Here is a 140,673-nt window from a genome sequence, read left to right as displayed (position 1 = left end):
GTAAACCCAAAATTATACCGTCTTGTGCTGCACAGGGAACTGCACAGCGTAATGAAATGTTCCTCCTCCCTCAATGTGAAGAGGAATATACAACAGCTTTTTATCCCAAGTTATGACTCCCACACACTGGTTTTAGACAAAACAAAAACAAATTTCTTAACTACAAAAGATAGATTTTAAGTGATTATAAGGAATAGCAAACAGATCAAAGCAGATTACCTAGCAAATAAACAAAACACAGAGACTAAGCTTAATATACTATATAGATCAGATATGAATAGCAAAGTCTCACTCTAAGTGATGATACAAGCAGACTGCAGATTCTTAAGGGGCAAGCTGCACTTGCTTACAGCTTGGAATCCCCAGGTGTTCCATTCACAGGCTCAAAATACCTTTAGCCTGGGTCTAGCATTTCCCCCAATTCTGTCTTTGTTCCACAAGTGCTTCCAGGAGTCTCTTTGGGTGGGGAGTCAGTGAAGAACCAAGATGATGTCACTCCCCTGCCTTATATAGCTTTTGCATATGGCAGGAACCCTTTGTTTCAAAGCTTGGTTCCCATGCCAGTCAGTGGAAAAATATTGGATATCCCAAGATGGAGTCCAGCACCAGGTGACCTGGTCACATGTCTCTGTAGTGTCACAGCAGCCATTACTCAGAGGCTGTTTGTAGCCTCCTCAGAAAGGCCCTGGGTAGGAGATAAGCTTCTTCTAAGGTCTATTGTTTTCTCTAATGGCCCTTCCCCACCCAGATTTTCAGAATGAAAGCATCTTGTTTGGTGGGCCTGCCCCATGTATAAACACATTTGTAATACAGATACATAGTCATAGAATCATAGAATCATAGAATATCAGGGCTGGAAGGGACCTCAGGAGGTCATCTAGTCCAACCCCCTGCTCAAAGCGGGACCAATCCCCAATCAAATCATCCCAGCCAAGGCTTAGTCAATATTGCTAACTTCAGATACAAAAATGATATATGCATACAAATAGGATATCATATTCAGTAAATCATAATCTTTTCAATGATATCTCACATGACCTATCTTGTATAAAATACATCATAACTATGTCATAATCATATCATGATATCACTGTGAAGAATATGGGGTGCAGTGTCACACAAGGAACATCTGAATAATTCACACACCACATCAGTCCCTATAGTAGATTTGTTTCCTGAGAAGGAAAAGATTGAAGGACAAGGTGAAAAAACAGGATACTGTGATTGAATAAAACCCCAAAGAACATCGTATGTTAGGTTGGATGTCCTTTTCTTGCTGTAAAACTGTATAAGCATATTATTGGGAATTGTTTAAGACTACTTTACTAGGTGCCCCAAAAGCCACAATTCTACAGTCAAGGAAGAAGGCCATACTGGTTTAAAAATGACGTGATTTAAAAGGGGAGTGAAGGTAGCTATAAAAATATATATATAACAAGTGGAAGAAAGTAGAAGTTAATAGTAATTAATATAAATCAGAATCTAGCAATGGTAGAAAATAGATAAGAGAAGCAAAGGGGCACAAGGAGAAATCTATGGCCAGCACAGTTAAGAGCAATAAGAAGGCATTTTCAAGTATATTAGGAACAAAAAGAATCCTAACAATGGTATTGGTCCATTACTAGATGGAAATGGTGGAATTATCCATAATAGTGCAGAAAAGGCAGAAGTGTTCAATAAATCTGTTCTGTATTTGTGAAAGAACAGATGATGTAGTCATTCATATGATGGTGACAATGCTCTTTCCACTCCACTAGTATCTCTGGAGGATGTTAATCAGAAGCTACTAAAGTTAGACATTTTAAAATCAGCATGTCCAGTTAACTTGCATCCAAGAGTTTTAAAAGAGATGGCTGAGGAGTTCACTGGACCATTAATGTTGAATGTCAGTAAGTCTTGGAACACTGGGGAAGTTCCAGGAGACTGGAAGAAAGTTAATTTGTGCCAATAGTGTAAAAAGAATGAACCAGGTAATTATAGTCAGTCTTATATTGAGCCTGGACAACGTAATGGAATGGCTGATATGGGACTTGATTAATAAAGAACTAAAGGAGAGTAATATAGAATGCCAATCAACATGGGTTTATGGCAAATAGAACCTGTCAAACTAATTTAATTTTTTTAATGAGATTACAAGTTTGGTTGATAAAAGCAATAGCGTAGCTAAAATACAGTTAGACTTCAGTATGGCATTTAAATTGACACCACAGGTATATAATTAACATGGCACACATGAAATGGCTTAAAAACTGCCTACCTGATAGGTCCCATAATACAATTGTAAACAAGGAATCAACCATACAAGGCCTAAGGCCTTTGTCTGCAACCATATTAGGAGAGCAGCAGCCATTAGCCAAGAAGCAGAAAGTCACAACCTCACATTCCATTTAAATTACATTAAAACAATGTAATATCAGGCTGTTAAGAAGGTGATCCTGTCCTAATAGCATCCATCATCACCAGATAAAGAAACAGATCTTAAGATGGTTAAAGAAAACTTAGTCTGATAGCATTCTGTCTGGCAAGAAATCACTTATCAATAGTTGTGTTGTGAAATCCTCATTTCTTTATTGTTTTGTCTTTATGGTCCCCACTTCTTTATTGTTTATCTGTATGGTCTCTGTCTGGTTCTTGATTCTTTCTGTCTGTTACATAATTAATGTTGCTGGTGTAAATCAATTAATGTGATGGGGTATAATTGGTTAAAGGATTGTTTTACAGTCTGTTAGGATTGGTTAGAAAATTGTTTAGTAATATTTTAGTAAAATGATTTGTTAAGGTACAGCTAAGGAAGACTTAAGTTTCACTATATAAACTGGGGTCCAAAAGGAAGTGCTTGGGAACCAACTCCAGGTCACAGCCTCAAGATCAGAGCTGCCAGATCTCAACATCCTACCAACCACACTGTGAAGAAGTGCCTGGGATCTGCCTGAGAGGAGGGCTGCATTAGGGAGGCTGTGTTGGTAAGTATCTGAGTGTCTGTTGTGGAGACAGTTTGACCGCGTGCTTGACTGGTTGTTTGAAAAGTGTGAATTGGGAGTGCTTTGTTCCAGGTGAGCCTTGAGTGGGCCTGACTGTTATAAAAAGCCAGTCAGCTGCGAACCAGCTGAGCAGCGAACAGCAGAGAGGCTAACAGAGGGAGTTTGCCTGGGGAGAGCCCACTGAGGCTTACATCTTGCCGGCTTCTCTGAGTCGTCACTACAACTCCTGAGGAAGCTCATAGGAGGACGGTAATATGGATGGGGAGTGTTCAGCTGTTGTGACCTGCACTGGATGTGCCATGTTTGTCTTTCTTCCACAGGACAGAAGCGACTTTGTCTGTACAAAGTGCAAGCTGGTCTCCATATTGGATGAGAAGGTTCAAGGTCTGGAGAAACAAGTATCGACCCTGCATTGCATAAGAGAAACTGAAGATTTCCTGGACAGACGTCAGGATATGCTTCTACGGACACAATGTTCTGAAGATTCAGAGCAGGCTGCACTGCGGGGACAGGAGGACGGTGAAGAAATTTGGCAGCATGTGACCTCCAGAAGAAGAAAGAGGAGTGTCCATGTACCAGCAATGCAGATACAGGTAAGCAACCATTTTCATGTTCTCTCCACAGGTACTAATGCAGAGAGTGAACTAGATGATACATCTGAGGGAAGGGAACAGAAGGAGACTCCACCGATTGGAAGGCATGAAATGCACTGTCCTAGGGATGGGGGTTCCACGACCACTGCTCCCAAGAGAAGGAGGCGGGTGGTGTTGGTCGGGGACTCTCTCCTCAGGGGGACTGAGTCATCTATCTGCCGCCCCAACCGGGAAAACCAAGAAGTCTGCTGCTTGCCAGGAGCTAGGATACACGATGTGACGGAGAGACTGCCGAGACTCATCAAGCCCTCAGATCGCTACCCCTTCCTGCTTCTCCACATGGGCCCCAATGATACTGCCAAGAATGACCTTGAGCTGATCACTGCAGACTACATGGCTCTGGGAAGAAGGATAAAGGAGTTTGAGGTGCAAGTGGTGTTCTCATCCATCCTCCCCGTGGAAGGAAAAGGCCTGGGTAGAGACCGTCGAATCGTGGAAGTCAATGAACGGCTATGCAGGTGGTGTTGGAGAGAAGGCTTTGGATTCTTTGACCATGGGATGGTGTTCCAAGAAGGAGGAGTGCTAGGCAGAGTCAGGCTCCACCTAACAAAGAGAGGGAAGAGCATCTTCGCAAGCAGGCTGGCTAACCTAATGAGGAGGGCTTTAAACTAGGTTCACCGGGGGAAGGAGACCAAAGCCCTGAGGTAAGTGGGGAAGTGGGATACCAGGAGGAAGCGCGAGCAGGAGAGCGCAAGAGGGGATAGCTCCTGCCTCATACTGAGAAAGCGGGACGATCAGCAAGTTATCTCAAGTGCCTATACACAAATGCACGAAGCCTGGGAAACAAGCAGGGAGAACTGGAAGTCCTGGCACAGACAAGGAATTATGATGCGATTGGAATAACAGAGACTTGGTGGGATAACTCACATGACTGGAGTACTGTCATGGATGGATATAAACTGTTCAGGAAGGACAGGCAGGGCAGAAAAGGTGGGGGAGTTGCACTGTATGTAAGAGAGCAGTATGACTGCTCAGAGCTCCGGTATGAAACTGCAGAAAAACCTGAGAGTCTCTGGATTAAGTTTAGAAGTGTGAGCAACAAGGGTGATGTTGTGGTGGGAGTCTGCTATAGACCACCGGACCAGGGGGATGAGGTGGATGAGGCTTTCTTCCAGCAACTAATGGAAGTTACTAGATCGCAGGCCCTGGTTCTCATGGGAGACTTCAATCACCCTGATATCTGCTGGGAGAGCAATACAGAGGTGCACAGACAATCCAGGAAGTTTTTGGAAAATGTAGGGGACAATTTCCTGGTGCAAGTGCTGGAGGAACCAACTAGGGGCAGAGCTCTTCTTGACCTGCTGATCACAAACCGGGAAGAATTCGTAGGGGAAGCAAAAGTGGATGGGAACCTGGGAGGCAGTGACCATGAGATGGTCGAGTTCAGGATCCTGACACAAGGAAGAAAGGAGAGCAGCAGAATACGGACCCTGGACTTCAGAAAAGCAGACTTTGACACCCTCAGGGAACTAATGGGCAGGATCCCCTGGGAGAATAACATGAGGGGGAAAAGAGTCCAGGAGAGCTGGCTGTATTTTAAAGAATCCTTATTGAGGTTACAGGGTCAAAACATCCTGATGTGTAGAAAGAATAGTAAACATGGCAGGCGACCAGCTTGGCTTAACAGTGAAATCCTTGCTGATCTTAAACACAAAAAAGAAGATTACAAGAAGAGGAAGATTGGACAAATGACCAGGGAAGAGTATAAAAATATTGCTCGGGCATGCAGGAGTGAAATCAGGATGGCCAAATCACACTTGGAGTTGCACCTAGCAAGAGATGTTAAGAGTAACAAGAAGGGTTTCTTCAGGTATGTCAGCAACAAGAAGAAAGTCAAGGAAAGAGTGGGCCCCTTACTGAATGAGGGAGGCAACCTAGTGACAGAGGATGTGGAAATAGCTAATGTACTCAATGCTTTTTTTGCCTCTGTCTTCACAAACAAGGTCAGCTCCCAGACTACTGCACTGGGCAGCACAGCATGGGGAGGAGGTGACCTGCCCTCTGTGGAGAAAGAAGTGGTTCGGGACTATTTAGAAAAGCTGGACGAGCACAAGTCCATGGGGCTGGATGCGCTGCATCCGAGAGTGCTAAAGGAGTTGGCAGTTGTGATTGCAGAGCCATTGGCCATTTATCTTTGAAAACTCATGGTGATCCCGGGAAGTCCCGGACGACTGGAAAAAGGCTAATGTAATGCCCATCTTTAAAAAAGGGAAGAAGGAGGATCCTGGGAACTACAGGCCAGAAAGCCTCACCTCAGTCCCTGGAAAAATCATGGAGCAGGTCCTCAAGGAATCAATTCTGAAGCACTTAGAGGAGAGGAAAGTGATCAGGAACAGTCAGCATGGATTCACCAAGGGCCAAGTCATGCCTGACTAATCTAATTGCCTTCTATGACGAGCTAACTGGCTTTGTGGATGAGGGGAAAGCAGTGGACGTGTTGTTCCTTGACTTTAGCAAAGCTTTTGACACAGTCTTCCACAGTATTCTTGCCAGCAAGTTAAAAAAGTATGGGCTGGATGAATGGACTATAAGGTGGATAGAAAGCTGGCTAAATTGTCGGGCTCAACGGGTAGTGATCAATGGCTCCATGTCTAGTTGGTAGCTGGTATCAAGTGGAGTGCCCCAAGGGTCAGTCCTCGGGCCCCTCGGTTTTGTTCAATATCTTCGTTAAAGATCTGGAGGATGGCGTGGATTGCACCCTCAGCAAGTTTGCAGATGACACTAAACTGGGAGGAGAGGTAGATATGCTGGAGGGTAGAGATAGGATACAGAGGGACCTAGACAAATTAGAGGATTGGGCCAAAAGAAATCTGATGAGGTTCAACAAGGACAAGTGCAGAGTCCTGCACTTAGGATGGAAGAATCCCATGCACCGCTACAGACTAGGGACCGAATGGCTCGGCAGCAGTTCTGCAGAAAAGGAGCTAGAGGTTACAGTGGACGAGAAGCTGGATATGAGTCAACAGTGTGCCCTTGTTGCCAAGAAGGCCAATGGCATTTTGGGATGTATAAGTAGGGGCATTGCCAGCAGATCTAGGGACGTGACCATTCCCCTCTATTCGACATTGGTGAGGCCTCATCTGGAGTACTGTGTCCAGTTTTGGGACCCACACTACAAGGAGGATGTGGAAAAATTGGAAAACGTCCAGCAGAGGGCAACAAAAATGATTAGGGGACTGGAACACATGACTTATGAGGAGAGACTGAGGGAACTGGGATTGTTTAGTCTGCGGAAGAGAAGAATGAGGGGGGATTTGATAGCTGCTTTCAACTACCTGAAAGGGGGTTCCAAAGAGGATGGATCTAGACTGTTCTCAGTGGTAGCAGATGACAGAACAAGGAGTAATGGTCTCAAGTTGCAGTGGGGGAGGTTTAGGTTGGATATTAGGAAAAAAAATTTTCACTAGGAGGGTGGTGAAGCACTGGAATGCGTTACCTAGGGAGGTGGTGGAATCTCCTTCCTTAGAAGTTTTTAAGGTCAGGCTTGACAAAGCCCTGACTGGGATGATTTAGTTGGGGATTGGTCCTGCTTTGAGCAGGGGGTTGGACTAGATTACCTCCTGAGGTCCCTTTCAACCCTGATATTCTATGATTCTATGAAGCTGGAGTCCCCCAGATGACCTGATCCTGATTGGCCATCAAGAAAAGGTCATCTGCCTTACTGCAGTGAGCATTGTATGTTTAGCATGTGCATTCTGTTTTGCTAATTGTTAATAAATAGAGGTTAGGTAGGATATTACTGTGTAAGGCTCTTTCACTGGTAAAAGACCCTGCAAACTCGCAGAGCGTAAGGTCATGCCTGAGCCCGAGGAATGAGGTAAGGGTGAGTGCCCCTAGAGTGCGTGAGTGAAATATAATTTTGTGCGGGTAACTGCAGGTGTATTTCCGGCAGCAACGGGCAGGGATTGGTTCTTTGGTCTTATGCTATTTATCATCTTTATCAATAACATGGAAGAAAACATCACTGATAAAATTTGAAGAGAACACAAGTATTGGGGAGTGATAAATAATGTAAAGGATAAATCAATGTTACAGAGCGATCTGAATCACTTGGTACGATGGACAAAAGCAAATTATATGAGTTTCAGTATGGCTATATTTAAATGAATACATCTAGGAACAAAGAATGTACGCCATACTTACAGGATGGGGACTCTATCCTGTGAAGCAGTGACTCTGAAAAACATGTGGGAGTGGATTATCACTGAACAAGAGCTCCCAGTCCAATGCTGAGGCCAAAAGGGGCTAACACAATCCTGCGATGCATAAACGAGAATCTCGAGTAGGTTATTTTATCTCTGTATTTGGCACTGGTATGACTGCTGCTGGAATATTGCATCCAGTTCTGGTGTCCAAAAATTAGAAAGGATGTTGATAAATCGAAGAGGATTCAAAGAAGAGCCACAAGAACTGGATTAAGAAACATGCCTTATAGTAATAGACTCAAGGAGCTCAATGTATTTAGCTTCACAAAAATGAGGTTACAAGGTGACTTGACTACTTGACTACCTATATGAGGAATAAATATTTGATAACAGGCTTTTCAGTCTAGCAGAGAAAGGTATAACATACTCCAATGGGTGGCATAAATGGGAATAAACATAAACAAATATATAAATTCAGACTGGACATAAGATATACATTTTTAACAGTGAAGGTAATTAACCACTGGAACAATTGACCAAGGGTTGTGGTGGCAATTTTTAAATCAAAATTGTATGTTTTTCTAAAAGGAATTATTTTGGGAAAGTTATATGGTCTGAGTTATACAGGAGATCAGACTAGATGATCACAATGGTCTCTTCTGGCCTTCGAATCTATGAATCTATATTAAGGCACCAATGGTTAAAAAATAAACCACCTAAACTTTCTTTCAAAATTCAAATTGGACCAGGCACAAAACTTTTCTGAATTTCCAGAAATGTTTGTGTAATGTATTTTTATGAACCACTACACTTCCTGAATCTAGATGGGATTAGAACAGGAACTACCACACAAATAACTCTTCCTGCACCATTTCCGACCCATCTTTGTGAGAATTCCCATACACTTTCTCAACAGAGATTTAGATAAGGATGCAACAATTTGAATTCTTATGTAAACCAAGCATCTCACCTTTAAAGTTTTTTGCTCATCAATAGATGTATTATAATCAAAGACTGAATTACCCAAAAAAAAAGAAAAAAAAAGTGACGGTCATTCTGTGGAAACTCAAAAAGATAGGGTGTCTCAACCATCGTTCCAGTGCTGCTCTGTCAAGGGACACCAGACTGTTGTGATGGGCTCCAACTTCTGAATTCCACATTCTGCTAAGCCCCCTAGGTCTGGGTTGTGACTGATCACTGAGCCTCGCTCAGGGTCTCTCAGGTGCAAAACTCGGGTGCAGACCCTCTGTCTGACACCACTCGTGAGCAGTAGGATCACACAGTCTGGCCACCTAGACCCCAGAACCAGTGCCTCAGCCCACCCAAGCCCCCAGTTTGTTCAGACACCTTCCTCCCAGAGATCACCTAGCTATGGGGAGTGCTGTTTTCTAGTTAACACCTTCAGGCACAACATAACAGTGCAGCAAGGAACACAGTCTTATCAAAAAAAGAAAAGGAGTACTTGTGGCACCTTAGAGACGAACCAATGCCACCAGTACTCCTTTTCTTTTTGCGAATACAGACTAACACGGCTGTTACTCTGAAACCAGTCTTATCAAAGGAACTTCTTAAACAAACACACTTTGCTCCTAAAAAGCACAGGATTGTTACAGATCTATGGAAAACAACAAACTCCTGAACGTAACCTCCTTAGTCTGACCTTACACCCTTTTGTGAGTGCTGAGTTTGATCCAAGTCCTTTAGGGGAGGCAAAAATCTCTCCTGCTTCCAGTCCCTCCAGTTGTGTCTACTGTTCTTGGCTATGAAAGGGATTCCCTGGCTTAGAAAGCAGCTACCTTTTGAAATGGTCCCTTGCCATCTTTGGATAGGTGGTCAAGCAGAGAAACTGTCAGTGTCCCAGCCATGTATTTAAACTTGGGAGAAGCAGGGGCAAATGCAGCTGTTCCAACTCCCTGCTACCCTAACAGGCTACAGTGAAGAGTCCATTCAAAGGCCAAGGCTCTGCCAACAGAAACTCCATTGTTCAAGCAAAGGAGAGTGGTTCAATGTTGTTCACCTGTGATTGCTCTATAACAGCTTTCCGGATATAGTCTCCTCACTCCATATTAAATCACTGTTATAAAATGGATGGTGTAATCCATAATGATGGCTGCAATTACAAATTACATTAATAAAACCAGATGAAATGCTTTACTGGGCACAGACATGTTCCCCAAACTATCACAGTGGGGGTAAGAGGCTTGACTGAATGAGAAGTGTAAACTAAGGCTGTCAAATGATTTTAAAAAGTAATCGCGATAAAAAAAATTAATCACGATTAATCACACTGTTAAACAATAATAGAATACCATTTATTTAAATCTTTTTAAACATATTGATTTGAACTGCAACACAGAATACAAAATACAACACAGAATACACAGTGCTCACTTTATATTATTATTTTTGATTAGCAGTATTTGCTCTGTAAAAAAACAAAAGAAATAGTATTCTTCAATTCACCTAGTACAAGTACTGTAGTGCAATCTCTTTATCATGAAAGTTGAACTTACAAATGTAGAATTATGTACAAAAATAACTGCATTCAAAAATAAAACAACATAAAACTTTAGAGCCTACAAGTCCATTCAGTCCTACTTCTTGTTCAGCCAATCACTCAGACAAACAAGTTTGTTTACATTTGCAGGAGATAATGCTGCCTGTTTCTTGTTTACAATATTACCTGAAAGTGAGAACAGGCGTTCGCATGGCACTGTTGTAGCCATTGTCGCAAGATATTTATGTGCCAGATGCACTAAAGATTCATATGTCCCTTCAAGCTTCAACCACCATTCCAGGGGACATGCGTCCATGCTGATAACGGGTTCTGCTCAATAACCATCCAAAGCAGTGCAGACTGAAGCGAGTTCATTTTCATTATCTGAGTCAGAAGCCACCAGCAGAAGGTTGATTTTCTTTTTTGGTGTTTCGGGTTCTGTAGTTTCCGCATCAGATTGTTGCTCTTTTAAGACTTCTGAAAGCATGCTCCACACCTCATCCCCCTCAGATTTTGGAAGGCACTTCAGATTCTTAAACCTTGAGTTGAGTGATGTAGCTATCTTTAGAAATCTCACATTGGTACCTTCTTTGTTTTTTTGTGAAATCTGCAGTGAAAGTGTTCTTAGAGTGAACAACATATGTTGGGTCATCATCTGAGACTGTTATAATGAAATATATGGCAGAATGTGGGTAAAATAAAGTAGGAGACATACAATTCTCCCCCAAGGAATTAAGTCACAATTTTATTTATGCATTATTTTTTTAACAAGCATCATCAGCATGGAAGCATGTCCTCTGGAAGGGTGGCCAAAGCATGAAGGGACATACAAATGTTTAGCATATCTGGTACATAAATACCTTGCAATGCTGGCTACAAAAGTGCCATGCAAATGCCAGTTCTCACTTTCAGGTGACATTGTAAATAAGCGAGCAGCATTATCTCCCGGAAATGTAAACAAACTTGTTTGTCTTAGCGATTGGCTGAACAAGAAGTAGGACTGAGTGGACTTGTAGGCTCTAAAGTTTTACATTGTTTTGTTTTTGAGTGCAGATATGTAAGAAAAAAATCTACGATAAAGAGATTGCACTACAGCACTTGTATGAGGTGAATTGAAAAATACTATTTCTTTTGTTTGCCATTTTTACAGTGCAAATATTTGTAATAAAAATAATAATATAAAGTGAGCACTGTCCACTTTGTATACTGTGTTGTAATTGAAATCAATATATTTTAAAATGCAGAAAAACAGCCAAAATATTTAATAAATTTCAATTGGTTTTCTATTGTTTAACAGTGCAATTAAAACGGTGACTAATTGTGATTAATTTTTTAATCGCAATTAATTTTTTAAGGTTAATTGCGAGTTAACTTTTTTAATTGCGATTAATCGACAGCCCTAGTGTAAACTGCTGTAACTACACCAATGTAAACACATGGGCACAAAACCCTAATCTAGACACACTTGCCAATGCAGAATAGGGCTTGAACCTGTAAGCACCATGTAATATGGGAATATACACATTGCTAACATAGGAGTATGAATACACACCACCTTCACTTGTAAATAGCTTTATCTCCTAACTCCCTGCAGTAAAGTAAAATGCAAGCACCAATTACACTACTTTGTACACCTTCAAAACACTTTATAATTCAAAATATTTGATGGTTTTAAATCATAATAATAGAACTTCAGTACAGCTAGTTGTTTCCTATCCTCAGTTCTTGATTCCAAAACTTGGGCCATGCACAGAAAGGGAATAGATTGAAATTCAATAGATGCCAGCTCCCTACAGAGACAATGGTATAGAATGGGGTGGGCAAACTTTTTGGCCTGAGGGCCACATCTGGGTATAGAAATTGTATGGCAGGCCGTGAATGCTTACGAAATTGGGAGTTGGGGTGTTGGAGGGGATGAGGGCTCTGGCTGGGGGTGCGGACTCTGGGGTGGGTCCAAAACTGAGAAGTTCAGGGTGCAGGAGGGGACTCCGGGCTGGGGAAGGGGGTTGGGGGTGCGGGTGGGGGGAATGAGGGCTCCGGCTCGGGGTGCAGGCTCTGGAGTGCAGGATGGTGGGACCGAGGGGTTCAGAGGGCAGGAGGGGGATCAGGGCTGGGTCAAAGGAGGGGGTCAGGGGTGCAGGCTCTGGGCAGCACTTACCTCAAGCATCTCCCAGAAGCAGCAGCATGTCCCCCCTCTGGCTTCTACATGGAGGTGTGGCCAGGCAGCTCTGCGCACTGCCCTGTCCGCAGGCGCCACCCCTGCACTTCCCATTGGCCCCTTTTGCTGGCCAATGGGAGCTACGGGGGCAGCGCTTGGGGCGGGGCAGCATACAGAGCCCCCTGGCTGCCCCTACATGTAGGAGCCAGAGGGGGGATGTGCCACTGCTTTTGGGAGCCGCGCAGAGCAAGCCCTTGACCCCACTCCCTGGCAGGACCTTGAGGGCCAGATTAAAACGTCTGAAGGACCAGATGTGGCCCCCGGGCTGTACTTTGCCCACAAGGATAAAACAAATGTTTGCAAGGACCCCAGTTTTAAACACAAAAGGTTGGAGCCTGCTTCTGTTGAAATCACTGGAAGTTTTACCATTAACTTCAGTGGCAACAGAACATATGCCAACACTCCATGAATGGACATGTCCTGAGATTGTATGCTTATTATTGCTTTCCAAATTCTCATCCTCCACTTTTAAAAGCTCTGCGTCTACTTGTCCTTAACTTTTTTCTTTAAAGTTCTGCCTCTAATCTGTCTCCTCCTCCTGTCGCTTTTATGCTTCTTTTGAATATTTTGGTATAAAAGTACTCTCATGAACATCAGTTGCAGATTAGCAAAAATTCCTTGTTCCACATTAGGAGATATATTGGCTTGAACTTTTTCTCAGAAACAATTCAGATCTTGTGTTGTTGTCTTGGTAGGTGATTTTAAGTTCTGGATGCCCTTTTTTTAAACTCACTAACTGGCTGATTACTTTGAAAATAGGTGTCCGTTGAATGCATAATAGTGTCATGACTGACCCATGGGTTGTCTGCATGATTTAAACTCTGATATTGACTTTTATAGGACAAAACCAAGTAATTGCAAGTCTTGGTGTAGAGAATGAGAATGTAGCTGTTAACGTATAATTGTGATACGGCAATGAAGCTCCTAGCCAGTTATTAAAACTACAAGGTAGTTAGTTTGAGGAAGATGTTCTGCTTTTGTCATGATCCATACACATAGTTATGAATTATGTTTTGATATGGTAGTAGTGCAGAGAGGCCCCAATCAGAATTGGGGCCCCATTGTGCTAGGCACTGTACCAAGATATACAAGATAAAGTCCCTGCCCTAAATAGCTCACAGTCTAGGAAGACAAGTGCATATTAAGGTTGAGAAAAGAGAAATTCAGTCAAATTAGTACAATTGTTACATATATTTGTATTTCAATAGTTGTAAATATTTATTATATTATTAATAATGATGAATTATCTATAAATAAAGTGCTAACTAAACTGCCTGTGCCCTGAAAACCATCACTGGCTAAGTTCTTAAAAGCACCACAACAGACGTGGGTCTTAAAGAGAGATCTTAAGAACAACACAGTGGCCTTACAAATCACGTAAGAGTTAGCATTAAAAGAGGCATGCAGGTGATTGTCAGAGAAACAGATGATTGGGTTAGCAGAGCTGGCACTGCTGGCAAGAGGGAAGGAGGCAGCAGGGATGATGAGGCAAGAAATAAGAGCAGACCAGTAAGGAGAGGGGTTGCAAAGAGTCTCGAAGGTTAGAATGAGAAGTGGGATCTCAATGTGGTGCCATTGCTATTAATCTTTGGTTTTGTTACAAAAAAGTCAACAAAAACCTCTGTTTTAGTCCTGAGCCACTTGTCACTGTCCTTTTAGCAGTAGAGATAAAAGGAGAGAGGGGGAATTTACACAGAAAAGAACCACAAGGCCAAGAACTGACCCTGGGGGAGGCCCACAGAAAAGAGGGCTCAGATACCACATTTATGTCCAGGAGAATGAGGAGGGAGGAGCCTGTGACTGGTGCAGCTGAGGAGCGGGCAACATGGTGCTACCTTTCCATTCTCCTGACCTTGCACCAAAACAACCGCTGGTGTAACTTACAGCAGCTTTAAGATTTCTCTAAATGATGCTGCCTGCAGACAGTGCCTGAGGCAGCAGTATCAGAGTATCACTCTATCCCACCCACCCTGCTTCTGGCACATATCATAAGGCACATGCTAGGGATAAGTGGTGAGACAGGTAACATAGGAGGCTTTGCATATATTGATATAGGAATGATTATTCACGGCTCTGCACCTTGTGTAGTCATTGACATCTATGCAGATTGGGGTAAAATGCGACCGTTCCAATTTGGTATGTTCCATACCCACTTTGCATTCAGCTTTGAATCGCTGTAAATGATTTCACAAGGTGCAGGGAAATGGGGAATCCGCTTTCTTCTCCACTCACACCTGTATAAATCAGGAGTCACTCCACGGATGTCAATAGATATGAAGTGAGCTGTAGCTCACGAAAGCTCATGCTCAAATAAACTGGTTAGTCTCTAAGGTGCCACAAGTACTCCTTTTCTTTTTTCTTTTTACGAATACAGACTAACACGGCTGTTACTCTGAAACCTGACAATAGATTTACACTGATTTTACATCACGGTTAGTAAGAGCAAAATCAGATCTGTGGTGGGGGGTATATAGAGATTTAATAAGTAAGCAGAAAAATGATATATATTAGAGAGTTAGAAAAGTTAGCCACCGGTGCCTCCCCTTGTGCCCAGTCCTGCCCCTTCCCATCTGCCCCCCCCCCCACGCCTGCAGGAGCCAAGATCACCCCCACCCTGGCCCCCGGCCTCAGCGCTGGGCAGCCAGGGGGTGAGGCCTCAGCCCTGATGTGCCAGGCAGCAGTGCTCCTGGCCCCGGTGCTCCGGGAAGCGTGGCCAGCCCCCATGCTCCAGGCGGCACGACCCCAGCACCAGCCGCCCTGACTTCATGTAGGAAGCAGGCCAGCCAGCCCCAGCCAGCCTGGGCCAGCCAAGCAGTGCGCTTTGGAAACCGCAGGAGGGGGCCTGGCCTGGGGGTGGAACATGGGCAGGGCCATGCTAGGTTTTTTGGGAAGGTACAGCCTATCCTTGCCTTTGATACCTGCCGCCCAAGCACACAACGTAGGGAGCCAAGAACAAATCACTGGGGAGGGAAGAGGCCTAAGAAGCAGGTAAAGTGACCAGATTATGTTAGAAGTGTCAGGAGAGCAAGGATGAGGGAGCAGAGACTAAAGAACCAGATCCAGATATCTATATAGAGTCCAAGTAAATGGGCTGCGCACAAGGGAACTACCCAGTCTATGAAAGGTGTAATAAAGTGGCCATGACATTTTGCTATGGCTCAGAGGTCTGACTACAAGCATAAGGTTTCACCCTGGCTTTCTTCAGCCAAGTTACTCCTTGCAGAGTGCCCTCAACAACACCTTCTGGTCCCAAGTCTCCCCAAATCTGTGTCCCAGAATTCTTAACTACCAGACACTTGGGCTTTTCCCCTCTGGTTCATCACCCCAATGGCATGAAACCTGCCCCAAATATCAGTTCTCTTTGGCACACACACAGTCTGCACACTAGAGACCTGCTTGGGGTAAAAATAAACAAAAAGTTTATTTAATAGAAAAATCACAGATTCAAAGATGGAAATAGTAAGGAAAAGCGAAAACACACAAGTTACTCCGAAAATAACCATAAAGACGCATCATCAAGCATTGTACATCTATATTAGCTAAATTCCCTTTTCTAATACAAATTAACCACTGCCTCTGAACAGTTTCCCAGCATGCCCTCTGTCTGAAAGGGATCCAGCATTTCACAGACAGCACCCCACTTAGATGTTGGCCCTCTGTTTCGATAGACATCACTTCAAAATCCTCCCTTCCTTTGTAACAGGGTTTGCAGGGTTTTTTCCTCTTTCTTTCAGACAATAGTAACGCAGAGCAGGGGAAACTTCCTCCTCCTTAGTCTTCTAAGGCCAGGTCTATACTACAAATTCAACCTTATGTCGACTTAGCCCTGTGTCTACACTACAGCACAATGCAGCCACTATAAGTCCCCCACTACACTGACCTAATAACTCTACCTCCACAAGAGGAGTAGTGCTTAGGTTGATGTAGTTAGGACAATGCAGTGTCTGTGTAGACCCTGCATTATTTACATTGCCTGTCAGTGCCATGCAGGCTGTCAGCACTGGTCAGCAGGGCTCCGCGCAGAGCCAACAGCCCAAGCTGTCAGCACCAGGCAGTGGGGCTCTGCACAGAGCCGACAGCCCGGGCTATCAGCATCCAACAGTGGAACTCCCAGCTGAGGGATTCACGCAGAGTCTACAGAACTGGGCTGTCAGCGCCTCACACTGCCACACTTAAGTCGGTGCAAGCGCTTGTGGTGAGGATTAGCACCACTGGCAGGGGAACTGTAGTGTGGACATGAAAAACCAAAGTAATTAGTGCGATGGCTGTACGTCTGTTACGTCAACTTAATTGTGTAGTGTAGACAAGGCCTAAGAATGGTGTTTCCTTTTCAGTGTCAATGTCTTTCCATTAACATTAATGGTCCATCATTGATTTTTTCTGGGTTGTAAAATGCTAGGTGCTGGGAGTTTTGTGTAAACAACTAGCCTGGAAGGTCCCCCAATTGCAATTGCCATTTTCTACACACATATACATGCATACATTCATAAACATAACCTGCATACATATCTCCTAATGACTCTTAAGTTCAGAACATTACAAGCTTTTAGCAGAGACTTTACGAGACATATTTATACATAACATTATATACAAGCTGTTGATTCAGTTGCTTGTTCTTTGGGGTTTCAGACACCCTTTTCTCCATTTGGGGTGTCTGGACCATGATTGTCACACCTGTGTTATTCAGTAAGTGAGTAATCCTCAAGTAAACTACATCTTTGAAACATATTAATATCTACTTTCCCATTCTATAAAGATTATTTCTCTCTCCATGTTTGTATTATTTTTTCCTTATTGCTTGATTCCTCCCCTTCTTTGGAGCTGTGCCCCTGCTTTGTAAAATGAAGTATCCATTACATGTCGAGAAAATGGTCTTGATGAATCACAAAAACCCACATAATTTACTATAGCATCCCTCAATGCAGCTTTTCAGTCTAATTTAAGGCATTATTGAAGATAAAGGATTCATTAAAACAGCTGCCTGCAAAACTGTTCCTTTGGATGTTTCCATGAAGCACCAGTCAAAGAAAAATTAAACGTTATAGCTAATGATATGCAAAAAGGATGCAAAAGAGATTTAGTTTTGCTACATGAGCATTGAGATGTTAATATGATATTTTTAAATAGATACTGCTGTCCAGTCCTTTTATGTGCTAAACTTCAAGCGCCAAAAAACTGTTATTACTTTTCAGCACATATATACATATAATAAAAACAACAATAAAACATATGGCACAATTACCATGGCTGCTTATCAAGTATGAATTCATGAGCACAGAATTATGTATTATTATTTTTATATTGCTGCTTCCCAGCCACTAAACATTTGTATTATGGATGGGCCTGAATCAAATCCCCAGATCTAAATGCCCCCACATTTGTTTAGATTTTCTACTGGCCCCTAACCTTTGCAATGGACTGAAACAAAATATTAGATGTGGACAACCCTGGCCTCTAGATCCCAGTGCTATGTTTCTAATTCATAGTTCTGTAACCACACACAGCCAATCTCAGATGATCCAGGTGCAGGCTTCCACCAGGACTGAATATGTATCCTCTAGTGTTAAATATTTTGGACCAGCTCTCTCCACGTCATTGTGGACATTGTTCCCTTATGAAGCAGAGAAGTCCCAGCACTCTTTAACTGGAAAGTATTTGTCAGCAGTTGGCTCAAACCAGGATTCATATTTACAATAACATGTTTATTAAAGTTGCTTTAATTAATTCACAAGAAGGTTTCATAAAAACCAGTAGGCCAAATAATCTTTTATGTAAGGGCTGCCTTGCCCCACACAATCTGCCTGTGAAGCCATCTTAACTAGGCCCTGGAAGAGGGTAGAGCTGAGGGACTTTCATGCCCATTACCCCTACTGCTACAGATTTGACAGGAAAGACAGGGGCGGGCATGTCTGGAGGAAGGAAGTATGGACAGGACACCCTGCACTATGCTAATCTTCATCTGTTTTTTGCCCCTTGTGACCATTGCAACTCTGCTTAAATTGCAGCAGCCCTCACACTGCAGGGGGACTGAACTGCACAGAATAGTAGCAAGATCATAGGACTGCAAAGGTGAACTTTAAGCCACACCCCTGCACAGCCTATACATGACGTGCACTCCATGCTGCTTGACCACATTGCAAGAGCTAGCCCATTAAGTTTAACATTTCTTCAAATAAATTGTTTTGATCTGCGTTACCCAGTTGTCTTCTAAGTAACAGCAGAGAAGGAATAAGAAATACCCAGGTAGTTCTTTCAACTAAACACTCCTTTCACCAGTAGGTTTTTGTCTGGGAATCAGTTGATTTCCACGTGCATTTTTATTTTTTTTACCCCTTTGAAAAAAAAGTATTCTTTCATAGTCACACTTGATCAATGATTTTTTGCTGAGATACAAAGGAGAAAAAATTAATGTTAATAATGTCAAATAATGTTAATGATGTAAAAGATCAAGCAAAGATCCCAAGACAGAATGCAGGAGCCAAAACCTATCACTGTAGCTCAATAAATCACTGAATTACTTTATGACTCTCAGTGAATAATGCAGAATATTGCTGACTCTTTGTGAACAGATGTATTGTGACAAATAATGAACAGTTCTTTTAATTTCTTTAATATATTTTCTATGCCAAGAAAAGTGCTTTTTATGTTCTTTATAATTAGCAGTCACAAGGTGTTTGCATAACCACCTTGCAAAAGTGTATACTGTATATAAGAAAGTAATGTCATGTAGAGTATACATTTTATAACTGTACTGGATAACCATAAGACCACTGGTTTTCAAAAACACATTGATTACAAATGTATCAATGTTAAAAACATAGCATATAAAGATAACAACTCTTTATTTGTTACCAGGCATATTTTGGATAAACAGAAGACAGGTCCTTCAAAACTCACAGGCAGAGATATGTCCTTCCATATGATACATTTCTACTTTTGCTAAATCACATGTAGAAATAACTTTCACACATCTGATGGACATATTGAACCATACATTCTGTTGCTCTCTGGAAGTATTTACAGTCATTTTAAGTCTCAGACTATGTTCCTATAGTGACTATTTAGTAATATTATATTTAGAATATGTCAGTCTTAACAAAAAAAATTAAACATTTTACATAGGTTTAATTATTAGGAAGATGTATTTATCCTAGTTTCTGGAAGCCAAAACTAGTAGATCCATTTTTCTGCAAGACAAAGAAAAGACTGAGTAGAAGCATCACAGCAAATAGACAATCAACACTTTCTAAACACACAAAAATGAAGGCAATTGAATTGTTGTAAAGAGATATTGGGGTCAGATACTTAGTGGTCAGATACTATGGGTAGGCATCCCCGTGCTAGGGTTGGGCTTCCTATGGGTAGGCATCCCCACCCCAGCATTAGAGTTCTTATGGGTAGACATCTCTTCCCTAGCATTAGGGTTTCTATGGGTAGGGGACTTTGGGCTAGGCTTACCGTTCCTATGGGTAGCAGTCCCGGCCCAAGTTTTAGGGTAACGTAAGATCGAAACAATGTTAAGTGAGAGGACATTAAGTGGAGAGTTACTGTATCACTAAGTCCAGCTTGCATGGGTGGCAAGATAGACTGGACTGCCCAACAGGACTGTCTGTGACTCCATGGTAAGATTGTTATAATGCTTAGAAATTCACACTTGTAACTGGGTTGGTGCAATCTAATTATAGAACATACAACTAGTTTGGGGTCTCTGCCCTGCTCCTTGACAGTATGCCCTGAGCACTCACGGCTGTGAGCCACTCTAGACAGTGTGACAGATGTCACCAGAAACCATCACTGAAACAAAAATGGTATTGCATTTTGTGAAAGATACTTTGGAAATTTGAGAGAGAAAACAGAGCATTTAATCCAATCTGCTATAGTGTAATCTTCCTGCAACTTACCTTTAATTTTGAAATAGCAGGGTTCACAATGCACAGTATTTCTGTAAATCCAAATGCTGTCTCCTGCTTTCAGATCTTCCAGAGGTCTTTTGCACACTTCACACTTTAACACATAATTATATGCACAGTCTTATGTAAAAACACATCCAAAAATCTGTCTAATATTTATTTAAGTTTCAGCATGTAAGCATCCAAGGACAGAATTGCGGCCACTAGTATTTCAGTGTCACTGAACACAATCTCTCCAAGGAATAGCAATCCTAATCAGCATAGTCAAATTATTATTTTCATGCGGTGCCCAAGGTTCAGTACCTTTTGCCTTGCAAACTGTAGATTTTCCTCCCCAATATTCTTAATTCCCTTTTCCACTAAGGTGTTTCAGATAAGTGTGCTGTTTAACAATCTTGACCTTTATGAAATAGATAGCTGAAACAACAGGATTCACTTCCCAAAACACAGGCCATGCAAGACTGGTACAGAAACTGAGCTCTGAGTGCGAGAGCGAGGGTGAAGGTGCATTCAGAAACACCACAAAAGGAGACCAAAAAAGGCAGCAAGGAAGAACCAGGCACAGAAGCACTGATAGTTTGCCACTGAGAAAAAACTAAAAGCGTTGACTAGAAAAGAGCTTGGAACTGTGAGCAGTGAAATTGTCTCTTGCTTGATTCTTACTGTATTCAGGGAAATGGGACTTCACATACATTCTAAATAAACATGATTACGTGAAAGAAATATCTAATTCCACCATCAATTTCTCTCCTAATAGAGACAACCCACAAGATTCCACATTTTGGCTAACTGTTCACATCCAAAGGGGTAACTTTACCTATGCTGTACTGCCCAGCCTCACTAACTCCTACTAGTCCCTGGAAAATACAGCTCCTTCATAAGATTTCCAGAGCATCCTAACAATTAATGTCCCCTGAACTCCTCCTAGAAAGGAGTGATAGGAGGGTTCTGTGACATGTAGGGAATAAGACTGCAAGTCAATACAACTGAAGGCTTCTCTTGCAGGATTAGTGGGTGGGAAAATCTGAAGCAGCCCTGCTGGTTCCCTCACCACCCACAGGACCGGAAGAGGGGAAAAAGAGGTGCATGGTGCCAAGGCAAAAACTTCCCTCTCCCAGTGCAGGCTCTGTTCTGCTCCTGGAGGGAGAGGTGCTAAGGCCTACACATTGTTTTATGATATATGTAATATAATTCATGTTGTTCAGGATATATTTTTATTTATATTTAATGGCAGGAAGTGAAACCCCTTCTTACCTTGAAGCAAGTTGAGTGACAGCAAATCTGTAAGGCATCTAAGATCATTTTGGAATCTATGCCCAATGGCTTCCGGCAATATGTACACATATCTTTTTCAATTATACTCCTGTGTGTACATAATATAACATCAACTGTCAGAAAAGCAGCCCCCATTGAAATCAAGCGGGAGAACTGATTAATTTAGTATATTACTGTGGAAGGCCATTAGTATACAGCACATCAGTCAGGAATGTAATAATGATGCATCGCTATTCCATGTTCTAATTAATGGTAGTGATGTATGCAATGCAGGGATGGGCAACCTGATTAATACATTTACCAGGTAGCAAGAATACTGGCCTTATTTGGTGAGCTGAATGATTCTAAATAGCAGTCAGAACGTATTAAGTTGCTGGCTACCTGGGAGTGTACACAGTAAGGTACGCTAGTGTACCCAGTAGCTGGGAGGGTGTTGCTCAGCACAGGTAGACAGTATCTCTGCTCCAGATAGCACACTAAAATAGCAGTGTGGCTGCAACAGCATGGGTGGTGGGTCAGGCTAGCTGCCTGAATATGTACCTGGAGGGGTCACACAAACGAGATGGTACTCGGATAGCTGGCCTGAGCCACCATCCATGTCACTACAGCCACACTGCTATTTTTAGCACTCTGGCTCAAGAAGTTGCTGTACAGACATACCTTAAGTGGAGGGAGCAGGGATGGAAGCTAGTGATTAGGAGAACTTAATGTCTCAGAGAAGCATTCCCAGCAACTTGATGGTTGGATTTAGACTCTCAGTCAAGTGCCCAATCTTGCACTGAGTTTTGGTGCAGAAGCAGCCGGAAGCAGTTTCCTGCTCTCATTGCCGTCAAATTAACATGTGTACTGTTTGGATCATAGATTCATAGATATTACGGTCAGAAGGGACCATTATGATCATCTAGTCTGACCTCCTGCACAATGCAGGCCACAGAATCTCACCCACCCACTCCTGCGATAAACCTCTCACCTATGTCTGAGCTATCGAAGTCCTCAAATTGTGGTTTAAAGACTTCAAGGAGCAGAGAATCCTCCAGCAAGTGACCTGTGCCCCATGCTACAGAGGAAGGCGAAAAACCTCCAGGGCCTCTTCCAATCTGCCCTGGAGGAAAACTCCTTCCCGACCCCAGATATGGCGATCAGCTAAACCCTGAGCATATGGGCAAGATTCACCAGCCAGATACCCAGGAAAGAATTTTCTGTAGTAACTCATCCTCTCAGTTCTCTCTCTTTTTTTTGTCATTGTCCCCGATCTTTTCTCTAGACATCCTCATCTGCTGCTGCTGTGCTGGCTGCATAAATTGAACTAATTTCGCTCACACCCACACACTGTTATGCTCCTGTATCCATTCCCATTTACTGCTGCTGTTTGCTCTATAAGACTATCCATACCTACACCCCTAAACATTCACATTTTAGCCCTATTTTCATTATGAGTTTTTCTGAATGTGATTATTCCCAAATAATGGGAATGTGAATATTATCTGAATTTAAAATAGTGGGCACAGTTAAAAATTTATTTTTATTGATAGGTAAGGTATTACTGATTTAACCAGGTATTCCCTCTGTACTTGGAAATATCTTACCTACTGTTACAAATAAAACTTTTAAGTGCACACCACCTCCCACCCCCCACATCAGCCTATTTATCCATCTCTGTGGTCTAAACATTTATTCATTACAGACTCTGTCTCCACTATAGCAAAGAGAATTGTCCAAAACCAACATCTGCCAAAAGTAGATATATACAGAAGCTCAGAGCCAACTCTATCACCTAAAGCACTGGCCATTGTTTTATTAAAGATTGTAAATGTCAGCACTGGCAAGACTAAGGGCATGGCAGGCTGGGGTATAAATCTACTTCGTGTTAGTCTGCCATGCACTAACTGTCTGTGTGGATCTGTTGATCAAAGGGCACTAGGGAACATTTAGTGCATGGCAGGAGGATCTACACAAACAGTTAGTGTGCAGCAGGCTAGTTTGAGGTAGATTTGCACCCCAGCTTGTCGCAAACTGACTGTTTGTACAGACAAGCCCTAATGTAATGTAACTTATAATGCAGAGCACAAGGCCATGGAAATGGCAAGGTTCCATTGAAAGGCAGGCCTGTCTGAGTAGACAGTCTGATCATGATTGTGGTGGCTTCCACTCTGCTTGTTTGTCTGTAGATATGGGTGCTATTGTAAAATGTCAGTGTTCCTCGATAGCACACTGCACTATTCATAGATACTTACCGATCAGAAGTAGAGTAAACAGTTTTGATAGACTTTCCAGCGACCTTTTCTTCATATGCATCATTGGGTGATTTGCTGTAATGTAGTGAATGATTCGTAGTTAGCAAGCAATACTTTTGGCTTTTCAAGGCTTTCCTGAAAATGTGCATTTCATAAATGCTAACATATACCCGAACCAGTGGTCACATGGTAAAAATAAATTGAGAGATGAGTTTTGTCATTTTTTGTTTTAACACTCAATTGAGAAAATAAATCTCAGTTTAATGTAAATTAAAACTAAATGCCAAGTTTTATGCTGTGCTGTTTTATAATTCCCTAGCATTTCAAACTGAAATCACAAACCCATCAAGGAAAATCTGAAAAATGATATTTTTACTGCATGTGATCTAAATGTTATAGATTGATCAGTTATAAGGTCAGAAGAGATCACTATGATCATCTAGTCTGACCTCCTGTATTACCCAGGCCTGAGGACTCCCCTGAATTAATTCCTGTTTGAACTGAAGCATATCTGTTAGAAAAAGCATCAGGACCCAGAGAAATGCCATGTTTTTCTACCAGTGCTAGAAGAGCTGCCCTTTTAGTACTGGCCAATCATTTTTTGCTAAAATTGTGATGTATCCCTAGAAGTACAGTGAGCACCATTAAAATATAAAGTTGTTTATTACAGAATGGTATGTCTAGTTACCACAGTAATTGTAAAGCTCCTTATACTGAGAACAGGAAATACGGTAGTAAATTTAACTATTTGGGGAGCTAAACGTTCAGTTTTTTAACAGAGCTTGTTCTGGCTACTTTATTGTCAAGAATAATTTCACTGAGCACACCAATAACCATCAGTTGGGAGGCAGGTAAGAAAGTCAACCTGCCAAGCAAATTCACAGCTTTTGAACTTTTCTGAACTTATTTAATAACCCTATTTCCTTAGGACTACATTGGTATTACCATAAAGTAATAATTACATAGTTTGTATCACCATTTTATAATACAGTTAAAAATAAGTTTACAGTAGTGGTTACTTGTCTTAGATGCCTTCTTTCAGAGAGTGTAAGGGTGGGTTTGTGATTAAGGCACTAATTGGGACTCAGGAAATCCTGGTTCCATGCCTAGCTGTGCCACAGACTTCCAGACTCTCATGGGAGTTCCACCATGGCAGGACATCTCTAATTTTCACTAGAAAACTCCACAGTAGCCCAGGTGGCAGAGGCTGCCCCAAAGGGATACAATGAACTGCATCCCACAGTCTGCATGACCGTAACACTTCACGCATCTAGTGCTACCTACTTTTCAGGTTGTGTTGGCTTTTGAGGGGAGGCTGTGGTCGCATTGCATCATTGCAACCTCTTTCCAGTGAGTGTCCCTCTGCTGAGAAACCTGTACCCTGGCTTTACACCAAGCCACCACAAACCAGTTCTGAATTTAGCTTGCCATGGTCTTTACTTTAATCACAAGTGGCCAAGTCAGAGAGGTTGCTATGCATGTGTAAACATCCATATAAGTCAGAGTCTCCTGTTCATCTCTGCATTTTTATATCTGTTTTTTTCAGTTGTACCTGGCCTCTCTGAACTTCTCTTTGGTGTTCCAATTGTTTCTCTCCAATCTGCTCTCCAACTACCTTACATTAAGCTGCCCTATCTGATATTGGGATGTTATGATAGTTCAAACTTTAAAACTAAATCAGGGATGGAGATGTCATTATATGTACTATGCATCCAGCACTCAACATAATTTTCATATTGGGTGCACTATGCCTGAAAATAACATTGTTCGTGCTTAAACTGATATTTTCAGAACTATTGCATAAATAAAAACTATAGAGAAAAATACCTGGACGAATCTTTCCCGTACCTAGTCTCCTCGTATGTCCTTGTGTACACAACTTTATTCTTTGGACTTGAGTAACTGGTTGAAGTATTATTTCTGAAATACACAAACACATGTATAACTACATCTTTAAAAAAAGATTAATTATACTATATACAAAACAATTATGAGAGGCTGTAAATAATAACAAGTATAATTCCTAAACCTGAATTTCACTGATTATTTTAGGCTCCAATCTTGCCCTCACAAAGTTCCGGGGACTCTGGGCCCTCAGTCAGCAACTGAGTGCATGTTGTTTCATATGATAGCAGGAAACTATTCACTACATATAATAGAGATGTACAAAAATAATTAACATTGGGATGAAATCTAATCCTCCTTCCCCTGGAAATTCCATATTCTGAAGAATTGTTTTTAATTTCAATCCTGCCACTCTCCCCTTAATTTGCCATGTTGCTACCTGGTCTAGTACCTATAGCAAAGTACTTAGCACTCTTCTGAAGAATTAACTATGTAAAAATAGATAGAACAACATATGAGGACATTTCATTTCATTTCAATACTTTTAATGAATTAATCTGGTTTTCTAGTCCCAGTAAAGGGTACATATTCCGTCAAGCTTAAAGGGAACACTACATGCTGCAGCTCACTCTTTGCCTGCTTATTATGGTTTTGTTTCCATTACACTACTCAAAGCTAGTCACAATGTTACAAAAGCCATGACAACTGAGAAATTGTACGCCAGCTGCAAAATGTTGATGAATGTGTGTGTTGAATATTTATTCTGAGTCCTGAAGTTATGTTTCCTTTCACTCTTGGCCAAATTGTCACCCAGGCCTATGTGGCAATGCACAAGTGTAAGAGTAAGCAAGAACCCTCAGCATCCTGTTGCAGATGTAGGAAGAAGAGCAGGGATTGTACACCTGGTTCTTTCTTCCCCTCTAAGCAAGAGGCAGGGAGTGGGTGGAGAGGGCAGGGATGGGTGGAGCCTTGGCTCCAGCTGACACAATGCACGTCCCATTCCTCAGGACTGAATGGCATCTTGAACTGCTTTGGATAAAGGTCAGTAGCAGAATTCTTCCACGCTCCTCCCTGACAAGGAGCAAGTGAGGAGGAGTGAAGGAATTATGGTTCAAAGTCACAGTTCCTTCCCTTTACTCCTCCTAGGTACGTGAAGTTATGGACTGCCACTTACACAGGACTGTGCTTAAAGGCACAGTCTAGCCCTGTGTTAGTAATATGGTTGTGCTGTTTGCTCTTGAAGAGTGACTATACTCATTTTCATGTTTAAACAGAAATGTCACTGAGGCTTTCAATTCCTCATCCAGAATGTTCTTTCATTCAGGCAGAATGATATACTGTTTATTTGTTGTCAAAAGGTTTTTAATCATTTGATAATCCTGTCATGACTTTGTGCAGAAAAACATGTTATTTCTTATTTTCACCTGCTTTCCTGCTACCCATCAATAAGTGGCAAGTTGGTACTTTTTCCAGGCATCCAGCATATAAATTTGGTCAATTTTCACTGAGATTTACAATATAAGTGTCTGTAGTTACAGATTCTAGCTAAAGGAAGAGACTCCAGCACTGAAAGGGAAGCATCTTTTAAAAAAATCTATTTTGCTTCAGTCTGTGCATGGCCTGTAAGGCAGAAAACTCAGTACAGTTCTGCTGAGAAAGGTGAGAGATGACACACGGTGTCTCTGCCCACCATATGCCTTGGAGCAGTGTGACCTGGAGGTTCTGTCCATAGCAGCATGGAAGGAGGTCTCTGGGTGGGGCAGAGAGTGTAAGGGCACAACCCCAGTAAATATATCCTTTGTTTTCCTTGCCACTCCACAGGCTGGTGGGAGGATTCCAGTCTCTATGGAACTTCTGCACATAAAGCCTGTTCACCTGGATTTTGTGTAAGGAAGAGTGCTTGAGGCATTATTCATTTATTTAAACTTTGTAACTCATTGACTACAGCACCTGGATCCTCTGTTGTCATAAAAGTAGTTTGTGTCAGATCGGTTATTTGGAGCATTAGCAGAATCAGAGGGTTGCTCAGTTGTCCTAAAATAAACCAAGGACAAGACAAAGATTTATGACACAAAGTATATTTTTAAATCATGCACAGTTAGACCACTTTCAGTGACGCCTGAATGTGGCCCTGTGTTACTAACATTAGAAAGTGAACAGGAGATGTTTTTTCTTTCCTTTTTTTTTAAAAAAGGGTGTGAATTTAGAAGCCATGAAATATGGCAGATTGACAGTCCAGCAGACTAAATCCTTCTGCGTGCCCCCAGACATCTCAAGCTGTGGGGGCAGCAACCATGCAAGTTTTCTCATATACCTTCTATGGTGACCTGGAGGGACCATCTCTAGGTTGTGAGCCAGTTGTTCAGTGTCCATCCCCAAACAGTCCCTGGCAACTCTAATGAGAGTGGTGACAAGGTTGCCAATTAGTGCCTTGTGGTGGTGGTTTTGTGATGTGGACATTTACTAATTGGCAACTGGACCAAGACCTCCAAATAAAGGATGGTCAAAACAAGAACCATTTTATTCACCCCCCCAACTCCTAAACTTTGGAAAGAGTTATTCAGCTGAAGACGACCCACATCCAAACTGATCTTAGTAGTTTGGGTCTATTTTCTGTCTGGAGCTAGTACTGGCTCTAGTTTGGTCATCACACACCTCCATCCTTTTGTCCAAGCCCACTCCCTGGCACATCCACTCTCGCCACCTGTCCAACGCCCAGTGATGTCACTTACCTGGGGAAGGAGCTTGGTGGCTTTTACCAACTGCTCCTCCTTGATAACTTCAGGGAGTCCTTATCAGCCATTTCAGGTGGCTCACTGAATGCTCCCTAATCCTTGAAGAAGCTAATAAAGAGCTACTACCTAGCCCTCTTGCCCTGAAGACATCAGGAGGGTGAAAGCTATAAAGACCACTACCCACACGAAAACAAGACATCTGCAGGTATGCGGTCAGCAAGGATAGGGGCAAGAAGAATCCCTTGTGGATCTGTGAATGAGGATAACAGGGAAAGAGGGAGAGAGCTGGAGAGGGTGGGGGGATAAAGAGGCTGTGCGTCCACCAGACAGGGTGCACAAATACACACAGAGAATCTGAAAATGAGGCCACTAAAGACACCAAAAGGCCATAGAACCTCATGCCAAGATGACAACAGCAGCTAGTTTGGTATGGAGATGTTGGAAAGGAAGGTTTATCACAACACCTGTTCTGGCAAGGGGATTGTGTGGGGATACAAGGCTATGGGTCTTGTTGGGGACCTCTGTAGACTTGGATACATGTCCAAACTTTTAAATGTTTTTCTCATTAATTGAATGCCAAACTCTGTAAGGTTCCCATTAATAGTTTTCATTTCTACTGTCAAATTGCTGTGTTGATTGTGGGGTTTTTATATGTTATCTGTATTTCTGCAATGTTGGCAATGGATTTTTGGATACATATTACATTTTAAATGGGGACTTTAAAAATACCAGCACAGAACAGATACACAGATTTTTAACAACAAAAAATAAGGAATCAATATTGGGGTTAATTTTTTTTAAAACTAGAGTTTTATTTCAGTTCAGAACAAGCCACATGGAAAACAGGGTCCAAAGAACATGTTTTGGTGTAATACGGTGATGGGTGCATTAGAAATGACTAGCTAGCTGCTAGATAGACACACAAAGCAGCACCAGGATTCCTGTATACATATCCCAGTTTCCTAGAGTTTTCATGGCTGTAAACAGGACATTCTACAGAGCATAAACTTAACCTCATCAACCTAATGCAGTGATTTAAATAGGAACTACTAACAATATTCGTGATTTTTTTTAAACAGTGAAGCTCAAACAAAAGGCGACTATAACCGTATGTCAAAAGCTACAGCTCTGCCAAAAGTTAAATTCAGAGAGAAAGTGATAACCAGGAGCCTGAACACTGGTTATTTTGCCTGCTGTTTGATTTGTTGCAGTGAGATTGCCAAGGTCTGGATTCGCCACTAAATGAATCTTCCTCCATTTCAGTGTTTTACATGCACAGCATGTAGCATGAAGCAGTAACCTCCATTGTGCCTCAACCTTGATGTGGCAGAACTACTTTAAGAGCTGAGAGAGAAGTTGATTCTCTGTATACTTTCAGTCCTTGCCTCTCTGATGAGACTGCTAGCCAGGGTAGTATCTTGATAGGGACTTTTGTGATGTGAACACCTCTATTTTAAGAAAAGGATTGAAATTATTAATTTACTGAAATGACTAATTCTTCTTAAATATTTAGAGTGGGAGGTGGGAGAGGGTTCCATTCAGATATAAAGTTTAATGAAGGATTCTCTCTAAATGAAAACAAAATACCATGAATGTTTTCCCTGAAAGACTGACTGCTAAATTTAGTTACATTAAATGAATCAAGCATCTGAGGGGTCGCCGTGTTAGTCTGGATCTGTAAAAGCGGCCAAGAGTCCTGTGGCACCTTATAGACTAACAGACGTATTGGAGCATAAGCTTTCGTGGGTGAATACCCACTTCATTGGATGCACACCCACGAAAGCTTATGCTCCAATATGACTGTTAGTCTATAAGGTGCCACAGGACTCTTGGCCGCTTTTAAATGAATCAAGACTTCAACAGCTCAAGTGACCAGGAACCCTAGAAGCACTGATGTATGCTTTAAACTATCAAACACCTTAATACACCTACAAGTACTTCTTTGTGACACCAAGACATTTGCATGCACTAAGGGAGTAATGTGTTCTGACTTTTAAAAAAAATAAATAAATACAGCTATATATTAATTATATTAGGCAAATTTATAAATAAATTCATATGTCTTTCTAAAGATCTGAAACTTTGACATGCTTACATTGGTAAGGAACATTCCCATGCACAGTACTGCACAGGAAAATGCTCCACCACTACAAACCATTTTAATTTTCAAAGACTGTAAGACCACGCTATGAATTAAGTCTTACCGATTTTTATTTTGCTCCACAGGAGCCTTTACCTCAATGCGATCGTCAAGATCTTGGCCTCTATGAAAATGAAATATACCTCAGTGTTAGTCAAAATTTTCAATTCAACTATAAATTAGCTATAAGGATGGACTTGCATTTTAAAAAGGAAAAAGCATAGAATTTTTCCACAAGTAAGAGATTGCTGACTACACTGCACCATTGTCCTGGTTGCCTGACAAACACTGCTTTCCAGGAGAGAGTCCTCCATCTTTATTATTTATTAAAGCAGATGTATGCTGAGCAGTTTGAGTTTCAATAATAGAAAATAAAATCCTTTGTAATATCTACATTGAATTATTTCCGTTTACTATCTTGTATTTATTTGGAAGTTAAAAAGAAATTAACATGGGTTTTACTTTAATAACGTAGACCAAGTCAATTAATTGTTGTTAGTTTTGACGCCTGTAACCACATTTACTGAAATAAACCCTCAATAACAAGACTCACACTTAAGCAGCTACCCAACTACAAACCCTTTTACAATATGCGAGAAACCTCACTACAGGCCTTGCCTCTTATTTTTCTGTGCAGCAGTATTTACAGCAGTGAGATCATCAAGGTCTTTTCCTCTGTGAAACAACAAAAATAGAGTGATGTTAAAATATTCTGCTTGATTATAAAATTGGATATAAGTAGGATTTCTGTTTAAAAAATGAAGAAAAACATGCACATTCCCCAGGAAATAATGCATACTGAATAAGTTTGTTAATAGTTCACAAATAGTTATGCCAAATTGTTATTGATAGTCACAAAAATATGCTTAATTTTCCATTTGCAAGAGGAAAAATTCTGATGCTTCCCACAGAAGTGTTCCCTTTTGTGGATCTAAATATATGAAAACTATCATTTAGATTTAGATTCCTACTCTACATTATATGTGCCAGTGAAAAAAGAAATGAAGTGTCTGAAGAATTCTGACATTAATTCACAGTCTTCTAGGGCATAGATTTCTGTTTCTAGCATTAGTTCACAAAGATAAGAAATATTGTAAACACTAAAATTAAGGAAGCTTGCATTCTGCTAAGGAACTTCTGAATAAATATACATTTGTCCAGTTAGTGTGTTTTTTGGAATGACAGAAGTGATCTACTGTCATATATGTTGACTGAGGCTTTATTTAAATTTCCATCCTTGGACTAAAAATGTAAGCATTTAAAAACTAACAAAAATAGATTAAAAACATTAATTTTTTCCACTTATTCTATTAAATTATTATACCAATAAATTATGGTAGATTTAAAGCTGTGCTAATCATCTTATGTTGTGAAGTATTTTAATACCACCTTCCTTAAATTAATATGAAGAATTAAACCATAACACATGACTGTATTACAAATACAACACAATTACAGTTTAAATATAGAGAAACACTTTCACTTTTACAAGTAAGATTAAACAAGTAGCTGAATTTTAATACAGAACTTTATTTTGACTTTAAATAACTCTCTCCTTCTCTACTGACTTGAAAAAAATGGAACAATGTGTAATCAGTTGTAACCAGTACAACAAAAGGATAGATCCTTTCTAGGGCTGCAGGTGGGGAGTAAAACCATAAAGTTAACTTCACTCCAACTAGCCAGTTAGCTCTGACTACAAACTTCTTTTTTAGCTTGTTTTTTAAAGTTGTTCTTTGTGGACCAAGAAGATGCTAGTATGGATTTCACTTTGATGTGGAGGTCTCTCACACAGTTCAGCCTGCAAAGGGGAACATAGTTAACTGAGTCTACTCATAGTAGCTTAATCCTGCAAAAAGATGGATGCTTCCTAAGAGTCACTGAGCACCTCAACTTCCAGTTGTGTCAGTGACATGCAGGCCCAGATCCACAAAGGGACTTAAGTATTGTGATGCTGTGGATATTCACTGTGAACAAATAATTAGTTACTGGTCCAGAGACAGAATGTCCAGTAGTTGTTGGGGCACCCACCTGGGAGACAGGAGACCTAGTGTCCAGTCCTCCTGCTCCAATGACTTTTTACCACAGAGGAACAGCTTCAACTGGAGAGACTGAGGGAACCCCACATCAGAATATCCCACCTCTCAGTGGTTAGAGCACTCACCTGAGAGGTGGGGGATCCCTGTTCAAATCCTGTGTCTTCCTCTGCTGGGCAGGAGAGGGGGAATTAAACCGGGGCCTCCCACATCCTAGGTGAGTGCTCTAACCACTAAGCTAAACATTATAAGGTGAGCATCATGACCTCCATCTCCTTCTAGATTTTGAATGGGACTTGATCCCGTAGGCAGCCTCTGAGCACACCTACCAGATTGGGCCCTGCACACAAATTAGGTGGAGGATGCCTATCTTTCCCCAGTTCGTGGATCGCTCTGAGGCTTAGGTGGGCGATGGTATCTGGGTACCTAGAGAGAAGTGGCAGTGTGCATGACAAAAGGCAGAAATCTTCTACCCTGAAAATTTAGGCACTGAGCAAGTTTAGGCATCTACAGGGTTCAGCAGGAGTTTTGTGGATCACAGTGGAGCTTAAAACTGGAATTTAAACACTTAACTACCTTTGTAGTTCCAGGCCTCAGTGTCTCTCAGACTCTGGCTCAATGTGAAAGCTACATTTCCCTTTAAATTAAAATTTGGACTGGATATGGTAGCACTGATGCTCAGGGAGTTATAACTATGCCCAGACTGTGGGGGAAGGGGGGGTAAAATAATGGGAGTGGTATGGAGTGGAAATCTATCAACTTCATGAAAAAACTCATACAGATACAGACAGACATCTTCCTCTCCAAATGCAAACAGATGGACATCACACCAAAAGGACTGAAGGTAAAAAATCCATTACAATCTACATACCACACAGACTATTCTGACAGCTTGTGCCACACGCTCTCAAAGAAACTGCGGAACCACCTGATCAACATCCTCTACAGCAAACAGGGAAAGATTAAAAATGAGCTCTCAAAACTGGATACTCTCATAAAAAACCAACCTTCCACACAAACTTCCTCATGGCTGGACTTTACAAAAACTAGACAAGCCATTTACAACACACACTTTGCTTCTCTACAAAAGAAAAAGGACACTAAACTATCTAAACTACTACATGCCACAAGAGGCCACAACAGTGGTTCCCTTAACCCACCCAGCAATATTGTTAATCTATCCAACCATACTCTTAGCCCAGCAGAAGAATCTGTCCTATCTCGGGGCCTCTCCTTCTGCCCCTCCACCCCCATGAACATGATACAGTTCTGTGGTGACCTAGAATCCTATTTTCGACGTCTCCGACTCAAGGAGTATTTCCAACACACCTCTGAACAACATACTAATCCACAGAGACCTTCCTACCAAGACTACAAAGAAGGATTCTGGGTGGACTCCTCCTGAAGGTCAAAACAACAGACTGGACTTCTACACAGAGTGCTTCCGCCGACGTGCACGGGCTGAAATTGTGGAAAAGCAGCATCACTTGCCCCATAACCTCAGCCATGCAGAACACAATGCCATCCACAGCCTCAGAAACAACATCATAATCAAAAAGGCTGACAAAGGAGGTGGCGTCGTCATCATGAATAGGTCGGAATATGAACAAGAGGCTGCTAGGCAGCTCTCCAATACCACTTTCTATAAGCCATTACCCTCTGATCCCACTGAGAGTTACCAAAAGAAACTACAGCATTTGCTCAAGAAACTCCCTGAAAAAGCACAAGAACAAATCCGCACAGACACACCCCTGGAACCCCGACCAGGGGTATTCTATCTGCTACCCAAGATCCATAAACCTGGAAATCCTGGAAGCCCCATCATCTCAGGCATTGGCACCCTGACAGCAGGATTGTCTGGCTACATAGACTCCCTCCTCAGGCCCTACGCTACCAGCACGCCCAGCTATCTTCGAGATGCCACTGACTTCCTGAGGAAACTACAATCCATCGGTGATCTTCCTGAAAACACCATCCTGACCACTATGGATGTAGAAGTCCTCTACACCAACATTCCACACAAAGATGGACTACAAGCCGTCAGGAACAGTATCCCCGATAATGTCACGGCAAACCTGGTGACTGAACTTGTGACTTTGTCCTCACCCATAACTATTTCACATTTGGGGACAATGTATACCTTCAAATCAGCGGCACTGCTATGGGTACCCACATGGCCCCACAGTATGCCAACGTTTTTATGGCTGACTTAGAACAATGCTTCCTCAGCTCTCGTCCCCTAATGCCCCTACTCTACTTGCACTACATTGATGACATCTTCATCATCTGGACCCATGGAAAAGAAGCCCTTGAGGAATTCCACCATGATTTCAACAATTTCCATCCCACCATCAACCTCAGCCTGGACCAGTCCACGCAAGAGATCCACTTCCTGGACACTACCATGCTAATAAGCGATGGTCACATAAACACCACCCTATACCGGAAACCTACTGACCAGTATTTCTACCTACATGCCTCCAGCTTTCACCCAAATCACACCACACGATCCATTGTCTACAGCCAAGCTCTACGATACAACCGCATTTGCTCCCACCCCTCAGACAGAGACAAACACCTACAAGATCTCTATTAAGCATTCTTACAACTACAATACCCACCTGCTGAAGTGAAGAAACAGATTGACAGAACCAGAAGAGTACCCAGAAGTCACCTACTACAGGACAGGCCCAACAAAGAAAATAACAGAACGCCACTAGCCATCACCTTCAGCCCCCAACTAAAACCTCTCCAACGCATCCTCAAGGATCTACAACCTATCCTGAAGGACGACCCATTACTCTCACAGATCTTGGGAGACAGGCCAGTCCTTGCTTACAGACAGCCCCCCAACCTGAAGCAAATACTCACCAGCAACCACACACCACACAACAAAACCACTAACCCAGGAACCTATCCTAGCAACAAAGCCCGTTGCCAACTGTGTCCACATATCTATTCAGGGAACGCCATCATAGGGCCTAATTACATCAGCCACACTATCAGAGGCTCATTCACCTGCACATCCACCAATGGGATATATGCCATCATGTGCCAGCAATGCCCCTCTGCCATATACATTGGCCAAACTGGACAGTCTCTACGTAAAAGAATAAATGGACACAAATCAGACGTCAAGAATTATAACATTCAAAAACCAGTCAGAGAACACTTCAATCTCTCTGGTCACTCGATTAGAGACCTAAAAGTGACAATTCTTCAACAAAAAAACTTCAAAAAAAGACTCCAACGAGACACTGCTGAATTGGAATTAATTTGCAAACTGGATACAATTAACTTAGGCTTGAATAGAGACTGGGAGTGGATGGGTCATTACAGAAAGTAAAACTATTTCCCCGTGTTTATTTCACACACACACACCCCCAAACTGTTCCTTAGACGTTCTTGTCAACTGCTGGAAATGGCCCACCTTGATTATCACTGCAAAAGGCTCCCGCCCCCACCCCACCCCCCGCTCTCCTGCTGGTATTAGCTCATCTTAAATGATCACTCTCCTTACAGTGTCTATGGTAATACCCATTGTTTCATGTTCTCTGTGTAAATAAATCTCCTCACTGTATTTTCCACTGAATGCATCCGATGAAGTGAGCTGTAGCTCATGAAAGCTTATGCTCAAATAAATTTGTTAGTCTCTAAGGTGCCACAAGTACTCCTTTTCTTTTTGCGAATACAGACTAACACAGCTGCTACTCTGAAACTGGTCCTAAGTTTGGAGATCATTGTGTAGCTCCTACTAGCAAAGTAGTGTGGCAGCTTCCTGCTTTAGCTCATTCCTAAAACGGTTTATGGACAACAAGGACCTTGGTCTGAATCTCTCTCTATTGAAATTGAGGTCCAACACACAAGTCAGTCCCTTTAGAATGTGGGGCAATTTATTAACTGCTTAACTCTGCTCTGTCTCTGGCAAACACAGCTATTCTGAGTTCTTCAAAATTTTGTTTAATCCCCTACAAAATATATCTAAAGTTACATAGGAAGTTGTACTGGATACTGATGAACTCTGAGGCAGCTATAAACATGCATGGAGATTGCCAATGATTCTCACACACACACACACACCCTCCTGGGCTGGGGTGCTGGAAAAATTTGTGTAGTGAGAGTGCTGAGAGCCATTGAACCAAACCGTAAACCCTATATATAATGGAAACCACTTCAAGCCAGGGGTACAGCAGAACCCCCATCATCCCTAGTTCCAGCATCTGGGTGCTGACTGATTAGTTAATAGTGCATAAGTGTTATTTCATCATTGCTATTATTTTCAGAAGTACAGGATGGCATTAGAATGAACAGCCGGTGCTACTTTTTAGTCCTTTAAAGACTTTATGGATTTTAATATTAGTCTTTTTTCAAACTCCAATAATTATACACTACCACCTGCATCAGAAAAATAGAAACCGAGATGCTTCCAAGACTTACCCCTTGTCATCTGTGTGAGTTGTGGGATTTTTTTTTAGATTATCAAGATCTTGGCTCCTATAAAAGATAAAGCAAAACCAGAGCAGGTCACAGTCAGTAAATACAACTGTCCATTAGCTAAAATTAAGGACTTGCTTAAAGTAAAGAGGTTATTGACACGTTTTTCAAGAAAGATGGAGTTAAACTGATGGCAAAGTTGAAAGCCTACATTGCTAATTCAATTATATACAACCTGTAAATATATACCCATTCAGGTATTTCCATTTGACCCAAGCAACACCTGATTATGTTTTAGAAACAACCAACTACACCTAACATATGCGACAAAAGGGTAAATGCCTTCTTAGCATTCATAATCATGATTTAAAAACCCCTACTTCAATAACTTTAAAAAAAAATTGCATGCCTTTTAGCCAGCAATGAACTTTAAACCATGAGATTACTGAATCATAAAATCAGCAGAATATTACTATGATGTATGAAGAATGAGTCCCCACTGAGAAAAAAAACATAGCATAAACTAGAAGAAGCTAATCAGCGGGAAGAATCTTCTTGGCTTGTATTGACCAGTCACCCCTCTGGACCACCAGGATTCTGATTTAATTCTCACTGTGTTGGTGGGACAGCATGTCCAGCTATGAACTGGGAGGCATGTTACTTGGATAAACCCACTCATTCTAGACCCTCTAGTCTCTAGCTGGCAGACAACACTTCCATTGTCTGACATTTCACAATTTAAGTTTGCTCTCCATAAAATTACAGCTGGTTGGAAAACAGAATTTCTGTTCCATGGAAAATTGTCACTTGTCAAAATGTATTTTCATTCCAAATCAGAAAGAAAAGCTGAAAATTTTAATATTTATTGCAGAATGAAAATTCCAAACAAATTCTGATTACCGAGCTATTCAAATATTTAGTTTCAGTAGCACTGAATCACTTCATTTCAAAAATGTTGAAGCAATATAAAATAACGTAATATATGATCATAATAAATTATGGTAATAATAAATGTTGAAATGAAATGAGTCAAAATGAAACATTTTTACCTTATTATAATTTTCTATTTCAACATGTGTTTGCAAAAATGTTTCCATTTCAGTAAACTGCATTTTCTAAAGTAAAATTTTTGGTCAAAAACTTTTTCAACCAGCTCTACCTAAAAATCAATCCTAACATTGCCTGTACACTTTAATTAGGTTAATATCTTGTATCATTGATTTGTGAAGGAAATAAGAGTTGGGTTGGAAGTATAAAGCTGTTCTTAAATAGAGGACAACAAGAAAACAGCAATTCCCACTACAGTACCACTCTGACTTCCTGTAAAGCCCAGTCTCATTCTCCTAGTGCACAGTGTTGCATGTGTCTTATTACTTGAAATTCCAATAGCTGCACATTAAACAGTTCTATCTTCAAACACACATTTAGTGAAAGATAAAGACAAAGGGCTTTGCAAGATTTCCCCTTGTCATTTGTCAGCTGTGGGATTCACTTTGGGATTACCAAGATCTTGTCTTCTTTAAGGATCAAACAAAATTAGCATGAGGGAGTCAGAGGACATTCAACATCAATTGTCTAACATTACGTAAGAGCTATTAATAAATATGTAATCTGCATATTCTTCTAGAATCACTGATAAATTTAAATTTGTTATGTTTGTAATTCTGATATATTTATGGCCACTAACACAGTGTTGCCAACGCTCACTATGTTATCACAAGTCTCATGGTATTTAATGTTTTTCTTAAAGCTCCAGATCCTGGATTCATTTGATTATGTGAGAATCTCAGCTTTCATTAAAAGAAAAGTAAGTTTCTAGCCCCTGGTTGTAGAGAAATGCTTGAAAACAAACCTTAAGGCTCAAAAAAGAAGGCAGATTAAAAGAATCCAAAATTTATTATTTTTAAGCCTATCTCATGATGATGCTCTCCCGCCCACATAGCTGCCGCTGCTCATTTGAGATGGTTTAATTACGCTGATAGCGTGCCGCTGTAAGTCTCTAGTGTACACATAGCCCTAGTTGTTTCTAACTCACCTGGGACCTGATCCAAAGCCTATTGCAGTCAATGGGAGTCAGGCACCTGTTACATCTTGTCTTAATTAAACCCTGATCCTGGAATTGAAGACATGTCAAGTGTCACAGATCTCATGTGACACTAATGTATGTAGGCAGACCTTCACACATTCCTGCATCCCAGAATGAATGTTACACATTCACTTGGGCTCTAGAAAGCAGGAAGGCTTGGACTGCTGCCACTACAGGGGCTGCTGTGGTGCCTGATGAAGCATGCAGGTGCAAGATGAAGACCTCTCTGCCTTCCCCTTTGGCTGCTTTCAAATTGCCCTGCAGTTTCTCAGACACAAGGAGCAACAGAAAGGGGAAGAGGTAGCATTGGTGACATGACATGAGTGCTCCACAGGCAGGAAAGGTGAGGGGCTTCTGGGGATGTGTGAAGTGACAGGAACCATGGGGGCAGCTGGGAAACAAGGCAGGACCTACTGGAGGGTGGGGAGATAGGGGACAGGGTACTGGGGAGGACAAGGGAGACCAGAACTACAGGGGGACAGGAAGTAAGGGAGGAGCAGGAGCTGCTGAAGGGAAGAAGAGCAAATGGGGAAACAGAGTGGGTGGACAGAATAGGGACGGGAGCCTGCAGGAGGAAAGCAGCTAATAGTGCTAGTGCCGCCAGGTTGCCAACTCATGATTCTATCTGCATCTCCTGATATTTGGTGTTTTTCTTAAAGCTGCAGCTCCTGGAGTCGTGAGATTACACATGAAACTCAGTTTATCCTCACCATTGCTTTGTGACGTAATCCCTAAAGACAGAGCATTGGATGGTGGGGTTTTGGGTTTTTTTTTTTAAAGTATTCAAGAATATAGTGTGGCGGGGTGGGGGGTGGGAGGGAATAGGATATATATGACTATTATTTTCCATATAGCAGTGATTCTTAAACTATTCTCCAGAAAGAGCTTGCTGGTCACATGATTCCAACTCTCCTGCTTGTTTCAAAAGGCTAAGTAACATAAAAAGCCATCTAAAAGCAAGATTAAATACTTTCTATTACTTTTCCATGTAATTACTTTAGTTGCCACATGAATGTTATTTGCTCATCAGTAAGAGACAAGTTGGTCTGAGCAATCAGGGATGTTCCAAGAGACAGTCTCACTATTAAGATGAAAGATAAAGTTTTCAATAGTGCCTAAGTAACTTAGGATCCTAAGTCCCGTTGACTTTTAAAGAGACTTAGAGCTTGTCTACACAGTGCTGCAGAGTGCTCTACAAGGGGTATGAACTTGTAAGGGGCAAAGTGCTCTACCATGTTGTGCTCTAACTGCCCCATATAGACCTGGCTGGCATATCCTACTGCTAATTGGCGCAAACTAAAAAGGTGCCTAGTTCACGTCGGTGTGATCCCATTCAGAGCCTCACTCACTTAGAGGATTTTGAAAAATTGTACCCAAAGTCTGCAATAATAAAAATTTTGGCCACTCCTGCCTTATAAAAATTGTGTCACAATTTACAATTAACGGTATGTCGGCCCTACCTTGTTGTTCTTTCTGTTGTGATTCTTCTTTCAGCAACAAATATGCCAGGTTTTGTTGGAGATACCTGCCTATAAAAAATTAAATGCTATTAATATAGTTATATGTTTTTATATAAATATATACAAGCACCTGCTCCAAAGAAGGTCAATCTAACACCCAAACTGCTACAGCTCTTCCTGTGTTAATATTAGAGTCAAATGTTAAAAAGAATCCAGTGTTTTCCTACCAAATATTGCATAATAGGTACGGAAGTTAAAAATACAAACAAAATAGATTGAAATATTAAATTAATACATATTCAAGAAATCTCTATCTTAGGTACTTATAGAGCTCAAAACGTTACATTGTCTGAGTATCACAATGCAGTATTTAAGAATAGCACAAAAGTATAATCAAAGAGGGCTTTGTTGTTGCTATTCTAAGGGCTGGCCACATATAAACTGTGGGGGTGTTTCTTGAAGTCACAGCTTTTCTATGTTTGAGTGTTTTCCCTAGTGGCTGACATTTCTCTGTCAATGGGGAAGAAAGAAACTGCATTAAAAACACTTCCAATTTTCAACCCTGGTTTAGGTAAATTTCAATATGTATTTTAAAATTCTTTCCAGGTAAACATAGTTTATTTTAGCTAACTTGTACTCCCAGACGGTGTCCAGAAATTTCAGATAAAGAAGAATTCCTTCAGATAATCTATCCTTTATTCTTCACCAATGCTGCCTTAGAAATCTTCACCCTAGTACACTCAGAGCAGAGGGTAGGTGAGATCAGGCCGCAGGGTGAGAAGGAGGATGTTTGCGGGGGAACCGTAGTCCGGGCTAAGAAAAGAAACAGATCACAGATATGCCATTTCTCTGGCAGGGCGAGTTATTTATTTTCATCTGGAAATCATGACAATAAAATAAAACCCAAACTTATGGCAACTCTCAGACAACATCCAATGTTTTAAATTAATCTTAAATTTTCTCTGCTGTTCATATTTTAATTAATACCTCCTCAGCTAACTGCATTTTTTTTCCTTATAAGCTATTCTCAGCACACTGGGGAATAGAGTGTTGATTGGCTTGGGGAGGAGGGTGTAATGTCATTGCCTGTCTAAAGGGACATGAACAAAAAAGAGATACTTCTTCTGTAATAAAATATGAGTTCTACACTGTATTTACCCACTCTGTCAATTACTCTGATTTATAGAACAAAGTTGAATAATCCTAATAAATTATATACGTTGTGATCTACATTCTGATGTGACTGATCTGTTTGGCTATGCTTTATGGTTCTCCTGGAACAAACACTTCTTCCATAAAATGTAACCTGGATGATATATTAAAGATTACACAGGTAACACTTCCTTAGTTCTCTCTCTCTCTCACATGCAGCATCTGCTTGGCAGGATTAAAGTAAGTAATCAAGACTGACGTCTTGCAAATTCCTTCAGTTAGGGTAACTGGCTGGCTGAAGGGAGTGGTAATAGGCTATAGATCCTTTAGGTCACTGGTTCAAATACCGCTCAGGTTAAAAACAACTACAGTTAAGATTTGATGGTTATTTATAAAGACACATAGCATAATGACTTCAATGGGATTACCTGCAGGACTAGTTAGATGAATCAGCATTTGCAAGACCCAGTCTGTCTGCAGTGAGGTTTCTCTTAAAAACTCCTACAGTTGCCTGATGAAGCTACACCTATGGTAGCAAAAATGTACTGTAAAGCATCTGCCAGTGTTCATGCCACTGTCTAATCTAATCTCTCTCAGAACAGGTCTGGCAGCTATTTACTGTAGTGCTTTCACCATTTCTACCACCAGTGTAGCTCCAGCGGTGGTGTATAACAGTGAGAGACTGAGAAAAACCTCAGTGTAAACACTGCTTAAATTAAGATGTAACTTGCTGAGTGATGATTGCAAGAGCTGAGGCATTCCCTCCCTGAAGTTCCCAGCCAGCTCTGCTCTTCTTCTGAGCTGTCTCTGCTCTAGGACTCTAGACACTCAGGACTCTGAACTTTCTATCCTTTGGGCTCTCTCCCATTACTAACTCCCAATGGCAGTTCCTCTGTCCTAATTACACCATACTAGGGCACCCCTGGATTGGAACAAGAGAGCCAGCCCGAATTTAATTTAATAAGTCAGCTACCCTCTTACACCCACAAAGAGAGCAGGAGTGTTTGTGGCCAGAGCTCCCAACCCCCTCTGTATCAGTTCATGGGGGACAACGACTGCACCTGTAGAAGTCTGGCAGAACACATCCAGCTGGTGTGTGCTGCTGCACAGTTCCCAAAGGCATTCTCACGGAGTTACCCAGAAGGCCACCATGAATTCTTATGGCTGCACAGCCCTTTTGCACAACACCCGCAAATAGGCTGTGGCTTTAAATATTACAGTACTTTTTCTTTTTTTACCGCTTCCACAGTGGGAAAGCTCTGCTTGTGTTCGCATATCCATTAATACAAAGGTGAAAAGTATTCTACAAGAGATATGGCTTTCCGGTCCAGCAAGCCAACAGCCACAATAATTTTAGAAGACTTGCGGTCATTCTATTTAAATAATGACTTGCGGTCATTAAGAGATAAGCCCCTCAGGTCTTAAGTCAGTCACTATACAACCAAGAAAAGGTTGACAAAGCCCTTGAATACACTGACACTTCAATAATGAAGTTGAACTAAAACCTCAAAAGACATCTCTGTCCTAATAACATCAGCATTGACAAGGGCAGTTTCAGGTTACAAAAACAACTACAAATTGCCAGCTGGAACATCCAAATTCTGGATCAAAAGGAACCGCACCCTGAAACGTAGTAAGTAATTCAGGATTTTCATGAGACGAAGATTGACATAACAGGCCTTTCTGAGCATTGATTGACTGTCCAGGGCCCCTTCAACACTCCCGTAACAGACTTTGTGATGTGTAAATGAGAAAGAAAAAGTAAGTCGAGAAAGGAACAGCATTTATTCTGAATTAGCCTGCGTTTTCATTCCTGTTGCGATCCAGACTAATCAATGCCAGGTTTCTTTCAAAGGAGCCCTCATTTAAGCCTTGCACCAACAGAAGCCAAGGATGATGAAATTGAAGAGGTCTGCAGCCGATTGTGAAAACCCATTTATACAGTGCCAAAACACAATGTGCTGCATAGCACAGAGAATTTCAGAGCTAAATGCAGAGGAAAAGTTGTTTAGAATGTTTTGAGGGGATGTGGACTGGGAAAGATCACTGAATAAAGGACAGCAATTCATTCAGTTCTGCTTTGAGGAGAAGTATGACCTTGTAAACACTACAAGAAATAATGCATTTGGATCTCTTCACAGCAGCTCTGCAATGGCAAATCATTTATATCATTGAACAGAAGAGATGCAAACCAGCACTTCTAACTTTAAAACTATCGGGTGCCATGTATACTAGAAATGAGGTGCAGAATCTCTCACCCAGTATAAAGGCAGTTAACATGGGGCCTTTTTTGTATTTTGCTTTGGTGCAAAACTATCTCACCAGAAATTTGTGTGTTAATTTTCAGAAGAAAAAGCAGTCTTGAAAGTCAAAAGCTACTTTTTATAACAACAATCAGCTTTTTCAGCCAAGCCCAGATGTGACAGCAGTTATTAGCACCATACACTCTACACCTGCTCCAGGATCAATCCTACTTTTTTAGTAACTAGGTACCCAACAGTCTTGTGGGTGAGTGAGTGGTGTCCCATGTCACATTCTAGTAGTCTGCCCAAATATATTACCTAGAAAGGGAAGATAAATTAGGAAGACATCAAAGTGAGGCAGCCAGAAAGGAAGACCTAGTGATGTGTAAGTGGGGTACTTAAGCAGGGTGAGAGGCTAGATTAGACACAACTGAAAGATTCTTATTTATATATAGTAATAGAGTTTACTAAAGGCTTCAGGCCAGGGATAATTACCATCAAGTACAAATACTAGGAAAAAAGCAGACGAGCACAAGAAATAGCTAACTTTTTTATAGAGGATCTCAGTATAAGTATTTGTATTGGTGTAAATATGTCAGAGATAGGTGTGGGTTTTTTTTGTTTGACCAAAAATAGTGATACAACTTTTCATATGGAAGCAGTTATGCCAGTATAAGACACCTTTATACCAGGATAGTTTATTCCTTTTCCCATATGAGTATAAGCTACACCAGTATTAGCATTTTTATACCAACATAATTGCACCCACATTAGGAAAGTTGTACCACCTTAACTATACCAGTATATTTGAAGCAGTACAACTTGTATGTTTAGACAAGACCATAGACTCTCAATTCCATCAGCCTGGAAGAACTCCAAGCTATTGTTGATTTCATAATAATCATTTGAAAAATTAAGGTGTCTGACTTTGCAGAAAGGTTAAAAAAATTCCTATTGTCAAAGTTGTGGCATGTTGGTAATATTCCATATATTATATGTTCTCACAAAATACACCACCATTACAAGAGGGAGTGAATGTGTTGTTCTTTTTATGAATTACTTTTATTTTTTTAAATGAAAGTTGGCAATGCATCTTAATTCCCAAACAAGAATATTACAAAAATGGAATATATAGATATATACAGGTACCATCTAAATTTGTTATTGCCTGACAGGAGTATTTACCTCACGTTCCCTGAAGGAGACCCCAATGCCCCTCCAGAAGTACTAACATTCAGGTGACCATATGTCAGTATTAATGGAGAAAGAAATTCTCAATATGATTCAGCCTATGTTGAAAGTGAAAAGGTTAATCTCTCATCTACCTGAGGCCCACATTTAAATCAGGCAAGGAGCTCTCACCACATACTACTAACTAAAATGTAACTACGCAAATTTAGGCCACTTACTCAAAAACATAGCTCAGAACCATAAGTCACTATCTAAGTACATGTGCTGTTATAAATAGCCAGTGGGAAGGACACATACATCAGTGTGGAAAAGCTACACTTGTGCGTTGTAAGAACTGAGGCACAGGTCATAATGGTATCCACTCTCCATATATGCTGTTTGCATGTAATTGGAACATCACCCTTTGCAAACATATTTTGCGTAGCAGCACATCCCTGCCCAAGTATTGCCCTATCCATGGCAGCTTCAACCTCCACCTTAAAAACAGCAGAAGGCTCTAGAAATGGCAGCAGTCAATGAAAAAGCAGAAAGTCACTTTTACATTTTTTCATTGTTTCACTGGATTTTTTTTAAATTACAACTTTCATCTCATATTAAATGGGATGACTATGGGAATGATCATTAGCTAGACAGAATCAAACCCCATGATTTCTGAAATTGTGGCATTTCATTTCCTTTTGAAAAGCAGTGGTTAGGGCAGCTTGAACAATGAAAGATGCTGAAAACACCTGCATAAAATAGACAATGGAAAGCTGGAGCTTGGTCTCTTCCCCTCCACCCCCATCTCCTTCCAAGACAAAAGTTACTTAGTAAGACTACTCTTTGTAGACTTGCTCTCAAAGTACCCCCCTTCATTCACATACACACCACTGAAACATCTTACTCAACCCGCGTTTACTACACAGCCTGCAAAAAAGACAGGCTTAACACCTCTGCAGTGTTTACAGTACTCCTACAGTCTGACATTAAAGTTCAAGGCAGCAGCCAGCAGAACTAGAGACAATTTGGCAGCTGAGTAAGATCTCTATCCAAGTTTTATAAGGCTCTCATGACCATAGCGTCTGAGCGCCTTTTCAAATACTCCAAAACAGCTTGTGAATTTTAGAACTGATTAATAATTGACGTTATTCTGTTATTGATTCATTATATTCTATTTAAATTCTTTGTGGCAATCCCTTCATTAATTATTTTAAACATACTGGCACAAATTCGTTCCTGGTATAATTCAGATTAAGTCAGCAGAGGTGCATTAGAGTTGTATCTGGCCCAGTGTATCCAATACTGACAGATGCTTTTAGATAGGCTTCACTGTGTGTGGACTTTACGTATAGTCTTTACCTAACCCTAAGACACCTACGTTGCTTGCCTACTGAAGGAGATCATTAATAGACAGTTGAATAAAATTATACTGGGAACCTTGAGGATGATTTATAATGGACAAACTGTATCGCCTGTTGAACATACTGCTTAATGCAGGTTTTGAAATATTTGCAACGAACAAAAAAGAGTAACTATTATCATACGTGCTACAATTATCTAATATCATAAAAAGAAAAAAGAAAAGGAGTACTTGTGGCACCTTAGAGACTAACCAGTTTATTTGAGCATGAGCTTTCGTGAGCTACAGCTCACTTCATCGGATGCATAGCATATCGTGGAAACTGCAGAAGACATTATATACACACAGAGACCATGAAACAAAACTTCCTCCACCCCACTCTCCTGCTGGTAACAGCTTATCTAAAGTGATCATCAAGGAGGGCCATTTCCAGCACAAATCCAGGTTTTCTCACCCTCCCCCTCCGCCCCCCACAGACACACATACAAACTCACTCTCCTGCTGGTAATAGCCCATCCCTCTTTGAAACCTCTCTTTATAATGCGCATGATAATCAAGGTGGGTCATTTCCAGCACTAATCCAGGTGTTCTCACCCCCCCCCACACACACACACACACTCCTCCAAAAACCACACACACAAACTCACTCTCCTGCTGGCAATAGCTCATCTTACAATGTGCACAGCAATAATCCAAGTTTAACCAGAACGTCTTGGGGGGGGGGTTTGTAGGAAAAAAACAAGGGGAGATAGGCTACCTTGCATAATGACTTAGCCACTCCCAGTCTCTATTCAAGCCCAAATTAATAGTATCCAATTTGCAAATGAATTCCAATTCAGCAGTTTCTCGCTGGAGTCCTCGCACCATCCTGGCCACTATGGATGTAGAAGCCCTCTACACCAACATTCCACACAAAGATGGACTACAAGCCATCAAGAACACTATCCCCGATAATGTCACGGCTAACCTGGTGGCTGAACTTTGTGACTTTGTCCTTACCCATAACTATTTTACATTTGGGGACAACGTATACCTTCAGATCAGCGGCACTGCTATGGGTACCCGCATGGCCCCACAGTATGCCAACATTTTTACGGCTGATTTAGAACAACGCTTCCTCAGCTCTCGTCCCCTAACGCCCCTACTTTACTTGCGCTATATTGATGACATCTTCATCATCTGGACCCATGGAAAAGAAGCCCTTGAGGAATTCCACCATGATTTCAACAATTTCCATCCCACCATCAACCTCAGCCTGGTCCAGTCCACACAAGAGATCCACTTCCTGGACACTACAGTGCTAATAAACAATGGTCACATCAACACCACCCTATACCGGAAACCTACTGACCGCTATTCCTACCTACATGCCTCCAGCTTTCACCCTGACCACACCACACGATCCATCGTCTACAGCCAAGCTCTGCGATACAACCGCATTTGCTCCAACCCCTCAGACAGAGACAAACACCTACAAGATCTCTATCAAGCATTCTTACAACTACAATACCCACCTGCGGAAGTGAAGAAACAGATTGATAGAGCCAGAAGAGTTCCCAGAAGTCACCTACTACAGGACAGGCCTAACAAAGAAAATAACAGAACGCCACTAGCCGTCACCTTCAGCCCCCAACTAAAACCCCTCCAACGCATTATTAAGGATCTACAACCTATCCTGAAGGATGACCCAACACTCTCACAAATCTTGGGAGAAAGGCCAGTCCTTGCCTACAGACAGCCCCCCAACCTGAAGCGAATACTCACCAGCAACCACATACCACACAACAGAACCACTAACCCAGGAATCTATCCTTGCAACAAAGCCCGTTGCCAACTGTGCCCACATATCTATTCAGGGAACACCATCACAGGGCCTAACAACATCAGCCACACTATCAGAGGCTCGTTCACCTGCACATCCACCAATGTGATATATGCCATCATGTGCCAGCAATGCCCCTCTGCCATGTACATTGGTCAAACTGGACAGTCTCTACGTAAAAGAATAAATGGACACAAATCAGATGTTAAGAATTATAACATTCATAAACCAGTCGGAGAACACTTCAATCTCTCTGGTCACGCAATCACAGACATGAGGGTCGCTATCTTAAAGCAAAAAAACTTCAAATCCAGACTCCAGCGAGAAACTGCTGAATTGGAATTCATTTGCAAATTGGATACTATTAATTTGGGCTTGAATAGAGACTGGGAGTGGCTAAGTCATTATGCAAGGTAGCCTATCTCCCCTTGTTTTTTTCCTACAAACCCCCCCCCAAGACGTTCTGGTTAAACTTGGATTATTGCTGTGCACATTGTAAGATGAGCTATTGCCAGCAGGAGAGTGAGTTTGTGTGTGTGGTTTTTGGAGGGGGGGTGTGTGTGGGGGGGGGGGGTGAGAAAACCTGGATTAGTGCTGGAAATGACCCACCTTGATTATCATGCGCATTATAAAGAGAGGTTTCAAAGAGGGATGGGCTATTACCAGCAGGAGAGTGAGTTTGTATGTGTGTCTGTGTGTGTGTGTGGGGGGGGGGGGGAGAAGGTGAGAAAACCTGGATTTGTGCTGGAAATGGCCCTCCTTGATGATCACTTTAGATAAGCTGTTACCAGCAGGAGAGTGGGGTGGGAGGAAGTTTGTTTCATGGTCTCTGTGTGTATATAATGTCTTCTGCAGTTTCCACGATATGCTATGCATCCGATGAAGTGAGCTGTAGCTCACGAAAGCTCATGCTCAAATAAACTGGTTAGTCTCTAAGGTGCCACAAGTACTCCTTTTCTTTTTTCTTTTTACGAATACAGACTAACACGGCTGTTACTCTGAAACCTAATATCATAAAGTTATTGCTCAAGGCAAAGGGCAAAATAATCCTCTCAGTGCATCATTGAAAGGGGAACATCACATAACAAACAGGCACAGGATAGTGATAACACAGCATGAATAAGATCCATCACACAGATCTGAAGGAAAAAGTGTGTCCATATAGATTTCCTTTAGTAGTTATATACCATCATATGGGTATAAGATGGTAAGGCCCCTGCCCTGAGGAGCCTACTATCTAAATTATACATAATACACACAAATAATTTTTAGACACAATGAGGGAAAATAAAGGTGGGGAAGAGATGCAACATAAAAGAATATATGACTAGAAAGGTTAGTTTTCAGTTTTAATTTTTCAGTGTTAAAATATATATAATTTTAAAATGATATATCTAAATTGAAATTACTTACTTTAGTCATGTCAAGCACACGCTGAATGAATGTGAGAGTTAAGAAAATGTTACTAATGTGCCAGATGCTTCAGAGGAAACTCCCTGAAAAAGCACAAGAACAAATCCGCACAGACACACCCCTGGAACCCCGACCAGGGGTATTCTATCTGCTACCCAAGATCCATAAACCTGGAAATCCTGGATGCCCCATCATCTCAGGCATTGGCACCCTGACAGCAGGATGGTCTGGCTACATAGACTCCCTCCTCAGGCCCTACGCTACCAGCACGCCCAGCTATCTTTGAGGCACCACTGATTTGCTGAGGAAGCTACAATCCATCGGTGATCTTCCTGAAAACACCATCCTGGCCACTATGGATGTAGAAGCCCTCTACACCAACATTCCACACAAAGATGGACTACAAGCCGTCAGGAACAGTATCCCCGATAATGTCACGGCAAACCTGGTGGCTGAACTTTGTGACTTTGTCCTCACCCATAACTATTTCACATTTGGGGACAATGTATACCTTCAAATCAGCGGCACTGCTATGGGTACCCGCATGGCCCCACAGTATGCCAACATTTTTATGGTTGACTTAGAACAATGCTTCCTCAGCTCTCGTCCCCTAATGCCCCTAGTCTACTTGCGCTACATTGATGACATCTTCATCATCTGGACCCATGGAAAAGAAGCCCTTGAGGAATTCCACCATGATTTCAACAATTTCCATCCTACCATCAACCTCAGCCTGGACAAGTCCACACAAGAGATCAACTTCCTGGACACTAGCGTGCTAATAAGCGATGGTCACATAAAGACCACCCTACACCGGAAACCTACTGACCGCTATGCCTACCTACATGCCTCCAGCTTTCATCCAGACCACACCACATGATCCATCGTCTACAGCCAAGCTCTACGATACAACCGCATTTGCTCCAACCCCTCAGACAGAGATAAACACCTACAAGATCTCTATCAAGCATTCTTACAACTACAATACTCACCTGCTGAAGTGAAGAAACAGATTGACAGAGCCAGAAGAGTACCCAGAAGTCACCTACTATAGGACAGGCCCAACAAAGAAAATAACAGAACGCCACTAGCCATCACCTTCAGCCCCCAACTAAAACCTCTCCAACGCATCCTCAAGGATCTACAACCTATCCTGAAGGACGACCCATCACTCTCACAGATCTTGGGAGACAGGCCAGACCTTGCTTACAGACAGCCCCCCCAACCTGAAGCAAATACTCACCAGCAACCACACACCACACAACAGAACCACTAACCCAGGAACCTATCCTTGCAACAAAACCCGTTGCCAACTGTGTCCACATATCTATTCAGGGAACGCCATCATAGGGCCTAATTACATCAGCCACACTATCAGAGGCTCATTCACTTGCACACCTACCAATGTGATATATGCCATCATGTGCCAGCAATGCCCCTCTGCCATGTACATTGGGCAAACTGGACAGTCTCTACGCAAAAGAATAAATGGACACAAATCAGACATCAAGAATTATAACATTCAAAAGCCAGTCGGAGAACACTTCAATCTCTTTTGTCACTCGACTACAGACCTAAAAGTGACAATTTTTCAACAAGAAAACTTCAAAAACAGACTCCAACAAGAGACTGCTGAATTGGAATTAATTTGCAAACTGGATACAATTAACTTAGGCTTGAATAGAGACTGGGAGAGGATGGGTCATTACACAAAGTAAAACTATTTCCCCACGTTTATTCCACTCCCCCCCTCCCCACTGTTCCTCAGACATTCTTGTCAACTGCTGGAAATGGCCCACCTTGATTATCACTACAAAAGGTTTTCTTCCCCCTTCCCTCCCCCCCCGGGCTTCCTGCTGGTAATAGCTCACCTTACCTAATCACTCTTGTTACAGTGTGTATGGTAACACCCATTGTTTCATGTTCTCTGTGTATATAAATCTCCCCACTGTATTTTCCACTGAATGCATCCAATGAAGTGAGCTGTAGCTCATGAAAGCTTATGCTCAAATAAATTTGTTAGTCTCTAAGGTGCCACAAGTCCTCCTTTTCTTTTTTTAGGGAGATTAATGAAGCCCCAGGGCTCTGCATGTCCTTTGCAAGAAATAGAGGGGCGAACATACACAGAAGCCCAGTGACGGACTCATTCCCAACTATACCAAAAAGTCATGTTTGGCACTTTGGCCCAGATTTACAAAGGGACTTAAGTCCCAATTTTAGGCACCACTGTGATCCACAAAAACCCCACTCAGCTGCTGCCTAACCCTCTAGGTGCCTACATTTTTGCTGCAAAAGTTTCCTAAACTGTGGCCTCTGAGCATGGGCACTGCTGCCCCACTCTAGAGATCTGGATGCCGAAGCCCCAGTGCAATACTCAAACTGGGGGGAGATAGGTGGAGGAGCGCCTATCTTGCATGCAGGGCCCAATTCAGTACCCTCAGTGCATGCCTACTAGATCAGGACCCATTCAAAATCGTTCTTCTGCTCCAAGTGACCAGAAACTTTTAGCATAGTGGTTAGCGCACTCATCTGGGATGTGGGAGACTCGGATTCAATTCTCCTCTCTGTCTGACAGGGAGAAATTATTTGGACATTATTTGGAAATTATTCCCACCTCTCAGGAGAGTGCCCTGACCACTGAGCTATGCAATATTCTGAAGGAGGAGGATGGGTGTCTCTCTCAGTCTCTCCTGTTGACACTGTTTCACTTTGAACAACTGCTTCAAACAGTCACTGAACCAGAGAGAGAGAATGACTCTGTAGCCTGGAAGCTCCAGATTCCAGTCCCCCTGCTCCAAAGACTCTTGCATGATAAACTGCCCTGTGGACTTAACATTCTTTGCACCTTACAGCCATCTCAGCTAATCTCCCTCCAAATGATGCTCCTGCTAGCAATGACAGCTTCCACAGTGAGTCAGTTACAGTTCTCCTCAAAAGGGGTGATTTACTACAACTTGGATCCTATGGGGATGGCAAAGAAAATCAAGGATTGATTTGCCATAAAATGTAAACTGTAGTATCCAATAGCATACTTGTCTGTTCCAGTTATATGTTTTTGCTCGCTAATACAGCCCTCTCAAAATGAAGAGGATTTGATAGCTATCGTGCCCTCATAAATATTAATAAGAATCCATATTTAACCCAATCACATACGAATGAATAGAATGCTGTACTCTTGTACCCTACAGAAGACAAGGCAGGTGAATTAAGTATCATGGTCCGGTCATTTTAAATGCGGATTAATTCATTAATACTTTCACATCTCTCCAGAGAAAAAACAAAATCCAAGTAAATATGTATCTTTAAAAATGCATTTAAATGTTACAGTTCTGAGTAAAATTACATGACAGTAAAGTATTTCACACTGAAGCTAAAATATTACCTTAATATTATTTTAGTGAACTTCATCATTATTAGACAATAGATTTACTGTTAATTTTCCTGGTGTGGAATAAATATTTTTTGCTAAAATTATAGCATTAATGTAGCATTTTTAACAGAAAATGATGTTTCTGTTGAGCACTATTGGATATGTACATTTAGCAGAATTTGTAGGTTCATGAAACTGTAGGATTGGTTACATCAGGGATAAAGGGATAAATTTAGCCCTCTGTTTCCCAGGCTACTTATAGTTTACATAGTGACACAAATAACTACAGAGCAAGGTTACCATAGTAACATAGTAGATCAGTCAAATACTGTTCCTACAGCTCTCCTCCAATGGAGGAACTGGAATATAAAGCTTGATATGTTAATGAGAACCACTAGGGGAGGATGGATCTGAACTGAATGAGAATGGGGATTAAGGAAGACTTTAAGAAGCCTTTATAGTGGGGAATGGCTGTAACATCCCTAGTTAATGAACTGGTATATTTTATTCTGTAAAATCTCCAAGATTTGTGGATAGGAATGTTTCACTGAAGCATTGCTTTCTTCCTGGAGAATTACACTGCCAGACATCTTTGGTGTGTTTTCCTTGATTTTGTACTGTTCTAATGTACTGTAGAATTTATTGGAGAATACAAGTTAACATATGCTATGGCTCCAGATCTCCAAAAATTATACTTTGTTAATCAAATCAATTAAATTGAGCTAATTTAAACTGACTTAAAATCTGTAGCCTTTCCTATTAAAAATAGCAAATTGTGAGCTACTATAATTCTCAGTACATCTCTAAAAGTATCTTTATTTTAATGAATTCACAGTTTTAACCATGTCGCTGAATTGCATAGTCAGGGCACTATATTACAGGCAAGGGCACAGAGTCAATGTTAGAGCACAGTTATTACTGAATACATTGAAAAAATGTACCATTTCCATACTGACAAGCCTCCCAATTTGCCTGGATTTTAAATAATCAGCATTTTCACATTCTTCATTGACAACTTTTATAATTGATTAATATTATCTATGTGTATTTCAAAATACAGTACCACATACACTAACTCTTAAAAACACATTTTAATATTTGTCACATTAAATTGTGTTTACATTTTTCTCTTTAACATTAACATGGCTCTTTTACCCACATAGCACTGTGCAGACATTAACTATATGCTGCCTGTGAGTTGTGTTAAGCAGGTATAAACTACTATCATCCAGCCTCTTGCCCTTTAATGTGCCCCCTTGTGGCCAAACCTTTGGAAAAAAGGCAGCCCGTGCCCCAGTTTCCTTTTTGGTATCCACTCCAAAATGTGGCCTGTAGTGCTCAGCCTCTTTTAATAGCTCCACCCTGTGGCTGGGTCATTTGAGTCCCTCCCCTTTCAAGGCAGTAAGGGGTCTCACCCCAAGATCCTAAAGGTCCTGTGATGGGCTTCCAACCACCAGCCCTGACACCCAATATCCCTATCTCTCTTCTTCATCAGGGAGGAACAAAGAAAGTTAAAACAGGAACAAATATAAAGTCAAATAGTCTTAAGTTAGGGCTGCCAGCCTGAATCTGGAGCTTCAGCAGTCCCTTCCTCCTTCTGTCCAGAAGGCTGTAGGAGGACCCAAGCTCACCTCTCCTCTGGGTCTCAGCATTAGGCAGGCAAGGACTGTTTGTTTAGGTCCCCTGCTGCCACCCTGGGCTGCTTATTACATACAGCCTTTGCAGTCATTTTCCATATGAACCTTTTCCTGGATCCTTCTGCCTGGAAGTTCTCTCTCTAGATAGCTTTCCCCCATCTGATGCTGTAGAACTTCTCCCTGGTGGCTCCCAACTTCTCCAGCAGCCACCCTGCTCTGTCTGGGTTGCAAATTTTTATCCCAGCTATTACGAACTAGCCATTCAGCACCACCTGGGGAGTGATTGCTCTCTTCATTAACCCTTTAGTATCTGCTGCTGCCTGTGGGGGGGGGGTCTTTACTTCCCACCACACTACTCCCATTTGACAGCTGTGGAAATTGAAGCACAAAAGGTATAATGACTTCTCCAAGATAATGCAGCAAATCACTGACAGAACCAAGGTTAGCACTCATGGAGTTCCTGGCTTCTAGTCCTAAACTTGGTCCACACTGTTTCCCCTCATCCACAGAACCCACGTAACCCATCAAATATTGAGGTCTAATAAATCTATTACAGTATATTTCTCTATCCCATTCCGTACCAATCATTCTGATTATGTCTATTTGTAATACCTTGTTCTGGTTTGATTGTCTACAGCAGTTTTTGATCTCTCAGGTGTCGTTTGTTCTGATGAATAGATAGTCCTGCAATACAATGTTAAATATATATTTAATCCATGAGTAACATGCCTGAGTTATATAAATCTCATTCCATATACATAAGTTATAATAGTACCCATCATTGTATCTCTTATGTTTATAATATAGTAATGAGTTAGGGTTTTTTTGAGAAAGGACAACTACTTTCCACAGATTTTTTATAATTACATATATACCCACACATACAACACTTCTTTGCACATCAGTGCTGTGACCCATTCAGCTTTGTGAAAAACTGGTGTTTCTGGATTGGTTGTTTTAACATTATGGATTTAGTAATAAATTGTGGTTTGTTTAAGGTTTGAAAATACTTGTAGTAAAAAAATCCCTGAAGATCTGATATGAACTTTTGCATATGAAGAGTAATGTGAGCAGAGTACTGGTTGATTTTTCTTAATTTTTAAGATTATTTTTCTCTCTCACCAAAATAATAATTGCAACACCTTTAGCAGACTAAGGCCTTGATACTGCAAACACTTATGCACTTGAATAACTTTCCCATGAGTCAACAATGTAATGTGAATGTCAAAAAGATCTGAGACCAGTGACTCTCAAACTGCTGTGTGGAACTTTTGTAATTAGTCCAAAGAGAGCAGGCTGTATATAGATCTAAGGGCTAAATCACATTAAAAGACAGCTAAAATACCTTAAATCATGCATAATATTAATTATTAATAATAATAATTAATATTATTGTTAATAAGTGGGGTTGTCTCTACAGGGATGTTATAAGATCATAAATGAGAGGGAAGGTGGGCTATCGGATTGGGAATAGGAGTGTGTGGTCAAAGAGATAATCTGTCTATTAAAATGGAATCTATACTATAACAAAGTTTGAGAACTGCTGTAGTAGATAGACCCAATCCATGAAATTACAGGTCAATTAAGTGTTCTCTATGTGTGAATATTTTACTTATTTAACTAATAGGTTTAGAAACTGAAACTGATTAGAAACTGATTTAGTTAAACTGGCACAGGTCCTCTGTGTGGGTGCTCTTAAATTGGTCAGAGGGCCTTATATGGATTTAGCTTAAGTTAAGTCTTTACCTTAAATAATACCTTCATTTACCATTTCCCCTCCCATTATTTTGCTCTTTCCCTCATTTACTCTTCTTCCATTTATTGATTGCCTCCAAAGAGTCAGTTCAACATTGAGGGACATTAGTTGTGGTAATAAAGACAACTGTGGAATTAAAATCAGGGAACAGTTTGGGGGTGTGGGGGAGAGGGGTTGTTTGTTTTTTAAATGCTGAGCTCTGTACACTGAAATGCTCTAAACTATTTGAAGGATAAGGAGATTTATACTGGGTGGGATGTCCTCTTTGCTTGCTCCTGTGTGATCAGGAAAATCTCAGATAAATTATATATTCATTCTGTTATAAGCAAGTACACAACAATACGCACAGAACTGTGCTGTATTTCCAAGCTTAAGAGCTTTACAAGCGTAATATTTAAAATACCACAAACTTACATCTTTGGCCCTTCTGAATTTTCTGAAGAAGCAATTCTGTAGAAAGAGAACCATAAGCGCTTCAGATGTGAAGTAGCAAACACTAGTATTGGAGCACCTCACAAGTATTTAAAAATCTAACAGTCCATCTTACTTTTCCTTCCTTATAAGACAATGTTTTCTTAGTGTATGAATAAAGCATAAATCAATATAGATAACATACTGAAAATAAAATACTAAGACATTTCTAAGACTAAGACTAGACTAAGACATATTTTTACATATTGTTTTTACTTTAGACAATCATGCCTCAATTAACTATTCTCCAAAGTACATACTCAGATCAATGCATCTTTGATTTCAGCACTCAATTGACAGCCAAAAGCTCAATTATAGTGGAACTGATAAGATACTTAACATGGATTGCATGTTTCTTTTAAGTGTCCTGTAATTAGTGCTTAACTAACATGGAATTGAAATGGCACACCATAGAAATTCATGTCATGCTTGGACATAGTGAGTTCTGAAAAATTCAGAGCAGTTCTTTGGCTCATAAGACTACCTGAAAACTAGTGACAGCTTTCTTTGAAGTCAGACCATGTTTGGGTAACTCCCTTCCTGAAGATATCAGGACAACCTTGTATCTCACTGCTTTCAGATCCAAAGGAATGATTCATCTCTACGCTCTAGCTTTCTCTTAATAGCAATAATACAAATTTTAATTTTAAAAATCTGATGTCTAGCAAATTACCCTTTGCTACCACAGCAAAGGGCCACCTGCTTATTATCTGAATGCCTTCCAAGAAACCATAATAATAAACATGGGATAGACAGACAGGGTCTTTTTACTAGAATTAAGCTAGTGGTGCTCTGACTCCCCACTCTTGGCCATGTTATGGTAGTCCTGCTTACGTAGTTTCCACATCTCTCTGTTTGCTTCTGATTTTAATCTTATTGCAACTGCTCAACACGCCACTTCATGGCCTTCGTGCTTCAAGCAAAGTGGGAAGCTCTCCTTTGATTGGTGGCTATTATTAGCTATAATAATACTGAGCACTAAAAAATAGCATGTACATCTTCAAAGCGCTTTACAAATATGAACAACTGATCACTTCACTCCCATCTTTGATGGCCAAGTACAGGGTGGCAACACCAATCAGAGGTAGGGTGACCATATTTCCCAAAGAGAAATCAGAACACCGCGTGGGGCTGGCCTGAGCCACTCACCTGAGCCCTGCCTCCCTCCCCCCCCCCCCCGGCTACATGTGGAGCTGGCCCTTTCCCTCCTCCCGCCACACATGGGGCTAGCCCCAGCCCTGCCCCCCTCGCTCCCCATGCAAGCCCTCATCCGAGCCCAGCCTGCTCCCCATGTGGGGCTGGTGTCACTCATCGTCCGAACCCTGCTGCCCCCCACACCCTGTGTGGGTCTGGCATTGCCTAAGCCTGGCCTGTCCCCCTGCTTGGCTGGTGTTGCTGCTCGCCAAAACCCTGTCTCCCCACAGATTGCCGGAGCCCTTTCTCTTCCCCCCGGCCCCAAGAGCTGGCATTGCCACTCCCCCGCACCTGCATGTTCCTCTGCGCCCACCTAAGGACGCGTGCCCCACTTTTTTTTGGCAAAAGTGGGCATTTGTCCTGTTTGTTCTTGCCAACTGATGATCAATTGGCAAAAGCAAATGGGACAAATGCCCACTTTTGCCAAAAACGTTAGGACAGCCAGGACAGGTCTTAATAAAGGGACAGCCTGGCCAAAACAGGACATATGGTCACCATAATCAGAGGTGCTCCAGAAATGAATTGTGTCATGAAAGTCTCATGAGGACAATGCCTGCCTTGCAGGGCAATTGTGTGTGTATGGGGTATGCACTGTGGGAGAAGAGAAGTAATGAAGGCAGGGGGAATATACTAGCTGTGGGAAGGCCAGCATAAGGGGGAAAGAAGAAAGCAGGCCGAGGAACAGAATCATATCAATTTTGTCCAAAACAGGTTGTTATAAACATACAGCTATGGGTAGCATAAAATCCCTCCTTTACCTGTAAGGGGTTAAAAAGTTCAAATAACCTGGTTGGCACCTTACCAAAAGAACCAATAAGGAAAAAAGATACTTTCAAATCTGGGGGTTGTGGGGGAAGGTTTTGTTTGTGCTCTCTTTGTTGTTCCCTCTCAGGACAAAGAGAAAGACCAAGCAGGTAACCCAGCTCCTACTGAAATGATACAGTTAAAATTACAAAACTTGTAAGTAATAGCAAAAAAATGCATTAGATTATCTTTTGTTTTAGCTTGTAAATTTTCCCTATGCTAAAAGGGAGGTTTATTCCTGTTTTTGTAACTTTAAAGTTAAGCCTAGAGGGAAATCTTCTGTGTTTTAAATCTTTTTATTACCCTGTAAAATTACCTTCCATCCTAATTTTACAGAGGTGCTTCTTTTACTTTTTTCTTTATAATAAAGTTCTTCTTTTAAAAACCTGATTGGTTTTTAGTGTCCTAAAAACCCAAGAGTCTGGTCTGTGTTCACTTTATTAACCTATTCGTCAGTCTATTATTCTCAAGCCTCCCCAGAAAAGGGGGTGAAGGGGTTTGGGGTGATATTTTGGGGAAATAGGAACTCCAAGTGGTCCTTTTCCTAAATCTTTGTCTAAATCACTTGGTGGTGACAGCAATGCTGTCCAAGGACAAGGAAAGAATTTGTGCTTTGGGGAAGTTTTTAACCTAAGATGGTAGAAATAAGCTTAAGGGGTCTTTCATATGGGTCCCCACATCTGTACCCCAAAGTTCAGAGTGGGAAGGAACCCTAACACAGGTAAAACTCTCTACTCCTCCCTTGCTCAATATTTGGTGGTTGTCTGCTGGGAAGACATTACCAGTCATTCTGCAGTTCTCTTACTTGGGATACTTCTACAATTGCCATGACAGTAGTGAGATATTGAAATTAATCCAAAATAAATGCATTATGATCAGCATTTCTAAAAAAAATCCATCATTTTGATGAGAATGGGGGCAGCAAGCAAAGATGTAACAGAAACTAAACTTCGGCATCAGGTGCCGTACTTCTATTGAGCAGTGATTTTGAATCTTGGTTAAACAGATAGACGGTAGCGAACTAAGAAGGTTAAAATAATTGCAATGCTTACATCTTTCTTTGACTCAAAACAGTCCTTGTATAGCAGGTTGGATAAAACCATAAAAGAAATATTATATGCTATGTGTATACAGTAGAAATACCTCTCACCATCTTTAAAAATTAAAATATGTTATGGTAAAACAAACAAAAAAAGAGTTGGAATAATAAGAAGTGTCATAGTTCAACTCCTCTTTTTGCCAGTAGGCATAGCTGCAGTCATCTAAAATTATATAGTGGGCTAGATTATATGAAAATGACAGTGGCAGAAGATTAAATCAGCATAAAAACCCATATAGACAAAGACAGAAATTTCCTTATAAAATGCCATAAGCTGTTTGTTGGGGGGGGCGGGGAAGGGCGATGGTTTATGCAGTGTGTGTTTGTGTATTTGGTTGTTGGGTTTTCTAGTTGTTATTGTTGTTTTTTGCTTTCTTGTTTGCAACTTTCTATGGGCACAACATGCCATCTCCACTGTAAAAGGAGGGAAAAGTGGGGAGCCTTTCCTCCCACAAAGCAAATAGCAGGGCATGATTAATACATTGCACACAGATGTGGACTGCTGTGAGATCAAAACAGCTAATTCTCATGTCTATGCATCATATCCCCAAGAGGACTTAATCTGCTGCGTAGAGAACAGGACTCTTCCCCCTATGTTGGCTGGTGCATGTCCTCTCTCAACAGCAAGCACTAGATGGCAGATGACGGGATGCAGGTTGCTTCCACTCACAGGAGCAGCAAAATGCACCCCATATCATGGAGCTGCAGCCCTCTGATGGAATCCTGCCCTGCCAGGATAACTATAGCAGACAACACCCCAGATTCCATTTCTGCTCTCCCCACAGTTACACTAGCCAGGGTATGAGTTAGTCATAAATCATAGATACATACCCTACACTACGGCAAGAAAACAGTTTTGTATAGAAGGATATGAAATTGGCTGTAATGTAATTTCCAGAAAAGCCCTAAAAGTCTTATGCATATAGACAGTTACTGAAGCTACGTTAATCGCATCCATGCTGAATTCTAACTTCCTGCAACTGCTGACTCTATGAACAGGGATCTGGTGGGTGAGGTAATATCTTTTATTGAATCAACTTCTGTTAGTGAAAGAAGTTTTTGAGCTCCACAGAACTCCCTGTCTCTTTCATATCCTGAGATCAACACAGCTACAACAACAGTATGGATACACACATAGTAAAGAAAATGAAAGGGGGAAAAAGAAAAAGAGCACAAGTGTTCAGGAAAATGCCAGGATACAAATTGCTTTTGAAATCAAAAGCAAAAGGAAGTAGAAGTATTGCATCTACGTATCCATTTGGAAGTTTATCCATTGGCAAAAGACCTCCAGAGAATACTCAGGATTATCACAGAGTTGCTATTCTGTAGTGCAGTGGTTCCCAAACTTGTTCCACCACTTGTGCAGGCCAGTTTGTTTACCCGCGTCCACAGGTTCGGCTGATCGCGGCTCCCAGACGGTTTGCTGCTCCAGGCCAATGGGAGCTGCTGGAAGCGGCACGGCCCGAGGGACGTACTGGCCGCCGCTTCCAGCAGCTCCCATTGGCCTGGAGCAGCGAACCGCGGCCAATGGGAGTCACGATCGGCCGAACCTGCGGACATGGCAGGTAAACAAACCGGCCCAGCCCACCAGGGGCTTTTCCCGCACAAGCGGCGGAATAAGTTTGAGAAGCACTGCTGTAGTGAGCTAAATGGCTTGAAAGGAACTGTACTGCAGCACAGAAAAAAACTCACTTCTACAGTATGTTTCAGAATTAATTATAATATAAACAGTGTACTCATTCTTACCGTTTAGTATCAACTATGGTTGTGGTGGTTGTATCTGGTAGGGTTCTGGACTGCCTGTATTAAAATATGCAATGAAAAGAATCTAAGCATTTTTCTTTAAGAAGAAAATTTATTTGCTAATTTACCATTTAGAAAGAGGTTCGAGAGGTGCAATAGAATACTGAGAATGGTGAAATTAGTGTGCTCCTTCACAAAAAGCTATACATTCATTTGTTATTACAGAAATATGCATAGCCACTCCACAGTAAAATTGGAAAGAGCATTCCAATGAAAGGCCAGTTTTCAGACTTCCACCCCCACAACTCCCAACAACTTAGTAAAAACAAAACAAAAGCAGTTGAAATTTGTCCGTATTGCATCCTACCATAAGAGAGTTAGTGGGTTTGTTTGTTTGTTTGTGGCTTTTTGTTTTAATAAATTTTTGGGTAAATCAGATATCACATTTCAAGTTATATAGGTATAAATTTTTTGACAGGTTGAAGATTTATTCAGCCTTATACATATAAAACTCCACATTTTATATACATACTTTTTATGCATAATTTGTATGTGCAAAGTTTTTCTTTTTACTGAGAAAAGTGCACTTGCTCAATATATGCAAGAATATATTTAAACAATTATAAGCAGTTCAACAATGGGCCCATGTGGTCATATAAGCTTTCGCGTTTGCATACAACTTGGCCAAGTTTGGGTGGATTTTCATAGGAAAAAGGCTTATCCCTGACATAAGGCAACCCCCTATCAAATTTCAATGCCTTGCTCCAAAGCATAGACTTGCGAGAACGTCTCCGCAAAATATCTGTAGGAATTTTTTACATGAGCTAAGCAACATTTTCCCCCTAATTTTTTGTTTGTTTTAATTCTGCAGTCTGAGGCAGACACCTGACATAGGAAGTTTCAGCCCAGATGGTTAAAAGTTTGCAAACTGAAAACAGAGTCTTATAGTGGAAAGTGTCGGAAAGCACCGCCTATAACATATAAACAGATATCTACAAATAAAGCTTATGTACACATTTCTAAACACCATACTATCCTTCCTCATTCACTTCCCTGCAACAAAAATCATGCTCTGTGTCACTAAGAGGTAATACTTTTAGGCCTCAGTGGGGCCCACAGGCATCACAAGTGAATTAGTGGCTAGCTCACTACAGCTTCAGAGGAGGTAGTGTAATCTGTCATTAGTCACCCACAGGTGGAAGCTGTGAAGAAAAAGACCAGGGCCCAAAAATTAAGAGACTGTGAAACCTTCCCTCTTGAACAACTCTAAGCTTTCAATAAATCAGTCCTTATGATGCTTCAGAAAATGGAGTGAGTGAAAGCCACCAATATACTCCTGACTAGTACATCCACCCCTGTCCTTATTTCACTGGGGAAGAAGAGAGAGGGAAATATAATCTTTACTAGACTACCCGCAGTATCGCAATGCAATAATTCTCCAGCACTGTTGAAATTCATTGTAGTCTTTTTGCTTGTTTGTGTTTTTCCTCTCATAACTTTTTTAAATTGTATTTCTTTTTCAAAACAAACATTCTGGGCCAAATTCCCCACCACTTGTACAGCTACACACACTTCAGGGAGAATTTTACACACATAGCTGAGAGCAGAACTGCCATTTAGGCCCCAATCCTGCAAATATGTATGCACCTGCTTAAATTTATACATGTGAGTAGTCCAACTAAGTTCAATTAATATAATTTTGCTTCTGTAAATACAATTTCACTTAGAACACTGAGATCACAAAGCAATTTTTCACTAGTATGAATAATAAAGATAACACCCACATCTTATGTGTGCATATATACACATTTTCAATAATTCATCCATATTTAACATTGAGATGTGAGCAGTTTCATTATTCATCAGACAGAAAGCAGATGCAGCTGTAGCATTAAAAACTAAACATTCACTTCTTACATAACTGCAGCTAATTTTAGCACAAGTTTTTCTGAATTTCCTAAACATCTGTTACTGAGAGCTGATTCAGTGGAAATTAAGGGTCCTCAGCACCTTGCAGGATCAGGTATAATAATAATAATAAACACCTAAATGCTATTTTTAGTTCTTACCCTTTGTTTTCCACAGTAACTGTGGTGTTCTTATAACCGGAGACTGGTGGTGGCATCCAAGACTGCCTGTTAAGTATTAATGAATAATTCAATTATAGAGTATGAGCATGTAGCGTTTAGTGGATGAACAGCAATTTAATTCTATTTATCTCTACAATATTTGGAAAGGAGAATATTAGAATATCGGAGGTAACATAGAAAATGCTTATAACATTTCCTAAATTATTTTTCTTCTGTTAAACTTATTTTCCAGTGCCTTCATAGCAACCACCATCTTGACACACCATTCTGTTCACTCTGTTAGAGCATTTTTATGGAAATTTAATGCAAGTGGACATAAAGCGAAACCTTTAATTATAATGGTGCCACCAATGTACAAAATACAATCTTTGGTCCAAGGTCTTCTTTGATGCAGGTCAAGTGAAGTAAGAATTTAGCCCCTTGTGCCAATAAAACAGGTCTCCTGAGGGACAACCGGATGGGTGAAACACCCAAGCCCAGCTGACAGATCTGGACAGCTTGATGTATTTACGTGGCCTCCATAACACATTCAGATTCTGCAGAATCTAAGTTTTCATTTGAACAAAAGTAAGTTTGTAGCCATCATTGCTGTGAAGAAAAACCTTCCAAATGTGAACCAAGTATAATTCATGCAGTGGTGTCTTCCCAAGTCTGCAGACAGCCTAAGGAAAATGACTGAGGGGAGTAAACTGTCTGCCCTCCATTAATCTCATTAGGGATGTTAATGCTAGCACAACAACAATACTTTAATTTCAATGTCAACAATTTAATTGCTGATCATGTTAATATATGGAATGGAGATGGAACTGGAGCAAAGCCAGAAGGGACGGAATTTGGGAGCTGCTTCCAGGAAGGAAACGCACAAGAAAATGGGTATCCACCAGCAGCCTATTTTTAGTTAATAATTCAGTTCTCTGCTAGGGGTGCCACCTGGGCAGGTTTTCCCAGAATCTCCCTTTTCTGAGGTAATTTTCCTGGGAAATCTGTAAGGGTACTCAGTACACACTGCCAGTTGTCCAGTTTTATCGACTCAGGATCCAACTGGGTGTCCCGGTGTTCTGAACCTTACAGGTGGCAACTCTGTTCTCTATTCCATAGCCAATTCTCTCCATCTCCCAGCTAATGCCATTGAAATCAAACAAGTTTCTAACCCTCGTTTTTATCCATTATAGAAGACAGTACTATTATTGTTCTTTGGTAGTGCAGCAGTGTGTAGCGGCTCTAATCAAGAATCAGTGGTAGACCCCACCCAAATAGGCAGTAAAAAGAATGTCCCTTACAGTGGTCCAGTGGGGAATAGCCAGATAATGATAATTTTCAGGAGCAGAATTCTTTTTAAAAGAATTCCAAACTTGTTAGAGGAAGTCATTGTTCCAATATATCTTAACACATTACTGATGCACAACAGTACTGTATATATCCTCGGAGAGCAAAACAAAGGTGACCTTGAATACCTTTTGTGCTTCACAGGAGATGTAGTGGTGGTGGCTGATGTATTAGAAGGAGTCCAGGACTGTCTGTTAACGAAAGAGACTTAGTTTGCTCATTGTTCTTCAGTGAAGTTATGATTTTAATTGATAAACTAAGGAATGGGATCTTTACTATCACAGCACTCTTTAAAGGATGGAATTATAAACACCAATTGGTACAATTATAGCTACATATGTTGGCTAAGATTTTCAAAAGTGATTAGTGATTTCAGGAGCCTCAGTTTTGGGTGCCCAATTTAAGATACCTTGAAAGGTCCTTATATTCAGAGGGTATTCTGAAAAATCAGAGTACTTTAAAGTGTCTCAAATTGGGCACCCAAAATCATTAGCCACTTGTAAAAATCTTGACCATTATATCCATCCATGTCACCACACTACATTTTATAGCCACCAAAACATTTAAAAAATCTCTTGTTTTCACATTTTGAATTGTATGTTTCTTAATCAGATATTATTATTGTGGCAATGCTGTACATTCTCGATTCCCTTCATCTTCATCTGTAACCAAAGCCAGCAACCACCTCCATCAGCACTGGTTTGGTTTCAGCTGCTTTCTTAGTACAGTCTTATTATTAGGATGGAAGTTCAACAAAGTTCAACATTTACTGAGGAATGCCGCTCTAGGGTCAGCGATCACGTAGTCACCAAAAGCTTTGGAGCTGTAATAAGATCACCAATGATGGCCATGGGCTGAACATCCAGCCAGACCATCTTAAGAACCTAACTAGAGATCAATCTGGGTGGCGCATGATTTACAAGGAGACTACATCCCTTTGGGAGTTGCCATGATGGATGATGATGGATGATGAATGCTGTATATTTAAGTACATGCCTACAAGATTATTTGACATTCTACCCTATAGTGATTTCCTCATAAGAGTTTTGCATTTCATAAGTCCTATTGTCCTACTGTCTCAACTTTTGAACTAGTGAGGATAAATATAGTATGGAATCTATCACAATTCTTGTTATGAACATTCATCAGGGGAACATGGGTAGAGGGCTCGTGCAAATCCTATGTACCATTTAAGTTCCACATGAGTCCTCTTTTGAATTTTCCTCTAGGCATATTCAGAATTATCTTCAGCCACAATGTAAAACCCAGTTTATATAATATTTCACATATCATTACCATACTGATTTACAACAAAGTTGTGAGAAATCTTAATACGAAAGCATAGTCTCACTTGTACGTGTCATAGTCACTCAGTTTCACTTTAGAGTTATCTCACCACTTCCCAGGCTTACACTTACGTGTACTGTTTGGTTATCATAACCAACTATATTGGACATAATTTAGCACTGATATAACTGACTTCGATGAAGTTGGACCAGCAGGGAATTTGACCAATTGCATTTATAAATATAATAGCTGAGCTTTTATGACCTTTATCTTCTTAAATGGAGACTTAAATTACTCATGTGCCAACAGTAATTTAGAACGTATGTTTTCAGTATTGTTCAGTCATCCCAGTATATATTTAATGTGGTCATCCCTGACTCAACAAAAAACCTAGAACAGGTCAAAACTTTTTGCGAATGGAAAATTGGGTTTGACGAAATGAAAATTTTCACAGAAAGTGTCTGGTTTCCTCAAAACTTTTCGATATTTTTCTCTGAAAAACTAAAAACCTCCAACCCATTTTTTTTAGTTTTTTTTTTAGTTTTCAGCTGCCAAAAATGCTTTCAGTTTTTCAGTTTTCGTTTGTTCAACAAAGTCAAAGTTTTCTGCTGAAAAGTTTGATGAAAAAGTTTTTCACCTAAATTAAAAAAAAATTCTGACCAACTCTGAAATCTTTGTCACTTCACACACCATTGTTTATGTTCTCTATTCGTCCTTGATATATGCATCACTAATAAAATAAAAGCAATAAGAATGTATAAGGATCTTTTTAAGGGTTAGCAGGTCTCAGACCCTTACCTGTCAGTTGTCCTATTTTCTGAGCGTGGGGAATTATTTGCTTTATCAGCATCTCTTGTGTCTGAAATTCTGTACAGAAATACAGAACAAAATACATTTTCATAAAACTTTAGATTAGAATCAAGTCTTTAAAAATACACTAAGAATAAAATGGCAACATCAACTATTACCTGGTGAGGCTGCATAGCTTATGACAGCCAGTACATCAGATGTTGATGAGTAAGAATAGTATATATAGTATATAATTTCAATGCATACATGTGTCTGAAAAAAAGGTTATAAACTGTGTCCAAATTCTGAATGGTTAAATATTCTGTAACTACCACAGTTGTCATTAAAATGAAATGATTAGAATTTTTCCTTTAAAGTGGCTGTGACTACTATTAAGATCAAACTGTTAGAAAGTCTTTTGATGAGGCAGTACTGTATATTTACAATCAAACCCCTCTTCCAGTGTCCCATGAGAGGTACAATATTCTTTCATGATGGCTTTTAGAGATCAATGTGATTTGAAGAAACTCTAGTACAGAATCAGTGATGGAACAGACGTGAGACCTTCAGGGGTAACATCAGCCAAAAAGGTTAGATCAGTGGTTCCCAAACTTGTTCCACCGCTTGTGGGGGGAAAGCCCCTGGTGGGCTGGGCCGGTTTGTTTACCAGCCAGCTCCTCAGGTTCAGCCGATCGCGGCTCCCACTGGCCGCGGTTCACTGCTCCAGGCTAATGGGAGCTGCTGGAAGTGGCGACCAGTAAGTCCCTCAGCCCGCACCGCTTCCAGCAGCTCCCATTGGCCTGGAGCAGCGAACCGCGGCCACTGGGAGCCGCGATCGGCCGAACCTGCGGAAGCAGCAGGTAAACAAACCAGCCCAGCCCGCCAGGGGCTTTCCCTGAACAAGCAGCGGAACAAGTTTAGAAACCACTGGGTTAGATTATTTGTACTTAATATTGATTTTATTCAGCCATTAGATTTTCATTAAGGATCAAGCACATGACCTTTCATGCCTTTTATCAATTTTATAGTCATTGCCTAAAACTTTTCCAAACTATTAGTGAATTTTCACTATTAGGATAAGATAGCATTTTTATCTTGCATTAAAGTCTGAGTATCACAAATATTCTAGCAGAACTGGTAACACTTACCCAGTTCTATCCTCATTCTATGTGTGGAACTCCCATTGGTATCAATAGGAGTTCTGCACAAAGATCAAGTGTACAATATATACTTTAAGGTTGATTATGACTACTAAGTTGGGGTTGTTTATATTAAATGTGCTTAAATAACTGAAAGCATTTGAAGAGCTCTGAAGAAAAAAAAATACCTGAAGAAGAGCTATGTGGCACACAAAAGCTTCTTTCTTTCACCCACAGAAGTTGGTCCAATAAAACAAGGGTTCTCAACCTTTTCCTTTCTGAAGCCCACCCCAACATATTATTAAAAACTCCACGGCCCACCTGTGTCACAATAACTGGTTTTCTGCATCTAAAAGCCAGGGCCGGCATTACAGGGTAGCAAGCAGGGCAATTGCCTGGGGCCTTATGTCACAGGAGCCCCCACAGAGCTACATTGCTCTGCTTCAAGCTCGGGTGGGGGAGCTTAGGGCCTGGGCTTCAGCCCCATATGGCAAGGCTTTGGCTTTCTGCCCTGGGCCCCAGCAAGTCTCATGCTGGCCCTGGTTGGTGGCCTCCCTGAATCCTGCTCGTGGGTCCCCAGGAGGCCTTGGACCCCTGGTGAGAATCACTGCAATAAAAGATATTATCTCACCCACTTGTCTCTGAAAAATGGTTGTCAGTCAAGACCCATTTATTTAAATACAAAAATGAGAATAATTCCAGTATTTTTTTTATAAAAGGGTGCCTATCCAGTGCAATAGACAGAGAACAATAATTAGCCATAGGACCACTAATCAGATGTCACTGACTGAAACAAAGAATTACATATTCTGCCTTCAGATACGCACGTGGGGCACCGATTGCTTTCAATGGAAATTCTTGCATAGCCATTCCAGGGCTCAGTTTGTGCAATGTGTTTTCTAGATTTTTTTTTTTTTTGAATTCTTAAAATTAGATATGTAAGTAGTTCAAGTTGCTCATGCCCCAGGCAGTTTGTGACTGTAGCCAGCAGTTATTCAGCAGACCACTAGAGGTCTCACTAAGCTTGCTCACATTACAGGGGCCACAGGGATGAAAATTTCTTGAAGTACCGATAATTCTCAACCAGCCGTTATTCACTATCAGACTTCAACACTTGTCCTTCATTCTGCTTTTTATTGAGGACATTGCAGAAAAATCCAATTCTACATCTTTAATTTCCCTAGTGTTACTGTCCCAGCACCTCAGCCTCTCATGCCAACAATGGAGTGGAAGACTGAGGTTGGCGTGAGTGTTCTTTTTATTTACTTCAGTCGCCTTTTTCAAGACTCAGATATCATAGAAGGCAATTGTTAGTGTTTATTCTTCACCGCATCAGTTTTGGAGTCAGTAATATTTTGTACAAAGAAATAAAAGCATAAAGATCATCATGATGACTAGCTGATTTTAAGGCATGTCTTCCACCTCTTCCCCACATATCTAATTAGCTCTCAGTAAGAAGGGAGAAAAAATCTGGGTAAAATAAGACACGTCCCCTTCCCCTACTCTTCTCATAAATAAAGTAGGGGTTTATGATCCATTGTGGGAGGGAAGTGTAGGGACTTGGAAGGAATGAGAAACTTGGGTGAGGCTTCCTCAATGTGAATGTTTTGAGGCTGGCCACATACATGACAGAGACTGTATTTGCTGGCAGAAATGTTGTATATATTTATATTATACACAGAGGACCCAATTCACCACTCACTTACATGAGAGTAAATCTGAAGGAATTCCATTTACATTTTATAGGAGAACCTATTCAGTGCTACAGACACAGAATAATAAAAATAGGAACTCCCTTTTGAACGTGCATACAAGTCTAAGCATCAACATAAGCTCATGTGCAAACTGGTACACCATTCTGCTATCTGAATGCTTTCTCGACACAGAACTATGCAAACAATATATCCCTCCTCACAAAGGCGCTGATTCCATGGGTGGTCTGGGGCTGGAGCACCCATGGAAAAAATATAGAGGGTGCTCAGCACCCACCGGCAGTCCCGCTGATCAGCGCCTCCCTCCCCCCTCCCCCCACGCCTCCCATATGCCACAAATCAGCTGTTCAGCAGCATGCAGGAGGTGCTGGGAGGGAAGGGGAGGAGCAGGGCAGGAAGAGGTGGGGGACGGAGTGGAAAGAGGCAGGGCAAGGGCAGAGTGGAGGCGGGAAGGGGTGGGGCAGGGGTGAGGGCTTGGGGGAGGGGTGGAGTGGGGGCAGGACCCAGGGCAGAGCAAGGGTGGGGCCTGGGGAAGAGCGGGGGCGGGAAGAGGTGAGGCAGGGGTGGGGCTTGAGGGAAGAGGTGGAGTCGGGGTGGGGGCTGGGGCGGAGCAGGGGTTGAGTGCCCCCAGGAACAGAGGAAGTCAGCGCCTATGCCTCCTCAAGACAAAAGATCTTGGAGGGAAAAATACATGTACAGTATTTTGGGATAAATATAAATAAATCAGACTACCGTGGTATAAATTCAAAAGTTAATATGCCACTTACGTCATTTTACTTGTTAATACTTTTCCTTTTGCAGACAAAACAGATACAAAACACCACTTGCATGACAATGACAAAATACTGTATATAAGAATATGCTACCTATTTAAAATAGTATCAGATCTGTATCGGCCAAGTAAAACTTTCTGATCTTCCTTTTCATTCAAGTTACTGGTATAAAGAAAAATGAGTTAGACGTAATTAAAAACAGACTATTTTTAAAGTTTGCATTTGTTTGCAAAAATGACATTTTATTCTAAATAAGCATATATACATTTTTATTCATTTGATTAAAATGAAAACAATATGCAAATATTGATGTACAACACTATGCAGTACTCCAATATATTCAGAGTTAAAGGCCAGATCCTGTTCCCATTGAAGTCGATAACGGAGGGGCACTGTCAGGACCATGGTGGTCTGTAATTGTAGGGGGCTGCGGGTTGAGATTGAGGAGGATCAGCAAAGTCAGGGCGACCCAGCACTGAGCAAGCAGGGTGCAGGTTTGACTCCCTCCCTACAATGCACGGCGGAGCCAGCCAGTCCTAATCTTCTCGTGTTCCCCTGTCCTCGATTGTGTCTTTAACGGAACGTGAGCCCCTCCTTCCTCAGCAGGCCGGGGAGCTGTAAGGAGTTTTGCGGGTGCATGTCATACAGGGGCAGCCCTTTGCAGTTAGTGATGGGCCCGGGCAGGAAAAGCGGGTCGAGAGCAGAACCAGAAACAGTAAGTAATTAATGATAATGGGAGAAAGAGCAGGGTCAAATTGAACAAAACAGGTTCTTTGCATAAACAGGACTTTAGTGTGTGTATTTTCCTTTATCTGTGGCAATACCGTTTGACAGACGTAAAGACATACTGCTTACTGTACCTGTTTAAGCTATCTTGAGATTTGTATTGGTTAAGCACAACTCTGCCATAGTTTTCATTAGTACTGCAATTAAAAAAAAGTCAGATCTTTGGTGAAAATCAAATTATTTAAACAAAGACCAATTTCTTGACAAAAATTTATTTCTTGACTCAGATCTAACACCAGTTTTAAACCATTTTAACTCCACTGACAGCAGCTCTTGTCTGTAAGCTCTTTGGAACGGGAACTATCTCTTACTATGTATTTGTATGGTGCTTAGCACAATGGATGCCTGAACTTGGTTGGGGTTTCTAGGCATTATTGTATCACTAATCATAATAATAGGGCACCATAATAGGTTAAAGTATTGGTCCTGACGCAATTAAGTTCCTTAAATGAATGTGTCAATATTAAATGATTGGCATTTTTCCAGACATGAAAAATTAGGTATTCCAGTAATCAAAGCATAAGGGAATGTCATCTTGAGCCCATCCTGTGAGGTGCTGAGCACATCGGCAAGATGCTGTGCACCCCAAGCTCCCACTGAGGTAACAGCGGAAGTTAAGGATGTTCACAGCTTGCAGGAGGCGTTCAGCAGCACCTCAGGGTTGGGCCAATAGAGATCTTACAGTGAAATAAATGCCAACCCACTTGCTAAAGCATTACTCTTGCAAAAAATTAGATAATAGAACAAATTTTAAAAAAAACGGAAGAGTAGGTTAACCTGCAGTCAGGGAAAATATGCTGCATATGATCTTTACTGCCTTAACTGATATCAATTCTTTCCTTACCTCTCCTCCTCAGGTCTTTTCTTTATCCAGCTGCTATCCTGCAACAGGGTCCTTCGCTTGCTGTTGTCATCATGAACAACCTGTTGTCTGTTTTTCCCTGTAAGAGTGGGACTCTTTGTATCTATCAATGCAGAAGCACAGCTATTGAAAATAATATGCGATAAAGGTCTAAAACTTAGAGTAGCATTAGAAATCCTTGTTTTTCTGAGAAAGTTTGCAATATACCTAGATATATTTATGGCACAAACTGAATCTTTAGATATTACACCCAAGATCAAGACTTCTGTAATATCAGTCTGTTAAGCCACACCTGAGATCATTCAGCAGGGTCATCTGGGTGTTAGAAATTACCTTCCTAAGGGGCCCGTGTTTTACCGATAAATAACCTGCAGTGCAGCAACCAGTGTACAAGTCCCTGAATCCCACTTTACCAGTTTGAATTCACAATTTCAGCTTAAATATCAACAGCTTGATTTACTTTTGAACGAACACAAGGAGAGTTGATTTGATGAGCAAATTAGAAAATGTCCAGGAATGTGTTGCAAACATGCAAAATAATCTTAACAAACAGTCTTAATGCCTGGTACACTGAAGAATATTATTTCACATGATCCATGAGAACATATTCTCAGTGCACTAGACAGCTGGTGAATAATTGTGCTTTTAGTGGTAGTTTGGCCCCATGGGCAAAGCCTCCGTGTTCATTCTTAAGCCTATTACGGCTATACCCTTTTCTCCCCATCGGAGCTCCCTACCATCACTTTGTTTTCTACAATTACTGCACCTTTCCTTTAATTGTGTGTTCAGCTGCAGTGGAGGCTCAATCCTGCAGTCATTACACATGGAAACTCCTTTTGAAGCCAAGTTGGAGGTGACAAATTAGACATATGACATTTAAATATGAGACCCTCATTAAGGACACCCACTTACTCAATAAATTGGAGTGCTAAGAAACAATGGGTTCGGCACCCTTTCTTTTGGGAAGCCTATTGGATTATCTCTATAATGTGCCTAGCCTCTGAGCACCACAGAAAAAACTCCTTGCTTCACTCAAAATGGATTTGAGCAGATAGAACTAAATGTCATTCAGATAGAAAGTATATGGTTATGCTCTTCATGTTTGGAAAGACATATCACTTCATAAACAGAGTATACACAGTCAGTATTGTGTTCATTTGTCACATTGGTATTTTGGTCTGACTTATAAAAAGAGGAAACCAAGTTCCTTTTATCCATGAAATTCATGTGTAGTGACAAGTATGAAGAACCACAAATATATAGGCCAGATAGAGGAAGGGAAACACAGCAAAGGGGCTGATAGTTTGTTTTAAGGGAGAGTGCCTAGAGTACATTCTTCAGAAATATTTTCTTTTGTAAAAAAACAATGTCAGAGTACAAAGATGGAATTCTGTATTACATTTAAAATCAGTAAAAGACTGCAAGCCATAACGTGTCCTCTACCATTTTCTGTGGTTCCCTGTGGGACGACTGGGATGTTCACATGCAGACCAAGTACAGATTTTTGTCACTGGACCAGTGATGTTACCAATATTTTAATATGAGCTTCCAAAAATGTCTCCCTAATTTCTCCTTCTCTTAAGCTGTGATATATCCTTTGTACCAGGCACATGCGCACATAGATTTTTGAGGCCAGAAGGAATCATTATAATCATCTAGTCTGACTGCCTCCTAACCCAAGCCAAAGAACCTCGCCCAATAATTTCTGCAGCAAGCCCATAACTTCTGTTTGAGCTATAGCATATCCTTTAGTAAGATCGCCACTTTTCATTTAAAAACTTCAAGTGACAGAGAATCCAGTGCATTCCTACATAAGTTGTTCCAGTGGTTAACTACCCTCACTGTTAAAAATCTACACCTTAATTCTTGCAGAGTGGAGGGGTGGAGTGGGAAAAGTATTCATTTCTCTTTCCATTTAAACATTTTTTTTCTCATAGTTACAGTCAAAGATGGAGAGAGCACCAATTAGCAAACAAACCTATATTAAATGCACTTGCTATAAAATGTATTCTTTGCTCAGTGTATTGATAATATATCACAGTATTCAATAGTATAGTAATGGACATGGAATAACAATAACAATAGGCAGGCAGACAAATAGAACTTCTGACATTTGACAACTGAGGATGGATGTTTGAAGACTTTGTAAAGGGAACTGTACGCTCCCCCCGAGTAATTTTGTTTAATACCTTACATCTGGTGCAAAATGTTTGTTCTTCAAAATTACTTTTATGAGCCCCAAGCATAAAAGCCATCTTCAGCAAGAATGGTTTAGCAGTATCCAAAAGGAAGAACTCCATCAGAAGCAAGGAAATCTTCCCAGCACTCACTTCATATTGATAACATCTTCTTAAGCAAAGAACTCCTGCAAACCCTTTCCAACACATTTAAGGTTCTGCTCTAAAGTCAGTTACATTCTCGCACGTCTCTAAAAATCTGCTATTACGCATAAGCACAAGCATAGATGTGGTGTTTTCAAGATGCACATCAATATATACCCAAGAGTACATCAAGCCTATTGTGGGGAACATTCATTTCTCCCCAATGGCATATCATGAAAGTGAAATCACTCCAAAAGTCCATTTTGGATTTTTTAATCATAATCATAATTCTTAATTTAAATAATCCAATTAACTTGAAATGAAGCCCCATCTAGAGGCAGCAGCTAAACAATATGCATTTAATGTTTGCTTGTAATACTGTAGTTCAAAGAGTTTACTGTTAATGTGCGTTTCTACTTTATGTGTGGCCCTATCTGCATCAACTTTACTACTTTATGTGTGGCCATTTTATGGCCCTATCTGCATCAAACAGTATCTGTACTGATTAAGTCAAGGATGAAATATATTAATGTGCTTATACAGATTTAATGTATATATTTTGCTGCAGCTTGTCCTTAGTCCTTGAACAAGTACAAAAGGGAGGAGAGGGAAACAAGGAGCAACCTTTAATGCATGGGCAAAACTGAGCTGTAAGCTTTACATGGCGCCGAGCACATGCAGCCATTTCAAGGGTGTAACGGTGGCTTTGCTCCACAAGAATTCCTGCTTGAGACATTCTCCTTTGTGTAGTGAGGTTCCTTGCTATGGCTGCTCTGTGGCAATGAAACAACTAACAAAGCCTCATATTACTGTCATTAAAAATGGCAATATAAATATATTTGCTTAAAACCAAGGAAAACATTTTAATTAGGGTTGTCAATTGATCGCAGTTAACTCAAGCGATTAACTCAAAGCAAATTAACTTGATTAAAAAAATTAATCGTGATTAATTGCAGTTTTAAGTGCACTTTTAAACAATAATAGAATGCCAATTGAAATTTGTTATAAATAGTTTTGGATGTTTTTCTACACTTTCCAATATGTTGATTTCAATTACAACACAGAATACAAAGTGTACATTGTTACATTGTTTTGTTTTTGAGTGCAGTTATGTAACAAAAACAATCTACGTTTGTAAATTACACTTTCACGATAAAGAGATTGCACTACAGTACTTTTAAGAGGTGAAGTGAAAAACACTACTTCTTTTCTTTATCTTTTTTACAGTGCAAATATTTGTAATAAAAATAATAATATAAAGTGAACACTGTACACTTTGTATTCTGTACTGTAACTAAAATAATTATACTTGAAATGTAGAAAAACATACAAAATATTTAAATGAATGGTATTCTATTACTGTTTAACAGTTTGATTAAAACTGTGATTAACTATGATTTTTTTTATCTCACGATTAATCGTGATTAATTTTTTTAACCATTTGACAGTCCTAATTTTAATAGATCAGGTGAAGTAAGAAGCCCGTTTAGCCTTTTCTTGTTTTGGAGCTGGTGTTGAACGAAGCCTTTTCTGAGGTTCTCTAATGTTCAGCTATGAGTCTTTCCATAGCTGGGTCCTGATCCTGCTTTCAATGTAGTCAGTAGTAAAATTGTAACTGACTTTCATTTTCGTAGGAGAGGACTCTTGGTGTCCAGCCAAAACCAGAACCTGAAAGGCTTGAAATCTTTTAAGATTTTTAACACACTTGTGTCAAATGCAGATGAATAGGTGTCATTAGGCTTCTAATAAACATCTGGACATTTATCCAAGCAGAACCCAAACTCCCAACCTTTTGCCATCAGTCTTTTCCTAATCACCATCCATATTTCTCCTTTCTAAGGCATTGTTACACACAGGGTTGACAGTAACAAAAATCTTGCCTGATAACCACCAATCAGTTACATTTTCTTTCCCCGTGTCCTGTCTTCCCAAGTCCTCTTTCCCCAGTCTCTCCCTCTCCAACAATCTCAAATTACAGGGTGTATTGGGGAGAGGACAATGTTGCAGGGAATAAGCCCGCCCCTTCCTTTCTCTCTCTGCAAAGCCTTAGCCTGCTCTGCTCATGCTGCCTGTTCTCTCTGCTTCCCTCAACAGCTGCTGGCCATGTCCCCCACTATACTGCTTCTTGGTCTCCAGGCTAACCACAGGCACTAATGCAAGCAGAAGCCATGCTCTATCCCTGCTGTTTCCCTCCCCCACTCCTCCCTTGTGTGGTGCTGGCATTCCCAGTGCTTCAGCCAGAATGAAAATGCTGATAAGGATCAAGCAGCACTGCTGCCTCTGCCTCCCAAACCGGTCCTTACATGCATTGCCTAATCAAATAACTAGTCCGCCATTGTTCCAGGGTGGGCAGCATGCAGTCTGATTTGAAACTGTGTTGAAACAAGAATATGGAGGCAGAGATGAAAGTAAGCCGGTACACCGTACCAGACCGGCTTCCCCAAGCAGCAATTTAAAGGGCCTGGGGCTCCACTGCGGCAGCGGCGGCTGGGAGCCCCTGGCCCTTTAAATCACCGCCAGAGCCCCGCCGCCACTACCCCAGGGCTCTGGCAGCAGGGCTCAGGTGGCAATTTAAAGGGCCCGGGGCTCCGGCCACCGCTACCGCCCCAGGCCCTTTAAATTGCTGCTGGAGCCCCACCGCCACTACCCCAGGGCTCCGGCAGCACGGCTCAGACAGCGATTTAAAGGTTGAGGCCACACCCCTTCCGTTTAGGACCCACCCCCTGCTCAGGACTCCAGCATACCAGTAAGTCCTTTAAATTACTTTCGCCCCTGTATGGAGGGCACAATGGCACCTGGATTAGGTTCACATACTGCACACATGCAATGAAAAGGGCTTGTTGTTTCCCCCTATGCTTTAAATACCCTGAAAGTAACAGCATCAACATACCACTTTGATTAGGGGATGATTTTCCTACAGTGAAAGTCGACATTCTATTCAGGGATGTATCCTCCTTTGGGATCTAAAAGAAAAAAACATTAAAGAACAACACTGTGGTGAGATTAAGAATTAGCCACAAAGACAGTTAGAAATGTGAAACTTTCTGTCTCTTGGAGAGTTTTAGCAGGCTGTAGTATTAATAGCTAGATTTCAGAATTTAAAAGCATCTTAATAAATACTCACTACAAATCAGAACCTGATCAAGAAATACTTGAGGTCTTCAAGGAGTCATGAAAGCCTCTCGTAGTCAATGATATCAGTAGAATGTGAACTGTCCAAATCTTAATACAACAGTCTGATACATGAATTCACACAAACAAAAGAAATCAAATCCAAAATATTGGGCTGCTGCAATACTTCAAATTGTTTAATACTTTGAGACGTAATTTGTTTAAAACTAAGCTAGCTTTCTAGAGCAACCAGCTGTAGAGTGTAGAAAATAAGATGCTTGTCCAAAAGGAGAAGGGTTCACAGGATTCACAGGATATTAGGATTCACAGGATATTTTATTAGTAAGTGGGGCCGGGTCAGGGTAGTTTGTGCAGGAGGATTTGGATGCTGGCGAAGAGAGAAAAATTACCATTCCCTTCTGTTACATGTTCTATGTTTTAAGATTTTGGCTTGTTTTTCTTCCTCTTTCTCCTCTCCTTTTCCCTTTGCTTCAGCCTTCACTTTCTTTCCTCTTCCCTCTCCAGCTCTCACCTTTATAGCCTTTCCTCATTCTCTCTATCACATTCATACACTCTCTCTGTCCTTTGTCTTCCCCTTGATCCCTTCCGCTCTGTGTACCTGATCCATCACTCGCTTATGCCGGTTTTACACTGATGTAAGCAAATAGTGAATCAGGGCCTATATTTGGAGGGGATGTTTGCTAGAGGACTTTATTAGAGGTCTGGTGGCAACATTTTTGTTCTTCAACATATTCATTAATGATCTGGATGATGGGATGGATTGCACTGCTAAGGCTAGGGACCAACTGGCTAAGTGGCAGTTCTGCACAAAAGGACCTGGGGAGTACAGTGGATGAGAAGCTGGATATGAGTCAGCAGTGTGCCCTTCTTGCCAACTACCTAACGGCATATTGGGCTGCGTTAGTAGGAGCGTTGCCAGCAGATTGAGGGAAGTGATTATTCTCCTCTATTCAGCACTGGTGAGGCCACATCTGGAGTATTGTGTCCAGTTTTGGTCCCCCTACTACAGAAAGGATGTGGACAAATTGGAGAGAGTCCAGCGGAGGGCAACAAAAATGATTAGGGGGCTGGGGCACATGACTTATGAGGAGAGGCTGAGGGAACTGGGGTTATTTAGTCTGCAGAAGAGAAGAGTGAGGGGCAATTTGATAGCCGCCTTCAACTACCTGAAGGGGGGTTCCAAAGAGGATGGTGCTAGGCTGTTCTCAGTGGTGGCAGATGACAGAACAAGGAGTAATGGTCTCAAGTTTCAGTGGGGAAGGTCTAGGTTGGATATTCGGAAAAACTTTTTCACTAGGAGGGTGGTGAAACACAGGAATGGGTTACCAAGGGAGGTGGTGGAATCTCCATCCTTAGAGGTTTTTAAGGCCCAGCTTGACAAAGCCCTGGCTGGGATGATTTAGTTGGGGTTGGTCCTGCTTTGAGCAGAGGGTTGGACTAGATGACCTCCTGAGGTCTCTTCCAACCCTAATCATCTATAATTCTATGAACATTATATTAGAACATTCTCTGGGATGGCCCCCAAGGGTATGCCTACACAGTTGTTGGGAGCGTGTCTCGCAGCTCAGGTCGACAGACTTGCACTAGTGGGGCTCGGGTAAGCACGCTAAAAATAGCTGTGTAGATGTTGCTTAGACATTTGGACTCGGGCTGGAGCTCAAGCTCTGAAGCTCACCCCACTCCTTAGGCTTCAGAGTCCTAGCTCCAGCCCAAGCCGGAATGCCCACATTACTATTTTCAGTGCTGTAGCACAAGTCTGTCCATCCAGGCTGGAAGACTCACTCCCAATAGCTGTGTAGACATACCCCCTGGAGCTCATCAGCAGGCCTGCAGTTACTTCAGGTGTCCAGTCTGCTAGAGCTTACAAAAACCAGGACAAAACAGTTGTCTGTAAGAATGACAAAGAAATTCCCTGAAAATAGTGACATATGGTTACCCTATTTATTTATACTATTTGAAATTGATGTGATTGAACAATATAAGGCAGAGTGATGTGAGAATGACAGGCAAGAGTCAGGGCCAGGGGAAGGAAGAGACTTTGTGGGGAGGTGGTGGGTGACAAAAAGTTCCTCAATCTTGGAAAAAAATACTAAGGGCAGCCCTGCCAGTGTATTATCTAAAATTCATGAAAACTAGCACTGACAAGAAATTGCATTTTTACTGCATTTTTACTTATTTAATTGAGCTTTGCAAAGTCATTCAGTGAAAACGCTTAAGATTCCTGACATCATAATAATAATTGAAACAGCCAAGACTCTGATTAAAGCAAACGGGAATATTTAACAAGGTATTTCTAAAGACAAAAATCAGGTCTGAGTCAGAAAATCTTTAAAACTTTCCTACACCCTTAATATCTCACAGTTTAATAAGGAATCTAAATTCCAACATGTTGATATTAAATCACTAACAACACCCTTTCCCTGTTGACTTGTCTGTTGGTACAAAGCACGCACTGGCACTGTGTAATGTACAAAACATGTGATTGCATTATTTAGTTCCCACCCAATAAAAATATGTTCAAGGCTCTGGTAAACCTATCTGACTCTGTAATAACACATAAAATACCCTTTAAAAATTCTGCCAACACATTAAGCAGAGATATCTGAATTATTCCAAAGACATTCAGTGTAAGTTATCATACAGGCATCTCTAGTTAGCAATGAGTTTTGTCGCATAATTTAGGGTACCTAAATTGCTATAATCACATGAAAAGCAAGAAGACCAGACAGTCTCTGATCTAAAAAAAACCACAACAGCACACCATGGCAACAGCTGACCATCTATTGCTCTTCATTTCATCCAGTACTTGAATAATAGTAGGAAGTTTGACATTTTGACAAGTTTAACAAGCAATCAACTCTGGCACTGCTTCATCTGCGATAGCCCCGTTGTTTCTACAGAAAGGGATTGGGTTTATTTTCCAATAAAGACTTTGATTTTTTTTTTAAAGGGCAGTTTTCTTAGGGAAATGATTCCCAAACATTTGAAAGCTGAGCACCTCTTTAGGAAAATGAAATCAGCTATGGCCCCAACAATCTCAACATGATTTTGGAAAGGCCTACCCTTCTTAATTTTATAGATCTTCTATGATGTCAGGGTAATGCTGATGTAGGTCTTCATAATATCATACCCCTTCCTTTCCTACATGCTTTATAAGCAGTGAAATAGTTAACAATGTTGACTCTTAGAGTAGCATTATTGTTATCTGTATAGAATGAAGGGGGCTATTCATTTCAGAACTGTTGTTTCAGGCTCTCTGCAAACTCAGACAGACACCACTGCATTGGCTATTTACATTTTATGTTTTGAACGTTTTCTTTGCAAAAGTAACAGCTACAAATAATTTTTTTAAAATGAAAGCTGAGATTCTGGAGAACAATTTAAAGATCTGGTTTTAGTCTTTCCCGTGGATAGGCCTCCACTTTAAGAAACCTGCTTTAGGATTAGCACCTTCAGCATGCTCCAAAAGGCCCAGTATTGCGAAATTACAATTCCAAGATATTTTTCTAGTGTTTCAGTCTTACAGTGTATGATCACATTGTCCTTAAAGTTCCATTTAAGTTTTGGTATACTCAAAGGTATATCCATTAAAGCAGTGGTGGGCAACCTGTGGCCCGTAGGCAGCCCATCAGGGTAATCTGACTGCGGGCCGCGAGACATTTTGTTGACATTGACCGTCTCCAGGCACGGCCTCCCACAGCTCCCAGTGGCTGCGGTTTGCCGTTCCCAGCAATGGGAGCTGTGGGAAGCAGCAGCCAGCACATCCCTGTGGCAAACCGCGGCCACTGGGAGCTGCAGGAGGCCATGCCTGCAGGTGGTCAGCATCAGCAAAATGTCTCGCGGCCCACAATCAGATTACCCTGATGGGCCACATGTGGCCTGCAGGCTTCAGGTTGCCCACCACTGCATTAAAGGTTTAAATGCAATATAAGATTTCCTGCTCTACTCTCCAGCGTAGTCAATCAGGAACACAGGAGTCAGTTATTGGGTACAGCTACATTTCAAGTAGAAGGTGTAGTTTCCAGCTCCATACCATGCTAGCTTTGATCGAGCTAGTGCACTAAAAACAAAAGTGCAGTTGTGGCAGCATGGGTGGTTGCATGGGCTAGTTGCCCAAGAAAGTACCTATGGTCCTGGGAGGAATTATACTCAGGCAGCTAGCCCAAGCTGCAGCCCACGCTGCCACAGCTACACTCCTATTTTTAGCACCCTAGCTCCATCAAAGCTAATGTACATACACCTACTCTGTTTCATTCCCAACCAGTGAAGAGGAATGCAAATTAATTTGAACAAGTGAACCTTTATTAGACCCTGTGGACTACTCTGCCCATGAGGCTGAGTTCCTCTCAGCATTACTCTCTGGTGTTCCCTTTTCCATTCGTGTCTGTCAATAACCATCTCTCCAGGGAACATTGACCCTCTGACTTCATGACACACCTTCCCTCTTTCAAAACATTTTAACATAAACACTAAAAACAAATAATTGATGCCCAAGCTCCACCCCATGTCCCTTCAGTGAGATGTTGCTAGCACACTGCCAAGTTGGTGTCTTGTCTTTACCACAGACTCAGCTGGTTACAGAGTCTTTGAGACAGCTTGGTCTCCTCAACAGACAACCCCACTGGGAGAGAGCTATCTCTGTCTTTGTCACCTGTCTCCGAGTCTGGCCAGCTCTATCTCTCTGAGGAGTCTCCTCCCTCCTTGTGGGATTGGCTTCGGGATGGTTCTGTCTCTCCATTCAGTGACGATCTCTGTATCTCTGCAGACTCTCTCTGGGTGTTGTATCTGCTGACTTATAAGAGTTTTCTGTCCCTTGAGATCACCTATCCCTCTTGCATAGTTGCCTCATATGACCTGGGTGCCTCTGCAGTCCTCACAACTTCTTTAGTCCACTCCTTCTGGTGTCTCTCTAATGGTTAGATCTTCACAGGAGTCTCCAGGGCCAGTAGGTCCTTGGCTGACCTGCCATACTCTACTGCCAGCTTTAATTGATTATTGGTCATCTACTCTCTGAGGTATATCCATCCTTCTGGCTGCAATAGGTAGCAGGGTTTTGGTCCTGCATCCCATCAGTGCTTGTGCAGGACTTTTTTGGTCATCTCGCCATTCCTCTGTGGGTATTTTAGGGAAGAATTGTGGTGGTCAAACTCCCATATGAGCACAAACTCCATGAATTCTTCCAAGGCAAATTGGGGTCTGGTATCAATGACCACAGTGTCCGGAATGCCATATCTTTCAAAGTGGGCCTTCAGTTTGCCAATCACTGACTTGCTTCTTTTATCAGGCAGTGCACTGATCTCCGAGAAGTTTGAGTAGAATCCACTGTAATCAAGTACTGGTTTTCTTTGAAGGTAAATAAGTCCACTCCCACCTTCTCCTATGGTCAGGCGGGCAGCTCACATGGTCTCTTTCTACTGGTGGTTATCACACAGCTGATAGGTATCATACCCTACTAACAAGGAGTTCAGTTGTGTATCCATTAATGGCCAGTAAATACGCTTTCATGCCCATCTAAAATAGCTGTCAGTGTCCAGGTGTGAGGTATGAATTTTTTCCACAACACCCTTTTGTAATGAGGCAAGAAAAACAACTCTCTGCCCTCGAAATATGATTCCATTCTGCTCACTCAACACATCTTTATTTTGAAAATATGGTTCTGCTCTGAGAATAAATTGAGCAACTGTCTTGTCAAGCTTGAACAAAATAGAAGTATTGCAAATGTTAGGCCTCAAACTTCCGTATACTTCAAAATGTAAGCCTTGCAAAAACAAAGCTTAAGCTTGTGGCCAGGACGCATTGCAACCAAATAACAATTTATGCTAACTCTTATGTACTTATCAACCCTAAATTACCCACATTCAAGATCTAATTGGCTACAAAAAATAAATAGGCCTAAATTATACGAACAACTAACAATTGGACATAAAAATTAAATACGCATCAATTATACAACTAGGGCAACCACATAAACAATGTGGCCCACCCTGATTGGTTGGTCTGTTCTAAAACACTGCCATCAGACCAGATAAAAAGAGCGAAGGCACGGGACTGTGTGTGTGTGTGTTTTTGGTAAACCTGACCCACACCCCCTGAACCGAAGGGACATGCACTTCTCAACTGTCTGTACCTGGCCAGTGCGGAAAGTGGCCGACTGAAGGGTAACGTATTTTTGGACGAATGCAGGGTAAGTCTATGGAGTAAAGAAGTTTGGTCGCTCGAGCCAAATTGATCATAGTTATATCGATACTGCAGCATAAAATCAATAGTAGATGGCTGATGCATAATAGCTTTGCATGTATTTGTGCTTGTCTTTTAAGTAGTCCGAGCGGATGCATGTCCTGCTGTCATTCATCAGCTTTATGTTGCCTTTGAAATAGTTTGTCACCAGGAATATAGAGCTGGTGAATAATAGCTTTACTTATGCTTGTCTTTGGGGCTTTTATTATGACCTGCCAGGACCAGCATATTAGAGTCACTGTTCAGGAACTCGCAAATGGTCCACAATATTACATGTATTTGCGCTTGTCTTCAATATGATCTGCCTTTTGTATTAATCCTTATTCAGTGCTGGTCTTTGGTTTTCCTTTTCTTGTTTTGTTTATGCTGTTATTGTAGTCGGAAATCATTAAAAGCCTTTCTTGAGGAATAATTAGTAGTTCTTACTTATTCTATACGGACACCACTTCACCTCATTACATCTGTGTTGGGTGGTGGGAAGTAGCAAACACCTCAGGGTGAAATAGGGCCCCAACGCGTGCCTCCTTCTTCCTTTATCTCCCCATGCTCCTACCAGTACTTGACTTTTGTCTTCTGGCCAGCCTCATAATATTGCTTTCTTGACTGCCTGTACTCATAGATGTCCTTTCCCATAGCCTCTTTGATTCCCATCAGCTTTGCCATTGAAATTGGGCATTAGTGGGAGCTAGAATATTAATGGATTCAATACCCTCATCCCTTTCCCCCCCAACTCACTCATGCTGGGTATATATGCACTGCTCAAGGTGTCAGCTAACGTCAATAATTGTCCTGGACAATATCTGATCTCTACCTGGCAGCGCTACAGGTGCCTCAACATGCACTGCAATCTCTATGGAGCACTGAGAAGGGGATTTGTGATGATTGTCTCTAGGAGTTTGTAGTTTGATTGCACTATTACTAGCTGACCACAGAAGTACTGATATAATCGCTCCACCAAATACCAGAGCCAGAAGCTCTTTTTCTATTTGGGTGTGCCCCTATTCAGTCTCACCGGGCTCTGCTGGCAAAAGAGACTGGCTTCTCCTGCAAAGGAGCTACACCCAAAACTTTCTCCGATGCATCACTGTGATGCGGTGGGGTTCTAGCCAGTCCAGTAATCGCCTGCCCTGTAGCTCTGGCTGTTTGTTCTGGGCAGCTGTGGCTCAGAGTCCTGATACCAGCAGCCTGCTCACAGCACAATGGCCTCACCCTGGCTTCCACCAGCCTGGTTACTCCTTTGCAGGGTTACACAAACAGCCCCTCCAGCCCCGAGTTTCCCCAAAACCATCTCCGCTGTAGTGTCCAGTCCTCTCACTGGAACACACCAAACCTTACAAGTTCACTGCTCCTTTAAAGAGACAGTACACAGTACCAGGCTGTTAATTTGGCTTCACTTTTCCATTTGAAACACTAAACTGAGGTAGTTACTGAGATGAAGTTTATTAACAAAGAACAGATATGTAAGTAATACCAAGTAGAAGTAATTTGGATAGAAATGGTTACAAACAAAAGTAAAAATATGCTTCTAAGACTAAAACCTCACTTAGCAAACTGGAGTCTTTTGTTTACAGCAATTTTCTCACCACAGTCCTTCTCCCAGTATGGCTGGCCAGTCCTTAGCCAGGATCCAACATGCAGAGCACAAAGCAGTTGGTTTCTTTGTCTCCTCACATGAAGGATGCCAAAATTGCTCTCTCTCTCTCCTTATATCTACCACAGTTCAATGACCTTGTTTCAGGAGGCAGGAAGGTTTCCTGGAGCTGCAGCTTCCATTCCGCGCCCCCCTTCCCCGCTCCCCCCCCCCCGCCTCCTTGAGAGTGTTAAGTGGCCCTCCCCCACCCTGGTTTGCCAGATGGCTTTGTCTACCTTGCATATAAATGTAATTTCGTTTTCTCTTCTTGCTTAATTTACATTGGAGACACATTCAAGCAGGCAGAACCACATTCCTTCGTCTAGGATGGGTAACTTAAGACCACCCTGCCTTACACCTTTTAAGAACATGTGAAAAATTATAAATGTGTGCTGGAAACATCACCCATACATACACTACACAATAATATTAATAACCAGCCAGATTGCCTATGATATCTTAACATGACAGAGGATAGCAGTGAGTTGGGGTACACTGAGCTGGTCTGGCCAGCTGTGGCTCACTACTACATACCGGAGAGCCCCTTCCCCTCTGGCATTGGGATGCTATTAGGGTCAGAAGTACACTGGAGTATCAGTGGCTCTCCCGGCTGGTAGTAGTTCTGGACAGGGACATCCATTATCATTTGTTTCAGTGTGTCAAATGCTTCCTGTTGGGGACCTACTCAGTCCCTCTCAACATCCTGCCTTGTGAGCTGATGTATGGGTTCTGTTACTGCAGCCACATGTGGACAGAACTTGGACAGAAAATTTATCATTTCCATAAAGTGCTGTATCCCTTTCACATCCACTGGAGCTGGCATGTCTCTGACTGCCTTGATCTTGTTGGGATCTGTTTTCACTTCCTCCGCTGTGAGCACATGTCCAATGTATGCCACCTCATGCTGTTTGAGTTGCATTATTTCTGTATTGAATTTTATGCTCTTGTCCCTGTATCAGTCTAGAAAACCTTGTAATTTTCTGTCTTTTCAATGCCTGGTTCAGTGACTCTGGGTCTGTGCAGATGGATAATTTGCCCGACTGTCATCTCCAGGTGCTATGATACCCCTGCTCTGCAAACTTTTGAGCTTTTTGTGTACTGGTTTTCATAGTGCCACCGGAATTTCCTTAGTGGTAAGCACACAGGTTTGACTGTCGGGTTGACTTCCCATCACAGCTTTCCTTTGAGGCACCTGTCACCTTTGAAAACATCCCCATATGCTTTTAAAATGGTCTCCATTGTCCATGGAACTCCCCTTTTGGTTCTTGCACTACAGCATCCTGATCAGATCCATGGCACGTATGGCCAAGAGGGATCTGTGGTGCTTACTATCCACCACCACAAACTTCAGTCAGTACTGCCTGTTATTTTTCAAGTTAGTTACTATGAGGTCACATTTTCCTATGGACTGCATTATGCTCTCATTGTACATTATTAGATTGTGCCTGAGCAATCACATTGCAGGAGGCCCTGCTGTCCAGCTGAAATCACATGGGGGATTTCCCTATTAATATTGTTGCAAGCACAGAGGTTAGTGTTGTCCCTTGTTGCTTCCCTGTTCCATTAGTCTGAACCTGTTATGCTCTCAGACTCAAGATGTCATCACCACTGTCTAATGTGCCATCCCTATCTCGTACAAGTCTGACTGAATCATGCTGGGACCTTCCTCTGCTTTTAAACACACTGCTAAAATGGTTCAACTTTTCACATTCCTTCCAATGCTGTCCTTCCCCAGTGGAACTTCCTATGGATATGGAACCCTGGCTCCTCTCCTTTGCTGTCATCTCCCTGCATGCATTTCTGGGCTTTCATAGTCTCTCTTGAGGCTTCCGCTGTATGCCCCACATCTAGGCATCTGTCTAATGTGAGATCGCCTTCCCGGAGTAGCTGCTCCTTCAGGTGGTGATCCCACGTGCCACAGACTACCTTGCCCCAAATCAGGGAGTCTGTCAAGTTCCCAAAATGGTATGTAGCAGCCAGTGTCCATAAGGCAGTAGCACAGAGGTGTATGCCTTCCTCTTCAGATTGGTGTCTAGTGAAAAACCAGTGTCACTCCATAGTTTCCTTCTGCTTTGGGGAGCAATATTTCCTCATGGCTCCTAGCACTATTGTGAGGCTTGAGACTACGGTGAGCTTCAAAGTGCTGCAGATCTCTCTGCCTTTTTTCCCAATAAGGTAAAGTAAGAGTTTTATTTTCCTGCTGTTGCCATCCTCTTGTAGGGCCAGATGTAGATCCCACCTTGTTCCACCAGGTCCATTGCTGGGCTAGGTTTCTGTCTTAAAAATCAAGCATTCCAGGGGGCTTCAGACAAAGTTCCATGACTTATGCTGCCAGCTGCTGCACTTCAGAAAACTCCCAGCTCAGATACTGCCACCATGTTTCATTTGCAATGAGTGAAGCTAAATGCAGGTTAAGTTGAACAAGTGAAACTTTAATAAATCCTGTGGACTATTCTATTCATGTCATAAGTTGCTCTCAGCCTAACCCTCTGCATTCCCTGTTCCATTGATGTCTCATCAATAACAGTTCCTCCAGGGAACATCGACCCTCTGACTTCAATTCCACTGATCATGATACATACCCAAGCTGGAAATTACACCTCCAGCTCCAGGATAGAATCCAGACTCTTAATAGTGTGGAGGAGATCGAGCCTAAAGAGACAGTGTATGCCACAGAGAGACTATTCAACTTGTCCTTCACCAATGTGAACCATAGATGGTGGAAGTGAGGGATGCTAAAGTCCCCCTTTAGTCTCCCACTTCCAGCGCTGAAGAATTGGAGACATCACATTACTCTGAAGTAATTCTATGAGTCTTCTGAGCATTGTTTAGAGGACTGCTCAAGATAGTTAAGACCAAAGCAGACTGAAGAACTTCAAAAAGATCTCACAAAACTAAGTGATTGGGCAACAAAATGGCAAATGAAATTTAATGTGGATAAATGTAAAGTAATGCACACTGGAAAAAATAACCCCAACTATACATAGTATATGATGGGACTAATTTAGCTACAACTAATCAGGAGAAAGATCTTGGCGTCATCGTGGATAGTTCTCTGAAGACGTCCCCGCAGTGTGCAGCGGCAGTCAAAAAAGCAAACAGGATGTTAGGAATCATTAAAAAAAAGGGATAGAGAATAAGACAGAATATCTTATTGCCCTTATATAAATCCATGGTATGCCCACATCTTGAATACTGCATACAGATGTGGTCCCTTCATCTCAAAAAAGATATACTGGCATTAGAAAACGTTCAGAAAAGGGCAAGTAAAATGATTAGGGGTTTGGAACAGGTCCCATATGAGGAAAGATTAAAGAGGCTAGGACTTTTCAGCTTGGAAAAGAGGAGACTAAGGGGGGATATGATAGAGATATATAAAGTCATGAGTGGTGTGGAGAAAGTGAATAAGGAAAAGTTATTTACTTAAACCTATAATATAAGAACTAGGGGCCACCAAATGAAATTAATAGGTAGCAGTTTAAAACAAATAAAAGGAAGTTCTTCTTTACTCAGTGCACAGTCAACCTGTGGAACTCCTTGCCTGATGAGGTTGTGAAGGCTAGGACTATAACAGGGTTTAAAAGAGAACTGGGTAAATTCATGGAGGTTAAGTCCATTAATGGCTGTTAGCCAGGATGGGTAAGGAATGGTGTCCCTAGCCTCTGTTTGTCAGAGGGTAGAGATGGATGGCAGGAGAGAGATTACTAGATCATTACCTATTAGGTTCACTCCCTCTGGGGCACCTGGTATTGGCCACTGTCGGTAGACAGGATACTGGACTGGATGGATCTTTGGTCTGACCCATTATGGCCATTCTTATGTTCTTGACATCAGAAAGAATTTTTGAAAAACTAAGTTAAAGTGAGAAAAAGAAGTTTGGCTCAATTTCAGTGTAGCAGTAAATTAGGTATCAGATGTTCACAATAAGATTTCAACCAGCAGAGCAGAACTACTCAAACAGGAAAAACACCAGCACTACACAAACAAACTGGAATGCAGTTCCAATGAAATTCAAGCTTAAAAACAACTCCAGGATACTTTAAATGAAAATGAAAACAGCCCCAGACAGGCCAATAAGCAGCCTCCAACAAATTTTTAAAAAAGGTACTGCTGGACTCAGAAACCCTCAAAATACTTAGAAATATCTCTCTCTTCCTCCTCACCCCCCAATAAAATCCCAAAGAAATGCAGGCAAAACTTCAAAATGACCCCACCTGACTACAAAACCAGCCATAGCAAAGCCCAAAAGCCACTCCAAGCTGCTAAGTGATCACTCTCAGACCAGGGGCAACAAACTGCCCTCTGCTGCAACCCTTCAGGCAGCATAGAGGCCCTGACACTTCCACATCTGCTCCCCACAGAGGGTGGAATCTGCCCTAGTGCAGACAGCCAATAGAAGGCTTGTGCACCACTTTAGCCCTCAAAATAGGGCTTAAGCGATTCCTAGGCCTCCTCTACACACAGGGCTGAATTTCAGCTGGTGTGAACAAAGCCAGCTTCCAATTCAGAATATGGATAGTCAAGTTTTCTTGCACGTAAACAAATGTAATCATACATCACGTGTATGCAACACTTATCCAAATCCCTCATTTGAAAATATTCATAATACAAGTAATCTAAATCAGGTTCACCTTTCTCCATGTCAAATTGTACTTACTCACAAGAAAGTTTCTCTATTCTTTAGCATCTAGATATGACAATGATTAAGTGCTTATTTATAAATACTTAGATTAGAGATACTTTTTTTTTTTTTGCTTTTAATGGACAAGTTTTCAATTTCCATCTTTAAGGTACTGCACATCAATACACCATGTCATGAGCTTGTCACCGTATACAAAGCGGGGAGGAGGAAATATGGCTTTTTACTAAAGGCTGAATGTGGGGTACACACTCAGCACATAAAAAGCGGAGGTCAGTTGTGTTTATGCTGCAGATTCCAGTTTGCAGAGGATAGTTGTTGCCTTGTTAAAAAAAGATTCAGGGCCTCTCCTGTCATCTTTCTTCTCATGTGACTATGGGCTTGTCTACACATGAAAGTTAATTCAGAATAAGATTATGTGAATTTAAAATGGATTAAATAGTCTTGATTAACTTCCTCTATGGACACTCTTTATTCTGAAATAAATTGGAAATAGTTCACCAGGATCAGTTCCCTGTGTAGACAAGTCCTCCCTGAAGTTGTACAGTAAACTTTAACTTCGGTATTTCCTCCTTTAGAGTCCCATATGAAATAAAGCAGACTCCTTCTACACACCATAAAACTATGCAGAATTCTGGGATAAACTGCTTTTATTATTCACCTGTATTCTCTCCTGCAATCTGTCTCCCAGGAACTATTATACTTCTAATATTCCAGCCTTCTCAATAGCTTTAAAACTTTGCTGTTAAAAAGAATAAAGCAGACAGATAATTATTTCCTGCTTTGTCCAGAATGTGGAATTTCCCCACAAAATTATACTTCCCTGAGGTGATATTCAGCCCCAGACTAGGTTGTCTCTCCAAAGCTTTGTGACCAATCAGAGTAGAAACTGGACATTTATTCCATTAGAAATCCAAGAAATCCTATTCTCGCATTGTGGTATAACGATTTTGGTTGCTCTCTTTTTCCCCTCTTTTCCTCTCCATACTTACTGTTTCTAAAGTATGTAACATTCCAATATTATTTGTTATCAGATATATTTAGAACTGTTTAGGCTAGGGATCGGCAACATTTGGCACGCTGGTTGTTTACCTGCCATGTTTGCAGGTTCGGCCGATCGTGGCTCCCACTGGCCAGGGTTTGCCGCTGCAGGCCAATAAAGGCTGCGGGAAGCTGCGGCCAGCACATCAATCAGCCCGTGCCGCTTCCCGCAGCCGCCATTGGCCTGGAGCGGCAAACTGCGGCCAGTGGGAGCCACGATCAGCTGAACCTGCAGACGTGGCAAGTAAACAAATCAGCCCAGCCCGCCAAGGAGCTTACCTGGCGGGCCACATGCCAAACATTGCCAATCCCTGGTTTGGGCCATTATATTTAGCCATAACCTTGTGCCCCAGCAAAATGAAAATACCTTCAGTTTGATCTTCCCGATAAAGTAGGGTTTTTTCAAATTCTGTTACAACATGAGTATGCTATCTTTGCATCTTTTTTAATCAAACGGTCAGGCCACAGCGTCACCTAATAAAACTCTACATATTGTAGAGACAATAAGCAGTAGATTAAGCCAAATACAGAACTAGCAGTGCAGAGCTGTGACCCTTATTCACTGCAATGATGAAATGACGTGTGTGTGTACCAGATATCTTGAAAGTTGTAGCATTCAGTATTATACTGATGTTTTCTGATTTTCTTAAGAACAGAAAAAATGCGAGCTTGCTAACATCTGTGTCAACTTGCAGGCAAGGCTGCAAAGGAGCCAGTTGCAGCTCCTGATCCTGGTGCCAGCCCCTGTGGCAGCATAATTTAGCGTGGACTCAGGACTGCTCTAAAATACACTGGTTCAAAATGGCCCATGGAGGTCCATGCACAAGCTGAAAATAGCCAGATGCAGCAGCACCCCACACAGGCCTTTGATGGTTAGTGTAGGGGAGTGTCCTATGTCAGGGGAATCCCCAGATGGGGAAATCCTCTGACTTTATAGCCCCTTTGCCCTTCCAGGACATCACAAAGGTGCCAGTCAAAGAACCTGTTTTCAGGAAAATGAATCTACTGCTTATTTTTTAAAACTGTAAGGAGAAAGCTCATGCAAGTTTAATCAGTATAACTAAATACTATGATGAATTTCCCAGACATATAATATCTTAAAAGCCTAAGTTGCTTTGGTAGCTATTCGATACACAAACTAGAAAATAAAATTTAGTGACAATGAAACCCTTCTGTTTCTCTGTAGTGGCCCATCGTATTTGTGTATTTTAAATTTCCTCATCTGAAATCCACTCTTAATTTTTCAGTCGAAAAACTGCTTTTCGGAACGTGGTCTTAGGTTTCAATGTTACTTTTTTTCTCCTTTTATTTATAGTAAAAGCTGTGTTATCCAGCAGTTTACCAACTGGAAGTCTCTATAAACTGGCATTTCTGATCTTCATAGAAAGTCTGGTTTACAGTCTGGTTGCGCGGGGCCGGCAGGCTCCCGACCTGGCTCCGCGTGGCTCCCTGGAAGTGGTGACATGTCCGTGTTGCTCCTAGGTGGAGGAACAGTCACAAGGGGTTCAGAGTGCAGCAGGGGGTGCGGGGCTCAGGCTCTGGGAGGGAGTTTGGGTGCGGTAGGGGATGTGGGGCTGGGGGTTGGAGCACGGGAGTGAGGGTGGGGTGCTGTCTCCAGCTGGTGCTCACTTCAGGCGGCTCCCCGCAAGCAGTGACATATCCATGCTTCTTCTAGGCAGAGGCGCAGCTGGGTGACTCTGAGCACTGACCCTGCCCCAAGTGCTGGCTCTGCAGCTCCCATTGGCGAGGAACCGCAGCCAATGGGAGCTGCGGGGGTGATGCCTGCGGGTGGAGGTAGCGTGCAGAGCCACCTGCCCCTGCCTTCGCCTAGGAGCAGAAGGGACATGTCACCTCTTGCAGGGAGCCACCCGAGGTAAACACCGCCTGGATCCAGCACCCCGCACACAAACACACCCTTGCCCCAACCCTTTGCCCTGAGCCCCCTCCTGCACCCACATACCCTCCCTCTTAGTTAACCAGAATATTTTACTTACCGGCACCCCCCATTTCCCCAACATGCTGGATAACAAAGCTTTTACTGTACAAAGTATACAATTCAGGGTTTCTCATAGATATACATTGTTCCACCTTCCTACTCCATAGAACAGAAATAAGCAACCAAAACAAAACAAAACAAAAAAGCACTAGATGCCTGTAAAGCATGGTGCTTTAGGGACATCTGCTATGACAAGTTTTCTTCCCAGCTACCTTACAATCTATTTCAGAATCAGGATATTAAACCAGAAGGACAAGGGAAATCATATCTAGCAAAACTGAAGTAAGAGGAGAAATTCTGTGGGAATGCATCCGATGAAGTGATCTGTAGCTCACAAAAGCTTATGCTCAAATAAATTTGTTAGTCTCTATGGTACCACAAGTACTCCTTTTCTTTTTGTAGGACAGAAGTAATTCCACGAAAGATTATGCTCAAATAAATTTGTTAGTCTTACGGTGCCACAAGTACTCCTTTTCTTTTTGCGGATACAAACTAACATGGCTCCTACTCTGAAAAGTGTTACAATGATTTGTGTTATCTTGTGTCAATATCTTTTTTTTTTGCTATGTTTACTTATTTTTGGTTTTAGTTTTATAACATTATAATGGCAAGGCAAGGGAATGGCAGCTGTACCCACGTGGAGATTAGTGTTAGAATGCTAGGCTTACAGAGGGAATTTGAAGGAGGAAAGAAAAGTCACTGGGCACACAGGAGGAGTGAGATTGTTCTGAGTGTAGAAAGCAGCACAAAAAAAACACAAGATGGAAAAGGAGACAAAGCGGACAATAAGGTGAGAGCAATGGACAGAGTGTAGGATCCATGTGAGGGAGCAATAAGAAATAAGACAGGAGATGTAAGCTGGAATGGATTTGTAAAAAGCTGGGAGGATAAGAAGTTTGATTGTGATGGGGAAGCAGACAGCAGGCAAGTGATTGGAGTGGAAGCTTATTTTCATTGTAGCATGTTGAATAGAGTGGAAGCTTACAATACGAGAGGTGGGAAGACAGCGATGACTAGAATTTTTCTACAAATTTTCGACAAAATTTGTCTATTGAAGCAAAAGTGTTTTGCAGAAACCGATTGGTTTTGATTAATTTTTTCTCAGGAAGGTTTCTCAGATCCAGGATGGAATTTCTGGTCAAAACATAGATGAAAACCCACAATAGCCAGAAGCCTGGTGGTTAAGACACTTGCCTATGAGGTGGGGAACCCAGGTTCAAGTCCCTGCTCCAAATCTTATTAAAGGGGAAAAGGCAAAATGCCACACTTATTGTGAATACAGAAAGAATCATAGTAAGCAGTTAGTTATAGCTATAATATTCCATTCAATTTCATATTTATTCACACATTCATTCATACATACACACACAGAGGTTCTGCAAGGTTGTTATCATAGATACCAGCCTTAGAGTTGCTCATGCCAAGCCACTGGCCAGGTGGCCTGGACATGAGGAGGGAGCAGGGCCTTGTCAGATGCTCATCTGATGCTCCTGGAAGTTGGTTTGCAGAATCAGACCCCGAAGTTCTCACTTTCTAGAGTCCATTTTTATAGGAATTTCTTCCTATGCCAGTCTATGGGAATTGCTTCATCATGCTGTTGCTGAATCAATCAGCAGATGGCACATTCCTGACGGCTCCGTGCTGCCAGATGTTATCTTGTTCTTTGGTTCTCCCATTCTTGAGGCTGTTGGGTGGATTCCAGTCTGCCCTCCAGGGGTCCTCTGGTTATTTCCACTTGACGCCTTCTTCAGCTGATGGACACTGGATTCTTAGGCTGGCACCTCCCTGATCATTCAGTTATTATCCACAACAAGCATCCATCCACATACATCCTCTATCTCTATTTTAATCACAATTGTTAACAAAGCGAGGCGAACACAACAAAAGGGCAGGGAGTCTCTGGGTGCTGTTTCTGTTGTTACAGAGTATTGCTTTGAGTCTCTCTCTGTGTGAGTAGTTGTTGTTACAAAGAATTGCTTTGAGAACAGACTCTGTCTTAGAATGTACTAACACAATTAGCAGCTTGCAAGTTTCACACATAGAGGGAAAAAAACAGTACCAAAAACCAAGAGACCTCTTAATTAGTAATACCCTGGAATTTAAACTATGGGGAATCAAACTCATTTGTGATTTTAATACAGAACTTCTTTAATGTGATCCAACAAAGACACTTGCCTATGAGGTGGGGAACCCAGGTTCAAGTCCCTGCTCCAAATCAGGCAGAATCTAGGTCTCCGATATCTCAAATGAGTGCCCTAGCTACCAGGCTATTGTGAGGTGGAGAGTGACACCAGGAAGTTTTTTCACAAAGTGGAATTGGTTTCCAGCCAGTCCTAGTTGTGATAGATTGTTATTTCACATGCAAAGGAATTTTAATAAAGCTTTTAGAAGTAGGGATCTATCTAGGTTCTTATACCACATCACAGTATCTAAGCAAGTAGAAAGGAGAAGAAAGGATGAATTGCACATTTTTTAATGGATTGTGCATTTAAATACCTCCAAAAATGGGGATTTCACAGCTTCACTTAATAAGTTATGCCACAGTCTAATTCACCTCCATGTTAGGAATGTTCCTAATTAATGTTCTACATTATCCCTGTTTTAACTTATTGCATTGATTTTTGCTTAAGTTCAAGAGACATTTTGGCAGTAAGAATCTATTCTGGTAGATTATTAGAGTAAAGGGATCTCTCTGCTCTACTGTGTTTTGTTCTCTTGAAACAACTATTAATCCTCTTCTGCATGGCTTATTGTTTACTTGTAAAATATGGCCAGGGTATATCTGACATTTTAACCGAAAAATACACTTAGTCCTATTTAACTCCAATTTCAAAAGTAAGTTAACTACAGTATTTCCTTAAAAGTTGCCATCAGTTGATGACGTAGTTGGTCAGATCAGGTCAGACAATTTTATGTTCTCCCTTCTTTCCCATGAAAATAACAAGGCTTATGAGTGTGTGTCAATGAATAGTAACTATCCACACAACTAAAAACTCATTTAAACCTAAACTGTATTTTTCTCCATGCTAACAATTATAAATCTCTTGTTTGAGATTTCCAGGTGTTAGAAAGTAAACATTATGGGCAACTAATCATCATTTGGAAATATCAGTCTAACATTTGAATCCATATTTAGGTAGTTTTAGAATTAATTTCACCCTTATATTCCATAACATTTCTTCAGTGCAATATGTGTCAGTGCATGGGGTGAAATCCTGACTCTTTGGAAGTCAATGATAGCTTGCTATTGACTTCTATGAGTCCAGAATTCCACCCCTAGTCTAGACACCGAATTTGTACTACCCGGCAGTATATTCTTATTTATTATTTCATTGCAGTGGTGCCCAGATACCCCATCAAGACTGGCATCCCTTGTGCTATTGGTCCTTACTAATGAAGCCTCAATTTAAATGTTTAGTTATGTTTTCAGCCCTTGCTTTCCCTTCCTGATTGAAGGTAGGGCCTCTTCCTTCCTCTCCCACTAAAGCCAGCTTTATCTACCACAGCACAGTGGTGCCACCCTGTCTCATTCCAAAGCTAATTCTTTTGGAAAGGGTAGGGTGATAAGAGGGGAAACATTTCTCCTTAACTGAGGCCTTGTCTACACTACAAAGTTTTGTTGACAAAACAGTGAATGCGTACACATTACGATGCGATTTTTGGCAGCAAAAATGCCCTGTTTTGGCAACAAAATACAACCACCCTGATGGGAGACATAAGTCTTTTTCCTCTAAATGTTTGTTGACAACATGCCAATGTAGGGTTAGGCTTGATTTTATCACTTTAATTGGCTTCCAGGAGGTGTCCCACAATGCCCATTGTGACCATTCCAGTCAGCAGTTTGAACTCCACTGTCCTGCAGCCAGGTAAACAACCATCAGCCCTTCCCTCTTAGAAGCCCCAGGAATTTTTGAAATCCATCTCCTGTTAGCTCAGCATGGAGAGGTCTCATCGCATCTTCCCAGGTGAGCTTGGCAGGTTATTGCAGCAAACACTGTCCCGCTTGGACCACTGTGGAGCTGCTGGAGCTGCTCAGTATATTGGGAGAGGAGGCTGTGCAGTCCCAGCTGTGCTTGAGCCGTAGGAACTGGGATACCTAGGGGCACATTTCTTGAGGCTTGTGCGAAAAGGGCTGTGATCGGGACACACTGCAGTGCAGAGCGAAGATAAAGGAGCTGAGGCAGGTGTACCATAAGGCGAGGGAGGCAAACCGTAGCTCCGGTGCTGCTCCTAAGACCTGCCAGTTCTCTAAGGAGCTGGTCACTATCCTCTGTGGTGACCACACTTGCATCGCCAAGAGCCCCGTGGATACTTTGGAGGGCACAGAGGCGGCGGAAAGAGGACCTAATTTGGAGGATGAAGTTATTGATGAAGAGGTGGAGTTAGATGAGGATGTGGCCGGGGGGGGCAGGCAGCCAGGAACTGTTCTCCACTTCAGAGGTGTCTAGCCAGGTGAGCAAGCAGCAGGAGATGAGACTCCTGATAAGTAGCTGTGGCTTGTGTAGTCCGGAGGTGGGTTCAGGGCATAGAAATGTGGGAGGCTGGCAGTGATTCTGTGAGCTGGACATTTCCCTGCATAGCTAATCAGTACGGTGGAACAGGGAGTTGATGCGCGCCGAGCTCTCACAGGAATCCTCCAGAGAGATCTCCAGGAAAGTTTCCTGGAGGTACTCGGCAATCACTTGTGCAGGGACCAAAGCAGCACACAGGCGAGCAGCATAGGGAGCAGGGCAGGAGCCACAAGCATGTAGTAGATGTACTCGTTTCCCTGCTTACCCTTAGCAGTGAGATATCTGCTTGAATGACCCCTGCCTATGGAAAAGTGTGGGAGAATTTTAGAATTTTTCCCCAAGTTGGCTGCACCACAACCCTTGCAGAGTGAGTGCTCTCTTCCCCATGTGGAGCACCCCCGGCCCCCGCCAACACTCAGCATGCTTTGAGTGTTCGCAGAGATGTGTGCTTGCCGAGGGTCAGTGAGAAAGTGATTGTTATGTTACCAGAGGTGTATTTTACTGAAATGTTTCAATGCTGTGCATGAATTTAACAATCATGCTTCTGTGCATTGTTTCTTGTGCTTCTGCCAATGTGGCCTTCAGGAACACCCCCCACACATAGGCTGAGCCTCTCTGCCAAATAAAAAAGTGCCCAAGATGGAGCAAAGAAGACATGTTCCGGGAGGTACTGCACTACTCCAATGTAGAGAAAAGGGAATGTCAAGGAGTGGTGGGAAGCTGAAAGGCAGGGCAGAAAAGAAAATAGTTTGTTAAGGACGCAACTGAGTGGATGGAGCAAACACAGATGCTAAAGTCCTTAATAATGCTGCAGACTGAGCAGATCTGTGCCCACCCTCCCCTGCAGCACATTCAGAATTCTTTTCCAGGCTCCCCCCCAAAAACTCCACCCACACAGTCCTTTCCACTTTCCGGGATTTCTTGGTTTCCCTTTCACTCCACCCCCTCGGACAACTTTCACAATGATAGCAGGACCTACACACAGCTTTGAAAGTCTGCCCTTTCCTGGTACCTCCTTTCCCAGCAGGCATCTGTGTGTGTGTGTTGCTTCTTGTGCAATAAAAGCAACGTTTTTGAAGGGTAAGTCAGCTTTATTGGTTTCCTACGAATTGAGATTGCAGGCGCTACCAATGCATGCACAGGCAGTTTATTCCTGTGCTTGCTGGAATGTAGAGCCCCCAGTGTCACCATTCCTTCCTCAGAACACTACACGTGATGTAACATTGCAGCACCAATCAGAGATATACACTACTGGTTCTCATTTTCAAAGTGTTGCTTCAAAGCCTCCACGATTCAAATTGCCCCCCTCTGGGCTCCTCTGATAGCCCTGGTATCTGGCTGCTCAAAATCAGCAGCCAAGTGGTCTGCCTCAACACTCCACCCCTGAGCAAACCTTTCACCCTTCGCTGCACAAAGATGATGCGACATACAACACGCGGCTATGACCATGGGAATATTATCCACATTCAGATCTAACCTGCCAGAAAGGCATTGCCAGCGTGCCTTTAATCTACCAAAGGTACATTCCACTGTCATCCGGCACCTACTCAGCCTGTTGTTGAACTGCTTCTTATTGCTATCCAGGTGTCCCGTGTAAGGTTTCATGAGCCACGGCTGTAAGGGGTAAGCCAGGTCTTCCAGGATCACTATGGGCATTTCAATATCCCCCACTGTAATCTTCTGGTTTGCAAAGAAAGTCCCTGCTTGTAGCTTTCTATACAGGCTGGTGTTCTTGAAGATGTGTGCGTCATGAACCTTCCCGTACTACCCCATGCTGATGTCAGTGAAATGCCCTCAGTGATCCACAAGTGCCTGCAACACCATGGAGAAGTACCCCTTCCTATTCATGTACTCTGTCGCAAGGTGGTCTGGTGCCAAAATTGAAACATGCGTGCCATCTATCACCCCGCCACAGTTAGGGAAACCCATTTCTGCAAAGCCATCCTCTATTTCCGGCACATTTCCCAGAGTCATGGTCCTTCATAGCAGGATGTGATTAATTGCCCTGCACACTTGCGTTAACGCAGCCCCAATGGTTGACTTCACCACTCCAAATTGATTTGCGACTGACCGGTAGCAATCTGGAGTCGCCAGCTTCTACACAGCATTTGCCACATGCTTCTCTACCAATAGGGCAGCTCTCATTCTGGTGTCCTTGCACCACAGATCTGGAGTGAGCTCCACACGCAGTTGCAGGACAGTGGTTTTCTGCATCCGAAAGCTCTGTAGCCACTGCTCATCCTCCCACACCTGCATGACAATACAATCCCACCATTCAGTGCTTGCTTCCCAAGCCCAAAAGCAACATCTGTCCTATGCAGCTGTTTTGTGAATGCCAAAAGCAATCTAAAGTTGCTCCTATCCATATCATGCAGCGTGTCGAGCAACTGGGAGTCTTCTTCAATTAGGAACTTCATGATTAATTGCATTGCTATCCACGATGTCTTCATGACAGTTATCAGATCATAGGAGAGCAGAGTGGGATCCATCTCTTCTCACAAAGATGCCGGGGTGCACAGCAAAGAAGGACCATTGAAAAATGCCATGAAAGATAGCTAGAAGCCCATGGAGTGCTGGGACAGAAAGCAATGCATCATGGGACATTGAGCCCGGTACCAAGATGCACCGCGATCCACTCCGCCTTCCCACAACACCAAGCGACAGAAGATGTCGACCTGGACCGTGGGATAGGTACCCACTCTGCCAACAGAGGGAGCAAGTGTAAACATGACATTCCTGTGACGTTGCACCCCATAATGCTTTATGGAAATATGCTTATGGATGTATATATGACATAACTGGAATATGTCTTATGCTACATTTGCCATGTGACATATCTCTGTAAACATACATATGATCTACTGAATATATTCATCCTATTTTTATGCATGTATCACTTTTGTATTCAAAGTTATGAATGTTGACTGTGTACTTGTTTGATTTTAAGTAGCCCTAGTAAGGCATTTGGTCAGCTTCTTAAGAACTGAATTTGCAAGTTAAGTGCCCAATCAAGAAACACTTAATGGACAATGGAACCTTGGAAGACTCCAATCCACATAAGAAGTCTACCTGGGGACATTCAAGGTAGCATGTGAACAATGACTGCCACCTGTAAAGTTCTGAGTAATGCATAGAAATGTGACTTGCCGATGTGACTCCAAAACTCCAGCTTGCAGCTGGATTCTGCATAGGAGAGAGGAGGGGGTCTCCACCCACAAGAGAAAGTTTATTTAAGCCCCTGGGAGACCCCTCCATTTTGTCTTCAGCTGGTTCAAGAGATAGCCTCTCCACTCCCAAAGGATACCCGAAAGAAACTGGAACAAAGGACAGTAACCACAGGGGTGTGAGTGATTGCTGGACTCAGACTAGAAGGAGAGATTTCATCTGTAATCACTTTCTTACCGTATTAGGTTTAGACTTGGGTGTTGCTTCGTAATTCACGTTGTTCTGTCTTTTATTACTTGGAACCACTTAAATCCCACTTTTTGTATTTAATAAAATCACTTTTTACTTATTAATTAACCCAGAGTATGTATTAATACCTTGGGGGGAGGGCAAACAGCTTTGCATATTTCTCTGTCAGTGTTATAGAGGGTGAACAGTTTATGAGTTTGCCCTGCTTAAGCTTTACACAGGGTTGTCAAGGTTCCTTCCCCACTCTGAACTCTAGGGTACAGATGTGGGGACCTGCATGAAAACCTCCTAAGCTTACTTTTACCAGCTTAGGTTAAAACTTCCCCAAGGTACAAACTATTTTACCTTTTGCCCTTGGACTTTATCGCTGCCACCACCAAAGGTTTAACCGGTATATTACTGGGAAAGAGTCCATTTGGAAATGTCTTTCCCCCAAAAAATCCTCCCAAACCTTACACCCCCTTTCCTGGGGAAGGTTTGATAAAAATCCTCACCAATTTGCATAGGTGAACACAGACCCAAACCCTTGGATCTTAAGAACAATTAAAAAGAATTCAGATTCTTAAAAGAAGAATTTTAATAGAAGAAAAAGTAAAAAGAATCACCTCTGTAAAATCAGGATGCTAAATACCTTACAGGGTAATCAGATTCAAAACATAGAGAACCCCTCTAGGCAAAACCTTAAGTTACAAAAAGACACAAAACCAGGAATATCCATTCCTTCTGCACAGCTTATTTTCTCAGCCATTTAAAGAAATCAGAATCTAATGCATATCTAGCTAGATTACTTACTAAGTTCTAAGACTCCATTCCTGTTCTGTCCCGGGCAAAAGCATCACACAGACCGAGAGAGAGAGGCTTTGTTTCTCCCTCCCCCCCAGGTTTTGAAAGTATCTTGTCTCCTCATTGGTCATTTTGGTCAGGTACCAGCGAGGTTATCCTAGCTTCTTAACCCTTTACAGGTGAAAGGGTTTTTCCTCTGGCCAGGAGGGATTTTAAAGGTGTTTACCCTTCCCTTTATATTTATGACAAGGGTAAAACAAATTTATTTGGGGTTTGGACCACATTGGGAGCTGGGTACCTGAGTCTTGGAGACAGGAACACTTCTTAAGCTGTTTTCAGTTAAGCCTGCAGCGTTTGGGGGACGTGGTTCAGACCTGGGTAGTCTCAGCACATCACTTGGCAATTCCCAAGGGGATTTCTCTGATCCAAGCCATCACAATTCTGATTTTTATTATGCCGATTTTTGAGTGTCGACATCACTTTTGTCAACCAAACTTGGTAGTGTAGACAAGGCCTGAGTCAGAGTTCCAGCTTTTCAGCTGGGATCCTGCACAAGGGGGGCTGATCAGGTGCTATTTTCCCCAATCTATTACCAGAGCAGAACCTTGCCTTCAATTCTGAAGTGGAGACAAGGAGACTAAAAGTAGGGAAATTCAGTTGCTAAGTAAACACAATACCTAGCACATTGTTGTGCCTAGCAAATAAATACACACAGTTAAATTCCACCCTTATTTACACCCTTGAGAAATTGACTCACAATTTTTTTAATCCCAAATTGGAGTTTACCTAGCAAGGGCTGACTATTTCAAGTGCCCTTATTGTTGAGAGCCACACTTCCAAGTAGCCACACACATTTTACACAAATTTAAATAGAAAATGACTCCCAGGCTCAAAATTTCTTCTCAAGACTCAGTCTTTAGCAACATTGTTACAGCACAGTTCAAAAAACAGGTCCGTGTACTTTACAGGATATTTTAACATTTAGATTGGGCTGTGGGGTTGCTCATAACTTTAAGAGAGGTCATTAATATCCCATATATCTGAATTACAGGAAAAATTACAAGTTAAAAAGGAAAAAGTTTACCAAAAGAGCAGATGAGTGTAAGACAGAAATAAGTTGTCAATCCACAGCACTGAGAGCTACCAAAACTGGTTTTTCAGGACATGGGTGGAGAAGATTCTGTTTTGAAAGAAATTAAGCTTTGAAATTGTAACTAGTAGAAAAATCACCCTACAAGGTCAGAACACTGAGTTTTATGCACCTTGTTTTCACTAAGAAATATATGAAAGATGAATTTTAAAATTTTGCATACAGTGCAGAAGGGTTTTTTTTTCAACTGTATAACTTTTATTGCAACCTGAATATCTCTGAAATATTTTCAGTGAAGAAACTAAATGCCTTGTTATACATAAGCATATGTTTCATTTCATGATGCACTAAAATGACTGTCTTGTATCTAAACAGCTATTTTACTACTTTATACACACTTTGCAAGTGTGTTAGTATCTTCTAGATACTTTACTGATAATTTACCCCTAAAAGGCTAACTACTGATGGTGTTTTCAGCATTTACCATAAGTTCAAGTAAAATGAGATCTGTTTATTTTATCACCTCTATTTCCTGTGATAGAGGAAATAGAGGTGATAAAATAAACATTTTCATTTTAAAGAAGAAATGCCATAGAAATTATAAAGAAGCATCAAAACAAAGGGAAAATACCAGTAAAACACCTCTCATTGAAAGCTGGGTGAGCAGCCAGTTTGTCAACTGAGAAATAAAAAATATAATTAAATAAAATCAGTCACAAATGCAAGATAACAAATGATAATATATAATGTAATGCACACACTGTGGCCAAGATTTCTAAAAGTGTGCAGTGATTTTGGGTTTCCAGCTTGAGACACCATGAAGTTGCTTGACTTTTACAGGGCGTGCAGTCCTTTCTGAAAAATCAGGCCCCATTAAGGGGCACAAATTGGGCATCCTAAATTACTGCACACTTCTTAAAATCTTGCACTTTAAACATATGGTATATTTTAAAAAGTAAAGCTTACTTCTATATGATAAATAAGTCCTCTGTAGCTGGCCCACTCCAATGATTGTCTTGGTGGTCACCTGGAACTGACGTGTAGTTAAAGTTCACAGAGAGCAGTATCACACTCCATCTGACTGTCTGAAAGGCTCAGAGGTTTCTCCTTCAGAGGCTGAGTCACTTATGGAGGAGGTGGGAGGTGTGGAAAAGGGTGTCACCCAGTACAAATACTAATTCAATTAAAAATACCTGTGAGATTACTATAGTCCTGTACTTCTGTATTCTTTACATAAAGCAGGGCTGGGTTCACAAAGTAAAAATGCTTTCATGGATCCAGAAATAGCCCACAGGCTGTTGATACCTATACTATACATGATTTAGTCTGGATTCTCCACGCAAATAAAAGCTCACTGGGCAATGGACCTGCCTCTCAAATAGAGGTTTTAATGAATGTAATACACATATTTACATGCAAAAAGTATGTGAGGAAGCACCGTCTTTCATAAAGGAAAGGTCTCCAGAAGTGTTATGCGAGGAATGTACACTGGAATCTGACACCCATTAAATAGTTGTCTCATTTTGTTATGTTAAAAGAGAAAAACCACCAGCCAAGAAAAAAAAATCTCAAGCCAGAACCTGTTGCAAATCCCTGCCATTTGTGTTTCATTTTATTACTGCTAATATTAACAGGGCAAAGGCAAAAGATTGCCTCCATTTTCCTCTGCTGTTGCAATTCATTACTCTGTATGTGAAGAAGAGGCTCTATCCATGAGCAAGGGACAAAGGAACACAGGATTCTATAGCACTGAAACGGCCACGCTCAAGATCTAGGGGCGACAAAAAGTGCATATTAAACAGGCCCACACTGGTTGTATAATTTGGGGACGTTTTTATAGTAACAAATGTAAGACCGGATCTTGCAAGCTGACTTCACTGGGAGTTGACATTGCTCAGCCCCTCATAAGATCAGGCGTGCAGATATATTAACATAGCAAATGTGCCTTTAGAGCAAAATTTTGTAACCTCTGTTCTTGGTAAAGGGTACTTCATGTCAGAAAAGTAAGCTCTGTACTTTGCTGAATGAAGATATATTCTGCACATGCCTTATATTTTACAAAACACAGTTGATTAAAATAATTCTGCCAGCAGGGCAGCTCTTGAAAAATAAAAGTAGTATATAAGTTGCCAACCACCACAAACTTCAGAATTAATTAATGGAAGCTAATGGGCCTTTCTATACCTCTGAATTACCTGGTTTCTAGAGGTGAAATATTTACAGGAGATAGGGCATGTTCAGGGAAACTATTCAGTATGTTTATCTTTTCAATATCAAACAAACTGCTGAGTGAATCCATCCTTCTAAATAAATGTTAGATATGAGGAAAACCTTTGGGCTTGGCTACACTTGCGAGTTAGGGCGCATTAAAGGAGCCCCGGGCGCACTAGCTCACTACCCATCCACACTGGCAAGGCACGTAGAGCACTCTGACTCTGCAGCTAGAGTGCTCCTGGGACTCCACCTCGGCGAGTGGAATAAGGTTTTGTGCGCCCCCACTGGAGCGCCGCGGTGCCAGTGTGGACTCCCTGGTCTGCTAGTGCGCTCTGATCGGCCTCCAGAAGTGTCCCACAATGCCTTTTCTAGCCACTCTGGTCATCACTTTGAACTCTACTGCCCTGCCCTCAGGTGACCAACCGTCAAACCCACCTTTTAAATTTTCTGGTAATTTTGAAAATCCCCTTCCTGTTTGCTCAGCCAGGCATGGAGTGCTCTCAGCGAATCTTTCCAGGTGCCCATGCCTCCACGCGCCAGGCGATCCCCAGTATGGAGCAATGGCGAGGTGCTGGATCTCATCAGTGTTTGGCGGGAGGAAGCTGTCCAGTCCCAGCCGCGCTCCAGCCGTAGGAATTACGATACCTTTGGGCAGATATCAAGGGACAGGCTGGAAAGGGGCCATGACCGGGACGCTCTGCAGTGCAGGGTTAAAGTGAAGGAGCTGTGGAATGCATACCGCAAAGCCCATCAGGTAAACAGCTGCTCTGGTGCTGCCCCGGAGACCTGCAGTTTCTACAAAGAACTGGTTGCAATACTTGGGAGCGAACCCACCTCCACTCCGAGTACCACCATGGACACTTCAGAGCCCAGTCCAACAAGGAGGAAGGAGGGGGAGGAGAAGCAAAGTGAGAGCAAGGGTGCTGAGGCGGAGGAAGACACGCCAGAAACCCTAGATGTATGCAGCCAGGAGCTGTTCTCAAGCCAGGAGGAAGGTAGCCAGTCACGGCAGCCGGTGCTTGGGGAAGGACAAATACCAGAGCAGGTTCCCAGTAAGGGGCATTTATTTTGGGAAGGAAGTTATTCAGTGCGGGCTCTTGGGGCGAGGAGGGTTAGGGCTGCATGCATGCCTAGATGTGGAATAGGGCGTTGATGTGCTCTCTCACATCGCGGCAATCAGCGTCAGTGATCTCTTCAAAGGTCTCATCCAGAACTTGGGCAATGCGCTTGCACAGGTTTCTCGGGAGAGCCACTGTGGTCCTTGTCCCAGTAAGGCTAACTTGTCCGCGCCACTGTGCCGTGAGGGGCGGGGGGACCATTGCTGCACACAGGCAAGCTGCATATGGGCCAAGGCGGAATCCACATTGCAGTAGAAGACCCTCCCTTGCTTCCCAGGTCACCCTCAGCAGCAAGATATCTTCCAGGATGAACTCCTGTGGAAAATGTGGGGACAGTGTTCAGTATAGGGGGTCCCCTGCCGCTGTTGGCTCTCCCCAAGGCACAGAAACCCAGAGGACAGCACAGCCGTGAAACAGTCAGTCACGCTTGACCCTGTGCTTACTCACCATTTGGGGGCTCCTGTGGGTTATGTGCGCTCGCTTTGGGACGGGCAAATTATGCTGTTGTGTAGACTGTGCTTGCCCTTAAGTACAGGGGAATCATTGCTCTGTCTGGTGTGAACAATGCTGCCTTTGTTAAGTGTTGCATTTTGCCTTTACAGATGCAACCTTGAGATCGCAGCCATCCGTGTTATCACTGGCCGAAAGACTCCAAAGAATCAGAAAGAGGCCACGTAGAAGCAAGGAAGACGTTGCATGAAGTAATGAAAATTTCAAGTAATGAAAATCAAAAAGTGCAGGAGTGGAGGGAGAGTAAAAGGAGGATCCGCCAGCAGAATGAGGCGCGCCGGCACGAAAGCACAATGCTCCGGCAGCAAAGCACGGCTCGGCTGATAAGCATAATGGAGCACCAAGCGGACTCTATCCAGGCACTCGTAGCCATGCAGGCGGAGCACCACCACGCCCGCCCCCCCCCGCAGCCCTTGTCCCAAAACTCTTTCCCTTGCACTCCCATGTCACCTCCAACCCACTTTCCCCAACATCCGGGTTCTTACCACCACCAGCTGCCTCCAACACCTGTAGCTTCACCATCCAGCCCTGAAAACTACGAACCTTACCCACTGCACTCAACCCCCAACACCATGCTGTATAGCCATCCTGAAATGCAGCACTCATTGCACAGCACTCCAGACAGGAGGGCTGAGTATGATAACAGGACATATGCAAATCTGTGATTGTACCGTTCCCCACCCCACCCCCTTGCCCTTTCTGTTTCCCAAGCAGTTGTGTTTCTTTTCAATAAATGAATTTTCTTTTCAATAAATGGATTTTTTGGCTTTAAAAACATTCTTTATTATTGCATAAAGTAAAACATACCTTAGCCCAGGAAATAAACAGGCACTGCAAGTCAGCGTAGCAAACACAGATTCCTACTAACATTGGAATCACTGCACTTCACTCCTGTGCAGGGCACCAGACATTTCAGCCTCAAATTGTTCCCTCAAGGCATCCCTAATCCTTGCAGCCCCGCGCTGGGTCCCTCTAATAGCCCTGCTCTCTGGATGTTCAAATTCAGCCTCCAGGTGTTGAACCTCCGAGTTCCATGCCTGAGTGCACCTTTCACCCTTCCCTTCACAAATGTTATGGAGGGTACAGCATGCAGATATAACAGCAGAGATGCTGTCATTGGTCAGGTCCAGTTTCCCATACAGAGAGCACCAGCAGCCCTTTAAATGGCCAAAAGCACACTCCACGAGTCATTCTGCACCGGCTCAGCCTGTTGCTGAACTGCTCCTTGTGCTGTCAAGGCTCCCTGTGTAGGGTTTCATGAGCCATGGCATTAAAGGGTAAGCGTGGTCTCCAAGGATCACAATGGGCATTTCAACTCCCCCTACGGTGATCTTCTGGTCTGGGAAAAAAGTCCTGGCTTGAAGCTTCCTGAACAGGCCCATGTTCCAAAAGATGCGTGAGTCATGCACCTTTCTGGGCCAGCCTGCATTAATGCCAATGAAACGCCCACAGTGATCCACAAGCACCTGGAGAACCATAGAGAAATACCCCTTCTGATTAACGTACTCGGAGGCTACGTGGACTGGTGCCAGAATTGGAATATGTGTGCCATGTATCGCCCCTCCACAGTTAGGGAAACCCATTTGTGCAAAGCCAGCCACAATGTCATGCACTTTAACCAGAGTCACGGTTCTTCTGAGCAGGATGCGATTAATGACCCGGCAAACTTGCATCAACACGATTCCAGCGGTCGACTTTCCCACTCCAAACTGATTAGCGACCTATCGGTAGCTGTCTGGAGTTGCCATCTTCCAGATTGCAATAGCCACCTGCTTCTCCACCGTCAGGGCAGCTCTCAATCTCATGTCCTTGCGCCGCAGAGTGGGGGCGAGCTCCTCACACAGTCCCGTGAAAGTGGCTTTTCTCATCCGAAAGTTCTGCAGCCACTGCTCGTCATCCCAGACTTGTATGACGATGTGATCCCAGCACTCAGTGCTTGTTTCCCGAGCCCAAAAGCACCGTTCCATGGTGGTGAGCATGTCCGTGAATGCCACAACCAAACTCGTGTCATATGCGTTACTCGAGTCGATATCATCGTCAGAGCCCTCACTGTCACTTTAGATCTTAAGGAGTAACTTGACTGCCAAACATGACATGCTGGCGAGACTCGTCAGCATACTCCTCAGCAGTTCAGGCTCCATTCCCGCAGACCGAAAGGGCAGACAGAGCGCACAGTACAAAAAACATTGAAAGATGGCGCCAAATGTGGATGGAGACACAGGGATTGCTGGGATGCGAACCGATGCATCATGGAGTGTTGGGACAGGACCCAGAATGCCCCGCAGCCCCCGCCCCCTTCCCACAAGCCACAGCACCAGAATGGGAAGAGGTGCTCTGTGGGATAACTACCCACAATGCACTGCTCCCAGTGCCGCTGCAAGTGCCGCAAATGTGGCCACACCAGTGCGCTTGGAGCTGTCAGTGTGGACAGACAGCAGCGCTTTCCCGACTGCACTCTCCGAAGGCGGGTTTAACTCAAAGCACTCTACATCTGCAAGTGTAGCCATGCCCTTTCTAACTGTAGGGGTAGTTAAGCGCTGGAATTGGCTTCCAAGGGAGGTTGTGGAATCCCCATCAATGGAGGTGTTTAAAAACAGGTTGGACAAAACCTGACTGGGATGGTCTAGGACCGGTTTACTTGGTCCTACCGCAGCACAGAGGGCTGGACTTGACAACTTCTCAAGGTCTCTTCCAGTCCTTCATTGCTATGATTCTAACTCAGAGTCAGGTGCTGGGTATGATCCATTGGCCATCGTTCTACATTGCTAGTCCAATGCTGCTCACAAAGCACATAGAGGTAACCTCCAACTGTCTTCCAGTGCTGCCCCATTTAGCCAAAAATTTCAGATGACTGCTATCAGTTTCCGACAGAGTTTTGGAAAAATTAACATCCGGCTTCGAAAAAGTCACGCTCTGTATCGCAGCTTTGAAACTCAGAGAAGAAACTGCACCAGAGACAGACAGACAGACAGCATATAGAGCCCTGCAAATCTGCGGATATCCGCGGATGCGAATGAGGTTATTTGTTTCCCATCTTTGCAGATCACAGATTGGATGTGGATCTAATTTTTTTTCAATCTGTGCAGGGCTCTAGATTAGTGGATCTCAATGTGGGCTTCAATCCAAAGCCCAGAGCACTGGTGCCCACTGTGAGGCTGAAGCCCTGAGACCTGACATCCCCAACAGGGCTAAAGCTTGGAGCCCTGCAGGAAGGGTGTGCCAAGGCTCGAAGCTCCAGGCTTGGGGGTGGGGGGCACCAGCGGGCTCTGGGCTTTAGCCCCATGGGAGAGGAGGAGACATTGGGGCTCAGGCTCTACAGCAGCAGTTCTCAAGGGGGCCACGGTTTCAAGGGTCTGCCTGCAGGGCTGAAGCCTAGAGCACCAAGCTCTGGTGACGCTGTGGAGCTAAAGCCCCAAGCCCTGGTGGCCCATATGGTGGGTAGCGTTGAGGCTCCAGGCTCTCACCCCGTGGGGGGAGGACATTGCAGCTCCGGGCTTTAGCCCTGCGGGGGTGGAGGAGCACCGGGGCTTGGAGCTTCAGCCCTGTGGGACCATGGACCCCCTGAAACCAGCTTACAGCCCCCCAGGGGGCTCAACAGACACCCAGTTGAGAACCACTGCTCTAGAGGATGCTGCTGTGGGTGCAGATGCGGATCTATATAAAAGGTGGAGTGCAGATCACGGTTTGGATACAATTTAATTACCAGGGATGCGGATCAGGTACAGATCCAAATTTTTGTATCCATGCAGGGCTCTATTCTTTAACCATAAGCAGAGCTTCCCTGAACAGGTGCTGATACAACAAGTGAAAGCTGTACATGAAAATGTTGATAAATATAAGATAAATATGGAATGATACTGGGTTTCCCTTAAGTATAGAGTAAACCTGTCACAAAACAAATTACTCTTGTGCTGTCTGCAGATTCAATAAATGGAGGCTGTTTGATAAAGAGGAATGCTACAGAAGTTGACTGTGTGGCTTACCCATATTTCAAAGCTGAAACTGGAAGAAGGAAAAGAGAGAAAACTTTTACACACTTCTACAGAGTACAGCAGCCCATCACACAGATTACAAGCCATTCTCCTCTATCTCTATTGCTGTCATGTGCAAGTGAACTATCTGGTCAACAAGAAATACCCACACAGTATGCCAAAAAATAAACATTTAAAAATATATACACAATAAAAATGACCCAAATCCACCCTCAGAAACAAACATCCCCAAACTTTGAGGAAATTCAGATTAGGACACATACTTTATGTCTGGATCTCAATATGAGAGGTCAAACGAAGACCACAAATCCCCAGACATTTTGGACTGCTCACTCAGAGTTCTGAACTCTGCTTATTTCTAGTATACAGTGCTTCATAAATTATTTAATTATTATTTGTATTATCATATTATTTGTTCTACTGCTATTTGAAACAGCAGTACACGAAGCGCACTATGGAACTTTTAGTGCATCGCAGGCTAGCGCATGGTAGATTTAGCTCCCCGCTTGCCATGCACTAGGTCTCCTTGTAGACATGCCCAGCCTAAAGTAGCTGTAAAAAGGAGAAGAAAACCCGTCCACGTAACTATCATAGTGCATCCTCACCGCACAGGCAGCATCACCTTCTCCTCCACCAAAGAACCATTCAAAATTGCTGCAGTTTTCCCAGAGTTAGGTAACCTTGCGGACAAAAACGTGTTCTGTGTTCTTCCCAGAACAGCTGTACAGAGCAGCACAACAAATGCAGAGGATCACATACCTGAATGTCACCCACCAATAGCTTTCTTCCCCAAAGGACATAATTTCTGATTCATCTCTTACCTAATACACTAGCTTAAGGCATGGAATTATGGTTTGCTCCGAGAGCCTGCTATTTTACTCAGAGCTAAGGAATTCTCCTTTAGCTCAAGCAGTAAAGTCCTGTGGTTTGTTCATAACAGCCCCCGTTTGATCCCTATCTACTACTTTGGTACCTTATGTAAACAGTCATGGTTCATTGTTCTTAGGAGATAATCAGATACCATTGGCTGGAGCATACTAAGGCATGCACTTAGCGTTAAATTGCTAGAGCATTACAAAAAATCTTAGAAAAGAAAAGAGAAGCAGCCCCCAAAATAAGCATATGAATAAGGGGCCACATGCTCACCTGGTGTAAACTGGTGCAGCTCTACTGAATTTAATAGTATTATGCTGATTTAGAATCTGGCCCAAAAAATTCATGGTATACCAAAAGCATAAGGCTTAAGGGAGGAATCAAGAAAAAGTCTTGAGAAGATCTGAGTTGGGGTCTCTGATACGACCCATTTATCTGCAAACACTTTCCAAAATTTCCTAATGATAACCAGCATAGAGAATTTATTAACAAGTAATCAAAGGTCAGCTTCCCTAACTGACCAGATGGTTAGGAAACCATGTAAATCAGCTTCAATTTAAATATCATTGATCAAAAGTGAACAGTTGATACTTATGCTTCAAAGAGCTGTTAAAATGGCTTCTGGGAAATTGCCAGTAATGGCTGTTGACTTTTAAAATTCAGTGGCATTAAGATAAAACTGTTCATAACCATAAGAACAGCCATCCTGGGTCAGACAAAAGGGTCCATCTAGCCCAGTGTCCTGTCCTCTGACAGTGGCCAATGCTAGGTGCCCCAGAAGGCGTGAACAGAACAGGCAATCATCAAGCAATCCATCCCCTGTTGCCCATTCCCAGCTTCTGGCAAACAGAGGCTAGGGGCACCATCCCTGCTCATCCTGGCAAATAACCATTGATGGACCTATCGTCCATGATTTTTTCTAGTTCTTTTTGGGACCCTGTTATAGTCTTGGCCTTCACAACATCCTCTGGCAAAGAGTTCCACAGGTTGACTGTGCGTTGTGTGAAGAAATACTTCCTTTTGTTTGTTTTAAACCTGCTGCCTATTAATTTCATTTGGTGACCCCTAGTTCTTGTGTTATGAGAAAGAGTAAATAACACTTCCTTATTTACTTTTTCCACACCAATCATGATTTTATAGACCTCTATTATATCTCCCCTTAGTTGTCTCTTTTCCAAGCTGAAAAGTCCCAGACTTATTAATCTCTCCTCATATGAAAGCTATTCCATACCCCTAATCATTTTTGTTGCCCATTTCTGAACCTTTTCCAATGCCAATATATCTTTTTTGAGATGGGGTGACCACATCTGCATTCAGTATTCAAGATGTGGGCAAACCATGGATTTACAGTAGAACCACAGAGTTATGGATACCTCAGGAATGGAGGTTGTCCATAACTTTGAAATGTTTGTAACTCTGAACAAAACGCAGCTCCGGCTCCAGCAGTTCACACTCTGGGCCAGGTTCCAGAGGCAACTAGGCAGCTTCTTTCCCAGCCTGAGCAAGCTTATCCCTCTCACAACTCAGGGTAGAGAGTGGTGGTGAAAGCAGCATGTCCCCCTCCAGCTGGTGGAGGGGAGTGAAAACAGCACACATGGCTTACAGAAAAGCAGCGCAGACCCCAATCCCGCTCCTGCTCCGCCTGCCTTGCAGGGCCTTGCAGCTTTGGCTGGGAATCTCAACATCTTCAACTCCTAGCTGTAAGTGGGTGCCCCACACATGAGAGTGGGTATAGGGGTAGGGATAGAGACAGGCAGCCCAGATGAGCCTACCTTTAAGATACAATACAGGCACAGGACAGTATTTGCTTCTTTTTTTTTTGTCTCCACTGCTGCCTGATTGGTTACTTCTAATTCCATATGGTGCCTGGTTGACCAGTCAGTCCATAACTCTGGTGTTCGTATCTTTGAGGTTCTACTGTATATAGAGGCAACATGATATTTTCTGCAATTTCACATTTGAGTTTCTTCAGAACTCTTGGGTGAATACCATCTGGTCCTGGTGACTTATTACTGTTTAATTTATCAATTTGTTCCAAAACCTCCTCTAATGACACCAGTATAGGAACATTAGGGTTTGCATAGAGATTGAACCCCACTGTAGTACTATTAGTGTAGCAAAAGATTTCACACCATACAGTGTTAATATGCTGTATTGCTTCCTGATTTCTATTTTACCCTGAGTTAACAAGATGGTATTGTGTTGTTTAGTTAGTTTTAACCTATCCTTTGCTGTGAGGTCACTGCGTCTTGATATTCAGCAAGATGTATTTTCTGTACTTGATTTACCTGTTGTGTTTTTAAATATAAAAACCTATTACAAATTCATGTTCCCACCCCATATTCTTGCTAAGGGTTTAGCAAGATAGCCATATGAAAACATCAGAATATAGTCTAGTGCAGTACAGCTGTTACACAAATGTATGAGAGAGAGATACAGAGAGAGAGAGAGAGAGAGGGTTGACAATTGATTCACCAGGTATATCCTGCAGCCAGGAATACTTAGGAGGAGTATCATTTGTGACAATCCCAAAATAGGGAGTATGCAGCTACTTGTCTGATGTAATGTTTCCTTTCTGCAGTCTTCCAAGAAAGATTCCCATACTATTCAGACTCCTGCAGGTTGGATTTATACATTATTTCCTCCAGGACCTATCATTATTATGGCCAAAATTTTCAGAAGTATCACTAATTTGTGGTGCCTCAGTTTAAGACACTGTGGACCTGATTTTTCAGAAGTGCTGCCATAACTGTTGCTGAAGTGAGTGTGCTAACCGAACCTCAATTCTCTAGAAATACATATAGCATCTCTGTTGTGTGTGCTAGCCAATGGCCAGACACTAGAACAGAGTTAACTAACTAGTGCAATCCCCATCTGGTGGCTGGACTCTGTTCATGCATGTGGCACATTTTTCTAATTGAAACCTGATCTTGAACCTACAAGGTCTGTAGGCAGCAGCTTTGCAAGTGAGTCATATGGGGGCAGTCAGTGAAAGTGAAAAACAACAAATACCAAACCACTAAAAAAACCATCTCTCCCAGAGAATCAGGATAAGACCTATTCACCATCTAAGTCCCAGTTAAGTCCTAAATACAGGGCTGGCTTTCATCCACAATGCCTAATTAACTTTGGCAACTCATTACCATCAAACATCAATGAGGCCAAGGGCTAAGTATGACTCAGAAAAGGATTGGACATTTATATGGATAATAGGAACATCCACAGTTACATTGGAGAGGAAAGGAAATAAACAATGGTTAAGGATACAATTTGGTCATGGAGGTCAAGGCTTCTGTGACTTTAATAGATCCCTGTCATAAATATAAAGGGAAGGGTAAACCCCTTTAAAATCCCTCCTGGCCAGAGGAAATCTCCTCTCACCTGTAAAGGGTTAAGAAGCTAAAGGTAACCTCGCTGGCACCTGACCAAAATGACCAATGAGGAGACCAGATATTTTCAAAAGCTGGGAGGAGGGAGAGAAACAAAGGGTATGTGTGCCTGTCTACATTTTGTCTTTGCCGGAGATAGACCAGGAATGAAGCCTTAGAACTTTTAGTAAGTAATCTAGCTAGGTATGTGTTAGATTATGATTTCTTTAAATGGCTGAGAAAAGAATTGTGCTGAATAGAATAACTATTTCTGTCTGTGTATCTTTTTTGTAACTTAAGGTTTTTGCCTAGAGGGGTTCTCTATGTTTTGAATCTAATTACCCTGTAAGGTATTTACCATCCTGATTTTACAGGGGGGATTTCTTATTTCTAATTACTTCTATTTTTATTAAAAGTCTTCTTGTAAGAAAACTGAATGCTTTTTCATTGTTCTCAGATCCAGGGGTTTGGGTCTGTGGTCACCTATGCAAATTGGTGAGGCTTTTTATCCAACATTTCCCAGGAAAGGGAGGGTGCAAGTGTTGGGAGGATTGTTCATTGTTCTTAAGATCCAAGGGTCTGGGTCTGTAGTCACCTAGGCAAATTGGTGAGGCTTTTTACCAAACCTTGTCCAGGAAGTAGGGTGCAAGGTTTTTGGGAAGTATTTTTGGGGGGAAAGATGTGTCCAAACAGCTCTTCCCCAGTAACCAGTATTTGTTTGGTGGTGGTAGCGGCCAATCCAAGGACAAAAGGGTGGAATATTTTGTACCTTGGGGAAGTTTTGACCTAAGCTGGTAAAGATAAGCTTAGGAGGTTTTTCATGCAGGTCCCCACATCTGTACCCTAGAGTTCAGAGTGGGGGAGGAACCTTGACAATCACCATGTGCAACTTTCTCTTCAGACCCCCATAAGGGCCAGCAGGGCTCGGGCAATTAGTCCCCCACCCCTGTGCAGGGTTCAGCTTCCGCACTCCAGTTTCCATGATTTATGGTTTATTGCCTGCATCCTGCCTGTGAATTTTAATAAAAATTCCTGTGCCAAAATTTTAACCTTAACAATGGCTATAAATCTTCATGCTTCAGGGCATACATTGACAACTGACAGGATTAGGAAGAAATTTCTCTGTGGGCAGGTGTTCCATAATTGTCCACTAAGGGTAGGGCCCTACCAAATTCACAGCCATGAAAAACGCATCATGGACCATGAAGTCTGGTTTCCCACCATGAAATCTGGTCTTTTGTGTGCTTTTACACTATACTATATAGATTTCACAGAGGAGACAAGAGTTTCTGAAATCGGGGGTCCTGACCCAAAAGGGGGGTCACAAGGTTATTTTAGGAAGGTCACGGTATTGCCACCCTTACTTCTGCGCTGCCTTCAGAGCTTGGCAGACGGAGAGCGGCAGCTGCTGGCCAGGCGCCCAGCTCTGAAGGCAGCACCCTGCCAGCAGCAGCACAGACGTAAGTGTGACAATACCATACTATGCCACACTTACTTCTGCACTGTTGCCTTCAGAGCTGGGCAGCCAGAGAGTGGTGGCTGCTGACTGAGGGCCCAGCTCTGCAGGCAGTAGAGCAGAAGTAAGGGTGGCAATACCATACCATGCCATCCTTACTTCTGCACTGCTGCTGGCGGCAGCTCTGCCTTCAGAGCTGGGCTCCCAGCCAGCAGCCACTGCTCTCTGGCCGCCCAGCTCTGAACGCAGCCCCGCCATCAGCAACAGTGCAGAAGTAAGGGTAGCAGTAACCCCCCTACAATAACTTTGCGACACCACACACACACACACACAGCTCCTTTTTGGGTCAGGATCCCTACAATTACAACACCATGAAATTTCAGATTTAAATAGCTGACATCATGAAAGTTTATGGTTTTTATAATCCCTTGACCATGAAATTGACCAAAATGGGCCATGAATTTGGTAGGGCCCTAACTATGGAATTGCTTGAACTTTCCTCTAAAGTATCAGGCACCGCCACTGCTAGTGACGGAACACTGGACTAGATGGATCACTGGTCTGATCCAGTGTGGAAATTCTTATTGTCCAGTAGCAACCTTGGTCCTGACTACGGCCCAGATTTTTAAGATATTTAGGCATCACTTCATGCAGCATTGTCTAAATAACTTTAAAAATCTGGGCCTAAATCAGTAGGAGCAGTGCTAAACTAGCCTCAGTTGGAAGCCAGCCTTTTCTCATATGTTATAACTACGTATATGTGTCTATGTAGAATGAAAAGTATGTTGTCCTCCAACCATGCAACTGGTTTGTCCTGAGAGCATTCCTTTCTTTAACTCTTCCCAAAAATCCTCTCTCTTCTCCTTCCTTTTCCAAGAAGGAAACCTCCAGCTACATAGAGACACCACACTCTTCTGTGTCTTCCTCTGCAGTGGCATGTCCACTGGAATGTTAACAAGGGTAGAGAGAGGAGCAATATCATGTGACAGGAGCTGTTATGCAGAGGCAAACAAGTTAAGGCTGTTTTCGATGTTTGCAGTTATCAAAATTAATATATTTCAGGGGGCCATAAATTGATAAGCAATGCACTCTGAAAAATGCACCAGTGGCTGTGCCTTGCCTCATGGATTAATTCTTGCAACATAAGTTGCATCAGTCCTAGTAACCACTGTTATTGTACATAGCCTTTCTCAGGGAAGGCATTCCAGTTCTGAAGTTTAAAGTATGTAGCATGATATCTGTGCCACACCTTTCTAAGCACAAGAAAGAGCACTGCCAGAGCTGTCAAAGCTTTGCAAATACATTTTTTAGATGCCAAGCAATCCTTCAGTGACAATGAAAAAGTATCGGGCAGGGTATTATTCTCCTACAAGGTGTGGCACGGAGAGAAGGTGTGGAGAAGTTCATACACCACAGATAGCAAGGAGGAGCTGCTCTAAGAGAGATGCATAAAAATGCCTTAACGCCTTCATTGCTCATAGTTTCATCAGAAAACTGCTATACAGGCTCTTATTTTCCTTTTTAAAGGACGTTTCATGAAGGTATGTGATCTTCAGTGCAAATGGGTTAAGTTAGGGTCAGCTTCTGCCACGCTGACACTGGATACTACCTTACTCCATGAATCAATGGGACTGCTCAGATGAGTAAGGTACTAATCAGCAAGGCAAGCTAGCTCATGCTCTGCTCCATTTGTATGTTTACATCTAGCATCACTATCATTGCTACACTAGCTAAAAGAATACAAAGAGAGTTACTGATAAAACCATAGTTGTCCAAGGAAAAAGTGCTGAAAACTGGCAGAGACGAGACATCAGTTAGACAGCAGCTGAATGGGTAGAGCCTATTTGTAGCTTATGTTATTGATAAACAGCTTATATGTTTGTTTTATTGCCATCTGGTATAATGAACATCAAGCGTGTGGGAAGAGTGTGGCTAGAGAAAGGAAGGTTAGTTAGGTTAAATTCTCAGGATTCTGGGTTCCAAACCAGGTAATAGTGGGGTGTGACAGAGTTATGACTGGATAAGGTATGTGTATGGAGGGCAAGCAGAACTTAGAATTTGCAGGTGTGTGTAATTGTTGTTGGTAGCCCTTGGGAAGAGCTAAAGCAAACAAGAGAGTGAAATTAATCAAATTTAAAATGTTAGACAAACAATCATAGAATTATAGAATCTCAGAAATGTAGAGCTGAAAAGATCTATCTGGCTTTAAGATTAAACTCGATAAGTTTATGGAGGAGATGCTAAGATGGGATAACATGATTTTGGTAATTAATTGATCTTTAAATATTCATGGTAAATAGGCCTAATGGCCTGTGATTGGATGGGATCTGAGTTACCCAGGAAAGAATTTTCTGTAGTATCTGGCTGATGAATCTTGCCCATATGCTCAGGGTTTAGCTGATTGCCATATTTGGGGTCAGGAAGGAATTTTCCTCCAGGGCAGATTGGAAGAGGCCCTGGAGGTTTTTCGCCTTCCTCTGTAGCATGGGGCATGGGTCACTTGCTGGAGGATTCTCTGCTCCTTGAAGTCTTTAAACCATGATTTGAGGACTTCAGTAGCTCAAACATAGGTGAGAGGTTTTTCGCAGGAGTGGGTGGGTGAGATTCTGTGGCCTGCGTTGTGCAGGAGGTCGGACTAGATGATCATAATGGTCCCTTCTGATCTTAGTATCTATGAATCCAAGTTACCAAGTCCAGCCCTCTTGTGCTGTGCCAAGACCAAGTAAACCTATACTGTGCCTGACAGATGTTATTCCATTCCTCCCTTGGAAACCTATTCCAGAGTTTCACTACCCTTATCATTAAACTCTGGACTCTCTCCAGTTTGTCCACATCTTTCCTAAAGTGTGGTGCCCAGATTTGGAACAAGTACTCCAGCCTCACCAGTGCTGAGTAGAACAGGACAATTACCTCCTGTATCTTACATAAAACAACACTCATATTAACACACCACAGAAGAATATTAGCCTTTTTCGCCACTGCATCACATTATTGACTTGTGTTCAGTTTGTGAACCACTATAAGCCCCAGATCCTTTTCAGCAGTACTACCAGCTAGCCAGTTATTCCCCATTTTGTACTTATGCATTAGATTTTTCCTTCCTAAATGTAGTACTTTGCACTTCGTTTTTCTTCAGTTTAATCTTATTGATTTCAGACCTATTCCCCAATTTGTCAATGTCCTTTTGAGTTCTAATCCTGTCCTCCAAAGCTCTTGCAACCCCTCCCGATTTGGTATCATATGCAAATGTTGTAAGCATACTCTTACTCCATTTTCCAACTCATCATGAAAATATTGAACCATACAAGGGGCATGAAAGTTGTTTTTATGTATCTTTGTGCTTGAAAATATATACCCAGAGTCATGGAGTTTAAGGTCACAATGGATCACCAGATCATCTAGTCTGACCTCCTGTATATCCCACACATTAGACCCAACAACTGTAAATAGATCAACTTCTACATCTTCAATAATGCATCATGGCCAGGGACTCCAATCATGTGCTGCAGCAACACAAGCCAGAGAAGAGACTGCTACATCAGTGTAAACTGACCAGGGTGCCCAGCCCACAGAGGAGAATAGGCTATGGGGGAAAGATGAGGCATTCATACTGCAACTGCCCTAAGGTAGCAACATTTACAATCAGTTTTCAACCAAAAGTTTTTGCTTTTCAATGTTTTGCCAAAAAGTTGAAATTTGCTGCAGGGAACACTCCCCCTCTTCCATTCTCCAACCAGCTCTAATCTCTTTGGATACCAATTAATCTGAGTACTAATGTTCAATTTATATTGTTTACTATATACTCACAAACATATGGATAAATAATGAGTTGTATTGAAGTACATTACTACAGACAATTAGTAATCTCAATTAATTAGCTAATATTTGTACAGCACTAATATCAAGCAGTAGCTCATATCAATGTCAACTATAAATGGTGTTCTTTTGATTACTAGCTTTTCTGGATGCTGGTCAAAATTTTTAGAGATTCCAAAGCCAAAAGGGACCATTGTGATCATCTAGTCTGACCTCCTGTAAAACACCAGCCACAGAACTTTCCAAAAGTAATTCTTAAAGCATATCTTTTAGAAAAACATCCAATCTTGATTTAAAAGTTGTCAGGGATGGAGACTCTCCCATGACACTTGGTAAATTGTTCCAATGCTTAATTACACTTACTGTTATAAATGTATGCATTATATCCAGTCTGAATTTGTCTATCTTCAACTTCCACCAAATGGATTATGTTCCACTTTTCTCTGCTAGATTGAAGAGCCCATTATTAAATATTTGCTCCCCACATAGATATTTATAGACTGTAATGAACTCACTCCTTAACGTTCCCTTTGTTAAGATAAACAGATTGAGCCCCTTGGGTCTAAACTATAAGACAGGTTTTCTAAACTTTTAATTATTCTTGTGGCTCTTTTCTGAATCCTGTCCAATTTATCAACATCCTTCTTGAATTGTGGACACCAGAACTGAACACAATATTCCAGCAGTGGTCTCACCAGTGCCAAATACAGAGGTAAAATACCCTTTCGATTCCTACATGAGATTCTCCTGTTTGTTCATCCAAAGATTGCGTTAGCCCTTTTGGCCACAGCGTTACCTTGGGAATTCATGTTCAGCTGATTATCCACTATGACCCCCAAATATTTTTTTTTTTCAGAGTCACTGTTTCCGAGGATAACATACCCCATTCTGCAAATATGGCCTACATTCTTCGTTTCTAGATGCATACATTTACTTTGAGCCATATTAAAACATATTGTTTGCTTAAGACCAGCTTTCCAAACAATTCAGATCACGTGTTATTGACTTGTTGTCTTCATTATTTACCACTCCCATAATTTTCGTGTCATTTGCAAACTTTATCAGTGATGATTTCATGTTTTTTTTCCAGGTTAGTGTTAAAATAGCACAGGGCCAAAAACAGATCCCTGCAGGACTCCACAAAAAAACACATTCATTCGATGATGATTCCCCATTTACAATTACATTTTGAGACCTATCAATCAGTTAGCAAGTGTTTAGTTCATTTAATATGTGCCATTTTAATTTTATATTATTCTAGTTTTTTAAATCAAAATATCAGGGGGTACTAAGTCAAAAACCTTACAGAAGCCTAAGTACATTACCTCACCACTATTACCTTTATCTACCATATCTGTAATCACATAAAAAAAGATATCAGCTCACTTTTACAGGATCTATTTTCCATAAACACCTTTTGATTGGCTTTAATTATATTACCCGACTTTAATTCTTTAAGAATTGAGACCCATATCAGCTGCTCAATTTTCTTGCCTGGGATTGATATCAGACTGACAGGCCTATAATTACCTGGTTCATCCCAGTCACCATTTTTAAATATTGGCACAGCATTAGCTGTCTTCTACACTTCTGGAACTTCCCCAGTTTTCCAAGACCTACTGAAAATCAGTATTAGTGGTCCAGTGAGCTTCTCAGCCAGCTCTTTTAAAACTCTTTGATGCAAGTTATCTGGACCTGCTGATTTTAAAATATCTAACTTTAGTAGCTGCTGTTAAACATCCTCCTGTGATACCAGTGAAATGGAAAGAGTGTTATCATTATAAGATAAGACCACATCATCTGTTTTTTCCCAAATATAGAACAGAAATATTTATTGACACTTCTGCCTTATTATTTATAGTTCTACTATTTCTTTCTAGTAATGAACCAATACTATTGTCAGGATTCTTTCTGTTCTTAATATACTTAAAAGACTCCTTATTATTGTCCCTAATTCTGCTGGCCATAGATTTCTTTTTGTGTCCCTTGATTTCCTCATCAGCTTTCTAGACTTTCTAGTTTCTGTTTTATATTCATTATTATCAACTTCCTCTTTGTTTCATTTGTTATAAAAATGATGTATGTAGCAGCCTTCATTTCCCCTCTAAACTTTTCAAACTTGTGAACTTGACATGAAGCACCCAAATCCAGATTTAGGCACCTAAATAAGTGGTCTGAATTCTCAGAGGTGTCAAGCATCCACAAGCAAAAGGAAGTCAGTGGGAGTTGAGCATGCATAGGTCAGGGAAGAATTGGGGGGGTTTATATTGTTGTTTGTTTATATTTTTTTCCAGTATGCCCCTTCACTCACATATCTCAGAGGAAAGTGAAAGTCCTGGAGGGTAGCTGGCATGGGAACGTGAAGAGGAAGTGTGGTTGTATGATAAGCTCTCCCCCTCCTGATTAGTTGCCAGCAGCCCTTCTGAGCAAATTACTTGTTGTCCATAACTTGATAAAGGAGAACAGATCAGAAAAAAGCAGAGTGTGGTTGGGAAACAGCTACTCTGCATGGAATATGGCAGATCTTGTAGCCTCTTCACACTGTGACCTCCACCAGAGAAGTCACAAGAATCTTAAACAGAGCAAATACACTGGCAGCATGATTCTTATTTCATTTGTATTGAAAGTGCTGAGAAAGGGGAACAGAATGGTCATGAAGACAAGTTCGTTGTGTAAAAATATATGGAATGGATTCTCCTCTGCTAATCCTGTGTTTCCCTTAGTCTCCATGTGCTCTACAGCCCATGATCTCATGAAGATCTGCATCATTGCATCCCCCACTGCTCAGAAGGGGATGACACAGTGGAAATAAACAAACCTGGGAGTACTTTTTTGGGTAATTCCTCCCCCTCCACACATGGGCATAGAAATATACAGTCCTTCTGTCTCTGGATAAGGTTCTTCTATAAATCAGGTCATTCTCTAGAGATTTGAATTCTGTCCATATAACTGGAAGATTTAGAAAAGGAGTACTTGTGGCACCTTAGAGACTAACCAATTTATTTGAGCATAAGCTTTCGTGAGCTACAGCTCACTTCAACGGATGCATTCAGTGGAAAATACAGTGTTCGTCTCTAAGGTGCCACAAATACTCCTTTTCTTTTTGCGAATACAGACTAACACGGCTGCTACTCTGAAACCTGGAAGATTTAGGTTTTCCAGCAGTGATTGTTGGATAATGTGTAGGTCTTGGCTGCAGTTAGATCTGAACTAATTGTCTTTGTTTATCAGCTGTGGATAAACCAATGTAAATGGACTTTACCTTAGCTATGGAACTGTGAGGGGCACCTCCATGACATTGTGCACAACCTAATTCTTTAAGTTGTTCTTAAATTCATTCTAATTTAAAATTAATTGGGACCTGAACTCAGTGCTTAATTTGTGCCAGGGCTTGCCAGGGCTGTGGCCTGGCACCTCTAGGCTTGGCAGTTCATAGCCCTGGAGGGAAACCCCTGGGCTTGCCATGTCAGTTATGAAAGTAAAAAGGTTGCTTGAGGCCGGCACCTCTTTCATTACAAATTAAGCACTGCCTGAAATACTTGAGCCCCTTGAATTTTCAGTTTTACTATTTTAAGCTGAATAAGAAAACTGAGTTGACACACTGCATTGCACCTTAATTACACGATTGACTTGGGTGTGTATTAAAATGCCCACACTAAGCTGGATGATAAATCGCTGAGTTTGGTTTTTCTTGATTTACAAGATACTATTAGTGGTGCATGTTCCCAGGGAGTGGTGAAAACTAGGGGTGGGTAAAACAGGTTCAAGTACATTTTAAAGAGATGCTGTCAAGTTTGAAACACACCAGATTTGATTAATTTCCTCTTCAGTTAAAAACAACATTTACTGTCCCCATGAAAGCAAATAAACTGAAATGCATACTAGCTCCTTAATTAAGTGATGTAGCAAAATTCAGATTAACAAATTCACATCTGTTTGTCACACTGATTCTCTGCTCTTCTTGTCAACCAGTCAGTAGGTGAAATTGACAAAATTGATGTTCCCTGCAGTGCTCAGAGACCAGAATACACAGATCACGCAACTAGGTCAGCAAAACCTTGTGGTCATGTGTGTCAATAGCTGCAGGGAGGCTAAAGAGCATGTATACACCTATTGCGACATTCACTGCCATAAGGAGGTTGTCTTTTAGTGTTACTAGTGCTGTCTCCAGGCTGTACCCCAATCTGAAGCCTGACAACCAAGAATCCAGACTCTTGGCTGATGTCATTCTTCTGGAGCTGGGTTGTCTAGTTTCACTGTGGTTTTGCCTGAGAATAAGCTATTGGAAACAAGGTGATAGAAAGGTTTTCTATACAGTGCTGGCTTTTAGAACTGGGTGATCTATTGGCATTTTTCAAGAAGACTGCCAGGTTCCTTTCTCTAATGGAGGTATTGATTTCCATTAGCAGCAGGCACAGTTGTTCTATGCTGGCTTTCACCACCCAGGATTGGTGTGCATCTGGTTCCACATGTGGTGGCTCGAATATCAGTTTCAAATACCTACAGGCTCACAAGAATGGAACAAGAAGCAGCACAGTAGTACAATGCCACTGTGAAGTGTGAGTCCTTTGCTGGGCACCACACTTTAGGAAAGATGTGGACAAACTGCAGAGAGTCCAGAAGACAGCAACATAAATGATAGTCACACTGTCTGGAGTGGTTCACAACTGTGCATGCCAACCTCAGAGAAAGAAAAGGAGTACTTGTGGCACCTTAGAGACTCACCAATTTGAGCATAAGCATTCGTGAGCTACAGCTCACTTCATCGGTGCCACAAGTACTCCTTTTCTTTTTGCGAATACAGACAAACACGGCTGTTACTCTGAAACCTCAGAGAAGACTGTCAAAAAGCAGGGCAAGGTGGGTGAGGTAATATCTTTTATTGGACCAACTTCTCGTGGTCAGAGAGACAGCTTCTGAGCCATACAGAGCTTCAGGTCTCTGAAGAAGAGCTTTTTGTAGCTCGAAAGCGTGTCTCTCTCACCAGCAGAAGTTGGTCCAGTAAAAGGTATTACCTCACCCACCTTGTCTCTCTCATATCCTGGGACTGACACAGCTACAACTACACTACATACAAAAAGCAGGGCAGAGACCCCAAATTGGTGGTATGTTCTATAATTAGATGTCACCAACCCAGTAACAAAAGTGAACTCCTGGATCACTGTAACAGTCTTACCATGGAGTCAGAGACAGTCCCCTTAAGCACTCCAGTCTCTTTTGCCACCCAGAGAAGCTGGACATAGTGATAAATGGTCACTCACACCAAAGATCACAAAATATTCAGGTTGCTCCCAGCCCCAAAAGACCAGTCAGTCACTTGCCCAGGTGAATTTGTACCTCTGATCTCACATCAATTCTATAATAAACTAAGTAAGTATTTATTAACTAGGAAAAAGAAGAGTGAGAGTTATTTACAGGTTAAAGTAGGCAAATATTTGCACAAATGAGTTAGTTTATGGTTCCAAAAGGAGACCAATGTAGTAATCTGTCCTCTGAGTGTCTTTTAGGGCCAACCCATGTTGATCATGGGGAGCTCTGCTTTTGTTTTTTAGTTCCAGCTCTTGTGAGAGTCCAAACAGCAAAGAGATAACTATTTATTTTTGTGAGCATCTTTATATGCCCGTCCCCCAGAGTTCAAACTGATGGAGTGAGTGCTCTTGCAGGTAAATTCTTCATGGGTGGATGGGGCAATCAAAGTTTTTGTCCTACAATGACCCATTTACTTTTGATAGTTCTTCTTGATGGGTGGGGGACCCACTCCTCCTGTCTGAGTTCAAAAGTTCAGAGCAGGCATTTTTACAATTATAAAGCAAAACTTTCATATTACCTTATACATAGGATACAGAAGTTATGAGTAAGATTAATGCATGCAAGAACTTACAAGCATTTTATAGAGTCTAAACACATCCTTACAAGTCTAACACCTATCTGAAAGAATACTAACATATAGGTGAGCTGATCTGGTTTCCAGCTATGAATTTGTCGGTGCTCAGCTGGCACCTACAGATTTTGTAAGATCTGGTACCTGGTCTGCCAGCATTACACGGATCTATCAGGAAAGGTTACAAAAAGTGGGCATGCTTAGTCTTGAGAAAAGAAGACTGAGCAGAGACTTCATAACAGTCTTCAAATATGTTATGAGCTATTATAAAGAGGATTGTGATCAACTGTTCTCCATGTCCACTGAAGGTAAAAAAAAAAAATGAGTAGTAATGGGCTTAAATTGCAGCAAAGGAGATTTAAGTTAGATATTAGGAAGCGCTTTCTAACACTAAGGGTAGTTAAGCTCTGGAATAGGCTTCCAAGGGAGGTTGTGGAATCCCTCTCACTGGAGATTTTTATGAACAGGTTGGACAAACACCTGCCAGGGATGGTTTGGGATTATTTGGTCCTGCCTCAGCACAGAGGACTGGACTGGATGACTTTTCAAGGTTCCTTCTAGCCCTATATTTCTATGTTATGATATTCATGAGCTCAACCCAAAGGCACGTTGAGGTTGGGTAACCCAGACTGGGAGCTACTATATTGCTAACATTAGAACAGTCCCATTTTGCAAGGGCTCCATTTTTTGTACTTTCAAAGGGACAGTTTAAAATAAAATACAATTTTCAGTTGACAGAGAAGCTAGAACTTGGTCCTCTCCCACCATGTCATTTTAAACCAACTGAAGCTTTGTAAGTTTAAAATATACCTATTCAAAAATGACTAATTTCTATGACTGTAGCTCTTCTAAATTTTAGCAAGTGCACATACTTCAGAGGTAATAAGCATGTGCCATTGACATAGAAAATCACTGCTAATCACACTAAAATGACTTCGTCAAGTGAGCACTCTAGGGGGAATGCGACATGGGAGTGTGAAACATTTAGAAGAAGCAAGGCATTGCAGGAAGAGGAGGCATGAAGCTGGGACAGATAGCAGATGATCAAAGAGAAGCTGAAGTACAGAGGAGTGCTAAAGGGATTAGAGAGTTATAGGAGAGAGAAGATAGCCAAGAACAGATAGGAAAGAATCATTGTAGTGAGGGGGCCTGGCCTCCCTCCCAGACAGATGGAGGGAGAGCCACAACTGTCCACTGGTGGGCATAGCCAGGACACCTACCTGACAGAAGAAGAGGGGAGGGACAGGAACCAGAAATATAAAAGGTGAGCTGCCCTCCAGCTCACTTGGAGATGAGCTCCTGGAGAAGAAGGACATCTCCCACCCGCTACTGGAGCTTGGAACTGACCATGGGCTGTGGGTATAATAGGCCAGGGAAGGCTAAGCCTTCCCTCCTGCAGCTGCCGCCGACCCAACGCTGGACACCTGGGCTGCAGTGGCCCTGCCCCTTCCCCGAGGCCCCCACTGCCTGCAGCTGCTGCTTGCCGGTAAGTCCTCCACTCCACTACCCCAACCCTGGAAGACCCCGCTGCTTGCCACATCCCTCCTCTTGGGAGGGGGAGTGAGGAGGGATGAGACAAGCCAGCAGCGGGCAGGTGGGGGCATCTGGTGGGGGAGTGAGGTGACTTGGCCAGGCATTGGAGCCAGACCGGTGCTGGGCCTGGGGCTGGTGGCTTGGGGAGGGGACCGGTGGCTCGGCCCAGTGCTGAAGCCGGTCCAGCTTAGCCGGGGGTTGCCTTCAGGGGCTGGGGGGCCAGCAGCTTGGCCTGACCAGGCACTCAGCTCTCTGCTCAGCTGGGCCTGGAACAGCTGCCCGGCACTCAAGGGACCAGCAGCCCGACTGGGGTGGGCTTCAGGGGTTGGGGATGGCAGCTTGGCCCACGCTCGAGAGGGCAGGGGGTTCTTGTTCCAGCACTGGGGCTGGGCTGGCGGCTCAGCCCAGTATGGCTGGGGCAGGCAGGCCTGGGCTCCTCCAGTTGCAGGTGGGCCATCAGGGCTCCTCCTGTTAAGGGGTGGGTTCGGGGCTCCGGCGTGCCTTGAATGCTTGTGACCAGCAAGGAGCACCCTTCCTTGCTCCTCTCATCCTAGCCAGGAACTGACCTGCTCAGGCCCTGCAGCTCTTAGGCCTCTGCTGGGCTTCTGTGCAGCCTCTCTAGGCAGGCTGGGAAGACTCACCTTTGCTGCTCCTTTCCTGAGGTGGGGTGAGGTAGGACCTTGGAGCCTCCAAGAAGGGGCCTCAAAAAGCCAGGTACACCCCATCACAATAACTTAAATAGTAATCCCTTTGTAATGTTCTCTATGGATTTTATCATAGTTCTCTTTCAAACAGCGCTACTTTAAAGCACACTAGCAGGGTCTATATGGACCAATTAACATGCAGCGCATTAGTGTGCTTTAGAAATCATTCCCTCTTAGTCCACAGAACTGCTCCAAGTAGACAAGCCCTTGGATACAAGTAACCATTTCCAGTGTTTAGATATACTCTGATCTCTCTCCCTGCATTTCTTTTTAAGTAAGAAAGCTGAGACTCTGGAGAACAATTAAGAGGTCTGCCCATACGTCCCCAGCTAGTCCTTCAAGGGCATGCCCCAAGCTTTGGCAAGCACTCCTCTAAGGAGAGCCTCTCCTGCTAGCTTTTTCCTCCCCCCAGCAAGCGACCTTTTGTCTAAAGTCCTAGAACCAGGAAGTCCAGGAAGTTTTTGGAGAGTGTTAGGGACAACTTCCTGGTGCAACTACTGGAGGAACCAACCAGGGGCATTCTCCTCTTGACCTGCTGCTTACAAACAGGGAAGAATTGGTAGGGGAAGTAGATGTGGGTGGCAACCTGGGCAGCAGTGACCATGAGATGGTTGAGTTCAGGATCCTCACAAAAGGAAGAAAGGAGACTAGCAAAATACAGATCCTGGACTTCAGAAAAGCAGACTTAGACTCCTTTAGGGAACTGACAGGCAGAATCCCCTGGGAAGCTAATATGAGGGAGGAAAGGAGTCCAGGAAAGCTGGCTGTATTTTAAAGAAGTCTTATTGAGGGCGCAGGAACAAACCATCCCGATGTGCAGAAAGAATAGCAAATATTGGCAGGCGACCAGCTTGGCTTAACAGTGAAATCTTCGGTGAGCTTAAACACAAAAAGGAAGTTTACAAGAAGTGGAAACTTGGATAAATGACCAGGGAGGAGTATAAAAATATTGCTCCAGCATGCAGGGATGTAATCAGGAAGGCCAAAGCACAACTGGAGTTGCAGCTAGCAAGGGATGTGAAGGGTAACAAGAGAGGTTTCTACAGGTATGTTAGCAACAAGAAAAAGGTCAGAGAAAGGTACTGAATGAATGGGGGAGGCAACCTAGTGACAGATGATGTGGAAAAAGCTGAAGTACTCAATGCTTTTTTTGCCTTGATCTTCACAGACAAGGTCAGCTCCCACACTGCTGTCCTGGGCAACAGAGTAGGGGGAGGTGGTGAGCAGCCCTCAGTGGTGAAAGAACAGGTTAAGGACTATTTAGAAAAGCTGGAAATGCACAAGTCCATGGGTCCAGATGTAATGCATCCGAGGGTGCTGAGGGAATTGGCTGATGTGATTGCAGAGCCATTATCTTTGAAAACTCGTGGCAATTGGGGGAGGTCCCAGATGAGTAGAAAAAGGCAAATATAGTGCCCATCTTTAAAAAAGGGAAGAAGGAGAACCTGGGGAACTACAGACCAGTCAGCCTTACCTCAGGCCCTAGAAAAATCATGGAGCAGGTCCTCAGGGAATCCATTTTGAAGCACTTGGAGGAGAGGAAGGTGATCAGGAACAGTCAACATGGATTCACCAAGGGCAAGTCATGCCTGACCAACCTGATTGCCTTCTATGATGAGATAACTGGCTCTGTGGATATGGGGAAAGCAGTGGATGTGATATATCTTGACTTTAGCAAAGCTTTTGATACGGTCTCCCACAGTATTCTTGACAGCAAGTTAAAAAGGAATAGAGGGTCTATTACATGAGAGGAGACTGGAAGAGTCTGGCTTGTTTAGCAAACAGAAGGCTGAGAGGGGATATAATTACTCTCTATAAATACATTGTGGGGGGGGGTAAATAGCAGGGAGGGTGAAGAACTATACAAGTGGAAGAACAATGCTGATACAAGAACAAATGGGTATAAACCGGCTATGAACAAATTCAGGCTGGAAATTAGAAGACGGTTTCTAACCATCAGAGCAGTGAGGTTCTGGAACAGCCTCCCAACAGGAGTTGTGAGGGCAAACAATTTATTTAATTTTAAGAGATAGCTGGAGAAATTTATGAGTGCAATTGTCTGATGGGTTTGCTTATGATGGTGGGGGGAAGGACTCAACAGCCCTGGGGCTTACTTCCAGTTTATATCTTGTGTTCCTAAAGCTCATGCTTCAGGGTTTCAGCTGGCCACTGGCAGGGATCAGGAAGGGATCTTTCCCCCAGTGTATTCTGTGAGCAATTTTTTATTTCCTTCCTCTGAAGCATCAGGGATGTCCATGACTGGAAATTAGAGACTGGGCGGGATGGACCAGGGCATTCTCTCTCTCAGGTGCTTGGCTGGCTGGTTCTTGCTCATATGTTCAGGGTCTAATTAACCACCGTACGTGGTATCAGGAAGGAATTTTCCCCCAGGCAGTGATCTTAAGCGTTTTTTTGCCTTCCACTGTAGCATGGAGGTCACTTGCCAGGATTAAATGTGTATATCTCATTTAATCATTTCCCTGCCATTGCAGGGGCCTTGAGCACTGGTTCGCCTCAATCCCTCCTATTCTCTGCCTGTGGCACATAATAGTCTACTCTCCTGTGAGTCTTATTTACTTTGGTCTCATTTCCATTGTTGGGTTTAGAGTGCAAGCGCTGAATGGTGTTGATAGCCTTTGACATACAGGAGGTCAGTGCAGATGATCTAGTTCTTAAACAAAATGACAAAATTGCTCATGTTGAACTATACTACTTAAGACTTAGTACCTAGAGTATTCAACCTTTCCCTTTCCTGAGAGCCCTAGTAAAATACCCTTTCACTTAGCCATGTGTGTGAATCATTATTGGGACACACCAGGCTAGCACCTGCTGTGTGCCTCTAAATCACTGGTATGGTTGGCATGCTGCTGCTATCGTGGGGGATTGGTGTACTCCATTATTGAACAGCCCAATATTTCATAGAATCATAGAACTAGAACGGACCTCGAGAGGTCATCTAGTCCAGTCCCCTGCACTCAAGGCATAAGTATTATCTAGACATCCCTGACAGATGTTTGTCCAACCTTCTTAAAAATCCCCAATGATGGAGATTCCACAACCTCCCTAGGCAATTTATTCCAGTGCTTAACCACTCTAACAGTTAGGAAGTTTTTCCTAATGCCCAACCTAAACTGCCCTTGCTGCAGTTTAAGCCCATTTTTTCTTGTCCTAGCCTCACAGGTTAAGAGCAACAATTTTTCTCCCTCCTCCTTGTAACAACCTTTTTATGTACTTGAAAACTGTTATCATGTCCCCTCTCAGTCTTCTCTTCTCTGAACTAAACAAACCCAATTTTTTCAATCTTCCCTCATAAGTCATGTTTTCTAGACCTTTAATCATTTTTGTTGCTCTTCTCTGGACTTTCTCCAATTTCTCCACATCTTTCCTGAAATGTGGAGCCCAGAATTGAACACAATACTCCAGTTGAGGCCTAATCAGCACGGAGTAGATAAGAAGAATTACTTCTTGTGTCTTGCTTACACTAGTCCTGCTAATACATCTAAGAATGATGTTTGCTTTTTTTGCAACAGCATTACACTGTTGACTCATATTTAGCTTGTGATCCACTATGACCCACAGGTCCTTTTCTGCAGTACTGCTTCCTAGGCAGTCATTTCCCATTTGTATGTGTGCAACTGATTGTTCATACTATTTATTTCAGACCATTTCTCCAGTTTGTCAAGATCATTATGAATTCTAATCCTGTCTGCTAAAACACTTGCAACCCCTTTCAGCTTGGTATCATCAGCAAACTTTGTATGTGTACTCTCTATGCCATCATCAAAATCATTTATGAAAATATTGAATAGAACTAGACCCAGGATAGAGCCCTGCAGGACCCCAATCAATATGCCCTTCCAGTGCAATGGTGAACTATTGAGAACTACTCTCTGAGTAGTTTTCCAACCAGTTGTGCACCAACCGTATAGTAGGTTCATCTAGGCTATATTTCTCTAGTTTGTTTATGAGAACGTCATGTGAGACAGTATCAAAAGCCGTACTAAATATAGCCTTACTTATGTGTTATGAACATACCCTATTGACCATACTTTCCATGTTACTTTTAAAGAGGCAATATAAGTGCAAACTGTCAACAAGCAGTGTGATGTCTAGCTTCATTCAGTCACTTGAGTAAATCTCTGTTGCCAGTTCCAGCAGACAAGGCCGGATTTATACCTTACATGCCCCTAGGCACAGTATCTTCAGCGCCCCCCTGCCTACAGCAAAACCCCCTCCCTTCCTCTCCCACTGCCTGAGACTGGCCCAGTTTCTGCACCAGTTCCAGGCAGTTGGCTCCGGGGAGGTAGGTGCCAGAAGTGGGTTAGTGAGAAAAGCCGCCGCCTTTTGCTCCCCCGAAGGGGTGGGAGGGAAGGGAAAAGAAAAGGGCAGGGGGTGGAGAAGTCCACCACCACCGCCCCTTGCTCCCCACCCACCAGGGCAGCTTACATAGGGAAAGCTGCAGCTACCCCCTAGGCAGGCTCCATGGGGAGGACCCCCAGCTCCAGTTACAGGGAAGTGAGTCCCCCCAGCTCCATTTGTCCCCAGACAAATTAGTGGCCACTTTGCTTGAAGTGCTGCTTGCCAGGCCACCCCATGCTTTGCAGGCCTGTCAGCAGGCAGAGTTGGTACCTGGGACGCAGAGCAGGGGCGAGCTGCCCCAGCAAGACTTTGGGTGACACTGGCTCTGGGCAGTCTGGCCCCCACGCTTGCCGCTGGGACAGCAATCTCCCAGCCTCCTTCCCTTCCCAGCGGCTGCAAGTGGCATGAGCCAGCAGGTCAGAGCTTGGCAAAACAGAACAGACAGGGGAGGCAGCTTCTCCCGTGAACCTCAGGTCTCCCCACCAGGACCAGCGGACCCAGAGCAGTTCCCATTCCCAAAGCCCCTTCACAATCCAACTCCCATCCCAAGCCCAAGGGGTGCCAGGACAAGCGGGGCTCAGCGTCCGGCTTTGCAGGGGGCGAGGGAAGCTCTGGCCAGGGGGACCCCCTGCACACCCAGCTCCAGGAGAGACACCACTCTACACTGTGCACAGCTCCCGCACCCACCGCCCCATGCTGGCTGCTAGCTTGTTGATCTCCCAGGGGGTGGAGAGAAGCCCTCAGCCGGCCAGCAGGCTGAGAGGAGTGAGCGGTGGCAGAGGAGGGGCCAGTGGGCAGGGACGAGCCAGTGGGCAGGCGGGAGCTTTTTCTGCTTCCCTTTTTTGTTTTTTTTTTAATTTTTTTTAAATTTCCCGCTTGTGCTGCTGGTAAGTTGGCATCGTGCCTACTGTGTCTAATTGGAAATCCAGCCCTGCCAGCAGAGAGACAAAGTATGAAATGAGTATAGAGAATTCATTTATCTTCAGTGAACGGCAGAAATCATATAAAAATCATACTTGCAAGGTATTTCTGTCATCTAGGGTCACATTCAGACCAGATTTGAAAAACTGCTTTCTTCCAGTTTTTCACTCCAGATTGGGGACGTTCAGATCTAGGCATTCATGCCAACCTGTTTTGGGAATAAACCATTTTATAGCACTGTTCTCACTTCCTGATTTGTAGGACAGAGTCTCTTAAAATTTCAAAATATTCAAACACATTTGGACTATCAGCTACTCACAATAGAGCGTAATTTGCAGTTTGAGCACTAGGTGGAAATAGAGTAGTAAAAATGAAAAGACCCTGCTTTAAAAAAAATCCTTCTTCACCAGAAGAAAAAGCCGTAATCCCCTCCCTCAGCATAGCAAATGGAAGCAGGTATATGCTCCAGCACACGCTTTGGAAATAAAAGCAGCCAGAAATGGCAGCTTAGACCCCAGATGGAATAGAATAGCTGTTTTACAAGATCTCTCCTTGAGCACTTGCATTTACACACAATCCATACTCTCAAACTTTCATCTTGTTTTTTCCTTCTTTCCTTGCCTATTTTACTCTAAATCTTGAGATAAATTCTGTGCAAGCTAAAGTATTCACCTTACCTATATACTTTAGTTGATTATTGTTCAAACATTAAAATGAGAAACTAAGATCTGTATTAGAAATATTCACTGTCATTGTCACTAATTTTTCAATCTTGTTTCACTATGGTAAAAGTGAACTGCTTTTTGGCTTTCCACTTGATAATGATAGATTATGAACAAATAAAAATTTTTAAAATGAAAATAGTAGTAAGAACTTGTTAAACTAAAGAAACTATTCTTGTCATAATACATTACGGTTCTATAACAAAAAAGGCAGAGCTCAAAAGAAGATGCATTAATACCACTCCCTAGAATAAAACTATTGTTGAAACATCTTGATTCTGATCCAAATTTTCTAATTTTAATTAGCTAGAAAAGTGGAAATGAGGTGATATTTAGATAGTCTATTGCTTATGAAAATTTGGCTCCAGAAAAAAACATATGCAGAACACAGCCGCAATAACAGCCAATGGAAATAGCTAGAAGTGGTGCAACAGTGTGCCGGCAGCTAGGCAGCATAACTGAGCACATAACAGCAGTGCTACCACAAGTGCAGGCAGAGAGGAGACCTGGGCCTTCCCCACGTCCCCCCACCCCTCACACACATCCATTTTATAACAGTTGTCTAATCTCAGTGAAAGTGTGTTTTGTTGTAGGGATGCAACCTGGATTTACAGACCCTCAAATGAAATTTACTGGCCCAATATTTCCCCTGAATTGCTTGTAGAGCCCAGCAATGGGTCCATTATTAAGTCTGTGAAGTCAGCTAGAGACATCTCTATGCAAATCTTAATTACTGCACATGACACTGATTCAGTGGTGATTGGGGGCCATCAAGGTACTCAAAATGAATAGATAATGACCCATAAGATTTACTGCAATATTTTTCCCAAGTACAAATCGTTCTCTTTATTTTTATTCTTATTAATAAATTGTTAATCATCAGCATGGTGCTTTGTCTCATTCCTATGTTTCCCCAGGTTCCAGCTCTTCATTTGTCTCTCAGCATAGCAGCACATCAGGAAAGTAGAGATTAGTTTGGCAGGCCAGGTTTCCACACTCTGAAGCCAGTTTCTGCTCCCTTAAGTGACTTAGGCCCAGATCCACAAAGGGGCTACGGCACCTAAACCGCCAGAATTAGGGACCATTGCAATCCACAAGACCCCCCACAAGGCTACTGCCTAACTATGCAGGCATAAACTCACTCAGCACCTAAATGTCTCCTGTAAAAGTTCCCTAGGCACCTAAGTTTCTTCCTCTAGGCACGTGCACTGCTCCTTTACTCTAGGCGTCCAGAGGCCTAAGTCCCAATGTGGTCCACAAACTAGGGGAACATAGGTGGGCAAATGCATATATTTCCTATGGAGCCTGATACAGTAGGTACGTTCTGAGCACACCTTCTGGAGTGGGCCCCACTCAAAAAATAAGTAGGAGGTGGTGTGATGCCCACCTTGTAACCTTTAGCCCAGTGGTTAGTGCACTCAGCTGGGACGTGGGAGATGCCAGTTCAGTTCCCCTCTTTGCCTGATGGGGATACAGAATTTGAACAGGGGTGCCCTAACTGGGCTATTCTAAGGGGAAGAGTGGGATTTTCCTCTATCTCCTGTTGAAGCTGTTCCACTTTGTGTAAATGTTTAAATAGTCATTGGGCAGAGAGAGAGAGCGTGCGCCAGAGAATATACCCCTGGTGGTTAGGTCACCCACTTGGGACGTGGAAGATCCCCCTGTTCCATAGAATATCAGGGTTGGAAGGGACCTCAGGAGGTCATCTAGTCCAACCCCCTGCTCAAAGCAGGACTGATCCCCAATTAAATCATCCCAGCCAGGGCTTTGTCAAGCCTGACCTTAAAAACTTCTAAGGAAGGAGATTCCACCACCTCCCTAGGTAACGCATTCCAGTGTTTCACCACCCTCCAATAACTATCTAAAGTGAAACAGCTTCAGTAGGAGATATTGAGGTACACCACTGTCAGAATATCCCGTAGCCCATTAGTTAATGCAGTCTCCTGAGACATAGGAGACTCCTGTTCAGATCCTCTCTACCCATAGGGCGGGGGGGTGGAGGGGGAACTGGAGTATCCTACATGAATGCTCTAACCACTGGGCTAAAAGTTATAAAGTGGGTACCTCCTGTAGCCATTCTGTGTGGAGTGAGACAGGGGGCTAACTCATTCTTACAAGATGTAGCGTAGGTGCCTATCTCCATGGGGACATATTCCTCATTGGCATCTCCCATTGGTCAGTTTAGAAAGCTCCCTGCCTTTTGTGGATCACATTCTTGGGTGCCTATCTGTCCCCATGTTGGAAGCCTAGGTGCCTAACTCAGGCTTTGTGGATCCCAGTGTTGTTCCAGTGATTTTTCTAGGCACCTAAAAGTTAGGAGTTGCAATGCTCAGCATTGCAATACCCAAATCCCTTTGAGTGTTAGTAAATTGGCTCAGATAACAGCGCAAATAATCACAATTATGTAATGGGAATGAAAATCACAACTGAATATAAAACCATTAGTAGCATGGTGAGCAACAGAACATGTTGTTTCCTACCCAGGTTAAATGTTTCACTATCTGAACTGACTCTTTCAAATAAATGGGATGAACTTCATGGTCTTGACTATAGTTTCCAGATGGTGTGGGAATTAGTGTTCGGCTAAACCCAAAGGGTCCATGACAGGTTGGGTACATTATTGTTAGAATGTTTTTGATACAAGGTAGTATAGAGAGGGCTTCAGCTTTCCAAATTAAAAGTCAAATATAAAGCAAAATCTTCACCTTGAGAGGGAGTTGAGGAAGTCAAGACAGATGTAACTGCATCGGTTAGACTTGGAGCAAGTAATAACACCTATAGACATGTTTTAGTAAAAACGAAACAAAAAATGGAGACTCTGGAAAACAATTGTGAAATCTGTCTCTTTAGGCCCCCTCTAGCTAGTTCTTTGGCCCCACTTATATTGGGCATTTTCCACACTTTGGAAGACATTGCCTTAAGTTATCTGCAGCTCAATCCTTGTTCTCAAGGTCAACCAAGGGAAGAAGGGGAGAAATTGCCATGAATCTTTCATTCTAATTAACAACATTGTATACAGTGAGAGCCATTTTACCCATCATCAAAATGTAACCAACGCCTGAACACAGCAGCTGTTAAATGTGGCACAGTCGCAGCCATTTAGGACACCAAAGTCCTGTGTGTTTTCAGTATCATAGCTACTTACAATACAGAGAGAAGGTAGTGCTTTTGGCCCCTGGTAGGTTGATTGCCTACTCAGAGCTAAGTATGTGACAGCTGGATTTGTGCATCAACAGAATTTTTTTACAATATTCCAGTTACATGGCCAATCATTACCACCCATGCAACCTCACTGAAGGCATTTAACCCGTAGACTCAATGGTTGTTACTAGTGCTGATGTGAGACAAGTAAAGAACCGAGTCTGACTGTCAGAGCCCAGATTGAGTTATAAATCTGGCAGTTAAAAAAATATTTTGTACATATAAGTAAGGCACTTGATATGAACACAGAACTCCATTATGTCAGCTGAGTCATTTTTTCAGATTAACCTCCACACACACACACACACACACACACACACTTTAAAGTCCCACAGATGAGTTCATTGGCATTCCGTGGATTAATTCATATTCTACTGCAGAAGAGTCCATCTAGGGACAGATTTCCAGCTGTCAGAACCTTCATGATCACTATTACCAAATAAATGCCTTTAATATCTAAAATATGCCAACCTCAAATTATTATATTAAATTAGCTCAAGTCTAACCTCCAAAAAGATTGAAATCTCTGATTAAAATTAAAAATCAAGGAGACACACCTTCCATTTATCTAGCTAGTGCCAATAACTAAAAAAGCATTGCTAGGTGTGGTTTTGGTTATTAACATGGCAATGGTGATTCACCTTGTAGAATTAAATACTAACACACCCAGCCTCTCTCCAGTTCTGAAAGCAAACTGAGCTGATACATCAGACTAGGATGTTGGTTATATTCAATTTAAAAAAATCTGTATTCCTGACACTCAGAATAAAAAGAGGCTGTCTTCCTTCTACTGATTCCAGTAATTGCGTGCAGAAATCTGCCTGCATTTTTGTCTGCCTCGTTATGACAAGATATTTTCTGAGCCAGCCCACCCACCTGCTCCCTCCCAGTCGCCACCTCACCTGTAAGGTACACAGCTGGGTGATAAACACCAAGGATGAAATGCTGGCCCCATTGAAGCCAATGGCAAAACTCCCACTGATTTCAGTGGACTTCAATCAGGATTTCACTCCAGAAGCACTACTGTGTGCTTTAGAGCTGTGCTTCCTTAGAACCCAGCTTCTTCCCCTTCCTTCTCTGCTTATATTGCAACTTGGGTATGCTCCTCCCATTGTTTCCCCAAAGCCATCTTTTTTTTAGCCTCTATACCTGGAGATCACTCCTTACAAACCAGTCTGTCATGCATCCACCATGTCCTCCAAACAGACTTCTTACATGAAGCCTACAAACTCTAGATAGTCTTTCTTGTTAGAAGGTATCATCCACAGACATAAAGAAAGAAACCCCCAAACCTTGGAACTTTTCAAGTGGAATTAACTTGCTAAAGTCATTGCATCAGCTTATTGGTGTTACCACCATCCTCCTCCTTCCCTATCAGATTTTGTATTCATAGAGTTTAAGTCATAGAGTTTAAGGTCAGACGGGACCACCAGACATCTAGTCTGACCTCCTGTATATCACAGGCCACCAACAACACGCAGCAGCCACAACAACTCCAAACCCCAACAACCAAAAATAGACTAAAGTATCACAACCCACAGGAGACTGGGCTGTTATGTGCCTGAGGTGCACCAATGCCTGAGGCCTCTGAAATTGCAGAGAATTAAATGAAGTATACAGAGATAATCCCGGAAGTGACCCACCATCCATGCTTCAGAGGAAAGCAAAAATAATCTAGGTCACTGCCAATCTGAACTGGTGAAAAATCCATTCCAGACTCCATATATGGCAATAGTTTAACCATAAGCATATGAGCAAAAACCAGCAAGCCAAGCACCTAAGAAAGAAAACACTTGGTGCCACCTCAGAGCCCTGACCCACCCTGCCCAGTGTCCCATTTCCAGTCATGGACATCCCTGATCTTTCAGAAACCAGAAAACACCTGGGGGAGGGGAAGAAATCCCTTCTTGACCCATCCAGGTGACTGGCTGAAGCATGACCGTTAGGAACATAAACTATGAACCAGAAAGGAAGCCTAGGGCTGTTGAGCCCTGCCCCCCACCATGACAAGCAACCCAGACATACACTCGCACTCAAAAATTTGTCCAGCTCTCTGAAAATTAAGCTCTTTGCCCTATGGCCCTATAACTACTATGGGAGGAACCTTTCTCCTCTCTTCCCGGCCAATGGGAGCTGCGGGAAGCGGTGGCCAGTACGTCCCTTGGCCCACGCCACTTCCCGCAGCCCCCATTTGCCGGGCACAGCGAACCACGGCCAGTGGGAGCTGCGAACGGCCAAACCTGCGGACGCACCAGGTAAACAAACCGGCCGGGCCTGCCAGGGGCCTTCCCTGCACAAGCGGTGTCCCAAGTTTGGGAAACACTGAGTTAGATGGATTCAAGTTGGCAGGGCCTGAGGAAATTAATACTACAGTATTTAAGAAACTAGCTGAAGCAATCTTGGAACCGTTGGCAATTATCTTCAAGAACTAACAAAGGATGGGTGAGGTCCTATAGGGCTGGAGAAGGGCAAGATAGTACTTATCACTAAAAAGGGGTAACAAAGAGGTCCCGGGAAATTATAGACCAGTCAGCCTAACTTTCTTTAGTAACTTGTTCCAGTAT

At 42.4% G+C, this 140,673-nt stretch overlaps 1 protein-coding gene across 1 annotated transcript; it reads right to left on the bottom strand.

The window, feature by feature from the left end:
• Positions 1 to 19,150: 19,150 nt before the first annotated feature.
• SCEL (sciellin) lies at positions 19,151 to 139,083 on the bottom strand. The gene is made up of 21 exons (XM_074944248.1): positions 139,012 to 139,083; positions 77,859 to 77,931; positions 72,630 to 72,750; positions 71,860 to 71,922; positions 71,093 to 71,161; positions 67,385 to 67,453; positions 65,428 to 65,490; positions 63,953 to 64,018; positions 61,887 to 61,940; positions 56,987 to 57,022; positions 55,429 to 55,500; positions 40,650 to 40,718; positions 37,107 to 37,163; positions 31,252 to 31,308; positions 30,698 to 30,757; positions 27,709 to 27,792; positions 25,762 to 25,833; positions 23,914 to 23,988; positions 21,659 to 21,767; positions 20,396 to 20,498; positions 19,151 to 19,681 (listed from the first exon to the last, which is right to left on the bottom strand). The coding sequence occupies exons 2-21, from the start codon at positions 77,899 to 77,901 to the stop codon at positions 19,665 to 19,667; spliced, it is 1,359 nt and encodes a 452-aa protein (XP_074800349.1). The 5' UTR covers positions 77,902 to 77,931; positions 139,012 to 139,083; the 3' UTR covers positions 19,151 to 19,664.
• Between the last annotated feature and the right edge of the window lie 1,590 nt (positions 139,084 to 140,673).

The sequence above is a fragment of the Natator depressus genome, chromosome 1 (assembly GCF_965152275.1).
Source record: "Natator depressus isolate rNatDep1 chromosome 1, rNatDep2.hap1, whole genome shotgun sequence".
NCBI classification, from domain to species: Eukaryota; Metazoa; Chordata; order Testudines; family Cheloniidae; genus Natator; species Natator depressus.
The sequence above is the reverse complement of the archived record's forward strand: the minus strand, read 5'-3'. Positions and strand labels throughout refer to the sequence as shown.

Excerpts from the sequence above, each read along its gene's own strand:
- SCEL (XM_074944248.1), bottom strand. The coding sequence starts at position 77,901 with ATGTCGACTTTCACTGTAGGAAAATCATCCCCTAATCAAAGTG. Across the intron at positions 40,719-55,428 it reads GACAATCAAACCAGAACAAG|GCAGGTATCTCCAACAAAAC; the intron begins GTATTACAAATA and ends AATTTTTTATAG. Across the intron at positions 25,834-27,708 it reads TATGACAACAGAGGATCCAG|AAATAATACTTCAACCAGTT; the intron begins GTGCTGTAGTCA and ends TGTGTATTTCAG.